The sequence below is a fragment of the Pagrus major genome, chromosome 10, assembly GCF_040436345.1.
Source record: "Pagrus major chromosome 10, Pma_NU_1.0".
NCBI lineage: Eukaryota > Metazoa > Chordata > Actinopteri > Spariformes > Sparidae > Pagrus > Pagrus major.
Window position 1 is genome coordinate 778,417 of NC_133224.1, and position 120,023 is coordinate 898,439.

The following is a 120,023-nucleotide window of genomic DNA, read 5'->3' on the forward strand; positions in this document are numbered from 1 at the left end:
ACCAGCGGCAGCAGGTCAACTCATCATTACAAGTTATTTACGTCATTATCGCAGAATCACACACGTTTTCCTGACATGACGAGTTAAATGAAGCCGTTATCACAACGAAACAAAAGGCTGTAATGATCCACTCCTATAATTCTTATCAAGTCATTTTCTCATGATTAATTATCTCACAGAGGAAGTGATAGGATCGACCCATCGTGCTGTGGTTCTGACATAGACCCGGTTAGAAACATTATAGTATTGGTTTGTTTTTCATGTGAGTTTAGTTCTGAGCTGAGGAACAATTAAATAAGTCGTGCCGTGTTTATGTTCAGTTTAATTACAGTGGTTTGGATTGAATGACTGCTCTTTTCTTAATTTTGTCAATAAATATATAAATATATATAAATATATATATATCTTATGTTTTATGACACATATCAGGCAGTGTAGTTCGGGTCGGTCAGCATCCTAAAGCGTCAGTTTTTGACGAGTTGGGAATGAAACTTAAAAACACAAACTGGACCTTTAATCCTCAAACAGCTCTTTAAAGTTCTGTCCAACCAACAGTCCAAAACACAAACACTCTGTCAGAACCGTCAGAACCGTCAGAACAACAAAGAGAAGCAGAAAATCCTCAAAATTAAGAAGCTGGAACCAGACGATGTTTGAGACGTGTTTGCTTGAAAATTGATCAAAATAGTTTCTTTCCATCATCTAATCGATCAATCGACTAATGATTTCAGATCAACACACACACACACACACACACACACACACACACACTGCAGCAGTGTCCAGCAGGGTTCAGCTGGGTTCACAGTGAAGTGTGCTGGTCGGTTCTGAGAGTCTTACTGGGCCACGCTGCAGTGTTCAACACTCAGTCCTGTACATGAAAGATAATTAAATCCGTCTGTCACGATCAATATTTACAGGCTTCATCTCGATACACAATATTGATCTAAAATCAAACAAACAATATGTTTGACCCAATAACTCAAAATCAGTACTGTTGCTGGTGACTGTTGACAAAATGTGAACAAGATGAGATTTATGATCAATAATCCTCAGGAATGTGGATGCAACAGCAACATAATCAATATTTCAACCGCAGTAACATGTTGCCCATTATCAATCATTACGACTTCATCTTTAAATCTCTATCAGAAGATATTCAGTTAAACAAAAACAGCTTATTTATGTCTTAGTTCAGTTACTATTTTATTTATTCTACGTTGTTACGATTCATTTCAGAACATTATTGATCAGCAGGTAATTATCAACAAACATCTGTATCAGACTTCTTTGAACTTGTTAGCATCATTAGCATCTTTAGCATCATTAGCAGGAGGATGTATATTCCAGGAGCAGCGACTGTAAAGAGGATCAATGAGTGTTATTGATCCTGCAGCGAGATATCGATACTGTGACCGTGATGTATCGATGACTGTCGGCACTTTGATAACACATGAACACCGCGAGATCCGGATCAGGACCCATCAGAACTGAGTCAGTGTGAAGAGGTCCAGAGACAGAGAGTCAGCTCACACAATGTGATGCTGATCCACGACCCGGATCTGATTCTACGGGCCCCTCAGCGGGTCTGGGCCCTGACACACACACACGCACACACACACACACACACGCACACACACACACACACACACACACACACACACACACGCACACACACACACACACACGCACACACACACACTGTACAGATCAGACAGTAAACCAGATGTGTACACGCATGTATCAGTGCAGCCCGCGGTGTTGTGTGTACCGACCGCAGTACTGTGTGTACTTATACACACAGTGTGTACCGGGAGCTGAGCGGGCTGCGGACGGACCCTCCAGCCGCCGTCAACGCGCCCCCGGCGGGCGGCAGATAAACAAAAACAACGTACCGCTCCATCCGTCCGTCCGCGCTCCTCGCTGTCGCTCTGCGGGCCTCGCTGCTGCGGTCGTCGGCGTGCTGATCGTCGGTGTGTCGGTGCTCGGTCCCGCCGGGGCCTCCTCGCTGTGGTTCTCCGGTTCCCCGCCTCCTCGCGCTCCCTCCTCGGTGCGACCCTCCGCCTGCCCCGCCGCCATCAGCGCCAGCGGCACGTCAAGCCCGCGCGCCACCACACGGCCCACTTCCGCCTGCTCGCGTAGGGTTGTTTCAAAATAAGAGCCGCTCGACCTGAGCTACGACAGCCACTGATTTCCATATTAAATCTTATGTGTGTACATTTATATTGTGTTTTAATTATAGAATGTTTTCATCCAATTACATCTGTTTTTCATGTAATTTAATGTTTTTTATTGTTATATTATTTTGTGGAAAACTGAAGGATTAAAAATGATTTTATTTGGTTACAGTTTTATTCTGTTTTCTTATTTCAGCAGCACTTTACACAGCTTTTTATACATTTTGAGGTCATTATTGTGGTAATTTGGACGTAATTTCATAGAAACTTGATAAATACATGACATCATAATTACTCAGCTACTTACCATTAAAGTTCTGGACCTGTTGATACACGACTCAAGATTATTGAGGGGTTCTTTTGTGACATATCTGAATTTTCTGATTATTTTTGGTCCCCAAAAATTATTTGACACATTTCATTTGACTTTTATTACACATCCACACACACATTTATGCACACATGTCCTAATATACCGAACTAATCTTGAGTAGTGTATTTTACAGGTCCAGAAATGAGTGACATATTTATAAAGTTTCTTTGAAATTACTTCCAGATTACCAAAATAATGACCCCAACATGATTTAGTAATAATATTCTGCTATTTTCTAATGAGACTTTTACTGAACTGCAGAAGTTCATTAAGATCCAGTTGGAGTTTATCATGAGAAAATCTTTATTAAATCATGGTTTTGACACATTTTGTGAAAACTGGGGTAAAATTAAGAGAAATGATTGTTTTGTCACTAAAACATACTTAATTAACATTTACAGACCTGAAGGGAAGCGTTAACCTTATATAACTGTTATCTTATGTTATGTATTTAGCTCAGAGACGCTTCACTGCTCTGTGGTTTGTACAATGAAACTAAAGACTTTAATCTTAAATCTTAGTACATATAGTTGTACATATTTCTAATGTACAGTATGTTTTTGGATCGTACTATGCAACATATACACATATATACTGTAAATACTTGTGTTTATAATTTAAACATAGTATTTGATGTATGTGATTTATGTTGATTATTTTCTTATTGATTGATTAGTTGTTGGGTCCATGGAGCAGAATATAGATCAGTGTGTTGCTCAGTACAGATTCATAAATGCGTCGCAGACTTTTATTTTGTAAAGAAGAACGCGAGCCTCTATGAAACCGGAAGTTCCGTGTGTGCTCGTGCCTCTGAAAGCCCGCCATCACAGCGGCCGTTAACTCAACACGGCTGATCAGCTGTTTTAATCACTTTGATCTGCTCCGACTGATGATGACGTGTGGTGACGAAACACTTGTGATATCAGGATGAACGTATCGATGAGGTCAGGATCGATGTGAGCGCGCGGGGATCTGATCAGCGCTGATGATGAATCGTAGTATTGATGATGATGAAAAAAACAGAACATCATGGATTCTCATGGCGGACGCGCTGGCGTCTGATTGGCCCGCGGTGATGGACTGCGGGCCAATCAGAGAGCGCGATGCGGGAGGCTGCCGCTCCTAGCAACAAGAGAGTCGAGACTGTTTATTTATTTATTTATTAAAACAGGTGTGTCACCTTTAACACAGGTGGAGTCTGGCTCACATGTTTATATGTATTTATATTTAACACTGTTTCCATCAGGAGGTTTAAACATGTTGGTTACTTATAAAATGTGATTTATCATAAAGAGGAACATGTGATCGTTCTGCTGCAGGTGTTTACCATCATGAGATGGATCCAGATGTGACTTTTTAATCAGTAATGACTTTTATTTTCTCACTTTTTATGGTTTATTATCTTTTTTAATAAAGTGCTGCAGCCTGCTGGGCAGACATCTTGTTTATTATTCTCTATAAAATGGTGTTAAAATATTACTGTGGTGAATGTTAAAGTCACGCAGACAGAGAGTATTTATTAGTATATATAAGAGTTGTTTTTAATCTGACTGTTGATCAAATAAATGAATGTTAAAAAGTGCTGATTCAGCTCCGACGCAGCATGTAATCTGTAAAGTAACTAGTAACTAAAACAGTGTTTTCAATGAATGTAGTGGAGTAAAAAGTAGATATCTGCAGAACATGGAAATACTCAAGTAAAGTACAAATACCTCTAAACTGTACTGTAGTGCAGTACTGAAAACTAAACGCTGGCAGAGGTAATAATCCTGCTGGAGTCATGTCGCCCTCTGGTGGTTGTTTACGAGAACATCAGTGATTAACTCTGATTGTCTGACAGGAATCTTCATCTGATATCTGAGCTCGATTAAACAAATGTTTTAATGGCAAATCAAAATACTGAGAATCAAAAGTTATAACTAAGAGACATGAAGTTAAATTATGAGATTAAATGTGATGATTATGAGATAAAACATCAGGATTGTTAAAAAATGAAGTCGACATGATGAGATTAAGTTACTATGAGATAAAAAGTCTTAATTATGGAGCATCGACATGAACGTCCTCCAGATAAACTGTATAATATCAGCTGATCATTATCAGAGGGGATCTGCAGGTCTGTGTGCATGAAGGTGTGTGAGTCTGTGTGCGTGAAGGTGTGTGAGTCTGTGTGCATGAAGGTGTGTGAGTCTGTGTGCATGAAGGTGTGTGAGTCTGTGTGCGTGAAGGTGTGTGAGTCTGTGTGCATGAAGGTGTGTGAGTCTGTGTGCATGAAGGTGTGTGAGTCTGTGTGCATGAAGGTGTGTGAGTCTGTGTGTGAGTCTGTGTGCATGAAGGTGTGTGAGTCTGTGTGCATGAAGGTGTGTGAGTCTGTGAACATGAAGGTGTGTGAGTCTGTGTGCATGAAGGTGTGTGAGTCTGTGTGCATGAAGATGTGTGAGTCTGTGTGCATGAAGGTGTGTCAGTCTGTGTGTGAGTCTGTGAACATGAAGGTGTGTGAGTCTGTGTGCATGAAGGTGAGTGAGTCTGTGTGCATGAAGGTGTGTGAGTCTGTGTGCATGAAGGTGAGTGAGTCTGTGTGCATGAAGGTGTGTGAGTCTGTGTGCATGAAGGTGTGTGAGTCTGTGTGCATGAAGGTGTGTGAGTCTGTGTGCATGAAGGTGTGAGTCTGTGTGCATGAAGGTGTGTGAGTCTGTGTACGTGAAGGTGTGTGAGTCTGTGTGCGTGAAGGTGTGTGAGTCTGTGTACGTGAAGGTGTGTGAGTCTGTGTGCATGAAGGTGTGTGAGTCTGTGTGTGAGTCTGTGTGCGTGAAGGTGTGTGAGTCTGTGTACGTGAAGGTGTGTGAGTCTGTGTACGTGAAGGTGTGTGAGTCTGTGTGCGTGAAGGTGTGTGAGTCTGTGTGTGAGTCTGTGTACGTGAAGGTGTGTGAGTCTGTGTACGTGAAGGTGTGTGAGTCTGTGTGCATGAAGGTGTGTGAGTCTGTGTGCATGAAGGTGTGTGAGTCTGTGTGTGAGTCTGTGTGCGTGAAGGTGTGTGAGTCTGTGTGCATGAAGGTGTGTGAGTCTGTGTGCATGAAGGTGTGTGAGTCTGTGAGCATGAAGGTGTGTGAGTCTGTGTGTGAGTCTGTGTGCGTGAAGGTGTGTGAGTCTGTGTACGTGAAGGTGTGTGAGTCTGTGTGCATGAAGGTGTGTGAGTCTATGTGTGAGTCTGTGTGCATGAAGGTGTGTGAGTCTGTGTACGTGAAGGTGTGTGAGTCTGTGTACGTGAAGGTGTGTGAGTCTGTGTGTGAGTCTGTGTGCGTGAAGGTGTGTGAGTCTGTGTGCATGAAGGTGTGTGAGTCTGTGAGCATGAAGGTGTGTGAGTCTGTGTGTGAGTCTGTGTGCATGAAGGTGTGTGAGTCTGTGTGCATGAAGGTGTGTGAGTCTGTGTGTGAGTCTGTGTGCGTGAAGGTGTGTGAGTCTGTGTGCATGAAGGTGTGTGAGTCTGTGAGCATGAAGGTGTGTGAGTCTGTGTGTGAGTCTGTGTGCGTGAAGGTGTGTGAGTCTGTGTACGTGAAGGTGTGTGAGTCTGTGTGCATGAAGGTGTGTGAGTCTGTGTGCATGAAGGTGTGTGAGTCTGTGAGCATGAAGGTGTGTGAGTCTGTGTGTGAGTCTGTGTGCGTGAAGGTGTGTGAGTCTGTGTGCATGAAGGTGTGTGAGTCTATGTGTGAGTCTGTGTGCATGAAGGTGTGTGAGTCTGTGTACGTGAAGGTGTGTGAGTCTGTGTACGTGAAGGTGTGTGAGTCTGTGTGCATGAAGGTGTGTGAGTCTGTGAGCATGAAGGTGTGTGAGTCTGTGTGTGAGTCTGTGTGCGTGAAGGTGTGTGAGTCTGTGTGCATGAAGGTGTGTGAGTCTGTGTGCATGAAGGTGTGTGAGTCTGTGAGCATGAAGGTGTGTGAGTCTGTGTGCATGAAGGTGTGTGAGTCTGTGTGTGAGTCTGTGTGCGTGAAGGTGTGTGAGTCTGTGTGCATGAAGGTGTGTGAGTGTGTGTACATGAAGGTGTGTGAGTCTGTGCATGAAGGTGTGTGAGTCTGTGTGCATGAAGGTGTGTGAGTCTGTGTACATGAAGGTGTGTGAGTCTGTGTGCATGAAGGTGTGTGAGTCTGTGTGCATGAAGGTGTGTGAGTCTGTGTACATGAAGGTGTGTGAGTCTGTGCATGAAGGTGTGTGAGTCTGTGTACATGAAGGTGTGTGAGTCTGTGTGCATGAAGGTGTGTGAGTCTGTGTACATGAAGGTGTGTGAGTCTGTGCATGAAGGTGTGTGAGTCTGTGCATGAAGGTGTGTGAGTCTGTGTGTGAGTCTGTGTGCATGAAGGTGTGTGAGTCTGTGTGCGTGAAGGTGTGTGAGTCTGTGCATGAAGGTGTGTGAGTCTGTGCATGAAGGTGTGTGAGTCTGTGTGTGAGTCTGTGTGCATGAAGGTGTGTGAGTCTGTGTGCGTGAAGGTGTGTGAGTCTGTGTGCGTGAAGGTGTGTGAGTCTGTGTGTGAGTCTGTGTGCATGAAGGTGTGTGAGTCTGTGTGTGAGTCTGTGTGCATGAAGGTGTGTGAGTCTGTGTGCGTGAAGGTGTGTGAGTCTGTGTGTGAGTCTGTGTGCATGAAGGTGTGTGAGTCTGTGTGCGTGAAGGTGTGTGAGTCTGTGAACATGAAGGTGTGTGAGTCTGTGTGCATGAAGGTGTGTCAGTCTGTGTGTGAGTCTGTGTGCATGAAGGTGTGTGAGTCTGTGTGCATGAAGGTGTGTGAGTCTGTGAACATGAAGGTGTGTGAGTCTGTGTGTGAGTCTGTGAACATGAAGGTGTGTGAGTCTGTGAACATGAAGGTGTGTGAGTCTGTGTGCATGAAGGTGTGTGAGTCTGTGTGCGTGAAGGTGTGTGAGTCTGTGTACGTGAAGGTGTGTGAGTCTGTGTGCATGAAGGTGTGTGAGTCTGTGTGCATGAAGGTGTGTGAGTCTGTGTGTGAGTCTGTGTGCGTGAAGGTGTGTGAGTCTGTGTACGTGAAGGTGTGTGAGTCTGTGTGCATGAAGGTGTGTGAGTCTATGTGTGAGTCTGTGTGCATGAAGGTGTGTGAGTCTGTGTACGTGAAGGTGTGTGAGTCTGTGTGCATGAAGGTGTGTGAGTCTGTGAGCATGAAGGTGTGTGAGTCTGTGTGCATGAAGGTGTGTGAGTCTGTGTGTGAGTCTGTGTGCGTGAAGGTGTGTGAGTCTGTGTGCATGAAGGTGTGTGAGTCTGTGAGCATGAAGGTGTGTGAGTCTGTGTGCATGAAGGTGTGTGAGTCTGTGTGTGAGTCTGTGTGCGTGAAGGTGTGTGAGTCTGTGTGCATGAAGGTGTGTGAGTCTGTGTGCATGAAGGTGTGTGAGTCTGTGAACATGAAGGTGTGTGAGTCTGTGTGTGAGTCTGTGAACATGAAGGTGTGTGAGTCTGTGTGTGAGTCTGTGAACATGAAGGTGTGTGAGTCTGTGAACATGAAGGTGTGTCAGTCTGTGTGCGTGAAGGTGTGTGAGTCTGTGTACGTGAAGGTGTGTGAGTCTGTGTGCATGAAGGTGTGTGAGTCTGTGTGCATGAAGGTGTGTGAGTCTGTGTGTGAGTCTGTGTGCGTGAAGGTGTGTGAGTCTGTGTACGTGAAGGTGTGTGAGTCTGTGTGCATGAAGGTGTGTGAGTCTATGTGTGAGTCTGTGTGCATGAAGGTGTGTGAGTCTGTGTACGTGAAGGTGTGTGAGTCTGTGTGCATGAAGGTGTGTGAGTCTGTGAGCATGAAGGTGTGTGAGTCTGTGTGCATGAAGGTGTGTGAGTCTGTGTGTGAGTCTGTGTGCGTGAAGGTGTGTGAGTCTGTGTGCATGAAGGTGTGTGAGTCTGTGTGCATGAAGGTGTGTGAGTCTGTGAGCATGAAGGTGTGTGAGTCTGTGTGCATGAAGGTGTGTGAGTCTGTGTGTGAGTCTGTGTGCGTGAAGGTGTGTGAGTCTGTGTGCATGAAGGTGTGTGAGTCTGTGTGCATGAAGGTGTGTGAGTCTGTGTACATGAAGTGTGTGAGTCTGTGTACATGAAGTGTGTGAGTCTGTGTGCATGAAGGTGTGTGAGTCTGTGTGCATGAAGGTGTGTGAGTCTGTGTGCATGAAGGTGTGTGAGTCCCTTGTAGAGAAGTGAACAAATCCCAGATGAATGAACGGAAGTCGTCTCTTGTGTTATTTAATAAAGTGTAAATATAAAACCAGAGAATAACAGAGTGGATCTGTTTCAGCTGAAAGGTCGGCGCTCTGCACACCAGGGCGTCTGGGTGAGTCTGACAAAGAGCTGCAGAGAAAGTCACAGTTTATAGAAAACTATGATGACGACACAAACTGAGGTTTAGGTTTAAGATGCGATGCTTTGAACAGAAAGGTAAAGATTATATGTGAGGTTAAAGCCGGGGGGCCACAGGTCCTTCAAGTCTGAACTGGACTTGTTTATATCTATAGACACTCTGTGAAGGTCATGAGACATTTAGTTACTACAGAGACAAGCTGTCTGTGCATCTGAGAGTGTATTTACACTTTACTGTCAGAGTTCAAAGGATCTAAACCACATGTTTCAGTCCAAACCAACATGTGACATCACTCTGACATCACTCTGACATCACTCTGACATCACTGATCAATAGTCATCAATAGTGAGTGTGTAGACTGTGTGAGAGTCAGTAGGAGGAGTCAGAGTGAAGAAGAAGCTGACGAAGCGTCCTCCTGTCTTCATCTGTCGTCCATCAGCTCCTTCACCTCCATTTAGTCTCTGATCCAAAGTCACATCAGATCAATAATCAAAGATTGACCAGGAGACCGATCAGACAGGTTGATCAGCCATCAGAGGAGTCGGATCAGTGGAGCTGCTTCTGTTCCTGATGTCCACTGTTTCATCTTTGATCTGAATTCTCCCTGCAGAGGAGACAGAGGACAGTTAGACAGAGACAAGCAACCGACCAGAGACAAGCAACCAACCAGAGACAAGCAGCCAACCAGAGACAAGCAGCCAACCAGAGACAAGCAACCAACCAGAGACAAGCAGCCAACCAACCAGAGACAAGCAGCCAACCAGAGACAAGCAACCAACCAGAGACAAGCAGCCACCCAGAGACAAGCAACCAACCAGAGACAAGCAGCCAACCAGAGACAAGCAACCAACCAACCAACCACAGACACGCAACCAACCAGAGACAAGCAGCCAACCAGAGACAAGCAACCATCCAGAGACAGGCAACCAACCAGACAAGCAACCACCCAGAGACAAGCAACCAACTAGAGACAAGCAACCAACCAGAGACAACCAACCAACCAGAGACAAGCAGCCAACCAGAGACAAGCAGCCAACCAGAGACAAGCAACCAACCAGAGACAAGCAGCCAACCAGAGACAAGCAACCAGCCAACCAGAGACAAGCAGCAAACCAGAGACAAGCAGCCAACCAGAGACAAGCAACCAACCAGAGACAAGCAACCAGCCAGAGACAAGCAACCAACCAGAGACAAGCAACCAACCAGAGACAAGCAGCCAACCAGAGACAAGCAACCAGCCAACCAGAGACAAGCAGCAAACCAGAGACAAGCAGCCAACCAGAGACAAGCAACCAACCAGAGACAAGCAACCAGCCAACCAGAGACAAGCAACCAACCAGAGACAAGCAGCCAACCAGAGACAAGCAACCAGCCAACCAGAGACAAGCAACCAACCAGAGACAAGCAGCCAACCAGAGACAAGCAAACAACCAGAGACAAGCAGCCAACCAGAGACAATAAACCAACCAGAGACAAGCAAACAACCAGAGACAAGCAACCAACCAGAGACAAGAAACCAACAAGAGACAAGCAAACAACCAGAGACAAGAAACCAACCAGAGACAACCAACCAACCAGAGACAAGCAGCCAACCAGAGACAAGCAACCAACCAAAGAGAAGCAACCAACCAGAGACAAGCAGCCAACCAGAGACAAGCAACCAACCAGAGACAAGCAGCCAACCAGAGACAAGCAGCCAACCAGAGACAAGCAACCAACCAGAGACAGACAAACAGACCTCTGTTCTGTATCTTCATACTGACCTTTGACTTTGAGCTTAACTATTTTCTCTCTCAGGATGTCTCCGTCCTGGTCGATGACTACACACCAGTATGTTCTTGTGTCTGTCTCTTTCGGGTATTTCAGGGTCAGACTGAGGTCTCCAGTCTTCAGCAGATCTCTCTTCATCTCTGTTCGGTCTTTGTAAACCTGATCCTGTTCTTCAGGTTGGTCAGATTTGTTCTGATACAGGAGGACTGTCCTGTATGAGGGTTCAAAAGAGATCCACTCCAGTCTAGCGTCCTCAGGCAGGTCAGGTGTTGTTTTGAAGGGCAGCTGGACAGACTCCTCCCCCTCCTCCACCTTCACCTGACAGACTGAGAGGACAACAAAGTACAACATCAGCTGTACAGACAGCAGCAGCAGTTTTGAATAACTTTATTGACTGATTACAAAGTAGTAGAGAAAGCTGAAGGACAGAACCAGGTGAGACCAGCAGGTAACAGGGGACAGAAATACAGGAAGTAAAACCAGGTGTTCAAGGTGTTGGACATGATCAGAGTCCTGATGGTGCTGTGATGTTTTGTCCCTGTGGTCTTCACAGTAATGTCTCCTCTCAGTGTTGAACTGCTGTTTGTTGCTTCTCTTTGTCACTTTCACATTTCTGGACGTCAAATTTAACATTTTCTTTGATCAAGTTCTTCAACAGGAAGTGAAAATTTGTTGAATCTGCTGAGAACTGATCATCAATCAATAACTGATACAAACTATTAAAGCTGCATTTCTTTGTTCTCAGTGATGAAAAGATTTGTTGTTTCTTTCAGCTCGTTCCTTCAACTTTCTCCTGGATCAAATAAAAACATCACATTCAGATCAATACTGTCAACTCTGATTGGAAATCAATCAGCTGATTGATGTCAGTCTGACCTCTGACCTGTATCTACAGTATTGACCTGTTTCCACAGTACTGACATCTGACCTGCATCTACAGTACTGACTTGAATCTACAGTACTGACCTCTGACCTGCATCTACAGTACTGACTTGAATCTACAGTACTGACCTCTGACCTGTATCTATAGTACTGACCACTGATCTGTATCTACAGTACTGACTTGAATCTACAGTACTGACCTCTGACCTGCATCTACAGTACTGACCTGTATCTACAGTACTGACCTCTGACCTGTATCTATAGTACTGACCACTGATCTGTATCTACAGTACTGACTTGTATCTACAGTACTGACCTGTATCTACAGTACTGACCTCTATCTACAGTAATGACCTCTGACTGTATCTACAGTACTGACTTGAATCTACAGTACTGACTTGAATCTACAGTACTGACCTCTGACCTGTATCTACAGTACTGACCTCTGACCTGTATCTGCAGTACTGACCTGTATCTACAGTATTGACCTCTGACCTGTATCTACAGTACTGACCTGTATCTACAGTATTGACCTCTAACCTGTATCTACAGTACTGACCTGTATCTACAGTACTGACTTGAATCTACAGTACTGACCTCTGACCTGTATCTATAGTACTGACCACTGATCTGTATCTATAGTACTGACCTGTATCTACAGTACTGACCTCTGATCTGCATCTACAGTACTGACTTGAATCTACAGTACTGACCTCTGACCTGTATCTATAGTACTGACCACTGATCTGTATCTACAGTACTGACTTGTATCTACAGTACTGACCTGTATCTACAGTACTGACCTGTATCTACAGTAATGACCTCTGACCTGTATCTACAGTACTGACCTCTATCTACAGTAATGACCTCTGACTGTATCTACAGTACTGACTTGAATCTACAGTACTGACTTGAATCTACAGTACTGACCTCTGACCTGTATCTACAGTACTGACCTCTGACCTGTATCTGCAGTACTGACCTGTATCTACAGTATTGACCTCTGACCTGTATCTACAGTACTGACCTGTATCTACAGTATTGACCTCTAACCTGTATCTACAGTACTGACCTGTATCTACAGTACTGACTTGAATCTACAGTACTGACCTCTGACCTGTATCTACAGTACTGACCTCTGACCTGTATCTGCAGTACTGACCTGTATCTACAGTATTGACCTCTGACCTGTATCTACAGTACTGACCTGTATCTACAGTACTGACCTGTATCTACAGTACTGACCTCTGACCTGTATCTACAGTACTGACCTGTATCTACAGTACTGACCTGTATCTACAGTACTGACCTCTGACCTGTATCTACAGTACTGACCTGTATCTACAGTACTGACCTCTGACCTGTATCTACAGTACTGACCTGTATCTACAGTACTGACTTGAATCTACAGTACTGACCTCTGACCTGTATCTATAGTACTGACCTGTTTCTACAGTACTGACCTCTGACCTGTATCTATAGTACTGACCTCTGACCTGTATCTACAGTACTGAACTGTATCTATAGTACTGGCCTGTATCTACAGTACTGAGCTCTGACCTGTATCTATAGTACTGACCTGTTTCTACAGTACTGACCTCTGACCTGTATCTATAGTACTGGCCTGTATCTACAGTACTGACTTGAATCTACAGTACTGACCTCTGACCTGTATCTACAGTACTGACCTGTATCTACAGTATTGACCTGTTTCCACAGTACTGGCCTGTATCTACAGTACTGACTTGAATCTACAGTACTGACTTGAATCTACAGTACTGACCTCTGACCTGTATCTACAGTACTGACCTGTATCTACAGTACTGACCTGTATCTACAGTACTGACCTGTATCTACAGTACTGACCTCTGACCTGTATCTACAGTACTGACCCGTATCTACAGTACTGACCTCTGACCTGTATCTACAGTATTGACCTCTGACCTGTATCTACAGTACTGACCCATATCTACAGCACTGACCTCTGACCTGTATCTACAGTACTGACCTCTGACCTCTATCTACAGTACTGACCCGTATCTACAGTACTGACCTCTGACCTGTATCTACAGTACTGACCTGTATCTACAGTACTGACCTCTGACCTGTATCTACAGTACTGACCTGTATCTACAGTACTGACCTCTGACCTGTATCTACAGTACTGACCTCTGACCTGTATCTACAGTACTGACTTGTATCTACAGTACTGACCTTTGACCTGCAGCTTCACTTGTTTCTTCATCAGGATGTGTTCCTCCCTGTTGTAGACGGTGCAGGTGTAGATGTTTCTGTCTGTGTCTGTGGGGTATTTCAGGGTCAGACTGAGGTCTCCAGTTTTCAGCAGGTTTCTCTTCATCTCTGTTCGACCTCTGTAAACATTGTCCTGTTGTTCAGGCTGGTCAGAGCCGTTCTGATACACATGGACCTTCCAGTCGTCTCTGTCCGTCCACTCCACTTCAGCGTCTTCAGGCAGGTGAACTGTGGTTTTGCAGGGCAGCTGGACAGACTCCGCCCCTGAATCCACCTCCACCTGGTAGACTGAGAGGACAACAAACCACAACATCAGCTGTACAGACAGCAGCAGGAACTGTGATGGTAACAGGACCTCACTGTCTCATCCTTCTCTTATAATCCCAGACCTCACTGTCTCATCCTTCTCTTATAATCCCAGACCTCACTGTCTCATCCTTCTCTTATAATCCCAGACCTCACTGTCTCATCCTTCTCTTATAATGCCAGACCTCACTGTCTCATCCTTCTCTTGTAATCCCAGACCTCACTGTCTCATCTTTCGTTTATAATCCCAGACCTCACTGTCTCATCCTGTCTCATCCTTCTCTTATGATCCCAGACCTCACTATCTCATCCTTCTCTTATAATCCCAGACCTCACTGTCTCATCCTTCTCTTATAATCCCAGACCTCACTGTCTCATCCTTCTCTTTTAATCCCAGACCTCACTGTCTCATCCTTCTCTTTTAATCCCAAACCTCACTGTCTCATCCTTCTCTTATAATCCCAGACCTCACTATCTCATCCTTCTCTTATAATCCCAGACCTCACTGTCTCATCCTTCTCTTATAATCCCAGACCTCACTGTCTCATCCTTCTCTTATAATCCCAGACCTCACTGTCTCATCCTTCTCTTATAATCCCGGACCTCACTGTCTCATCCTTCTTTTAGGATATTACAGTACTGACCTTTGACCTGCAGCTCCACTTGTTTCTTCATCAGGATGTGTTCCTCCCTGTTGTAGACGGTGCAGGTGAAGGTGTTACTGTCTGTGTCTGTGGGGTATTTCAGGGTCAGACTGAGGTCTCCAGGTTTCAGCAGGTTTCTCTTCATCTCTGTTCGACCTCTGTAATATCCTTCCTGTTGTTCAGGCTGGTCAGAGCCGTTCTGATACACATGGACCTTCAAGTCGTCTCCGTCCCTCCACTCCACTTTAGCGTCTTCAGGCAGGTGAACTGTGGTTTTGCAGGGCAGCTGGACAGACTCCGCCCCTGAATCCACCTCCACCTGGTCGACTGAGAGGACAACAAACCACAACATCAGCTGTACAGACAGCAGCAGGAACTGTGATGGTAACAGGACCTCACTGTCTCATCCTTCTCTTATAATCCCAGACCTCACTGTCTCATCCTTCTCTTATAATCCCAGACCTCACTGTCTCATCCTTCTCTTATAATCCCAGACCTCACTGTCTCATCCTTCTCTTTTAATCCCAGACCTCACTGTCTCATCCTCCTTTTATAATCCCAGACCTCACTGTCTCATCCTTCTCTTTTAATCCCAGACCTCACTGTCTCATCCTCCTTTTATAATCCCAGACCTCACTGTCTCATCCTGTCTCATCCTTCTCTTATAATCCCAGACCTCACTATCTCATCCTTCTCTTATAATCCCAGACCTCACTGTCTCATCCTTCTCTTATAATCCCAGACCTCACTGTCTCATCCTTCTCTTATAATCCCAGACCTCACTGTCTCATCCTTCTCTTATAATCCCAGACCTCACTGTCTCATCCTTCTCTTATAATCCCGGACCTCACTGTCTCATCCTTCTCTTATAATCCCGGACCTCACTGTCTCATCCTTCTCTTAGGATATTACAGTACTGACCTTTGACCTGCAGCTCCACTTGTTTCGTCATCAGGATGTGTTCCTTCCTGTTGTAGACGGTGCAGGTGAAGGTGTTTCTGTCTGTGTCTGTGGGGTATTTCAGGGTCAGACTGAGGTCTCCAGGTTTCAGCAGGTTTCTCTTCATCTCTGTTCGACCTCTGTAATCTCTGTTCTGTTGTTCAGGCTGGTCAGAGCCGTTCTGATACAAATGGACCTTCCAGTCGTCTCTGTCCGTCCACTCCACTTTAGCGTCTTCAGGCAGGTGAACTGTGGTTTTGCAGGGCAGCTGGACAGACTCCGCCCCTGAATCCACCTCCACCTGGTAGACTGAGAGGACAACAAACCACAACATCAGCTGTACAGACAGCAGCAGGAACTGTGATGGTAACAGGACCTCACTGTCTCATCCTTCTCTCATAATCCCAGACCTCACTGTCTCATCCTTCTCTTATAATCCCAGACCTCACTGTCTCATCCTTCTCTTATAATCCCAGACCTCACTGTCTCATCCTTCTCTTGTAATCCCAGACCTCACTGTCTCATCCTACTCTTATAATCCCAGACCTCACTGTCTCATCCTTCTCTTATAATCCCAGACCTCACTGTCTCATTCTTCTCTTATAATCCCAGACCTCACCGTCTCATCCTGTCTCATTCTTCTCTTATAATCCCAGACCTCACTGTCTCATCCTTCACTTATAATCCCAGACCTCACTGTCTCATCCTGTCTCATCCTTCTCTTATAATCCCAGACCTCACTGTCTCATTCTTCTCTTATAATCCCAGACCTCACTGTCTCATCCTTCTCTTTTAATCCCAGACCTCACTGTCTCATCCTCCTTTTATAATCCCAGACCTCACTGTCTCATCTTTCGTTTATAATCCCAGACCTCATTGTCTCATCCTGTCTCATCCTTCTCTTATAATCCCAGACCTCACTATCTCATCCTTCTCTTATAATCCCAGACCTCACTGTCTCATCCTTCTCTTATAATCCCAGACCTCACTGTCTCATCCTTCTCTTATAATCCCAGACCTCACTGTCTCATCCTTCTCTTTTAATCCCAAACCTCACTGTCTCATCCTGTCTCATCCTTCTCTTATAATCCCAGACCTCACTATCTCATCCTTCTCTTATAATCCCAGACCTCACTGTCTCATCCTTCTCTTATAATCCCAGACCTCACTGTCTCATCCTTCTCTTATAATCCCAGACCTCACTGTCTCATCCTTCTCTTTTAATCCCAAACCTCACTGTCTCATCCTGTCTCATCCTTCTCTTATAATCCCAGACCTCACTATCTCATCCTTCTCTTATAATCCCAGACCTCACTGTCTCATCCTTCTCTTATAATCCCAGACCTCACTATCTCATCCTTCTCTTATAATCCCAGACCTCACTATCTCATCCTTCTCTTATAATCCCAGACCTCACTGTCTCATCCTTCTCTTATAATCCCAGACCTCACTGTCTCATCCTTCTCTTATAATCCCAGACCTCACTGTCTCATCCTTCTCTTATAATCCCAGACCTCACTGTCTCATCCTTCTCTTTTAATCCCAAACCTCACTGTCTCATCCTGTCTCATCCTTCTCTTATAATCCCAGACCTCACTGTCTCATCCTTCTCTTATAATCCCAGACCTCACTATCTCATCCTTCTCTTATAATCCCAGACCTCACTGTTGACAGTCTGTCTCAACAGTCAGGGAGCCACCAGAGTTAAGATGCTGCCCATGTGCATGATGGGTAGTGTAGTAGTAGTGACATACCTGACATGAAATAGTGCCTAAAATGTAGTAAAAGAGCTCCAACAAGAAGTCCAACAACCAGGAGAACCAGGAGAGCAGTGGCCCAGGATGGGAATCGTGCTGTGGGAACCAGAAACATAAAGAACATGACCTCTGACCTCTGACCTGTATCTACAGTAGGTTTTAGGGTTAGTTGCTGACCTTTGACCTGCAGCTGTACGTCCGTCACTCTCAGTTCTCTCTTTCTCCCCCATTTAACCCATCTGACGGTGCAGGTGTAGGAGCCGCTGTCAGAGAGGTGGAGTTGTGTCAGGTTGAGGCTCAGGTCTCCAGTTTCCAGAGCGTCAGTCTTCATGGATGTTCGGCCGCTGTAAAGCTGGTTTTGGTCTTTAAGTTGGTCACCTTCCTGCTGACGCTGGTGGACGGTTGAAGGATCCAGATCGTAGCGGCTCCACACCACTGAGGGCTCGTTCAGTTCAAAAGTCTGAGACTTACAGGGCAGCAGGACAAACGGGTCCCCCTCATACAGCTCCACAGCTGAGGCATGCTGGGAAACTGTGAGGTCACAGACAGAGAGGGTGAATGACAGCAGCCTTATTTCATGTCATGAGTGAATGTGGTCCTCTGCAGTGTGTGCAGCCTGTAAACTGTGCTGCTAAAGCACAACTCAGACTCTGTGTGAATGAAGGCCAACATCTACATCCACATGTGACGCTGCTGTCAGCAAAGCAGCATTATTACGTCTGTTAACAGGAGCCATCAGAATGTGAGCGAGCTGCAGGGATCTAATCCTGAAGAACAGAAGTGAGGACAGTGTGACTGTACAGTCTTCTACATTCATCAGGGTCTAAAGACACAGTGAACATCTGCTGCCTTCAATCTGTTCTTCATGTGTTTCTCTGAACAAAACATGGTCCTGGAGCTGAAACACACTGATGAAGTGAAGATGACACAAACCCACATTAAAGACACGATGTTGGACTGAGGTGATGATCAGATCAGAGGGAGGAAGGTTATCTTACCGTGCACGAGGATCACAAACACCACAAACATCTTCATCTTCCTGTCACAACTACAACAAGCACAAAGTCCTCTTCAATGAGCTCCACTTCAGAAACACATGGAGGACATCAGTTCACAGCCAGTCGTCACTGTCCTCCTGCTGACCGTCCACTGACACCAGGACTGAACTGCACCTTCACTTTGAGCTGTTTCCAGTAAATCACCTGTTGAACGCTGCTTCCTGTGACGCTTGCTGTGACGCTGCTTCCTGTGACGCCCACCTGGACTTCCCTGAGCTCGACAGCTGTTGTTTACTGTCTCTCTCCTTGTTTATCTGTGTTAGTTATTTATTCTTCGATGATGAGTCGTGCACAGTCCCGCTGGTTTTGTCCCGTAGCTAACTTTAGCCTTCTATAACTACGTGTTTTGTGTCTCTGTTACTGGGCAGTGTGTTGCAGCCCGGTTAGCTTTGCTCAGCCCAGCTCACTGTTTGTGCCTTTCACCGCAGTGAACAGCCTGGATAAACACGTTAGGATGGTTTGTGCTGACTGTTCTGCAGTTGTCTCGGGTGTCTCTATTGGAGAGACGTGTCCGTGAGCCACAGCAGCTTCTCTCCGTTAGAAACACGGGCACTGCGCACAGTGTCAGCCCCGGGCCTGATAGCAGGCCTGCTAGCCTTAGCATTAGCATTAGCATTAGCTCCGGCCCGTCGGCGCTGCTGTTCTCTCTAACAACAGACAGGTGTTTGAAGCAGTGGACACGATGCAGCACTCAGCAGGTCGCAGGTGACCGGAGAGCCTGCTAGTGATAGTTAGTGCTGGTTTGAGTCTACTGGCCTAGTTAACATGGTCAGTCAGGGACACGATAGCTTAGTTTATAACAGTGAGACTGTCACCTTCCGTCGCCACTCTCTCATTGAATCATCCTCTAAATGTGTCAGTCACAGTAATTTAATGTATTAATGTCTCAGCAGGCTCCTCACAGTCTTATATCATAAATACCAAAGCTAATCACTGCTGCATCCTGTCATCCCGACCTGCAGGCAGCCAACACACAACACTACTGAAAGTGAACACATCATCTACCATGAGCTCCACTGAGCGGCCCGTCACTGGAAACTGCAGCTCCAATGAGCTTAAAACCCTCAAATTTGACTTCATTAATATTAGATCAGTCCACCAAAGCCTGACTGAGTAATGATTTGATCACTGAGCAGAAGCTGGACATGACTGTCTCATGAAACATGGCTGAAACCACTAAATGAAGCCTCCCTCCTGACTATAACTACGCCCATGTTGCTCGGGCCTCTAAACAGGTGGGAGGTGTTGATCGAATCTACACATCTATTTTCAGTTTAACCTCCAACCAGGATATTAAATTGACTTCATATGAGGCTCTGGTTTTAAAACCATCTTCATCAAGTGGTCACGGCCTCGTCAAGGGAACAGGCTTCCACCTGGTGGTCGTCTGCAGACCTCCTACTCCCAGTTCATAGGAGAGTTCACTGAGTTTATCGCAGATCTTGTGACTTGTTCAGATAAGATCCTAATTATTTCAATCTCCACTTAAATAAACCTTCTGACCCTCTAAGTAAAGCATCTCTGGGACTTCTTGATATTTCTGACTTCATTCAGCTCGTTCATGAACCGACTCATTCCAGTGGTAACACTCTTATTAACGCTCTTATCACCTGGTCACTCAACACCACACAGCTGGTAAAGAAGTCCCGACAGTGGCTGTCTGTCCTGAGGAGGCTGAGGACGTTTGGCATGTCGCCTGAGATCCTCAGCATCTTCTACAGCTGCACTGTTTTATTATTATTGTTGTTGCTTTTTCTTTATTTATCACATGTGCCTTTAAAAATTGCTTTATGTTGTATATTTTTGTTGTATACATTTCTTTTTTTACATTGTTGCACTCTGTGGACAGCAGAGGAAGGATTTCATTGTACAGAAACATGTTTCCTCACTGTGCGTATGACAACACACACTTTGAATCTTCACTCTTATTTGGTTACAGATTTATTCTGTTTTCTTATTTCAGCAGCACTTTACACTGCTTTTTATACATTTTGAGGTCATTATTGTGGTAATTTGGAAGTAATTTCATAGAAACTTGATAAATACATGACATCATAATTACTGGCCTACTTACCATTAAAGTTCTGCACCTGTTGATACACGACTCAGAATTAATCAGGGATATTTTAGTGTTTCTCTTTATTTTGAGACATTTCTGAATATTGTGAATATTTTTGCTCCCCAAAAATAATTTGACACATTTCATTTGACTTTTATTACACACAAACACACACACACACACACACACACACACACACACACACACACACACACACACACACACACACACACACACACACACACACCCATATCCCTGACTCATGTTGAGTTGTGTATTTTACAGGTCCAGAACTTTAATGATCAGCAGGGGAGTAATTATGAAGTCATGTATTTATTAAATGTCTTTGATATTTGACTTTACTGAAGTGCAGAAGTTCATTAGGATCCAGTTGGAGTTCATCATGAGAAAATCTTTATTAAATCATGTGTTTAACACATTTTGTGATAACTGGGGTCAAATTCAGAGAAATGACTGAACATTGTTTTGTCACTAAAACTTACTTAATTAACATTTACAGACCTGAAGTGAAGCGTGACCCTCAAGTCTCAAGTAAATATATTATTATTATATTACTTTGGTAAATGTTAAAGTCACGCAGACAGAGAGTATTTATTAGTATATAAGAGTTGTTTTTAATCTGACTGTTGATCAAATAAATGAATGTTAAAAAGTGCTGATTCAGCTCCGACGCAGCATGTAATCTGTAAAGTAACTAGTAACTAAAACAGTGTTTTCAATGAATGTAGTGGAGTAAAAAGTAGATATCTGCAGAACATGGAAATACTCAAGTAAAGTACAAATACCTCTAAACTGTACTGTAGTGCAGTACTGAAAACTAAACGCTGGCAGAGGTAATAATCCTGCTGGAGTCATGTCGCCCTCTGGTGGTTGTTTACGAGAACATCAGTGATTAACTCTGATTGTCTGACAGGAATCTTCATCTGATATCTGAGCTCGATTAAACAAATGTTTTAATGGCAAATCAAAATACTGAGAATCAAAAGTTATAACTAAGAGACATGAAGTTAAATTATGAGATTAAATGTGATGATTATGAGATAAAACATCAGGATTGTTAAAAAATGAAGTCGACATGATGAGATTAAGTTACTATGAGATAAAAAGTCTTAATTATGGAGCATCGACATGAACGTCCTCCAGATAAACTGTATAATATCAGCTGATCATTATCAGAGGGGATCTGCAGGTCTGTGTGCATGAAGGTGTGTGAGTCTGTGTGCATGAAGGTGTGTGAGTCTGTGTGCATGAAGGTGTGTGAGTCTGTGTGCATGAAGGTGTGTGAGTCTGTGTGCATGAAGGTGTGTGAGTCTGTGTGTGAGTCTGTGTGCATGAAGGTGTGTGAGTCTGTGTGCATGAAGGTGTGTGAGTCTGTGAACATGAAGGTGTGTGAGTCTGTGTGTGAGTCTGTGAACATGAAGGTGTGTGAGTCTGTGTGCATGAAGGTGTGTGAGTCTGTGTGCATGAAGGTGAGTGAGTCTGTGTGCATGAAGGTGTGAGTCTGTGTGCATGAAGGTGTGTGAGTCTGTGTACGTGAAGGTGTGTGAGTCTGTGTGCGTGAAGGTGTGTGAGTCTGTGTGCGTGAAGGTGTGTGAGTCTGTGTACGTGAAGGTGTGTGAGTCTGTGTGCATGAAGGTGTGTGAGTCTGTGTGTGAGTCTGTGTGCGTGAAGGTGTGTGAGTCTGTGTACGTGAAGGTGTGTGAGTCTGTGTACGTGAAGGTGTGTGAGTCTGTGTGCGTGAAGGTGTGTGAGTCTGTGTGTGAGTCTGTGTACGTGAAGGTGTGTGAGTCTGTGTACGTGAAGGTGTGTGAGTCTGTGTGCATGAAGGTGTGTGAGTCTGTGTGCATGAAGGTGTGTGAGTCTGTGTGTGAGTCTGTGTGCGTGAAGGTGTGTGAGTCTGTGTGCATGAAGGTGTGTGAGTCTGTGTGCATGAAGGTGTGTGAGTCTGTGAGCATGAAGGTGTGTGAGTCTGTGTGTGAGTCTGTGTGCGTGAAGGTGTGTGAGTCTGTGTACGTGAAGGTGTGTGAGTCTGTGTGCATGAAGGTGTGTGAGTCTATGTGTGAGTCTGTGTGCATGAAGGTGTGTGAGTCTGTGTACGTGAAGGTGTGTGAGTCTGTGTACGTGAAGGTGTGTGAGTCTGTGTGCATGAAGGTGTGTGAGTCTGTGTGTGAGTCTGTGTGCGTGAAGGTGTGTGAGTCTGTGTGCATGAAGGTGTGTGAGTCTGTGAGCATGAAGGTGTGTGAGTCTGTGTGCGTGAAGGTGTGTGAGTCTGTGTGCATGAAGGTGTGTGAGTCTGTGTGCGTGAAGGTGTGTGAGTCTGTGTGCGTGAAGGTGTGTGAGTCTGTGTGCATGAAGGTGTGTGAGTCTGTGAGCATGAAGGTGTGTGAGTCTGTGTGTGAGTCTGTGTGCGTGAAGGTGTGTGAGTCTGTGTGCATGAAGGTGTGTGAGTCTATGTGTGAGTCTGTGTGCATGAAGGTGTGTGAGTCTGTGTACGTGAAGGTGTGTGAGTCTGTGTACGTGAAGGTGTGTGAGTCTGTGTGCATGAAGGTGTGTGAGTCTGTGAGCATGAAGGTGTGTGAGTCTGTGTGTGAGTCTGTGTGCGTGAAGGTGTGTGAGTCTGTGTGCATGAAGGTGTGTGAGTCTGTGTGCATGAAGGTGTGTGAGTCTGTGAGCATGAAGGTGTGTGAGTCTGTGTGCATGAAGGTGTGTGAGTCTGTGTGTGAGTCTGTGTGCGTGAAGGTGTGTGAGTCTGTGTGCATGAAGGTGTGTGAGTGTGTGTGCATGAAGGTGTGTGAGTCTGTGTACATGAAGGTGTGTGAGTCTGTGCATGAAGGTGTGTGAGTCTGTGCATGAAGGTGTGTGAGTCTGTGTGTGAGTCTGTGTGCATGAAGGTGTGTGAGTCTGTGTGCGTGAAGGTGTGTGAGTCTGTGCATGAAGGTGTGTGAGTCTGTGTGTGAGTCTGTGTGCATGAAGGTGTGTGAGTCTGTGTGCGTGAAGGTGTGTGAGTCTGTGTGCGTGAAGGTGTGTGAGTCTGTGTGTGAGTCTGTGTGCATGAAGGTGTGTGAGTCTGTGTGCGTGAAGGTGTGTGAGTCTGTGAACATGAAGGTGTGTGAGTCTGTGTGCATGAAGGTGTGTCAGTCTGTGTGTGAGTCTGTGTGCATGAAGGTGTGTGAGTCTGTGTGCATGAAGGTGTGTGAGTCTGTGAACATGAAGGTGTGTGAGTCTGTGTGTGAGTCTGTGAACATGAAGGTGTGTGAGTCTGTGTGTGAGTCTGTGAACATGAAGGTGTGTGAGTCTGTGAACATGAAGGTGTGTCAGTCTGTGTGCATGAAGGTGTGTGAGTCTGTGTGCGTGAAGGTGTGTGAGTCTGTGTACGTGAAGGTGTGTGAGTCTGTGTGCATGAAGGTGTGTGAGTCTGTGTGCATGAAGGTGTGTGAGTCTGTGTGTGAGTCTGTGTGCGTGAAGGTGTGTGAGTCTGTGTACGTGAAGGTGTGTGAGTCTGTGTGCATGAAGGTGTGTGAGTCTATGTGTGAGTCTGTGTGCATGAAGGTGTGTGAGTCTGTGTGCATGAAGGTGTGTGAGTCTGTGAGCATGAAGGTGTGTGAGTCTGTGTGCATGAAGGTGTGTGAGTCTGTGTGCATGAAGGTGTGTGAGTCTGTGTGTGAGTCTGTGTGCGTGAAGGTGTGTGAGTCTGTGTGCATGAAGGTGTGTGAGTCTGTGTGCATGAAGGTGTGTGAGTCTGTGAGCATGAAGGTGTGTGAGTCTGTGTGCATGAAGGTGTGTGAGTCTGTGTGTGAGTCTGTGTGCGTGAAGGTGTGTGAGTCTGTGTGCATGAAGGTGTGTGAGTCTGTGTGCATGAAGGTGTGTGAGTCTGTGTACATGAAGGTGTGTGAGTCTGTGTGCATGAAGGTGTGTGAGTCTGTGTGTGAGTCTGTGTGCGTGAAGGTGTGTGAGTCTGTGTGCATGAAGGTGTGTGAGTCTGTGTGCATGAAGGTGTGTGAGTCTGTGTACATGAAGGTGTGTGAGTCTGTGTACATGAAGGTGTGTGAGTCTGTGTGCATGAAGGTGTGTGAGTCTGTGTGCATGAAGGTGTGTGAGTCCCTTGTAGAGAAGTGAACAAATCCCAGATGAATGAACAGAAGTCGTCTCTTGTGTTATTTAATAAAGTGTAAATATAAAACCAGAGAATAACAGAGTGGATCTGTTTCAGCTGAAAGGTCGGCGCTCTGCACACCAGGGCGTCTGGGTGAGTCTGACAAAGAGCTGCAGAGAAAGTCACAGTTTATAGAAAACTATGATGACGACACAAACTGAGGTTTAGGTTTAAGATGCGATGCTTTGAACAGAAAGGTAAAGATTATATGTGAGGTTAAAGCCGGGGGGCCACAGGTCCTTCAAGTCTGAACTGGACTTGTTTATATCTGTAGACACTCTGTGAAGGTCATGAGACATTTAGTTACTACAGAGACAAGCTGTCTGTGCATCTGAGGGTGTATTTACACTTTACTGTCAGAGTTCAAAGGTTCTAAACCACATGTTTCAGTCCAACCAACATGTGGCATCACTCTGACATCACTGATCAATAGTCATCAATAGTGAGTGTGTAGACTGTGTGAGAGTCAGTAGGAGGAGTCAGAGTGAAGAAGAAGCTGACGAAGCGTCCTCCTGTCTTCATCCGTCGTCCATCAGCTCCTTCACCTCCATTTAGTCTCTGATCCAAAGTCACATCAGATCAATAATCAAAGATTGACCAACAGACCGATCAGACAGATTGATCAGCCATCAGAGGAGTCGGATCAGTGGAGCTGCTTCTGTTCCTGATGTCCACTGTTTCATCTTTGATCTGAATTCTCCCTGCAGAGGAGACAGAGGACAGTTAGACAGAGACAAGCAGCCAACCAGAGACAAGCAGCCAACCAGAGACAAGCAGCCAACCAGAGACAAGCAGCCAACCAGAGACAAGCAGCCAACCAGAGACAAGCAACCAACCAGAGACAAGCAGCCAGCCAGAGACAAGCAGCCAACCAGAGACAAGCAACCAACCAGAGACAAGCAACCAACCAGAGACAAGCAGCCAGCCAGAGACAAGCAACCAACCAGAGACAAGCAGCCAACCACAGACAAGCAGCCAACCACAGACAAGCAACCAACCAGAGACAAGCAGCCAACCAGAGACAAGCAACCAACCAGAGACAAGCAGCCAACCAGAGACAAGCAACCAACCAGAGACAAGCAGCCAACCAGAGACAAGCAGCCAAACAGAGACAAGCAACCAACCAGAGACAAGCAACCAACCAGAGACAAGCAGCCAACCAGAGACAAGCAACCATCCAAAGACAAGCAACCAAACAGAGACAAGCAACCAAACAGAGACAAGTAACCGACCAGAGACAAGCAACCATCCAAAGACAAGCAACCAAACAGAGACAAGCAAGCAACCAGAGACAAGCAACCAACCAGAGACAAGCAACCACCCAACCACAGACAAGCAGCCAACCACACACAAGCAGCCAACCAACCACAGACAAGCAACCAACCAACCACAGACAAGCAACCAACCAACCACAGACAAGCAGCCAACCACACACAAGCAGCCAACCACACACAAGCAGCCAACCAACCACAGACAAGCAACCAACCAACCACAGACAAGCAACCAACCAACCACAGACAAGCAACCAACCAACCACAGACAAGCAGCCAACCACAGACAAGCAGCCAACCACAGACAAGCAACCAATCACAGACAACCAACCAACCACAGACAAGCAACCAACCAACCACAGACAAGCAGCCAACCACAGACAAGCAACCAATCACAGACAAGCAACCAACCACAGACAAGCAGCCAACCACAGACAAGGAGCCAACCAGAGACAAGCAACCACCCAACGACAAGCAACCATCCAAAGACAAGCAACCAAACACAGACAAGCAACCATCCAGAAACAAGCAACCAACCACACACAAGCAGCCAACCAACCACAGACAAGCAACCAACCAACCACAGACAAGCAGCCAACCACACACAAGCAGCCAACCAACCACAGACAAGCAACCAACCAACCACAGACAAGCAACCAACCAACCACAGACAAGCAGCCAACCACACACAAGCAGCCAACCACACACAAGCAGCCAACCAACCACAGACAAGCAACCAACCAACCACAGACAAGCAACCAACCAACCACAGACAAGCAACCAACCAACCACAGACAAGCAGCCAACCACAGACAAGCAGCCAACCACAGACAAGCAACCAATCACAGACAACCAACCAACCACAGACAAGCAACCAACCAACCACAGACAAGCAGCCAACCACAGACAAGCAGCTAACCACAGACAAGCAGCTAACCACAGACAAGCAACCAATCACAGACAAGCAACCAACCACAGACAAGCAGCCAACCACAGACAAGGAGCCAACCAGAAACAACCTATAGTAATATTTTAATAGTAGTATTGTAACCTATAGTATGTAACCTATAGTATTAGAATTTTCATTGTCTTGTCGGCGAGAAACAATCTGCTTATTCTGATTAACATCACATTTCTCTAACTTTTGTTGTTGTTTTCTGTTCCCACAAGCTGCAAGCTGTGTCGCTCTCTCACTCTCTACAACTTCCTCTTCCTCTTTCTCGTCCTCCTCCTCTCTTTTCATTCAGGCTCCCTTCTGATGGACCTCGGGCCCCTAGGACCATCTACCTCTCAAGGCTCCTGCACCCTCACATACTGTCTGATCCGGATCGTCACACCCTGGGCTCCGTTGGATCATTCCTCTCCTTGTTTCACTATCTCCTTATAACTGTATTCCTGTAAATGTTGATGCCTCTTCACTCTGATCTCTCTGTCTATTACTAATTATCCTGTGTGTCCTGCCCTCTTCCAGGTCACCACGGTGGACAGGAGGTCGTGTGGCTCGGGCACCACCTGGCGATGCCTCGTCCTGCTCAGTCGTCTCCTGGATCCACACACTTTACATATATTATAATTTGTATCAGATATTCTTTCAATGCAACTTGGAAACTGTGATTTGTTGTTCTTTTCCGTACATGCGACATCTATTGCATGTCTGTCCGTCCTGGAAGAGGGATCCCCCATCGTCTTTTTTTTCCAACAACATGGCAAGTTTTTCCTCACTCGAATTGAGGGTCAAAGGACAGAGGATGTCGTTCACTGTACAGACTGTAAAGCCCATTGAGGCAATGTGATTGCGATTTTGGGCTGTATAAATAAAATTTGATTTGACAAGCAACCAACCAGGGACAAGAAACCAACCAGAGACAAGCAGCAAACCAGAGACAAGCAACCAACCAGAGACAAGCAGCCAACCAGAGACAATCAACCAACCAGAGACAAGCAGCCAACCAGAGACAAGCAGCCAACCAGAGACAAGCAACCAACCAGAGACAAGCAACCAACCAGAGACAAGCAACCAACCAGAGACAAGCAGCCAACCAGAGACAAGCAACCAACCAGAGACAAGCAGCCAATCAGACACAGACACACAGACCTCTGTTCTGTATCTTCATACTGACCTTTGACTTTGAGCTTCACTGTTTTCTCTCTCAGGATGTTTCTGTCCTTGTCGATGACTCCACACCAGTATGTCCCTGTGTCTGACTCTTTGGGGTATTTCAGGGTTAGACTGAGGTCTCCAGTCTTCAGCAGGTCTTTCTTCATCTCTGTTCGGTCTTTGTAATCCTGGTTCTGTCCTTCAGGCTGGTCAGATCTGTTCTTATACAGGTAGACTGTCTTGAATGAGGTGTCAGAGCATCTCCACTCCACTTCAGCGTCCTCAGGCAGGTGAGGTGTTGTTTTGAAGGGCAGCTGGACAGACTCCTCCCCCTCCTCCACCTCCACCTGACAGACTGAGAGGACAACAAAGCACAACATCAGCTGTACAGACAGCAGCGGCAGTTTTGAATAACTTTATCGACTGATTACAAAGTAGTAGAGAAAGCTGAAGGACAGAACCAGGTGAGACCAGCAGGTAACAGGGGACAGAAATACAGGAAGTAAAACCAGGTGTTCAAGGTGTTGGACATGATCAGAGTCCTGATGGTGCTGTGATGTTTTGTCCCCGTGGTCTTCACAGTAATGTCTCCTCTCAGTGTTGAACTGCTGTTTGTTGCTTCTCTTTGTCACTTTCACATTTCTGGACGTCAAATTTAACATTTTCTTTGATCAAGTTCTTCAATAGGAAGTGAAGATTTGTTGAATCTGCTGAAAACTGATCATCAATCAATAACTGATACAAACTATTAAAGCTGCATTTCTTTGTTCTAAGTGATGAAAAGATTTGTTGTTTCTTTCAGCTCGTTCCTTCAACTTTCTTCTGGATCAAATAAAAACATCACATTCAGATCAATACTGTCAACTCTGATTGGAAATCAATCAGCTGATTGATGTCAGTCTGACCTCTGACCTGTATCTACAGTACTGACCTGTATCTACAGTACTGACCTGTATCTGCAGTACTGACCTGTATCTACAGTACTGACCTGTATCTACACTACTGACCTGTATCTACAGTACTGACCCTTGACCTCCAGCTCCACTTGTTTCTTCATCAGGATGTGTTCCTCCCTGTTGTAGACGGTGCAGGTGTAGATGTGTCTATCTGTGTATGTGGGGTATTTCAGGGTCAGACTGAGGTCTCCAGGTTTCAGCAGGTTTCTCTTCATCTCTGTTCGACCTCTGTAAACACTGTGCTGTTGTTCAGGCTGGTCAGAGCCGTTCTGATACACGTGGACCTTAGTGTATCTGACCCTCCACTCCACTTTAGCGTCTTCAGGCAGGTGAACTGTGGTTTTGCAGGGCAGCTGGACAGACTCTACCCCTGAATCCACCTCCACCTGGTAGACTGAGAGGACAACAAACCACAACATCAGCTGTACAGACAGCAGCAGGAACTGTGATGGTAACAGGACCTCACTGTCTCATCCTTCTCTTATAATTCCAGACCTCACTGTCTCATCCTTCTTTTATAATCCCTGCAGTATAATATCTGCAGTATTTACCTGTATCTACAGTACTGACCTGTATCTACAGTACTGACCTCTGACCTGTATCTGCAGTACTGACCTGTATCTACAGTACTGACCTGCATCTACAGTACTGACCTCTGACCTGCATCTACAGTACTGACCTCTGACCTGTATCTACAGTACTGACCTGTATCTACAGTACTGACCTTTGACCTGCAGCTTCACTTGTTTCTTCATCAGGATGTGTTCCTCCCTGTTGTAGACGGTGCAGGTGTAGATGTTTCTGTCTCTGTCTGTGGGGTATTTCAGGGTCAGACTGAGGTCTCCAGGTTTCAGCAGGTTTCTCTTCATCTCTGTTCGACCTCTGTAATCTCTGTTCTGTTGTTCAGGCTGGTCAGAGCCATTCTGATACACGTGGACCTTCCAGTCACCTCCGTCCCTCCACTCCACTTTAATGTCTTCAGGCAGGTGAACTGTGGTTTTGCAGGGCAGCTGGACAGACTCCGCCCCTGAATCCACCTCCACCTGGTCGACTGAGAGGACAACAAACCACAACATCAGCTGTACAGACAGCAGCAGGAACTGTGATGGTAACAGGACCTCACTGTCTCATCCTTCTCTTATAATCCCAGACCTCACTGTCTCATCCTTCTCTTATAATCCCAGACCTCACTGTCTCCAAGATGGCGGCGTGTCCAGAGGCAGCAGCCCAGCGCTCTCCTGGTTTTGACCACTTTGTTTTTGTTGTGTTATTTTTGTGTGTTTTTGCTAGTACATTAGCGGCCACTCATGTACAGTACAGTAGAGCCGATCTGCTAACAGCTGCAGATTATTATTACCTCTGCAATAAGGACAGCTACAACTGGGACTTCATATCCCCGGAGATCCAGCGCTCTCCCCCGTACGCAGAGCTCATCATCCCCCCGCTAAGGTGTCGCAGGAGACGGCGGCAAAGAAAACACAAGAGGGGCAAGAGGGTGGGGGCTTCAAGCTAAGCTAAAGGCAAACCCCACAAACCGGCCATCCCAAGCCTCTTTCTCGCCAACACCCGGTCGCTAAACAACAAAATGGATGAGTTGCGACTACGGATTACTTCACACAGGCTAAACCACTGTGTGATGGTAATAACAGAGACTAGTACACCCCAGACACTGCGATCGCGCTAGCCAGCCGCACTGCCTTCCGAACGGACAGGACCACTAACTCCGGTAAGAGAGGAGGAGGACTTTGCATCTACGTGAACAACAGCTGGTGTACAAACGCCATAGTCAAAGACACTCACTGCTCTACGGACATAGAGGACATCATGTTACAGTGCAGTCCTTTCTACTTGCCCAGGGAGTTTACATCAGTCACTATCACAGCTGTTTATGTACCACCGCAAGCTAACGTCAGGTTGGCATTGGAGAAGCTAAACCACTCCATTAGCCAACACCAGTCGATACCAGTGTGATAGCAGCAGGAGACTTTAATCATGCCAACTTGAAGTCTGTCCTGCTGAAACTCCACAAATATGTGAACTTCCTGACAAGAGAAAATAACACACTGGATCAAGTCTACTGTAACATCCCCAAAGCATTCAAAGCCAGCCCTCTGCCATATCTGGGAATCTCAGACCATCTGTCTCTGATCCCAGCATACAAAACTCACAGCTGTAGACAAAGACCAATTATAAAGACAGTCAAAGTATGGACTGAGAAAGCCACCTCAGCCCTGCAGAACTGCTTCGAGGACACAGACTGGGATGTTTTTGCTGAGGGAACAGACCTGGAGGGACACACATCAGCTGTCCTTTTAATAATTAAATTTCTGTGCTGAGACTGTTTCAGAGACAAAAAAAGTGCTCCCCAACCAGAAACCGTGGTTCAACGGCAAGGTGAGGACCTTGCTCAGGACACGGGATTATGCGTTTAAGTTTGGGGACCTCACTGTCTCATCCTCCTCTTATAATCCCAGACCTCACTGTTGACAGTCTGTCTCAACAGTCAGGGAGCCACCAGAGTGGATGCTGCCCATTTGCATGATGGGTAGTGTAGTAGTAGTGACATACCTGACATGAAATAGTGGCTAAAATGTAGTAAAAGAGCTCCAGAAACAAGAAGTCCAACAGCCAGGAGAACCAGGAGAACCAGGAGAGCTGTGGCCCAGGATGGGAATCGTGCTGTGGGAACCAGAAACATAAAGAACATGACCTCTGACCTCTGACCTGTATCTACAGTAGGTTTAAGGGTTAGTTGCTGACCTTTGACCTGCAGCTGTACGTCCGTCACTCTCAGTTCTCTCTCTATCCCCATACTGAACCCTCTGATGGTGCAGGTGTAGGAGCCGCTGTCAGAGAGGTGGAGTTTTGTCAGATGGAGGCTGAGGTCTCCAGTTTCCAGAGCGTCAGTCTTCATGGATGTTCGGCCGCTGTAAAGCTGGTTTTGGTCTTTAAGTTGGTCACCTTCCTGCTGACGCTGGTGGACGGTTGAAGGATTGAGATCGCAGCGGCTCCACACCACTGAGGGCTCGTTCAGTTCAAAAGTCTGAGACTCACAGGGCAGCAGGACAAACGGGTCCCCCTCATACAGCTCCACAGCTGAGGCATGCTGGGAAACTGTGAGGTCACACAGACAGAGAGGGTCAATGACAGCAGCCTTATTTCATGTCATGAGTGAATGTGGTCCTCTGCAGTGTGTGCAGCCTGTAAACTGTGCTGCTAAAGCTCAACTCAGACTGTGTGAATGAAGGCCAACATCTACATCCACATGTGACGCTGCTGTCAGCAAAGCATCATTATTACGCCTGTTAAGTTAAGGCGTAGTCTAGTTTGATCATATTTTATTATTTAGGATGAAGTTTAGGGGCTGCTAACATTTGAAGGTTGCACCAGCTGAATTAACATCATTATTATTAATAACGGTACATACGTTGCTCACTGCTGGTTACATGCACAGTAGCAGCTTCACTATGTTGTACATCGTATGATATGTGATCAAATAAAGATGATGAAGACGACGGTGGAAACATGAATCAGAGAGAGAAGAGTTTGAAGTTTACCTCTTGGAACTTCTTTGTAAGTCATGGCTGAATATTTAACTGATTTTGACAGATTTGATTTCTCGATGAGGACACAACTCACGTCTCCAGACTTCAGATCGAGATTTTTTTCTTGAAGAAAACAAAAAGGATCTTATTGTTTAGGAACGTTTTCTGTAATATTGTCAGATACTTAGAATAACAACCTTAGCCTTTGCGCTGATGTCGCAGAACACTTTGTCCACCTTATGTTCCCTTGTGTCGTTGTTTGGTAGCTAACGTTGGCTAGTTTTAGCCGTTAGCCTCTTTGCTAATGTGTAGAGACAACACAGTGATTAACACTGCCTGAAGAAAAGTGCTTTCACTGATATTTGACACAACAGTATTTTGGTTCAAGTGTCGGGACTCTGTTAAACTCTAACAAATGACTTTATGGCCACAGCAGGGTTGTGTTAGACCTTCAAAACAAAAGCTCTGACGTGTTTCAGCGATCTGAACTTGGCACTTCCATGACAGTAAACCAGCCACATTATAATACTTTGGCACTGATTGGTCCCCTCTTCCCTACGAGAAGCTGACAGACAGGAAGCTTCACCAACAGGAAGTGATTTAATTAACAAACTACAGATGAATAAACAGCCAGAACTGAATGAGGAACTTGATTTTGCTGCTTTTTGTCAACATTGAGTTGCTCTGTGTGAATCTTTTGTGTAACTGTTGTCGATGTTGTCGCTGCCATCTGCTGGAGCTGTTGTAAACTACACCCTCTGTAGATCACAACTCCAGCATCAGGTGGAAGATTCCTGTTGATGGGTCACAACTATAAAAGAGCTTTTTGTTCCATGAGATCTGTTCGACTCCCTGATGAAGACTTGATGACAAACACTTCAGAGTTTTTATTCTTCAAGGTCTAACATGTCCAAGCTGTGACAATAAAGTTTTTTAATAGTTTAACAGAGTTTTCTTGTGATTTTTATGTCTACATGTGTCATGAAGCGCTCCTGCCCTCACAGTTTTTAATCTTTTGTTCAGTTTGGACCGGAGTAGAAGAACCTGACGTCTCTGTAGTGCGATCCAACATGACACACCTCCAGTACCAAACTAATAAATGAGTTTCTATGGATCATTTGTGTGGACTTTGCCCCGTACAGCTGCTGCAACAGGCCATATAACTGAGGACAGTGTGACTGCACAGTCTTCTACACTCAACACAAATATAAACACAACACTTTGGTTTTTGCTCTATTTTTCACAAGTTGAACTCAAAGATTTAAGACTTTTTATGCACACAAGAATTATTTCTCTCAGCAGCAGTTTGTTAAAATGTGTGTTAGTGAGCTCTTCTTCTCTGCCAAGATAATCCACCCACCTGACAGGTGTGGCATATCAAGCTGCTGATCAAACAGCAGGGTTATTACACAGGTGGTCTTTGGACTGGTCACAATAAAGGCCACTCTGATATGTGCAGTCTGATCCCCTTCAGCTCACGGGAACAGCTCTGGTGGACATTCCTGCAGCCAACACGCCACTTTCATTGTGTTGTGTGATGAAACTGCACATCTTAGAGCGACCTTTGACTGTGAGCAGTCCAAACAACACCTGTGCAACAATCCTGCATTTATATTTGTACTGAGTGTACATTCATCAGGGTTTAAAGACAAGCATCATTATTACGTCTGTTAACAGAAGCCATCAGAATGTGAGCGAGCTGCAGGGATCTAATCCTGAAGAACAGAAGTGAGGACAGTGTGACTGTACAGTCTTCTACATTCATCAGGGTTTAAAGACACAGTGAACATCTGCTGCCTTCAATCTGTTCTTCATGTGTTTCTCTGAAGAAAACATGGTCCTGGAGCTGAAACACACTGATGAATTGACGATGACACAAATCCACATTAAAGACACGACGTTGGACTGAGGCGATGATCAGATCAGAGGGAGGAAGGTTATCTTACTGTGCACGAGGATCACAAACACCACAAACATCTTCCTCTTCCTGTCACAACTACAACAAGCACAAAGTCCTCTTTAATAAGCTCCACTTCAGAAACACATGGAGGACATCAGTTCACAGCCAGTCGTCACTGTCCTCCTGCTGACCGTCCACTGACACCAGGACTGAACTGCACCTTCACTTTGAGCTGTTTCCAGGAAATACTGCAGAACAGTCAGCACAAGCAATCGTAACACTTGGTGGGTGTGGTCAAGGTGCAGCTGCGGGAGAGAGAGAGGTGGAGAGGGCTCAGGAGAGCAGCGCCAGGTAAGAGAGTGGCAATGTTGGCAATGATTTGCTAATCACAATCTCCCTTTAAATGTAGTAGCATGCTGGACCTCAGATGGGAGATGGACAGGAGAGCAGCGGGAAGAAGCTGCAGGCAGGCGACTAAAGACGTGATCGGACCCTTTTTGTGATATGATTTATGGTGATTGCCTGTGAGCAATTAAAGCCGGGTGTAAAACCAAGAACTGTGTGCGTATTTCCTGCTGAGATTACCCACGGTAGCACTGCAAAGGCTACATTGACACCCAATGTGACTAAGTAGGCTAACGCACGGGAGGACGGACCTGCAACAGCTCCTCTGGGGAGATGCTGGGGGAGATCGCTGTGATGCACCGGGAACAGGCAGCAGCTAGAGGCGCTCAGCGCACAAACAGAGGCATACACTCAGCTGCTGCAGTCGCTGTTGTCTCGGTCGGGGGCAGGGTCACCATCTTCCCATTCTCAGGGATCGCCCTGCTTAAACTGCCCGACGCCCGACTACGGTGGCCCGCAGGATGATCATACCACTGGCCACGGCCCCTGCCCCACATCACACGCCTACTCGGCCCTCCCCTTTGCCCCGCTCTAATCCTCCCTTTGCTTTCCCTCCATCTCAGGTTCCAGCCGGGAACTACAGGTGCTGCTCTTGACCCCCAGGGGGCTCCTCAAGCGTCGGGGCAGGACACTTCCACCGTGAGTGCCCGCTCATGGAGGTCGGCCAGGTGATCCGGGTTGCTGGCCCTCCTACACCCTCCCCCGGTTCACGAGGGACATACAGTCTTCCGGTAAGGATTCAAGGGGGTATACATCAGGTTCCGTGCCCAAAACCCCTGATTGTGGGCATGGATTGGCCGGGGTTTTATAAATTAGTGGGGCAATATGTGGGGGTGCATTCACGACCATTAGGGACATGGGATATGTGTGCTGTGCTCAGTGGTGACGCGAGGCTGTCTGTCGCTGCAGACGGGGAGGGGGAACTGGTGGAGCACAACCACTCATGGAGGTTCCCTTTGAACTGTGTGGACTATCGCAAGGTTAATGATGTTTCACAATTTGATGCCTACCCGATGCCTCGGGCCGACGAGCTCCTGGATCGGTTGGGCACGGCTCGCTTTTTTACGACACTGGATTTGACCAAGGGCTACTGGCAGCTTCCCTTGTCTCCAGGGTCGAAGGAAAAGACGGTCTTCTCCACCCCATATGGTTTGTACCAATTCGTTACACTTCCGTTTGGGTTGTTCGCTGCCCCGACCACCTTCCAGCGCCTCATGGACCGAGTGTTGCGTCCGCATTCTGCGTATGCGGCTGCCTACTTGGATGATGTCATCATCTACAGTGGCAGCTGGGCCAAGCATATGCAGCAGGTGGCCGCGGTGCTTGAGTCACTGAGGCAGGCAGGGCTCACGGCCAACCCAAGTGTGCGGTTGGACGGGGGGAGGTACGGTATCTGGGGTACCACTTGGGTGGCGGGCCGGTGCGACCTCAGGTAGATAAGACCCATGACAAAAAAAGAGGTGAGGCGGTTCTTGGGGCTGGCAGGCTACTATCGGCGGTTCATTCCCTGTTTTGCAGACCTGACGAGCCTCATGACTGACGTATGACTGATGTAACACTGACCTCACCCGGAAGGCTGCCTCAGATCCGGTCCAGTGGACGGAGCCATGCCGACTGGCGTTTGAGAAGGTCAAACAAGCCCTCTGTGGGGAGCCTCTTCTCCACACACCTAACTTCTCTCTCCCTTTTCTCCTACGGACTGATGCCTCCAACAGGGGGCTAGGCCGTTTTGTCTCAGCAGGTGCAGGGGGTCGATCGCCCGGTGCTTTACATCAGCCGGAAGCTGTCCGAGAGGGAGTCTCGGTACAGCACTATTGAAAAGGAGTGCTTGGCTATCTGGTGGGCGGTTGGCGCTCTGCGCTACTACCTGCTGGGGTAGTGATTTAGGTGATTTACTGGCTGCGGCTAAGCCAGTAAATCACCTGTTGGACGAAAAGACTCATTCTTGTTCTCTGGTAAGGATTTTGACAAAGAAGTACTTAGTTCAGCAGTATATGAATCTTGAACTACTTATGGAAACAATGTTTTTTAAAAATTTTTATCTCATGTCGTCCTTTACTTTGAAATCTGGAAGGATATATTGTGATACCTTCAGTTCATTACCGAGATATTTACTATAAAAGTATCGTATGTTACATGGGTCTGGTTATGAGACTGCAGGCTGCTCCAAATTCAGAACCAGCGGCTCTTCAGAGCGGTTTCATGTACAGCTTATGCTCAGTAATAAAAAAATTAATCAGTCAGGCTTTGGTGGACAGTGATCTAATATTAATGAAGCCAAATTTGAGGGTTTAAGCTCATTGGAGCTGCATTCGGCTTGTTCATGAACCAACTCATTCCAGTGGTAACACTCTTATTAACCCTCTTATCACCTGGTCACTCAACACCACACAGCTGGTAAAGAAGTCCCAACAGTGGCTGTATGTCCTGAGGAGGCTGAGGACGTTTGGCATGTCGCCTGAGATCCTCAGCAACTTCTACAGCTGCATTGTTGAGAGCACCTTGACCGGCTGTATCACCGTGTGGTACGGTTCTGCTATGGACCGCAAACGCCTGCAGAGAGCGGTAAAGACTGCTGAGAAGATCACCAGGACTCCACTGCCCTCTCTGCAGAGCATCTACCACCGCAGAGTCCACAGGAGAACCGCCTCCATCCTCAAAGACCCCACCCACCCCCAGCAGACTGTCCACACTGCTACCCTCAGGCTGGAGGTACAGACGTGTTAAATCCAAGACCACCAGACTGAACAACTCTCTTTCCCATCAGACTCCTGAACAGCAGATAGGAGTTCACAACCACATTACAAACTCTACCTTTGTAGTGTATTTTACAGGTGAACTTTAATGGTCAGCAGGGGAGTAATTATGAAGTCATATATTTATTAAATGTCTTTGAAATTAAATAATGACCCCAACATGATTTAGTAATAATATTCTGCTAATGAGACAAAATATATTTGACTTTACTGAAGTGCAGAAGTTCATTAGGATCCAGTTGGAGTTTATCATGAGAAAATCTTTATTGAATCATGTGTTTAACACATTTTGTGATAACTGGGGTAAAATTCAGAGAAATGACTAAACATTGTTTTGTCACTAAAACATACTTAATTAACATTTACAGACCTGAAGTGAAGCGCTAACCTCATTACAACTGTTATCTTATATTATGTATTTAGCTCAGAGAAGCTTCACTGCTCTGTTTTATACAATGAAACTGTCAAGTTCTGTGATTTTTGTGACCACAACTCTGCCCAAACTTGAAAAACTGCTTGATCAACTGTTGAAGGATGCAAAGGACAACTCAACTCTTCTTATTCTTTGATTTTATTTTCTTGAAGATGGTTTTGGGTTTGATGGTTTCAACGGACATAAGCAGAATAATGGAATAGGTTGATAACCTTGAAGATAAACAGAAAAGACATGAATTAGTCTCAAATAAATTCCAATAAACACCAATAAACACTTTCCCTTAAAGTATTTCTAAAGAACAAATGTTAACATTTACTTGAATCTCAGAGCAAACAAAGTCATTCAAATTAACTTCTCAAAACAGTGATTAAAGTAACAATCCTACAGTTCAGTTTATATAATGATTAAAGTAACAATATACATACTTAAAGTAACATCATACTTAATTATTAAGTTCACATTAAAGTTTCAATAAAGTACATAAGCTTAAATTAGCATAAGCAAAATTATCCAAGTTAAATTGCATGTTACTTACTAACTCAACCAAAAAAGATGTGGAGAGGCTTAATCTCAACTCATCATCCACACTCAAAGTTGTTTTTTCAATGGGTGCGCAGGTGAATATGGTCCCTCCAATAACACGTGCTGAAAGTTTGGGTTCCACCAGCTCCTTTGCGTGCGGTCGCCCTCTGCAGGTTTGGAGTGGATCTGAGTGCATCTTGTGAATGTGCTCAATGAATTGGGATTTGACACAACAGAAACTAAAGACTTTAATCTTAAATCTTAGTACATATAGTTGTACATATTTCTAATGTACAGTATGTTTTTGGATCATACTATGCAACATATACACATATATACTGTAAATACTTGTGTTTATAATTTAAACATAGTATTTGATGTATGTGATTTATGTTGATTATTTTCTTATTGATTGATTAGTTGTTGGGTCCATGGAGAAGAATATAGATCAGTGTGTTGCTCAGTACAGACTCATAAATGCGTCGCAGACTTTTATTTTGTAAAGAAGAACGCGAGCCTCTCTGGAACCGGAAGTTCCGTGTGTGCTCGTGCCTCTGAAAGCCCGCCATCACAGCGGCCGTTAACTCAACACGGCTGATCAGCTGTTTTAATCACTTTGATCTGCTCCGACTGATGATGACGTGTGGTGACGAAACACTTGTGATATCAGGATGAACGTATCGATGAGGTCAGGATCGATGTGAGCGCGCGGGGATCTGATCAGCGCTGATGATGAATCGTAGTATTGATGATGATGAAAAACACAGAACATCATGGATTCTCATGGCGGACGCGCTGGCGTCTGATTGGCCCGCGGTGATGGACTGCGGGCCAATCAGAGAGCGCGATGCGGGAGGCTGCCGCTCCTAGCAACAAGAGAGTCGAGACTGTTTATTTATTTATTTATTAAAACAGGTGTGTCACCTTTAACACAGGTGGAGTCCGGCTCACATGTTTATATGTTTTTATATTTAACACTCTGTTTCCATCAGGAGGTTTAAACATGTTGATTACTTATAAAATGTGATTTATCATAAAGAGGAACATGTGATCGTTCTGCTGCAGGTGTTTACCATCATGAGATGGATCCAGATGTGACTTTTTAATCAGTAATGTCTTATTTTCTCACTTTTTATGGTTTATTATCTTTTTTAATAAAGTGCTGCAGCCTGCTGGGCAGACATCTTGTTTATTATTCTCTATAATATGGTGTTAAAATATTACTGAGGTGAATGTTAAAGTCACACAGACAGAGAGTATTTATTAGTATATAAGAGTTGTTTTTAATCTGACTGTTGATCAAATAAATGAATGTTAAAAAGTGCTGATTCAGCTCTGATGCAGCATGTAATCTGTAAAGTAACTAGTAACTAAAACAGTGTTTTCAATAAATGTAGTGGATTAAAAAGTTGATATCTGCAGAACATGGAAATACTCAAGTAAAGTACAAATACCTGTAAACTGTACTGTAGTGCAGTACTGAAAACTAAACGCTGGCAGAGGTAATAATCCTGCTGGAGTCATGTCGCCCTCTGGTGGTTGTTTACGAGAACATCAGTGATTAACTCTGATTGTCTGACAGGAATCTTCATCTGATATCTGAGCTCGATTAAACAAATGTTGTAATGGCAAATCAAAATACTGAGAATCAAAAGTTATAACTAAGAGACATGAAGTTAAATTATGAGATTAAATGTGATGATTATGAGATAAAACATCAGGATTGTTAAAAAATGAAGTCGACATGATGAGATTAAGTTACTATGAGATAAAAAGTCTTAATTATGGAGCATCTACATGAACGTCCTCCAGATATACTGTATAATATCAGCTGATCATTATCAGAGGGGATCTGCAGGTCTGTGTGCATGAAGGTGTGTGAGTCTGTGTGCATGAAGGTGTGTGAGTCTGTGTGCATGAAGGTGTGTGAGTCTGTGTGCATGAGGGTGTGTGAGTCTGTGTGCGTGAAGGTGTGTGAGTCTGTGTGCATGAAGGTGTGTGAGTCTGTGTGCATGAAGGTGTGTGAGTCTGTGTGTGAGTCTGTGTGCATGAAGGTGTGTGAGTCTGTGTGCATGAAGGTGTGTGAGTCTGTGTGCATGAAGGTGTGTGAGTCTGTGTGCATGAAGGTGTGTGAGTCTGTGTGCATGAGGGTGTGTGAGTCTGTGTGCATGAAGGTGTGTGAGTCTGTGTGCATGAGGGTGTGTGAGTCTGTGTGCGTGAAGGTGTGTGAGTCTGTGTGCATGAGGGTGTGTGAGTCTGTGTGCGTGAAGGTGTGTGAGTCTGTGTGCATGAAGGTGTGTGAGTCTGTGTGCATGAGGGTGTGTGAGTCTGTGTGCATGAAGGTGTGTGAGTCTGTGTACTTGAAGGTGTGTGAGTCTGTGTGCGTGAAGGTGTGTGAGTCTGTGTGCGTGAAGGTGTGTGAGTCTGTGTGCATGAAGGTGTGTGAGTCTGTGCATGAAGATGTGTGAGTCTGTGTGCATGAAGGTGTGTGAGTCTGTGCGTGAGTCTGTGTACATGAAGGTGTGTGAGTCTGTTTGTGAGTCTGTGTGTGAGTCTGTGTGCATGAAGGTGTGTGAGTCTGTGTGCATGAAGGTGTGTGAGTCTGTGTGCATGAAGGTGTGTGAGTCTGTGTACGTGAAGGTGTGTGAGTCTGTGTGTATGAAGGTGTGTGAGTCTGTGTGTGAGTCTGTGTGCATGAAGGTGTGTGAGTCTGTGTGCATGAAGGTGTGTGAGTCTGTGTACATGAAGGTGTGTGAGTCTGTGTATGTGAAGGTGTGTGAGTCTGTGTGCATGAAGGTGTGTGAGTCTGTGTGCATGAAGGTGTGTGAGTCTGTGTATGTGAAGGTGTGTGAGTCTGTGTGCATGAAGGTGTGTGAGTCTGTGTGCATGAAGGTGTGTGAGTCTGTGTGCATAAAGGTGTGTGAGTCTGTGTGCATGAAGGTGTGTGAGTCTGTGTGCATGAAGGTGTGTGAGTCTGTGTGCATGAAGGTGTGTGAGTCTGTGTGCGTGAAGGTGTGTGAGTCTGTGTGCGTGAAGGTGTGTGAGTCTGTGTGCATGAAGGTGTGTGAGTCTGTGTGTGAGTCTGTGTGCATGAAGGTGTGTGAGTCTGTGTGCATGAAGGTGTGTGAGTCTGTGTGCGTGAAGGTGTGTGAGTCTGTGTGCATGAAGGTGTGTGAGTCTGTGTGTGAGTCTGTGTGCATGAAGGTGTGTGAGTCTGTGTGCATGAAGGTGTGTGAGTCTGTGTGCATGAAGGTGTGTGAGTCTGTGTGGATGAAGGTGTGTGAGTCTGTGTACATGAAGGTGTGTGAGTCTGTGTGCATGAAGGTGTGTGAGTCTGTGTGGATGAAGGTGTGTGAGTCTGTGTGCATGAAGGTGTGTGAGTCTGTGTGGATGAAGGTGTGTGAGTCTGTGTACATGAAGGTGTGTGAGTCTGTGTGCATGAAGGTGTGTGAGTCTGTGTGGATGAAGGTGTGTGAGTCTGTGTGCATGAAGGTGTGTGAGTCTGTGTACATGAAGGTGTGAGTCTGTGTGCGTGAAGGTGTGTGAGTCTGTGTGCATGAAGGTGTGTGAGTCTGTGTGCATGAAGGTGTGTGAGTCTGTGTACATGAAGGTGTGTGAGTCTGTGTACATGAAGGTGTGAGTCTGTGTGGATGAAGGTGTGTGAGTCTGCGTGCGTGAAGGTGTGTGAGTCTGTGTGCATGAAGGTGTGTGAGTCTGTGTGGATGAAGGTGTGTGAGTCTGTGTGCATGAAGGTGTGAGTCTGTGTGGATGAAGGTGTGTGAGTCTGTGTACATGAAGGTGTGAGTCTGTGTGCGTGAAGGTGTGTGAGTCTGTGTGCATGAAGGTGTGTGAGTCTGTGTGCATGAAGGTGTGTGAGTCTGTGTGGATGAAGGTGTGTGAGTCTGTGTGCATGAAGGTGTGTGAGTCTGTGTGCGTGAAGGTGTGTGAGTCTGTGTGCGTGAAGGTGTGTGAGTCTGTGTGCATGAAGGTGTGTGAGTCTGTGTGTGAGTCTGTGTACATGAAGGTGTGTGAGTCTGTGTGTGAGTCTGTGTGCATGAAGGTGTGTGAGTCTGTGTGCATGAAGGTGTGTGAGTCTGTGTGTGAGTCTGTGTACATGAAGGTGTGTGAGTCTGTGTGCATGAAGGTGTGTGAGTCTGTGTGCATGAAGGTGTGTGAGTCTGTGTGCGTGAAGGTGTGTGAGTCTGTGTGCATGAAGGTGTGTGAGTCTGTGTGTGAGTCTGTGAGCATGAAGGTGTGTGAGTCTGTATGCATGAAGGTGTGTGAGTCTGTGTGCGTGAAGGTGTGTGAGTCTGTGTGCGTGAAGGTGTGTGAGTCTGTGAACATGAAGGTGTGTGAGTCTGTGTACATGAAGGTGTGTGAGTCTGTGTGTGAGTCTGTGTACATGAAGGTGTGTGAGTCTGTGCATGAAGGTGTGTGAGTCTGTGTGTGAGTCTGTGTACATGAAGGTGTGTGAGTCTGTGCATGAAGGTGTGTGAGTCTGTGAACATGAAGGTGTGTGAGTCTGTGTGCATGAAGGTGTGTGAGTCCCTTGTAGAGAAGTGAACAAATCCCAGATGAATGAACAGAAGTCGTCTCTTGTGTTATTTAATAAAGTGTAAATATAAAACCAGAGAATAACAGAGTGGATCTGTTTCAGCTGAAAGGTCGGCGCTCTGCACACCAGGGCGTCTGGGTGAGTCTGACAAAGAGCTGCAGAGAAAGTCACAGTTTATAGAAAACTATGATGACGACACAAACTGAGGTTTAGGTTTAAGATGCGATGCTTTGAACAGAAAGGTAAAGATTATATGTGAGGTTAAAGCCGGGGGGCCACAGGTCCTTCAAGTCTGAACTGGACTTGTTTATATCTGTAGACACTCTGTGAAGGTCATGAGACATTTAGTTACTACAGAGACAAGCTGTCTGTGCATCTGAGGGTGTATTTACACTTTACTGTCAGAGTTCAAAGGATCTAAACCACATGTTTCAGTCCAACCAACATGTGACATCACTCTGACATCACTCTGACATCACTGATCAATAGTCATCAATAGTGAGTGTGTAGACTGTGTGAGAGTCAGTAGGAGGAGTCAGAGTGAAGAAGAAGCTGACGAAGCGTCCTCCTGTCTTCATCCATCGTCCATCAGCTCCTTCACCTCCATTTAGTCTCTGATCCAAAGTCACATCAGATCAATAATCAAAGATTGACCAACAGACCGATCAGACAGATTGATCAGCCATCAGAGGAGTCGGATCAGTGGAGCTGCTTCTGTTCCTGATGTCCACTGTTTCATCTTTGATCTGAATGCTCCCTGCAGAGGACACAGAGGACAGTTAGACAGAGACAAGCAGCCAACCTTAGACAAGCAGCCAACCAGAGACAAGCAACCAGCCAGAGACAAGCAACCAGCCAGAGACAAGCAACCAACCAGAGACAAGCAGCCAACCAACCAGAGACAAGCAGCCAACCAGAGACAAGCAGCCAACCAGAGACAAGCAACCAGCCAGAGACAAGCAACCAACCAGAGACAAGCAACCAACCAGAGACAAGCAGCCAACCACAGACAAGCAGCCAACCAGAGACAAGCAACCAAACAGAGACAAGCAACCAACCAGAGACAAGCAGCCAACCAGAGACAAGTAACCAACCAGAGACAACCAACCAACCAGAGACAAGCAGCCAACCAGAGACAAGCAACCAACCAGAGACAAGCAACCAGCCAGAGACAAGCAGCCAACCAGAGACAAGCAGCCAACCAGAGACAAGCAACCAACCAGAGACAAGCAACCAGCCAGAGACAAGCAACCAACCAGAGACAAGCAGCCAACCACAGACAAGCAGCCAACCAGAGACAAGCAGCCAACCAGAGACAAGCAACCAGCCAGAGACAAGCAACCAACCAGAGACAAGCAGCCAACCAGAGACAAGCAACCAGCCAGAGACAAGCAACCAACCAGAGACAAGCAACCAACCAGAGACAAGCAGCCAACCAGAGACAAGTAACCAACCAGAGACAACCAACCAACCAGAGACAAGCAGCCAACCAGAGACAAGCAACCAACCAGAGACAAGCAGCCAACCAGAGACAACCAACCAACCAGACACAAACAACCAACCAACCAGAGACAACCAACCAACCAGAGACAAGCAACCAACCAGAGACAAGCAGCCAACCAGAGACAAGCAGCCAACCAGAGACAAGCAACCAACCAGAGACAAGCAGCCAACCAGAGACAACCAACCAACCAGGGACAAGAAACCAACCAGAGACAAGCAGCCAACCAGAGACAAGCAAGCAACCAGAGACAAGCAGCCAACCAGAGACCAGCAACCAACCAACCAGAGACAAGCAGCCAACCAGACATAAGCCAGCAACCAGAGACAAGCAGCCAACCAGAGACAAGCAGCGAACCAGAGACAAGCAGCCAACCAGAGACAAGCAGCCAACCAGAGACAATCAAGCAACCAGAGACAAGCAGCCAACCAGAGACAAGCAACCAACCAGAGACAAGCAACCAACCAACCAGAGACAACCAACCAACCAACCAGAGACAACCAACCAACCAGAAACAAGCAACCAACCAACCAGAGACAAGCAGCCAACCAGAGACAAGCAGCCTACCAGAGACCAGCAACCAACCAGGGACAAGCAGCCAACCAGAGACAGACACACAGACCTCTGTTCTGTATCTTCATACTGACCCTTGACTTTGAGCTTCATTGTCTTCGCTGTCAGGATGTCTCCGTCCTTGTTGTAGACTCCACACCAGTATCTTCCTGTGTCTGTGTCTTTGGGGTATTTCAGGGTCAGACTGACGTCTCCAGTCTTCAGCAGGTCTTTCTTCATCTCTGTTCGGTCTTTGTAATCCTGGTTCTGTACTTCAGGCTGGTCAGATCCGTTCTGATACAGGTGGACTCTCCTGTCTGAGGGTTCATAGCGTCTCCAATCCACTTTAGCGTCCTCAGGCAGGTCAGGTGTTGTTTTGAAGGGCAGCTGGACAGACTCCTCCCCCTCCTTCACCTCCACCTGACAGTCTGAGAGGACAACAAAGCACAACATCAGCTGTACAGACAGCAGCAGCAGTTTTGAATAACTTTATTGACTGATTACAAAGTAGTAGAGAAAGCTGAAGGACAGAACCAGGTGAGACCAGCAGGTAACAGGGGACAGAAATACAGGAAGTAAAACCAGGTGTTCAAGGTGTTGGACATGATCAGAGTCCTGATGGTGCTGTGATGTTTTGTCCCTGTGGTCTTCACAGTAATGTCTCCTCTCAGTGTTGAACTGCTGTTTGTTGCTTCTCTTTGTCACTTTCACATTTCTGGACGTCAAATTTAACATTTTCTTTGATCAAGTTCTTCAACAGGAAGTGAAGATTTGTTGAATCTGCTGAGAACTGATCATCAATCAATAACTGATACAAACTATTAAAGCTGCATTTCTTTGTTCTAAGTGATGAAAAGATTTGTTGTTTCTTTCAGCTCATTCCTTCAACTTTCTTCTGGATCAAATAAAAACATCACATTCAGATCAATACTGTCAACTCTGATTGGAAATCAATCACCTGATTGATGTCAGTCTGACCTCTGACCTGTATCTACAGTACTGACCTGTATCTACAGTACTGACCTTTGACCTGTATCTACAGCACTGACCTGTATCTACAGTACTGACCTCTGACCTGTATCTACAGTACTGACCTGTATCTGCAGTACTGACCTGTATCTACAGTACTGACCTCTGATCTGTATCTACAGTACTGACCTCTGACTTGTATCTACAGTACTGACCTGTATCTACAGTACTGACCTCTGATCTGTATCTACAGTACTGACCTCTGACCTGTATCTACAGTACTGACCTGTATCTGCAGTACTGACCTGTATCTACAGTACTGACCTTTGACCTGTATCTACAGTACTGACCTGTATCTGCAGTACTGACCTGTATCTACAGTACTGACCTCTGATCTGTATCTACAGTACTGACCTCTGACTTGTATCTACAGTACTGACCTGTATCTACAGTACTGACCTCTGACTTGTATCTACAGTACTGACCTGTATCTACAGTACTGACATCTGACCTGTATCTACAGTACTGACCTGTATCTACAGTACTGACCTCTGACCTGTATCTACAGCACTGACCTCTGACCTGTATCTACAGTACTGACCTCTGACCTGCACCTTCACTTGTTTCTTCATCAGGATGTGTTCCTCCCTGTTGTAGACGGTGCAGGTGTAGGTGTTACTGTCTCTGTCTGTGAGGTATTTCAGGGTCAGACTGAGGTCTCCAGGTTTCAGCAGGTTTCTCTTCATCTCTGTTCGATCTCTGTAACCACTGTGGTGTTGTTCAGGCTGGTCAGAGCCGTTCTGATACACATGGACCTTCCAGTCGTCTCTGTCCCTCCACTCCACTTTAGCGTCTTCAGGCAGGTTAACTGTGGTTTTGCAGGGCAGCTGGACAGACTCCGCCCCTGAATCCACCTTCACCTGGTAGACTGAGAGGACAACAAACCACAACATCAGCTGTACAGACAGCAGCAGGAACTGTGATGGTAACAGGACCTCACTGTCTCATCCTTCTCTTGTAATCCCAGACCTCACTGTCTCATCCTTCTCTTATAATCCCAGACCTCGCTGTCTCATCCTTCTCTTATAATACCTGACCTCACTGTCTCATCCTTCTCTTATAATCCCAGACCTCACTGTCTCATCCTTCTTTAATAATCCCAGACTTCACTGTCTCATCCGTCTCTTATAATTCCAGACCTCACTGTCTCATCCTTCTCTTATAATCCCAGACCTCACTGTCTCATCCTTCTCTTATAATCCCAGACCTCACTGTCTCATCCTTCTCTTATAATCCCAGACCTCACTGTTGACAGTCTGTCTCAACAGTCAGGGAGCCACCAGAGTAAAGATGCTGCCCATGTGCATGATGGGTAGTGTAGTAGTAGTGACATACCTGACATGAAATAGTGCCTAAAATGTAGTAAAAGAGCTCCAGAAACAAGAAGTCCAACAACCAGGAGAACCAGGAGAACCAGGAGAGCTTTGGCCCAGGATGGGAATCGTTCTGTGGGAACCAGAAACATAAAGAACATGACCTCTGACCTCTGACCTGTATCTACAGTAGTGTGATGGCCACAGCTGTGGCCACACAGCCATGACAACGGTAGCCCACTGCACTTACATTCACATTATACACTATACTATTTTGTTTCTATATTTATGTTAACCATATTTTGTTTATACATTCTATAAGTTGGTTTAACACTTAAGTATTGAAATAACTCACACAGGTTTGGTTGCATACAACATACTTTATTATTTGGCAATACATTAGTTTTATTTGAGCACATATATTTAGTTAGCTTTTGTTGTTTCTAATCTCTCTCTGTTCTTTGAGTTACCGGTGCTGTTGGTGCTGCTGGTGCTGCTGGTGCTGTTGGTGTTGCTGGGATCCTCCTGATAAAAGGATCCGCCCCCACACGCTCAGCCATTTTATAAGAGGCAGCACTAATTGGGCCAACCCAAGGGCTGGTGCACCATGGGGGGAAGTTTAGTGTTTTAGTTATGTATATTATTTTCCTTAGACCATTAGTAATTTCAGTTTGTTTGGTTATGCATAGATTGTGTTTATTCTAATACGTTACCTTTCCTAGGTTGTTTTGTTTGTGAATTAGCTGTGGTCTTTTGTGTTTAGGGTTTAAGTTAACCCCTCTTTTGTTAGTATGGGCTGACCACCCAGTATATAAGTTCTCCCTTGTGTTCATTAGTGAGGTCTGTTTAATTCTGTTCTGTTTTGTCTTCTGTTAGTTTATTCAGTTGACTTTTGCACAGGTTTGTTAATTTGACCTCTTTTATGGGCCCAGACCTTATGTTCATTTGAGTAATTTGGTTCTGTATATTTTGGGTAAATAAAACCCCTTTTTTTTGAAGTTACTATCTGTTGCCCTCATTGCAACCGACTCGGTCCCTCACATATGGTGGCAGTGGTGGGATCAGCCAGTTGAGGACACAGGTATTTTTTTTTTTTTTTTTTCCTTTTTTCCCCTTTTGTCTTCTTCTCCATTTGTGAAGACATGCCGGTCCGTGGAGGAAGAGTGGCAAGAGGTGGTCGAGCAGATCTCAGGACACAAACAGGGTTGGAAGCCCAGGCTGAGAGTGAGGAAGAGATGCAGGAGGGAGCTTTAAAAGAAGATGGCACTGGGGGTGAAGAGAGTAGAGAGCCAACATTGAGAGACTTAACAGGCATTCTGCAGGCCTTCATGGGGTAACAGGAGGCCCGGGAGGCGAAAAGGAAAGAGGAAGCTACAAGGCAGGAGCAACGGTTCCAAGCATTACAGAACCAGTTCAGGCTTCTGCAGGAGGATGTACAGGCAGCGCAGGCACACACATCTCCAGCACTAGAGCCCACTTCTACTGTGCAGGCTCTGGACCCAGATGGTAGTCGGCTGCAGGCCCAAGCTGCAGCCTCAGTCGAGCCCATCCAGCCTGTGAGTAATCCGTCAGGTCAGTCTCGATTCTCTCATGAACCCAGACTAGAGAAGTTAACAGAAAATGATGATGTTGAGCACTTTCTCATTACGTTTGAGAGGATAGCAGCTGCATGTCGGTGGCCGAGATCAGATTGGGTTTTCCGACTCATTCCACTTCTGACTGGTAAGGCTCGAGGAGCATATGTAAATATGGATGTTGATGATTCCCTGGAATATGATGCTGTAAAAACTGCTATACTGAGAAAATATGATGTTAACCCTGAGACCTACAGGCAGAGGTTCCGCTCACTGGATGTTGGACCTGATGAGAGCCCCAAGGAGCTCTATGTGAGGCTCAAAGAGCTGTATGGGAAGTGGATCCAACCTCAAGGTAAAACAGTTCATGATGTTGGAGAAATTATTATTCTGGAACAATACTTGAGAATGTTGTGTCCTGAGCTTCAGGTTTGGGTAAAGGAGCATGATCCAAAGTCAGCTGCAGAAGCTGCTACTCTGGCTGATGTGTTTGTGGCTGCACGGAAAAACAATCAGCCGTGGAGCAACCCCACCTGGAAGGACATTCGCAGACCTGGCCCTCCTCAACACTACCAGAGGTCACCAGCAGGTGGGGGTAAGCCTCCTGTAAGGGAGAGCCAGCAAACACAATCAAGAGCTCCCAATAAAACACCCACTTGTTACCTGTGTGGACAGGAAGGCCATATTAAACCAATGTGCCCACAGAATCCAGCTAAGCTCACTCAAATGTGTTTTGTTCCACGCCAAGCTGACATTAAGCCTCACACTAACCAGTCCATGAAAACAACCAATGTCAAAATAAATGGAGAACACCTCAGAGCCCTGATTGACACTGGCAGTACTCAGACTCTTGTGCACAGGAAATATGTGCCAGCCAATACTGTTTGCACTCTGGAGACTATTCCCATTTGCTGTGTACATGGTGATGAGAAGTTTTACCCCACGGCAGACATCTATATTGAAGTACATGGACAGGCCTATCTGTTAAATGTTGGAGTTGCAGATAACTTGCCCTTTCCAGTGGTTTTAGGTGATGACCTCCCTGTACTTTTTGATCTGCTAAATCCAGTGCAAAGTTGTAATGTTGCAGTCACCAGAGCACAAGCTAAACAGGGGGAGGTAGATTCCCCAGCCCTCAGTGCCTTGCCATTCTATGGTGTCAGGCTTGAAACACAGCCCGGGAAGTGTCGGAAGCCCCGTAGGCAAAAGAGGCAAGAGAAATTCCAACACACTGCTTTACATTCATCAGCTGAGGCTGCTCCAGATGTGCCTTTAGGTTTTCAAGTACCTGACAACATAATGCAACTGCAACAAGAGGACCCAACACTGTCTGTCTTTTTTCAGAGAGCAAAGGAGAGGGAGCCTGAGATGGAACCTGATGGCAGGACGGAAGAGTACTTCCTTCAGAATGGGGTTCTTTACCGTCAGCATGGCCAGGTTAAACAGCTAGTGGTCCCGCAGGTGGCCCGAGACATGGTACTTACCTTGGGCCACTCAATTCCCTGGGCTGGCCACCTGGGGAAACACAAGACCACAGCTCGTATTAAACACCATTTTTTCTGGCCAGGTTTGAGTTTTGATGTTTCCCAGTTCTGCAGGAGTTGCCCTCAGTGCCAAAAGACCTCAATGAGAGGCCCCACCAGAGCTCCTCTCCAGCCACTCCCCATCATTACTACTCCCTTTGAACGCTTGGGGATGGACGTTGTTGGCCCTGTGGAAAAGAGTAAATCAGGCAACCGTTACATGTTGGTCATTACCGATTATGGTACCAAATATCCTGAAGTGTTCCCATTGAAATCTGTTAAAGCAAAAACTGTGGCTTTTTCTCTGGTTCAGTTTTTTTCAAGAGTGGGATTCCCCTGTGAAATTTTGACAGACCAGGGCACTAACTTTATGTCCAACCTTTTGAAACAGGTTTACCAGCTGCTGGGCATAAAGAGTGTACGCACCACCCCATACCATCCGCAGACAGATGGTTTGACAGAACGGTTCAACTAGACCCTCAAACAAATGCTCCGTAAGTTCGTTAATGAAACTGGATCTGACTGGGATCAATGGCTCCCCTACCTCCTCTTCGCCTACAGGGAGGTACCCCAAGCCTCTACAGGTTTCTCCCCTTTCGAACTGCTTTACGGTCATGAGGTGAGGGGTCCTCTGGCCTTGCTGCGGGAGACCTGGGAGGGGGATCACAGGAGGGAGGGGCCTGTTAATGTTGTTTCTTATGTGGTACAGATGAGAGAGAAACTCCAGAGGATGAGTCAACTGGCAGAGGCACATATGGCGGAGGCCCAGCGACATCAGAAGACCTGGTATGACCAGTCAGCCAGGCAGAGAAGCTTCGAACCAGGTCAAAAGGTCCTGGTTATGCTGCCAACCAGTGATAGCAAGCTGTTGGCAAAGTGGCAGGGGCCTTTTGAGGTTCAGAGGAAGCTTGGGCCCACCACCTATCAGGTCTCTAACCCTGGACCTCATGTTGTCCCTGGGTATAATCCGACCTTCGAAAAGTGAGTGGTGTAATCCGGTGGTTCTGGTCCCGAAGAAGGATGGATCCATCCGTTTCTGTATCGACTTCAGGTACCTGAACTCGGTTTCAAAATTTGATTCATACCCCACTCCACGGATTGACGACCTCATCGAGCGCCTGGGGAAGGCAAAATACCTGACCACAATCGACCTGTGTAAAGGTTACTGGCAGGTGCCCCTGACCCAGCAGTCTCAGGAGCTGACAGCCTTTCGGACTCCCTGGGGGCTGTTCCAGTTCACAGTCTTGCCATTTGGGTTGCACGGGGGCCCCTGCAACTTTTCAACGATTAATGGACCAGGTACTCTGTGAACTGTCTGATTTTGCTTGTGCATATCTCGATGATATTGTCATCTACAGCGCCACCTGGGAGGACCACCTGAGGCACTTGAAGGAAGTCCTGGATCGCCTGAGGTCAGCAGGCCTGACAGTCAATCCCACAAAGTGTGCAATCGCCAGAGAGGAAACGGAGTACCTTGGCTTCACCATTGGAGGTGGGTTAATCAAACCGCAAGTCCATAAAGTGCATGCACTCAAGTCGTGTCCTCTCCCACAGAGTAGGAAGCAGCTGAGATCCTTCCTGGGGATGGCTGGCTTTTACCATCGGTTCATTCCGAACTTCTCAGCCAGGGCTGCCCTCCTGACCGACCGAACTGGCTCAAGGTGCCCCAACCACATCCAGTGGACAGCTGAGGCAGTGGCTGCTTTTAAGGACATCCAGGAATCCCTGAGTAAGAGCCCTGTTCTCCACAGTCCAGATTTCAATGAACATTTCACACTGCAAACTGATGCATCTGAGAGGGGTGTTGGAGCTGTGCTTTTGCAGGGAGTGAAAGGGGACCAGCATCCTGTGGCTTACATCAGCCGGAAGTTATTCCCCAGAGAGGTCCGCTACTCCACAGTGGAAAAAGAAGCCTTGGCAGTGAAGTGGGCCCTGGACTCATTCAAGTATTATCTACTGGGGAGAGAGTTCACTTTGGAGACTGACCATAAGGCACTGCAATGGTTGGAGAGGATGAAAGACACTAATGGGCGAATCACCCGGTGGTATCTTGCCATGCAGCCATATCGGTTCACGGTGCAGCACATCCCTGGCAGGGATAACACCACTGCGGATTACCTCTCCCGCTGTTCCAGCGAAGACTCCGAAGGGGGGGAGTGTGTGATGGCCACAGCTGTGGCCACACAGCCATGACAACGGTAGCCCACTGCACCTACATTCACATTATACACTATACTATTTTGTTTCTATATTTATGTTAACCATATTTTGTTTATACATTCTATAAGTTGGTTTAACACTTAAGTATTGAAATAACTCACACAGGTTTGGTTGCATACAACATACTTTATTATTTGGCAATACATTAGTTTTATTTGAGCACATATATTTAGTTAGCTTTTGTTGTTTCTAATCTCTCTCTGTTCTTTGAGTTACCGGTGCTGTTGGTGCTGCTGGTGCTGCTGGTGCTGTTGGTGTTGCTGGGATCCTCCTGATAAAAGGATCCGCCCCCACACGCTCAGCCATTTTATAAGAGGCAGCACTAATTGGGCCAACCCAAGGGCTGGTGCACCATGGGGGGAAGTTTAGTGTTTTAGTTATGTATATTATTTTCCTTAGACCATTAGTAATTTCAGTTTGTTTGGTTATGCATAGATTGTGTTTATTCTAATATGTTACCTTTCCTAGGTTGTTTTGTTTGTGAATTAGCTGTGGTCTTTTGTGTTTAGGGTTTAAGTTAACCCCTCTTTTGTTAGTATGGGCTGACCACCCAGTATATAAGTTCTCCCTTGTGTTCATTAGTGAGGTCTGTTTAATTCTGTTCTGTTTTGTCTTCTGTTAGTTTATTCAGTTGACTTTTGCACAGGTTTGTTAATTTGACCTCTTTTATGGGCCCAGACCTTATGTTCATTTGAGTAATTTGGTTCTGTATATTTTGGGTAAATAAAACCCCTTTTTTTTGAAGTTACTATCTGTTGCCCTCATTGCAACTGACTCGGTCCCTCACAAGTAGGTTTTAGGGTTAGTTGCTGACCTTTGACCTGCAGCTGTACGTCCGTCACTCTCTGTTCTCTCTCTATTCCCATACTGAACCCTCTGACGGTGCAGGTGTAGGAGCCGCTGTCAGAGAGGTGGAGTTGTGTCAGATGGAGGCTGAGGTCTCCAGTTTCCAGAGCGTCAGTCTTCATGGATGTTCGGCCGCTGTAAAGCTGGTTTTGGTCTTTAAGTTGGTCACCTTCCTGCTGACGCTGGTGGACGGTTGAAGGATCCAGATCGTAGCGGCTCCACACCACTGAGGGCTCGTTCAGTTCAAAAGTCTGAGACTCACAGGGCAGCAGGACAAACGGGTCCCCCTCATACAGCTCCACAGCTGAGGCATGCTGGGAAACTGTGAGGTCACACAGACAGAGAGGGTCAATGACAGCAGCCTTATTTCATGTCATGAGTGAATGTGGTCCTCTGCAGTGTGTGCAGCCTGTAAACTGTGCTGCTAAAGCTCAACTCAGACTCTGTGTGAATGAAGGCCAACATCTACATCCACATGTGACGCTGCTGTCAGCAAAGCAGCATTATTACGTCTGTTAAGTTCAGGCGTAGTCTAGTTTGATCATATTTTATTATTTAGGATGAAGTTAAGGGGCTGCTAACATTTGAAGGTTGCACCAGCTGAAATAAAATCATTATTATTAATAACGGCGCATATGTTGCCCACTGCTGGTTACATGCACAGTAGCAGCTTCACTTTTCATGACTCAAACTTTATTGGGTTTTAATTTTTAAAAGAAACAAAGGCAAAATTAAGATACACACCTGTATGTGTTGATAATGAAATATCAACACATACAGTGAGAAATGACTAAACATTGTTTTGTCACTAAAACACACTTAATTAACATTTACAGACCTGAAGTGAAGCGTGACCCTCAAGTCTCAAGTAAATATACTAAAGTATATTCAGCACTTTTCAGATGATTTGTATATCAGAGTTGTTTATTAATCTGATTGTTGATCAAATAATGTAAAAAAGTGCTGATTCAGCTCTGACGCAGCATGTAATCTATAAAGTAACTAGTAACTAAAACAGTGTTTTCAATAAATGTAGTGGAGTAAAAAGTAGATATCTGCAGAACATGGAAATACTCAAGTAAAGTACAAATACCTCAAAACTGTACTGTAGTACAGTACTGAAAACTACGGAAGGTTATCTTACCGTGCACGAGGATCACAAACACCACAAACATCTTCATCTTCCTGTCACAACTACAACAAGCACAAAGTCCTCTTTAATGAGCTCCACTTCAGAAACACATGGAGGACATCAGTTCACAGCCAGTCGTCACTGTCCTCCTGCTGACCGTCCACTGACACCAGGACTGAACTGCACTTTCACTTTGAGCTGTTTCCAGTGAAGCAGCTGCTGAATGTGAACAAACAGGTCCAACATGTGTGTGTGTGTGTGTGTTTCTGTTTGTGTGTGTGTGTGTGTGTGTGTGTGTGTGTGTAGTTTACTGCACCATGTGTTCATATCTGAAGAGTCTCCGAACTCAACAACTCACTAAATTGAGACATTTGTTAAGGGAGTCTGGTGACTCTCGGGGCGACAGACTGTTGTTGACCCGTCGGCCGTTGTCAGTTCAGAGTTGAGCTTCAGAGTTTGTTAAAGCAGCTCTGGAATGAAGTCCAGACCGCCACAGATCACTTCTGAGGAAACAGGAGCAGCTTCAGTTTCCTCATAGTTTTCAGAGCTGTTGGTCCAGTTTGTGTGAACATGAAGCAGCCTCAGACTGACGGACAGGAAGCTGAACCTTCAGTCCTGCTGATTCTCTGTACAAGAACCAACCTTTATTAAAAGGTTGAAGTATCTGATATGAAACAAACAGAAGTATTAACAGTACAGATAAAACTAATGATGCATATATTTACATGTACCTTCTATAAATAAGATATATCAGTAATATGGCACTAAAATCACTAATATATTACAACCTTACAGTCTTACATGATAAAATACCAAAACTAGTCCCGACTGCATCCTGTCATCCCGACCTGCAGGCAGCCAAACAAACTATTACTGAGAGGCTCCTTGTTCCAGTTCATAAATGATCTGAAGCCGTTCAGTGGAGCTCAAGGTGCGACCATTACACTGACTTCATCTGAGGCTCTGGTTAAACCATCTTCATCAAGTAGTCACGGCCTCGTCCAGGGAACAGGCTTCCCCCTGGTGGTCATCTGCAGACCTCCTACTCCCAGTTCATAGAAGAGTTGGGTGAGTTTATCGCAGATCCTGTGACTTGTTCAGATAAGATCCTAATTATTGGGGATTTCAATCTCCACTTAAATAAACCTTCTGACCCTGTAAGTAAAGCTTCTCTGGGAGTTTGTTCATGAACAGACTCGTTCCAGTGGAAACACTTTTCTTTGGTTACAGTTTTATTGTGTTTTCTTATTTCAGCAGCACTTTTGGAAGTAATTTCATAGAAACTTGATAAATACATGACATCATAGTTACTCAGCTACTTACCATTAAAGTTCTGGACCTGTTGATACACGACTCAGAATTAATCAAGGATATTTTAGTGTTTCTCTTTTGTTTGTTTGTGACATTTCTGAATATTGTAAATATTTTTGCCTTCACACACACACACACACACACACACACACACACACATATCCCTAACTCATGTTGAGTAGTGTATTTTACAGGTCCAGAACTTTACTGGTCAGCAGGGGAGTAATTATGAAGTCATGTATTTATTAAATGTCTTTGAAATTAAAAAATGACCCCAACATGATTTAGTAATAATATTCTGCTAATGAGACAAAATATATTTGACTTTACTGAACTGCAGAAGTTCATTAGGATCCAGTTGGAGTTCATCATGAGAAAATCATTATTAAATCATGTTTTTAACACATTTTGTGATAAATGGGTTCAAATTCAGAGAAATGACTAAACATTGTTTTGTCACTAAAACATACTTAATTAACATTTACAGACCTGCAGTGAAGCGTGACCCTCAAGTCTCAAGTAAATATACTTAAGTATATTCAGCACTTTTTAGATTACTTGTATATGAGTTGTTTTTAATCTGATTGTTGATCAAATAAATGAATGTTAAAAAGTGCTGATTCAGCTCTGACGCAGCATGTAATCTGTAAAGTAACTAGTAACTAAAACAGTGTTTTCAATAAATGTAGTGGAGTAAAAAGTAGATATCTGCAGAACATGGAAATACTCAAGTAAAGTACAAATACCTCTAAACTGTACTGTAGTGCAGTACTGAAAACTAAACGCTGGCAGAGGTAATAATCCTGCTGGAGTCATGTCGCCCTCTGGTGGTTGTTTACGAGAACATCAGTGATTCACTCTGATTGTCTGACAGGAATCTTCATCTGATATCTGAGCTCGATTAAACAAATGTTGTAATGGCAAATCAAAATACTGAGAATCAAAAGTTATAACTAAGAGACATGAAGTTAAATTATGAGATTAAATGTGATGATTATGAGATAAAACATCAGGATTGTTAAAAAATGAAGTCGACATGATGAGATTAAGTTACTATGAGATAAAAAGTCTTAATTATGGAGCATCGACATGAACGTCCTCCAGATAAACTGTATAATATCAGCTGATCATTATCAGAGGGGATCTGCATGTCTGTGTGAGTCTGTGTGCATGAAGGTGTGTGAGTCTGTACATGAAGGTGTGTGAGTCTGTGTCCATGAAGGTGTGTGAGTCTGTGTACATGAAGGTGTGTGAGTCTGTGTGCATGAAGGTGTGTGAGTCTGTGTGCATGAAGGTGTGTGAGTCTGTGTGCATGAAGGTGTGTGAGTCTGTGTGCATGAAGGTGTGTGAGTCTGTGTGCATGAAGGTGTGAGTCTGTGTCCAAGAAGGTGTGTGAGTCTGTGTGCATGAAGGTGTGTGAGTCTGTGTGCATGAAGGTGTGTGAGTCTGTGTGAGTCTGTGTGTGAGTCTGTGTGCATGAAGGTGTGTGAGTCTGTGTGCATGAAGGTGTGTGAGTCTGTACATGAAGGTGTGTGAGTCTGTGTGCATGAAGGTGTGTGAGTCTGTGTGTGTCAAAGGATCTAAACCACTTGTTTCAGTCCAAAGACATCACTCTGACATCACTCTGACATCACTGATCAATAGTCATCAATAGTGAGTGCGTAGACTGTGTGAGAGTCAGTAGGAGGAGTCAGAGTGAAGAAGAAGCTGACGAAGCTTCCTCCTGTCTTCATCCGTCGTCCATCAGCTCCTTCACCTCCATTTAGTGTCTGATCCAAAGTCACATCAGATCAATAATCAAAGATTGACCAACAGACCGATCAGACAGATTGATCAGCCATCAGAGGAGTCGGATCAGTGGAGCTGCTTCTGTTCCTGATGTCCACTGTTTCATCTTTGATCTGAATTCTCCCTGCAGAGGAGACAGAGGACAGTTAGACAGAGACAAGCAGCCAACCAGAGACAAGCAACCAACCAGAGACAAGCAACCAGCCAGAGACAAGCAACCAACCAGAGACAAGCAGCCAACCAGAGACAAGCAGCCAACCAGAGACCAGCAGCCAACCACAGACAAGCAGCCAACCACAGACAAGCAGCCAACCAGAGACAAGGAACCAACCAACCACAGACAAGTAACCAACCAGAGACAAGCAGCCAACCAGAAACAAGCAGCCAACCAGAGACAAGCAGCCAACCAACCAGAGACAAGCAGCCAACCAGAGACAAGCAGCCAACCAGAGACAAGCAACCAACCAGAGACAAGCAACCAACCAACCAGAGACAAGCAGCCAACCAGAGACAAGTAAACAACCAGGGACAAGCAGCCAACCAGAGACAAGCAGCCAACCAGAGACAAGCAGCCAACCAGAGACAAGCAGCCAACCAGAGACCAGCAGCCAACCACAGACAAGCAGCCAACCAACCAGAGACAAGCAGCCAACCACAGACAAGCAGCCAACCAGAGACAAGGAACCAACCAACCACAGACAAGTAACCAACCAGAGAAAGGCAACCGACCAGAGACCAGCAACCAACCAGAGACCAGCAACCAACCAGAGACAAGCAGCCAACCAACCAGAGACAAGCAGCCAACCAGAGACCAGCAACCAACCAGAGACAAGCAGCCAACCAGAGACAAGCAGCCAACCAGAGACAACCAACCAACCAGAGACAAACAACCAACCAGAGACAAGCAGCCAACCAGAGACAAGCAACCAACCAGAGACAAGCAACCAACCAACCAGAGACAAGTAACCAACCAGAGACAAGCAGCCAACCAGAGACAAGCAAACATCCAGAGACAAGCAACCAACCAGAGACAAGCAGCCAACCAGAGACAAGCAACCAACCAACCAGAGACAAGCAACCAACCAGAGACAAGCAGCCAACCAGAGACAAGTAAACAACCAGAGACAAGCAACCAACCAGAGACAAGCAGCCAACCAGAGAAAGGCAACCAACCAGAGACAAGCAACCAACCAAAGACAAGCAACCGACCAGAGACCAGCAACCAACCAGAGACAAGCAGCCAACCAGAGACAAGCAGCCAACCAGAGACAACCAACCAACCAGAGACAAACAACCAACCAGAGACAAGCAGCCAACCAGAGACAAGCAACCAACCAGAGACAAGCAACCAACCAACCAGAGACAAGTAACCAACCAGAGACAAGCAGCCAACCAGAGACAAGCAGCCAACCAGAGACAAGTAAACAACCAGGGACAAGCAGCCAACCAGAGACAAGTAACCAACCAGAGAAAGGCAACCAACCAGAGACAAGCAACCAACCAAAGACAAGCAACCGACCAGAGACCAGCAACCAACCAGAGACAAGCAGCCAACCAGAGACAAGCAACCATCCAAAGACAAGCAACCGACCAGAGACAAGCAACCAACCAGAGACAAGCAGCCAACCAACCAGAGACAAGCAGCCAACCAGAGACAAGCAGCCAACCAGAGACAAGTAAACAACCAGGGACAAGCAGCCAACCAGAGACAAGTAACCAACCAGAGAAGGGCAACCAACCAGAGACAAGCAACCAACCAAAGACAAGCAACCGACCAGAGACCAGCAACCGACCAGAGACAAGCAGCCAACCAGAGACAAGCAACCATCCAAAGACAAGCAACCAACCAGAGACAAGCAGCCAACCAGAGACCAGCAACCAACCAGAGACAAGCAACCAACCAGAGACAAGCAGCCAACCAGAGACAAGCAACCAACCAGAGACAAGCAACCAACCAGAGACAGACACACAGACCTCTGTTCTGTATCTTCATACTGACCTTTGACTTTGAGCTTCACTGTTTTCTCTCTCAGGATGTATCCGTCCTTGTTGTAGACTCTACACCTGTATCTTCCTGTGTCTGTCTCTTTGGGGTATTTCAGGGTCAGACTGAGGTCTCCAGTCTTCAGCAGGTCTTCCTTCATCTCTGTTCGGTCTTTGTAATCCTGGTCCTGTTCTTCAGGCTGGTCAGATCCGTTCTGATACAGGTGGACTGTCCTGATTGAGGGTTCAAAAGAGATCCACTCCACTGTAGCGTCCTCAGGCAGGTCAGGTGTTGTTTTGAAGGGCAGCTGGACAGACTCCTCCCCCTTCTCCACCTCCACCTGACAGTCTGAGAGGACAACAAAGCACAACATCAGCTGTACAGACAGCAGCAGCAGTTTTGAATAACTTTATTGACTGATTACAAAGTAGTAGAGAAAGCTGAAGGACAGAACCAGGTGAGACCAGCAGGTAACAGGGGACAGAAATACAGGAAGTAAAACCAGGTGTTCAAGGTGTTGGACATGATCAGAGTCCTGATGGTGCTGTGATGTTTTGTCCCTGGGGTCTTCACAGTAATGTCTCCTCTCAGTGTTGAACTGCTGTTTGTTGCTTCTCTTTGTCACTTTCACATTTCTGGACGTCAAATTTAACATTTTCTTTGATCAAGTTCTTCAACAGGAAGTGAAAATTTGTTGAATCTGCTTAGAACTGATCATCAATCAATAACTGATACAAACTATTAAAGCTGCATTTCTTTGTTCTCAGTGATGAAAAGATTTGTTGTTTCTTTCAGCTCGTTCCTTCAACTTTCTTCTGGATCAAATAAAAACATCACATTCAGATCAATACTGTCAACTCTGATTGGAAATCAATCAGCTGATTGATGTCAGTCTGACCTGTGACCTGTATCTGCAGTACTGACCTTTGACCTGTATCTACAGCACTGACCTGTATCTACAGTACTGACCTGTATCTACAGCACTGACCTCTGACCTGTATCTACAGTACTGACCTTTGACCTGCAGCTCCACCTGTTTTTTCATCAGGATGTGTTCCTCCCTGTTGTAGACGGTGCAGGTGAAGGTGTTTCTGTCTGTGTCTGTGAGGTATTTCAGGGTCAGACTGAGGTCTCCAGGTTTCAGCAGGTTTCTCTTCATCTCTGTTCGACCTCTGTAGACTCTGTGATGTTGTTCAGGCTGGTCAGAGCCGTTCTGATACACATGGACCTTCCTGTTGTATCTGTCCCTCCACTCCACTTTAGCGTCTTCAGGCAGGTGAACTGTGGTTTTGCAGGGCAGCTGGACAGACTCCGCCCCTGAATCCACCTTCACCTGGTAGACTGAGAGGACAACAAACCACAACATCAGCTGTACAGACAGCAGCAGGAACTGTGATGGTAACAGGACCTCACTGTCTCATCCTTCTCTTATAATCCCAGACCTCACTGTCTCATCCTTCTCTTATAATCCCAGACCTCACTGTCTCATCCTTCTCTTATAATCCCAGACCTCACTGTCTCATCCTTCTCTTTTAATCCCAGACCTCACTGTCTCATCCTTCTCTTATAATCCCAGACCTCACTGTCTCATCCTTCTCTTAAAATCCCAGACCTCACTGTCTCATCCTTCTCTTATAATCCCGGACCTCACTGTCTCATCCTTCTCTTAGGATATAACAGTACTGACCTGTATCTACAGTACTGACCTGTATCTACAGTACTGACCTGTATCTACAGTACTGACCTTTGACCTGCAGCTTCACCTGTTTCTTCATCAGGATGTGTTCCTCCCTGTTGTAGACGGTGCAGGTGAAGGTGTTTCTGTCTGTGTCTCTGGGGTATTTCAGGGTCAGACTGAGGTCTCCAGTTTTCAGCAGGTTTCTCTTCATCTCTGTTCGACCTCTGTAGACTCTGTGATGTTGTTCAGGCTGGTCAGAGCCGTTCTGATACACATGGACCTTCCAGTTGAATTTGTCCCTCCACTCAACTTTAGCGTCTTCAGGCAGGTGAACTGTGGTTTTGCAGGGCAGCTGGACAGACTCCGCCCCTGAATCCACCTCCACCTGGTAGACTGAGAGGACAACAAACCACAACATCAGCTGTACAGACAGCAGCAGGAACTGTGATGGTAACAGGACCTCACTGTCGCATCCTTCTCTTATAATCCCAGACCTCACTGTCTCATCCTTCTCTTATAATCCCAGACCTCACTGTCTCATCCTTCTCTTAAAATCCCAGACCTCACTGTCTCATCCTTCTCGTATAATCCCAGACCTCACTGTCTCATCCTTCTCTTATAATCCCAGACCTCACTGTCTCATCCTTCTCTTTTAATCCCAGACCTCACTGTCTCATCCTTCTCTTATAATCCCAGACCTCACTGTCTCATCCTTCTCTTATGATCCCAGACTGTCACTGTCTCATCCTTCTCTTATAATCCCAGACCTCACCGTCTCATCCTTCTCTTATAATCCCAGACTGTCACTGTCTCATCCTTCTCTTATGATCCCAGACTGTCACCGTCTCATCCTTCTCTTATAATCCCAGACTGTCACTGTCTCATCCTTTTCTTATAATCACAGACCTCACTGTCTCATCCTTCTCTTATGATCCCAGACTGTCACTGTCTCATCCTTCTCTTATAATCCCAGACCTCATTGTCTCATCCTTCTCTTATAATCCCAGACCTCACTGTCTCATCCTTCTCTTATAATCCCAGACCTCACTGTCTCATCCTTCTCTTATAATCCCAGACCTCACTGTTGACAGTCTGTCTCAACAGTCAGGGAGCCACCAGAGTAAAGATGCTGCCCATGTGCATGATGGGTAGTGTAGTAGCAGTGACATACCTGACATGAAATAGAGCCTAAAATGCAGTAAAAGAGCTCCAGAAACAAGAAGTCCAACAACCAGGAGAACCAGGAGAGCAGTGGCCCAGGATGGGAATCGTTCTGGGGGAACTAGAAACATAAAGAACATGACCTCTGACCTCTGACCTGTATCTACAGTAGGTTTTAGGGTTAGTTGCTAACCTTTGACCTGCAGCTGTACGTCCGTCACTCTCCGTTCTCTCTTTCTCCCCCATCTGACCCATCTGATGGTGCAGGTGTAGGAGCCGCTGTCAGAGAGGTGGAGTTGTGTCAGATTGAGGCTGAGGTCTCCAGTTTCCAGAGCGTCAGTCTTCATGGATGTTCGGCCGCTGTAAAGCTGGTTTTGGTCTTTAAGTTGGTCACCTTCCTGCTGACGCTGGTGGACGGTTGAAGGATCCAGATCGTAGCGGCTCCACACCACTGAGGGCTCGTTTAGTTCAAAAGTCTGAGACTCACAGGGCAGCAGGACAAACGGGTCCCCCTCATACAGCTCCACAGCTGAGGCATGCTGGGAAACTGTGAGGTGACACAGACAGAGAGGGTCAATGACAGCAGCCTTATTTCATGTCATGAGTGAATGTGGTCCTCTGCAGTGTGTGCAGCCTGTAAACTGTGCTGCTAAAGCTCAACTCAGACTCTGTGTGAATGAAGGCCAACATCTACATCCACATGTGACGCTGCTGTCAGCAAAGCAGCATTATTACGTCTGTTAAGTTCAGGCGTAGTCTAGTTTGATCATATTTTATTATTTAGGATGAAGTTTAGGGGCTGCTAACATTTGAAGGTTGCACCAGCTGAATTAAAATCATTATTATTAATAACGGTGCATACGTTGCCCACTGCTGGTTACATGCACAGTAGCAGTTTCACTTTTCATGACTCAAACTTTATTGGGTTTTAATTTTTAAAAGAAACAAAGGCAAAATTAAGATACACAACTGTATGTGTTGATAATGAAATATCAACACGCACAGTGAGTGAGGCCAATACAATAAAATAATAAGGAAAATAATAATAATAATATAAAAGTATATTTAAAAGAAAAAAATATATATACACAATATAAAAAATAGTGTCCACGACAAGGAAAATAAGTCCATGCACGACATGTTAAGCAGTCTTTCCCGGAGACTACCAAAACACTGCTGCGTGTCCATTCATTGTCCAATGTGAGGTTGAGGTAGTCTTCCAGGAAACAGATCCCTGCATTGCACCCAGACCACCTCCATCCTCATTTCCGTGACAGCCCCCCAAGAACAGACCACAGTGATCAGAGTGTGCACACACACCTTTTAGCTACCATGTAAAGAAGATAATCTTAAGAACATTCCCCATTTCTCATTATATTTATCAATGTCGTTTATTATACTACAGGATATTCTTTGAAAAGCCGCTACTTTGCCTAGCTCTGTAAGCCAGTCTCGAAACAGCCTTCTGCATCTTTCCACTTTCTCATTATCATCTGTTTGCCAATCATTATACTTGTCTGAATCCAATTGGTTGGGGGTTTTACAATATGGGCCATGGGCTTAATGTTGCCTAATATGTAAAGACTGGGGCAAAACTCAATATCCACTCTTATGACCTCTGTGATATTCTCATGAACCCTTTTCCAAAATGTCTGAATCTTTGGACATGACCATGTCATGTGTTAGGGTACCCAGCTCCCCTTCACACCTCCAACAGTCTGGCGTTTCCTTTATACCTAGCATGAATAGCCTACTTGGATACCAACAGAATCGATGAAGGATTTTAAATTGAATCAATTTTATTTTGATATCCTGGAGACTTGTTTAGTGACTCCAATAATTGTATCCCAATCGTTTTCTTCAATTGTTATGTTCAGGTTCCTCTCCCATAAGGTTTTCAGAGCTGTGTTGGACGGGTAACCAGTGTGGTTCATAAGCATAGAGTAATAATGGGAAGCCCCATGTCCAATCCCTGCGATCCGCAAAATCTCTTTAATGAGGTCCATGCCCTGAGGTGGTGTGTGTGTAGAGCCAAAAGTAGTAATAAGGAGGTGTCTCAGCTGAAGATATTTCCAAAATTGATTGTTGGCTCGCTTGAATTGTTCAACCAGATTGTCAAATGACTTCAGGACACCATCTTTATAAAGACCACCCAGAGTATGTACCCCGTAATCACCCACTCCCTCCATATAGGTGGTGATTTACTAATAAGGAGTTTGGGGTTGTCCCACAGACCAGAGGAAAAGCTTAGAAAGGGGTTGATTTTAAATATACAAGACACTATTTTCCATTGTCCCTGAAAATGAGAGACAACAGGATGGGATCGAGCATTCGGAGGCATTCTTGCAGATAAGAATAGCAACGGAGGTAAGGAAATGCACATTGACTGCTCTATTGTGTACCAAGGTGGCGCTCTTCCTGGAGGTAATGCCCAGTGTACCAATTGCCTCAGGTTGAATGCATAATAATAAAACAATACATTTAGGAGTCCCAGGCCACCTTTCGTTACCGGTGTCTGCAATTTACGCAGATGTATTCTTGGTCTTTTACCATTCCAAAAAATCTTGTTACAAAGTGCATCAAACTGTTTGAAGTATTTTACAGGGATATTCAGTGGGAGAGACTCTGGCAGAGCAGTTCATCTTTATAACATTAACTTTTCCCCATAATGAGAGATAAAGTGGAGACCATCTTTCCAAATATGTGCTAATTTTTTCTAGTGGAGTGGTTCAAAATTACATTGCACTATTTTGTCTAATTGCCTAGGGCATAATATTCCCAGATACTTAATTCCCTTAGGGGGCCACTGGAATGATCCGGCTTGAAGTAATGTTTTTGGGCAATACGTCGTCAAGGGGAGAGCCTCAGACTTCGTCCAATTCACTCTATAACCTGAGAAGCTAGAGAAAGATTTTATAATTTTGAGCAATGCGGGAATAGATTTGCCTGGGTCCGTAATGAACATTAAAATATCATCAGCATATAGCATAAGTTTGTGTGTGGTCCCTGCAATAGGGACTCCAGGGATATTAGGGTCTTTATGAATTGCTGCGGCTAAAGGTGCCAACGCTAAACAAAACAGTAATGGGCAGAGAGGTGAGCCTTGTCGGGTCCCACGACCTAGAGAAGAAATGATGCCATTAGTTTGTACAGCTGCTTGAGGCTCATTATATAACAGTTTCACCCACTTTAGAAACGTCTGCCCAAAACCATAAATCTCCAGCACTTGAAAAAGGTATTGCCACTCTACGCAATCAAATGCTTTTTCAGCATCGAGTGCGATGGCTGCGGTAGGTGTATTGTTGTTCCTAACCACCCACATAACATTAATCAGACGTTGAATGTTATCTGAGGCAAATCTATTACGTATAAACCCAACCTGATCTGCATGTATTAGCATAGTTTAACACTACTGAGACGATTTGAGAGGATTTTGGAAAGTATTTTAGTGTCTATTGATATTAAAGAAATTGGGCGATAGCTTTTACGGTCTGTGGGCTCCTTGCCTTTGTCCGTCAGAGACGCCATCATTATGATATAATGTTATAACGTAACATTATAACGTTACATCTGCCAGATAATAAAGTAGCATTACATCACCACATGTTGTAGAGGACACTTTGACCACCTGATGTCACTGTTGATGTTTCACACTAGCTGCAGATTTAAGTTATGTACTGGTGGTTATCACCTGATCAGAACACTTTGTCCCCCTTATGTTCCCTTGTGATGTTGTTTGGTAGCTAACGTTGGCTAGTTTTAGCCAACGTTAGCCTCTTTGCTAATGTGTAGAGACAACACAGTGATTAACACTGCCTGAAGAAAAGTGCTTTCACTGATATTTGACACAACAGTATTTTGGTTCAAGTGTCGGGACTCTGTTAAACTCTAACAAATGACTTTATGGCCACAGCAGGGTCGTGTTAGACCTTCAAAACAAAAGCTCTGACGTGTTTCAGCGATCTGAACTTGGCCCTTCCATGACAGTAAACCAGCCACATTATAATACTTTGGCACTGATTGGTCCCATCTTCCCTACGAGAAGCTGACAGACAGGAAGCTTCACCAACAGGAAGTGATTTAATTAACAAACTACAGATGAATAAACAGCCAGAACTGAATGAGGAACTTGAGTTTGCTGCTTTTTGTCAACATTGAGTTGCTCTGTGTGAATCTTTTGTGTAACTGTTGTTAATGTTGTCGCTGCCATCTGCTGGAGCTCTTGCAAACTACACCCTCTGTAGATCACAACTCCAGCATCAGGTGGAAGATTACTGTTGATGGGTCACAACTATAAAATGGATCATTTGTGTGGACTTTGCCCCGTACAGCTGCTTCAACAGGCCATATAACTGAGGACAGTGTGACTGCACAGTCTTCTACACTCAACACAAATATAAACACAACACTTTGGTTTTTGCTCCATTTTTCACCAGTTGAACTCAAAGATTTAAGACTTTTTTATGACCTGTTCGACTCCCTGATGAAGACTTGATGACAAACACTTCAGAGTTTTTATTCTTCAAGGTCTAACATGTCCAAGCCGTGACAATAAAGTTTGTTAATAGTTGAACAGAGTTTTCTTGTGATTTTTATGTCTACATGTGTCATGAAGCGCTCTTGCCCTCACAGTTTTTAATCTTTTGTTCAGGTTGGACTGGAGTAGAAGAACCTGACGTCTCTGTGGTGCGATCCAACATGACACACCTTCAGTACCAAACTAATAAATGAGTTTCTATGGATCATTTGTGTGGACTTTGCCCCGTACAGCTGCTGCAACAGGCCATATAACTGAGGACAGTGTGAATGCACAGTCTTCTACACTCAACACAAATATGAACACAACACTTTGGTTTTTGCTCCAGTTTTCACCAGTTGAACTCAAAGATTTAAGACTTTTTATGCACACAAGAATTATTTCCCTCAGCAGCAGTTTGTTAAAATGTGTGTTAGTGAGCTCGTCTTCTCTGCCAAGATAATCCACCCACTGACAGGTGTGGCATATCAAGCTGCTGATCAAACAGCAGGGTTATTACACAGGTGGTCTTTGGACTGGTCACAATAAAGGCCACTCTGACATGTGCAGTCTGATCCCCTTCAGCTCACGGGAACAGCTCTGGTGGACATTCCTGCAGCCAACACGCCACTTTCATTGTGTTGTGTGATGAAACTGCACATCTTAGAGCGACCTTTGATTGTGAGCAGTCCAAACAACACCTGTGCAACAATCCTGCATTTATATTTGTACTGAGTGAACATTCATCAGGGTTTAAAGACAAGCAGCATTATTACGTCTGTTAACAGGAGCCATCAGAATGTGAGCGAGCTGCAGGGATCTAATCCTGAAGAACAGAAGTGAGGACAGTGTGACTGTACAGTCTTCTACATTCATCAGGGTCTAAAGACACAGTGAACATCTGCTGCCTTCAATCTGTTCTTCATGTGTTTCTCTGAACAAAACATGGTCCTGGAGTTGAAACACACTGATGAAGTGAAGATGACACAAATCCACATTAAAGACACGACGTTGGACTGAGGTGATGATCAGATCAGAGGGAGGAAGGTTATCTTACCGTGCACGAGGATCACAAACACCACAAACATCTTCATCTTCCTGTCACAACTACAACAAGCACAAGTCCTCTTTAATGAGCTCCACTTCAGAAACACATGGAGGACATCAGTTCACAGCCAGTCGTCACTGTCCTCCTGCTGACCGTCCACTGACACCAGGACTGAACTGCACTTTCACTTTGAGCTGTTTCCAGTAAATCACCTGTTGAACGCTGCTTCTTGTGACGTTGCTTCCTGTGACGTTGTTTCCTGGACTTCCCTGAGCTCGACAGCTGTTGTTTACTGTCTCTCTCCTTGTTTATCTGTGTTAGTTATTTATTCTTCGATGATGAGTCGTGCACAGTCCCGCTGGTTTTGTCCCGTAGCTAACTTTAGCCTTCTATAACTACGTGTTTTGTGTCTCTGTTACTGGGCAGTGTGTTGCAGCCCGGTTAGCTTTGCTCAGCCCAGCTCACTGTTTGTGCCTTTCACCGCAGTGAACAGCCTGGATAAACACGTTAGGATGGTTTGTGCTGACTGTTCTGCAGTTGTCTCGGGTGTCTCTATTGGAGAGACGTGTCCGTGAGCCACAGCAGCTTCTCTCCGTTAGAAACACGGGCACTGCGCACAGTGTCAGCCCCGGGCCTGATAGCAGGCCTGCTAGCCTTAGCATTAGCATTAGCATTAGCATTAGCTCCGGCCCGTCGGCGCTGCTGTTCTCTCTAACAACAGACAGGTGTTTGAAGCAGTGGACACGATGCAGCACTCAGCAGGTCGCAGGTGACCAGAGAGCCTGCTAGTGATAGTTAGTGCTGGTTTGAGTCTACTAGCCTAGTTAACATGGTCAGTCAGGGACACGATAGCTTAGTTTATAACATTGAGACTGTCACTTTCCGTCGCCACTCTCTCATTGAATCATCCTCTAAATGTGTCAGTCACAGTAATGTAATTTATTAATGTCTCAGCAGGCTCCTCACAGTCTTATATCATAAATACCAAAGCTAATCACTGCTGCATCCTGTCATCCCGACCTGCAGGCAGCCAACACACAACACTACTGAAAGTGAACACATCATCTACCATGAGCTCCACTGAGCGGCCCGTCACTGGAAACTGCAGCTCCAATGAGCTTAAAACCCTCAAATTTGACTTCATTAATATTAGATCAGTCCACCAAAGCCTGACTGAGTAATGATTTGATCACTGAGCAGAAGCTGGACATGACTGTCTCATGAAACATGGCTGAAACCACTAAATGAAGCCTCCCTCCTGACTATAACTACGCCCATGTTGCTCGGGCCTCTAAACAGGTGGGAGGTGTTGATCGAATCTACACATCTATTTTCAGTTTAACCTCCAACCAGGATATTAAATTGACTTCATATGAGGCTCTGGTTTTAAAACCATCCTCATCAAGTGGTCACGGCCTCGTCCAGGGAACAGGCTTCCACCTGGTGGTCGTCTGCAGACCTCCTACTCCCAGTTCATAGGAGAGTTCACTGAGTTTATCGCAGATCCTGTGACTCGATCAGATAAGATCCTGATTATTTCAATCTCAACTTAAATAAACCTTCTGACCCTCTAAGTAAAGCATCTCTGGGACTTCTTGATATTTCTGACTTCATTCAGCTCGTTCATGAACCGACTCATTCCAGTGGTAACACTCTTATTAACGCTCTTATCACCTGGTCACTCAACACCACACAGCTGGTAAAGAAGTCCAACAGTGGCTGTCTGTCCTGAGGAGGCTGAGGACGTTTGGCATGTCGCCTGAGATCCTCAGCATCTTCTACAGCTGCACTGTTTTATTATTATTGTTGTTGTTGCTTTTTCTTTATTTATCACATGTGCCTTTAAAAATTGCTTTATGTTGTATATTTTTGTTGTATACATTTCTTTTTTTACATTGTTGCACTCTGTGACAGCAGAGGAAGGATTTCATTGTACAGAAACATGTTTCCTCACTGTGCGTATGACAACACACACTTTGAATCTTCACTCTTATTTGGTTACAGATTTATTCTGTTTTCTTATTTCAGCAGCACTTTACACTGCTTTTTATACATTTTGAGGTCATTATTGTGGTAAGTTGGAAGTAATTTCATAGAAACTTGATAAATACATGACATCATAGTTACTCAGCTACTTACCATTAAAGTTCTGCACCTGTTGATACACGACTCAGAATTAATCAGGGATATTTTAGTGTTTCTCTTTATTTTGAGACATTTCTGAATATTGTGAATATTTTTGCTCCCCAAAAATAATTTGACACATTTCATTTGACTTTTATTACACACAAACACACACACACACACACACACACACACACACGTTAAGTAGTGTATTTTACAGGTCCAGAACTTTAATGGTCAGCAGGGGAGTAATTATGGAGTCATGTGTAACGAATATGGGCGGTTGACTACGGCTACAATAGCGGCAACAGAAGTCTGTTCTTTAAAGGAGCCTGGATTGTGAATGAATGGATGAGACAGTAGTGCAGTTCCAGTGTCTGTATTCAGAGAAATATTTACAAAAAAAACAACCAATACAAACAATACACCATTCCAATATTCAAAGAATGGATTACCCCCAATAAATCAAATGTTCTGTTGTTCACAATAAAGTTCTCAAGGAAAAAACGCTCAGCTCATATCCTTTGAATCCAAAAAGGTTTGTCCAGATCGGTAGGTGTGAGACTTTGTCCTACCGGTTCGTTGATCTAGCTCGCCATGTGAGCTGAGACGAGTGGTTCAAGGTCCATGAGAAGAAAATCCAAAGTTGGTCCAAAAAAAAAAAAAACCTGACGTAAAAAGGCCAAAAATACACATAAGTTTTCCATTTGAAATAACCAAGTCAGTATCACAAATAAAATCAATGTATGCTTAAACATTAGCAGCAGCAGAATTAACTATTTAATTAATTAATTGTCTTTAATAAATCAAAGTTACAATAGAAACCAAACCACCTTAACCTAGTACCCCAGAACCATGTTAATATTCACAGTCAGAGTCAAAATGCACCTTTTATAATTCATCAAAAACATTCAATATTACATTTCAAACTACTCAAGCAGAGTAAGACTCAAGTGTTTCAATAATTGCGCAATACTCATTCATTCATTAAATACGTTCACATAAATGTGTCAATGATGACCAAACCTCATAGCAGTTGTAGCGTCAATCAGAAAAGTGACATAACTGTTCAAAACAAGAATAACGCTCAAAACTACATGAGCGAGTAATTAAACTAAAATATCATCTACAATTCGGCTGTTTTATTTTAAACAAAAATCATCGTTTACCTTCGAACCGAGGGGTCAGAGCTTAGCTTCCATGCGCGGCCCAACAGCAAATCCACAGCGTTTTCCAGAGGGAGTGTTGAACGGGTTGAGTTCAATAACGACTCTGGTGAAACAGCGCGTTACTGAGCAATTACACGGACAGTTATATGGTTCAAACAATCGGAACCTTGACGGCAAAAGACTCACCAGTGCTGGTTTCACACGGTCGATTCAGAAAGCTCCAGTCAAATGTTTGCGACGCTGACAACAGTCACAGTGGAGACGGAGGAGGAAGTGACTCCGTGACCCGAGATTAAAGCAAGTTTGAGGTCACGGGAGGTGGGCCCGCAAAATAAATACATATATACATAAATAAATGAATAAATACATAAATAAATAAATAAAATGAATAACTAAATGCGGTATGTATTTATTAAATGCCTTTGAAATGAAATAATGACCCCAACATGATTTAGTCATAATATTCTGCTAATGAGACAAAATATATTTGACTTTACTGAAGTGCAGAAGTTCATTAGGATCCAGTTGGAGTTCATCATGAGGTGTGTGAGTCTGTGTGCATGAAGGTGTGTGAGTCTGTGTACGTGAAGGTGTGTGAGTCTGTGTGCATGAAGGTGTGTGAGTCTGTGTGCATGAAGGTGTGTGAGTCTGTGTATATGAAGGTGTGTGAGTTTGTGTGCATGAAGGTGTGTGAGTCTGTGTGCATGAAGGTGTGTGAGTCTGTGTGCATGAAGGTGTGTGAGTCTGTGTGCATGAAGGTGTGTGAGTCTGTGTGCATGAAGGTGTGTGAGTCTGTGTACATGAAGGTGTGTGAGTCTGTGTGCATGAAGGTGTGTGAGTCTGTGTGCATGAAGGTGTATGAGTCTGTGTACATGAAGGTGTGTGAGTCTGTGTGCATGAAGGTGTGTGAGTCTGTGTGTGTGAAGGTGTGTGAGTCTGTGTGCATGAAGGTGTGTGGTCTGTGTGCATGAAGGTGTGTGAGTCTGTGTGCGTGAAGGTGTGTGAGTCTGTGTGCATGAAGGTGTGTGGTCTGTGTGCATGAAGGTGTGTGAGTCTGTGTACATGAAGGTGTGTGGTCTGTGTGCATAAAGGGGTGTGAGTCTGTGTACATGAAGGTGTGTGAGTCTGTGTGCGTGAAGGTGTGTGAGTCTGTGTGCATGAAGGTGTGTGAGTCTGTGTGTGAGTCTGTGTGTGAGTCTGTGTGCATGAAGGTGTGTGAGTCCCTTGTAGAGAAGTGAACAAATCCCAGATGAATGAACAGAAGTCGTCTCTTGTGTTATTTAATAAAGTGTAAATATAAAACCAGAGAATAACAGAGTGGATCTGTTTCAGCTGAAAGGTCGGCGCTCTGCACACCAGGGCGTCTGGGTGAGTCTGACAAAGAGCTGCAGAGAAAGTCACAGTTTATAGAAAACTATGATGACGACACAAACTGAGGTTTAGGTTTAAGATGCGATGCTTTGAACAGAAAGGTAAAGATTATATGTGAGGTTAAAGCCGGGGGGCCACAGGTCCTTCAAGTCTGAACTGGACTTGTTTATATCTGTAGACACTCTGTGAAGGTCATGAGACATTTAGTTACTACAGAGACAAGCTGTCTGTGCATCTGAGGGTGTATTTACACTTTACTGTCAGAGTTCAAAGGATCTAAACCACATGTTTCAGTCCAAACCAACATGTGACATCACTCTGACATCACTCTGACATCACTCTGACATCACTGATCAATGGTCATCAATAGTGAGTGTGTAGACTGTGTGAGAGTCAGTAGGAGGAGTCAGAGTGAAGAAGAAGCCGACGAAGCGTCCTCCTGTCTTCATCCGTCGTCCATCAGCTCCTTCACCTCCATTTAGTCTCTGATCCAAAGTCACATCAGATCAATAATCAAAGATTGACCAACAGACCGATCAGACAGATTGATCAGCCATCAGAGGAGTCGGATCAGTGGAGCTGCTTCTGTTCCTGATGTCCACTGTTTCATCTTTGATCTGAATTCTCCCTGCAGAGGAGACAGAGGACAGTTAGACAGAGACAAGCAGCCAACCAGAGCAAGCAACCAACCAGAGACAAGCAGCCAACCAGAGACAAGCAGCCAACCAGAGACAAGCAACCAACCAGAGACAAGCAGCCAGCCAGAGACAAGCAGCCAACCACCAGAGACCAACAACAGCCAGCCAGAGACAAGCAACCAACCAACCAGAGACAAGCAGCCAGCCAGAGACAAGCAGCCAGCCAGAGACAAGCAGCCAACCAGAGACAAGCAACCAACCAACCAGAGACAAGCAGCCAGCCAGAGACAAGCAGCCAGCCAGAGACAAGCAGCCAACCAACCAGAGACAAACAGCCAGCCAGAGACAAGCAACCATCCAGAGACAAGCAACCAACCAGAGACAAGCAACCAACCAGAGACAAGCAGCCAACCAGAGACAAGCAGCCAACCAGAGACAAGCAACCAGCCAGAGACAAGCAACCAGCCAGAGACAAGCAACCAACCAGAGACAAGAAGCCAACCAGAGACAACCAACCAACCAACTAGAGACAAGCAACCAACCAACTAGAGACAAGCAACCAACCAGAGACAAGAAGCCAACCAGAGACAACCAACCAACCAGAGACAACCAACCAACCAACTAGAGACAAGCAGCCGACCAGAGACAAGCAACCAACCAACCAGAGACAAGCAGCCAACCAGAGACAACCAGCCAACCAACCAGAGACAAGCAGCCAACCAGGGACAAGCAGCCAAACAGGGACAAGCAACCAACCAGAGACAAGCAGCCAACCAGAGACAAGCAACCAGCCAGAGACAAGCAGCCAACCAGAGACAACCAACCAACCAGAGACAACCAACCAACCAACCAGAGACAAGCAGCCGACCAGAGACAAGCAACCAACCAACCAGAGACAAGCAGCCAACCAGAGACAAGCAGCCAACCAGAGACAAGCAGCCAACCAGAGACAAGCAACCAACCAGAGACAAGCAGCCAACCAGAGACAAGCAACCAGCCAGAGACAAGCAGCCAACCAGAGACAAGCAACCAGCCAGAGACAAGCATCCAACCAGGGACAAGCAACCAACCAGAGACAAGCAACCAACCAGAGACAAGCAACCAACCAGAGACAAGCAGCCAACCAGAGACAAGCAACCAACCAGAGACAAGCAGCCAACAAGAGACAAGCAGCCAACCAACCAGAGACAAGCAGCCAACCAGAGACAAGCAGCCAACCAACCAGAGACAAGCAGCCAACCAGAGACAAGCAGCCAACCAACCAACCAACCAGAGACAAGCAGCCAACCAGAGACAACCAGCCAACCAACCAGAGACAAGCAGCCAACCAGAGACAAGCAGCCAAACAGGGACAAGCAACCAACCAGAGACAAGCAGCCAAACAGGGACAAGCAACCAACCAGAGACAAGCAGCCAACCAGAGACAAGCAGCCAACCAGAGAGAAGCAACCAACCAGAGACAAGCAACCAACCAGAGACAAGCAGCCAACCAGAGACAAGCAGCCAACCAGAGACAAGCAGCCAACCAGAGACAAGCAGCCAAACAGGGACAAGCAACCAACTAGAGACAAGCAGCCAACCAGAGACCAGCAGCCAACCAACTAGAGACAAGCAACCAACCAGAGACAAGCAGCCAACCAGAGACAAGCAGCCAACCAACTAGAGACAAGCAACCAACCAGAGACAAGCAGCCAACCAACTAGAGACAAGCAACCAACCAGAGACAAGCAGCCAACCAGAGACAAGCAGCCAACCAGAGACAAGCAGCCAACCAGAGATAAGCAACCAACCAGAGACAAGCAGCCAACCAACCAGAGACAAGCAGCCAACCAGAGACAGACACACAGACCTCTGTTCTGTATCTTCATACTGACCTTTGACTTTGAGCTTCACTGTCTTCGCTGTCAGGATGTAACCGTAATTGTTGTAGACTCCACACCAGTATCTTCCTGTGTCTGTCTCTTTGGGGTATTTCAGGGTCAGACTGAGGTCTCCAGTCTTCAGCAGGTCTTTCTTCATCTCTGTTCGGTCTTTGTAATCCTGGTCCTGTTTCTCAGGCTGGTCAGATCTGTTCTTATACAGGTGGACTCTCCTGTATGAGAGATCATAGCGTTTCCACTTCACTGTAGCGTCCTCAGGCAGGTCAGGTGATGTTTTGAAGGGCAGCTGGACAGACTCCTCCCCCTCCTCCACCTTCACCTGACAGTCTGAGAGGACAACAAAGCACAACATCAGCTGTACAGACAGCAGCAGCAGTTTTGAATAACTTTATTGACTGATTACAAAGTAGTAGAGAAAGCTGAAGGACAGAACCAGGTGAGACCAGCAGGTAACAGGGGACAGAAATACAGGAAGTAAAACCAGGTGTTCAAGGTGTTGGACATGATCAGAGTCCTGATGGTGCTGTGATGTTTTGTCCCTGTGGTCTTCACAGTAATGTCTCCTCTCAGTGTTGAACTGCTGTTTGTTGCTTCTCTTTGTCACTTTCACATTTCTGTATGTCAAATTTAACATTTTCTTTGATCAAGTTCTTCAACAGGAAGTGAAGATTTGTTGAATCTGCTGAGAACTGATCATCAATCAATAACTGATACAAACTATTAAAGCTGCATTTCTTTGTTCTCAGTGATGAAAAGATTTGTTGTTTCTTTCAGCTCGTTCCTTCAACTTTCTTCTGGATCAAATAAAAACATCACATTCAGATCAACACTGTCAACTCTGATTGGAAATCAGTCAGCTGATTGATGTCAGTCTGACCTCTGACCTGTATCTACAGTACTGACCTCTGACCTGTATCTACAGTACTGACCTGTATCTACAGTACTGACCTGTAGCTACAGTACTGACCTTTGACCTGTATCTACAGTACTGACCTGTAGCTACAGTACTGACCTCTGACCTGCAGCTTCACTTGTTTCTTCATCAGGATGTGTTCCTCCCTGTTGTAGACGGTGCAGGTGTAGGTGTCTCTGTCTCTGTCTGTGGGGTATTTCAGGGTCAGACTGAGGTCTCCAGGTTTCAGCAGGTTTCTCTTCATCTCTGTTCGACCTCTGTAATATCTGTGCTGTTGTTCAGGCTGGTCAGAGCTGTTCTGATACACATGGACCTTATTATCGTATCTGTCCCTCCACTCCACTTTAGCGTCTTCAGGCAGGTGAACTGTGGTTTTGCAGGGCAGCTGGACAGACTCCGCCCCTGAATCCACCTCCACCTGGTAGACTGAGAGGACAACAAACCACAACATCAGCTGTACAGACAGCAGCAGGAACTGTGATGGCAACAGGACCTCGCTGTCTCATCCTTCTCTTATAATCCCAGACCTCACTGTCTCATCCTTCTCTTATAATCCCAGACCTCACTGTCTCATCCTTCTCTTATAATCCCAGACCTCACTGTCTCATCCTTCTCTTATAATCCCAGACCTCACTGTCTCATCCTTCTCTTATAATCCCAGACCTCACTGTTGACAGTCTGTCTCAACAGTCAGGGAGCCACCAGAGTAAAGATGCTGCCCATGTGCATGATGGGTAGTGTAGTAGTAGTGACATACCTGACATGAAATAGTGCCTAAAATGTAGTAAAAGAGCTCCAGAAACAAGAAGTCCAACAACCAGGAGAACCAGGAGAACCAGGAGAGCTGTGGCCCAGGATGGGAATCGTTCTGTGGGAACCAGAAACATAAAGAACATGACCTCTGACCTCTGACCTGTATCTACAGTAGGTTTTAGGGTTAGTTGCTGACCTTTGACCTGCAGCTGTACGTCCGTCACTCTCTGTTCTCTCTTTCTCCCCCATTTAACCCATCTGACGGTGCAGGTGTAGGAGCCGTTGTCAGAGAGGTGGAGTTGTGTCAGGTTGAGGCTGAGGTCTCCAGTTTCCAGAGCGTCAGTCTTCATGGATGTTCGGCCGCTGTAAAGCTGGTTTTGGTCTTTAAGTTGGTCACCTTCCTGCTGACGCTGGTGGACGGTTGAAGGATCCAGATCGTAGCGGCTCCACACCACTGAGGGCTCGTCCAGTTCAAAAGTCTGAGACTCACAGGGCAGCAGGACAAACGGGTCCCCCTCATACAGCTCCACAGCTGAGGCATGCTGGGAAACTGTGAGGTCACAGACAGAGAGGGTCAATGACAGCAGCCTTATTTCATGTCATGAGTGAATGTGGTCCTCTGCAGTGTGTGCAGCCTGTAAACTGTGCTGCTAAAGCTCAACTCAGACTCTGTGTGAATGAAGGCCAACATCTACATCCACATGTGACGCTGCTGTCAGCAAAGCATCATTATTACGCCTGTTAAGTTCAGGCGTAGTCTAGTTTGATCATATTTTATTATTTAGGATGAAGTTAAGGGGCTGCTAACATTTGAAGGTTGCACCAGCTGAAATAAAATCATTATTATTAATAACTGCGCATACGTTGCCCACTGCTGGTTACATGCACAGCAGCAGTTTCACTTTTAATGACTCAAACTTTATTGGGTTTTAATTTTTAAAAGAAACAAAGGCAAAATTAAGATACAACAACTGTATGTGTTGATAATGAAATATCAACACATACAGTGAGTGAGGCCAATACAATAAAATAATGAGGAAAATAATAATAATAATATAAAAGTATATTTAAAAGAAAAAAATATATATACGCAACATAAAAAATATTGTCCACGACAAGGAAAATTAGTCCATGCACGACATGTTAAGCAGTCTTTCCCGGAGACTACCAAAACACTGCTGCGTGTCCATTCATTGTCCAATGTGAGGTTGAGGTAGTCTTCCAGTAAACAGATCCCTGCATTGCACCCAGACCACCTCCATCCTCATTTCTGTGACAGCCCCCCAAGAACAGACCACAGTGATCAGTGTGCACACATACCCTTTAGCTACCATGTAAAGAGGATAATCTTAAGAACATTCCCCATTTCTCATTATATTTATCAATGCCGTTTATTATACTACAGGATATTCTTTGAAAAGCCGCTACTTTGCCTAGCTCTGTAAGCCAGTCTCGAAACAGCCTTCTGCATCTTTCCACTTTCTCATTATCATCTGTTTGCCAATCATTATACTTGTCTGAATCCAATTGGTTGGGGCTTTTACAATATGGGCCATGGGCTTAGTGTTGCCTAATGTGTAAAGACTGGGGCAAAACTCAAAATCCACTCTTATGACCTCTGTGATATTCTCATGAACCCTTTTCCAAAATGTCTGAATCTTTGGACATGAGCATAGGGCATGTGTTAGGGTACCCAGCTCCCCTTCACACCTCCAACAGTCTGGCGTTTCCTTTATACCTGGCATGAATAGCCTACTTGGGTACCAATAGAATCGATGAAGGATTTTAAATTGAATCAATTTTATTTTGATATCCTGGAGACTTGTTTAGTGACTCCAATAATTGTATCCCAATCGTTTTCTTCAATTGTTATGTTCAGGTCCCTCTCCCATAAGGTTTTCAGAGCTGTGTTGGACGGGAAACCGGTGTGGTTCATAAGCATAGAGTAATAATGGGAAGCCCCATGTCCAATCCCTGCGATCCGCAAAATCTCTTTAATGAGGTCCATGCCCTGAGGTGGTGTGTGTGTAGAGCCAAAAGTAGTAATAAGGAGGTGTCTCAGCTGAAGATATTTCCAAAATTGATTGTTGGCTCGCTTGAATTGTTCAACCAGTTCAACCAATTTTTTCTAGTGGAGTGGTACAAAATTACATTGCACTATTTTGTCTAATTGCCTAGGGCATAATATTCCCAGATACTTAATTCCCTTAGGGGGCCACTGGAATGATCCGGCTTGAAGTAATGTTTTTGGGCAATATGTCGTCAAGGGGAGAGCCTCAGACTTCATCCAATTCACTCTATAACCTGAGAAGCTAGAGAAAGATTTTATAATTTTGAGCAATGCGGGAATAGATTTGCCTGGGTCCGTAATGAACATTAAAATATCATCAGCATATAGCATAAGTTTGTGTGTGGTCCCCGCAATAGGGACTCCAGGGATATTAGGGTCTTTACGAATTGCTGCGGCTAAAGGTGCCAACGCTAAACAAAACAGTAATGGGGAGAGAGGTGAGCCTTGTTGGGTCCCACGACCTAGAGAAGAAATGATGCCATTAGTTTGTACAGCTGCTTGAGGCTCATTATATAACAGTTTCACCCACTTTAGAAACGTCTGCCCAAAACCATAAATCTCCAGCACTTGAAAAAGGTATTGCCACTCTACGCAATCAAATGCTTTTTCAGCATCGAGTGCGATTGCTGCAGTAGGTGTACTGTTGTTCCTAACCACCCACATAACATTAATCAGACATCGAATGTTATCTGAGGCAAATCTGTTCCGTATAAACCGACCTGATCTGCATGTATTAGCGTAGTTTAACACTACTGAGACGATTTGAGAGGATTTTGTAAAGTATTTTAGTGTCTATTGATATTAAAGAAATTGGGCGATAGCTTTTATGGTCTGTGGGCTCTTTGCCTTTCTTTAAGATTAGAGATATTAGAGCCTGAGACAAAGTGGGGGGTAACACTCCTCTTTCAAAAGCTTCATTATACATTTGTAACAAGAGTGGAGTGAGCTCATCCGAAAAGCACTTATAAAATTTTGCCGTCAGCCCGTCGGGTCCTGGTGATTTACCAGACCACATCGTTCGATTCCTTTATTTTTTTGGCCATGATTGCAGCGTCAAGCATCTCACGATGATCTATATTCAAAGCCGGAAGGTCTAACCCTACCAAAAATGAAAGAATGTCCTCCTTTTGGCAAGACGACGTTTCCCGGCTTTATCCCCAGACTCGAAATACCTTTGTCTTGCTCTAAAAAGTCCAAACTTGACCTTCTGTGATATTATCCGATCATATTCATATTTAAGCTGCGTGACTGTCTTTAAGTTGTGTGGGGAATAGTTCTGCTTTGATTTGTCTTCTGCCTCTCCCACTTTCCTCTCCAAGTCTGCAAGCTTCCTTGTGTTTTGTTTTTTCTTGTGTGATGAGAATTGAATAACATGTCCCCTTATAAAAGCTTTCAAGGCCTCCCAGACTGTGCCTACTGATGAGACAGAAGCAATATTTGTTTCAATGAATAACTCTATTTGTGTTTTCAGCATTGCCTTAAAGGCATCATCTTCAAGACGGAGGAGTTGAATCTCCATCTTGGGGATTTCGTCACATCATCAATAGGCACCAGGTCAAGCGTCACTCTTGCGTGGTCCGATATTAGTATGTTGCCAATTGCACATGACATTGTAGATGGAAGTATTTCTTTGGAAATAAAAAAATTATCGATTCTCGTGAATACACCATGCACTGCTGAAAAAAAAGTATAATCCCTCCCAGCAGGATTAAGCAAACGGCACACGTCCACAAGACCCAGGGCACAGCACAGTTTCTCGATCGTGAGAAGTGATTTTGGGGGTCTAGTCTTACTCGGGACACTTCTGTCTAGAATAGCATCCATAACAATGTTCATGTCCTCAGCCCAGATAATCGGATAACTTCCCATAACAATCAATGTACATTCAAGGTTAGAAAAACATGGGGTCATCAACATTTGGGGCACATGAATTAGCCAATATTTTTTTTCCCCTTGGACCTCAGCTAAAATGATGAGACACCTCCCTTCACCATCCGTCACCTCTTTTAGACATTTAAACTGCAAATGTTTATTCACTAAAGTGATAACACCGCTGCTTTGGCTCGTTCCGGGACTACAAAAAACATATCCCACCCATCCTTGACGAAACTTTTTGGAGTCCTTCAGAGACATATGGCATTCTTGCAAAACAACAACATCATATCTGACTGATTTCAAACTGAAAAGAACCTTATTCCTCTTAGCTGGGCTTCCTAAACCATTGACATCCCAGGTGGCTAGGCGCAAGTTTTTATTATCATGAACAGACATTGTAACTTTGCATGGAAATGTATAACTGTGGTAGTGAGCAGGTTCCATGTCTTGTTTTCGCAAGTGAGACTGTCATGAACGTACAAACGTGAAAAGCAAAAAGCGAACAAAAATAATAATAGTAATAATTACAGATTAAATTGAGGTACATAACCATGTATAAACTGCGCAAACCCTGAACACTGCGCACTATAAACCTTTACCAGTCCGTAACTGTCAGTGAGGCAACTCTGACAAAACCAAGTCCATCAGTTTCAGTTTGTTGAAGACGTCTCACCTCTCACCCAAGAGGCTTCTTCACTTCTAACTAACTGGAGGAGCTGCAGGGTTTTAAACTCTGTGTGGGACAACTGGACACTTCAGACGCTAACGTTACAGTGTTAGCAACAAACCCATCAGCTCAGAGAACTTTCTCATTAACAACAGTCCGTCAGAGACGCCATCATTATGATATAAAGTTATAACGTAACATTATAACGTTACATCTGCCAGATAATAAAGTAGCATTACATCACCACATGTTGTAGAGGACACTTTGACCACCTGATGTTGATTTTTCACACTAGCTGCAGATTTCAGTTATGTACTGGTGGTTATCACCTGATCAGAACACTTTGTCCTCCTTATGTTCCCTTGTGATGTTGTTTGGTAGCTAACGTTGGCTAGTTTTAGCCGTTAGCCTCTTTGCTAATGTGTAGAGACAACACAGTGATTAACACTGCCTGAAGAAAAGTGCTTTCACTGATATTTGACACAACAGTATTTTGGTTCAAGTGTCGGGACTCTGTTAAACTCTAACAAATGACTTTATGGTCACAGCAGGGTTGTGTTAGACCTTCAAAACAAAAGCTCTGACGTGTTTCAGCGATCTGAACTTGGCACTTCCATGACAGTAAACCAGCCACATTATAATACTTTGGCACTGATTGGTCCCCTCTTCCCTACGAGAAGCTGACAGACAGGAAGCTTCACCAACAGGAAGTGATTTAATTAACAAACTACAGATGAATAAACAGCCAGAACTGAATGAGGAACTTGATTTTGCTGCTTTTTGTCAACATTGAGTTGCTCTGTGTGAATCTTTTGTGTAACTGTTGTCGATGTTGTCGCTGCCATCTGCTGGAGCTGTTGTAAACTACAACCTCTGTAGATCACAACTCCAGCATCAGGTGGAAGATTCCTGTTGATGGGTCACAACTATAAAAGAGCTTTTTGTTCCATGAGATCTGTTTGACTCCCTGATGAAGACTTGATGACAAACACTTCAGAGTTTTTATTCTTCAAGGTCTAACATGTCCAAGCTGTGACAATAAAGTTTTTTAATAGTTGAACAGAGTTTTCTTGTGATTTTTATGTCTACATGTGTCATGAAGCGCTCCTGCCCTCACAGTTTTTAATATTTTGTTCAGGTTGGACCGGAGTAGAAGAACCTGACGTCTCTGTAGTGCGATCCAACATGACACACCTTCAGTACCAAACTAATAAATGAGTTTCAATAATTCATTTGTGTGGACTTTGCCCCGTACAGCTGCTGCAACAGGCCATATAACTGAGGACAGTGTGACTGCACAGTCTTCTACACTCAACACAAATATGAACACAACACTTTGGTTTTTGCTCCATTTTTCACAAGTTGAACTCAAAGATTTAAGACTTTTTATGCACACAAGAATTATTTCTCTCAGCAGCAGTTTGTTAAAATGTGTGTTAGTGAGCTCGTCTTCTCTGCCAAGATAATCCACCCACCTGACAGGTGTGGCATATCAAGCTGCTGATCAAACAGCAGGGTTATTACACAGGTGGACTTTGGACTGGTCACAATAAAGGCCACTCTGACATGTGCAGTCTGATCCCCTTCAGCTCACGGGAACAGCTCTGGTGGACATTCCTGCAGCCAACACGCCACTTTCATTGTGTTGTGTGATGAAACTGCACATCTTAGAGCGACCTTTGACTGTGAGCAGTCCAAACAACACCTGTGCAACAATCCTGCATTTATATTTGTACTGAGTGAACATTCATCAGGGTTTAAAGACAAGCAGCATTATTACGTCTGTTAACAGGAGCCATCAGAATGTGAGCGAGCTGCAGGGATCTAATCCTGAAGAACAGAAGTGAGGACAGTGTGACTGTCCAGTCTTCTACATTCATCAGGGTCTAAAGACACAGTGAACATCTGCTGCCTTCAATCTGTTCTTCATGTGTTTCTCTGAACAAAACATGGTCCTGGAGCTCAAACACACTGATGAAGTGAAGATGACACAAACCCACATTAAAGACACGACGTTGGACTGAGGTGATGATCAGATCAGAGAGAGGAAGGTTATCTTACCGTGCACGAGGATCACAAACACCACAAACATCTTCATCTTCCTGTCACAACTACAACAAGCACAAGTCCTCTTTAATGAAGTCTCACGTCAGCTACGGTACAAAACCAGACGGACTGTGAAAGACTCAGCTGTCGATCTCACGGAAGTCCAGGTGCGCGTCACAGGGAGCCGCGTCCAACAGGTGATTTACCGGCTGCGGTCAAAACAGCCGCCCCGTTTTTTCCCAGTGCGCAAATGATCTAATGTTTACGGTAATCGTAATGAACCCGCTCTGAAGAGCCGCTGGTTCTGAATCCGGATCAGCCTGCAGTCTCACAACCAGACCCATGAAACACACGGTACTTTTACACTAATTATTCCCGGTAATGAACTGAAGGTGTCACAAAGGTATCCTTCCGGATTTCAAAGTAAAGGACGACGTGAGATGAAAACAAAAAACATTGTTTCCATAAGTACTTCAACATTCATATACTGCTGAACTAAGTACTTTTTAGTCTACTTGTATAAGTACTATGAAGTACTTTTACTGTGTACTTTTAATCCTTTGTCAAGAACAAGAATGAGTCTTTTCGTCCAACTTTGATGTGGAATTGAAATCATTTCTTTTATAAGTAGTTCAGATGCATAATACTGCTGAAGTCGCAGTTCATCACCTTCATGTTGGGCTGGATTAGTGGCAGGAAAGCGATGGCTGGTGCAGCTGGCAGAGCAGGAAGAGGGCGACACAGTGAGACTAGTGAGACTAGTTGAGAGCGAGCTGGTGGCTGGAGACGACCAAACACTTCACACATTGTGGGATGAAGCTCTGCTGTTTCTACCTGTTGATGTTCAACCTACCTGAGGTTGTTCTGATGTTGCAATGAACACACACATACAAGCATCTCTTAATGAGAACGATCTATTTCAAATACAAAATACTATTTACACTGTTTCACATTTTTAAAATAAATGAAGAAAAAAATATAAAAATATACTTAAAACGTGTCTTTGAAAATAAAACAGGATGAACACCTTTAATTATAAACATCTATCTAGTTATTGACATTTTAAATCACAGCATTTATTCAGACATGAGACACACTGCCATTCAAAGACTGTCTGACTAAAACTGGTCTCTAAAAACACAACAGAGAAAATAACGTCAGATGTTCTGAACATCTTGAGTCCTACGTGCAGACAAAGCACTTCCTGTTTCTTGCCCTGGTGTCTTTGAGTTGGTCCTTACTCATCCCCAGGAGCCGCACGTGGAACCATCTATCACAGCGATCACACTGAATCTGTACAATGAAACTAGCGATTATAAAACCTAATTCATCTTTTCATCTAAAATAATGGAGTAGATGTACAACAGAGGATCATTTCTGGTTATCAGTCTTCATAATCATTGTCTCTTTAGATTTCTATATAGTTTATTATGTCCACTTTATTACATGTAGCAAATAGTGTGCAGCATACTGGCCTCAAAGACTGGTGATGTACATCAAAATGTACTAAGCCTCCCATATTTGAGGTGTATCTTTCTGTGAGGATCCTTCATTTTAAAACTATCAATGTTTTATTAAACAATGTGACGCTTTACAATTTAAGTGAATCCTTGCAACATATTATATAATGTCTCATTTTTAAATATTAAAAAACTGTTCTAAGTATTACTTAAGTTTCTGGGACAAACAGTCCATTTTATCACTGCCATTGGACGTCTACAGTCACTACAATGTTTTGACTTTCTGGCACTATTTCTTGATAAGTTATGCAGTGCATGTGACCTGCTTATCTCTGCTTCCCATATTTTGAGAGTGACCCACAGGATGTTGGTGTGACAACGTCTGAAAACACACACAAGCCTCTTCTTCAGTGATCCCTTCTCCATTATGAGCGGTGCTTCAATGCATTTCTTGGATTCAAGGGGTAAAAACTATTTCAGCTTAGAATAGCAGGATTTCATATGATGGTCTGTTTTGGTGTGTTGATTATACTAAAGCCACTTATCCTGACTGCTGTGATTGTAAATCTGTGAATATCAGTGTCAGTGCCAGTTCCCAAGAACTAGAGGAGCAATTTAGTGCTGTGAATTATTAACTAATAATGTTATGTCCTTTAGATAGTAATGTTAATTTTTGATCGACACTGTCAGAGAGTTATTCATTAAACTACATGTTAATTATTGAGGTTGTAGTTTGCAGTGTTGCTGGACAGGCCTGCATTATATTGAGAGGTGTTTCTAATATTTTGTCAGGGATAATTATTAATTATGATTAATAATAAGATCCAATTTACATTAAATCACCTCGGGGCACCACCCTTGAAGAAGGGAAAAGAGCCAAGTCACCAAATCAGTCTCAGAAAATGTACTAAACATTTTGTAACTCTGATTAATAATTAACTCAATAACTACAACCAAAATTACCATAACAGCTGCAGTGGTTGAAGGATTCTGGAGTTCTTGACAGAGTCGAGGTCGGCAACATTCACTCTTGTACAATATTAAATAGGCAGCTTGAAGCTTCAAAAGTCTTTTATTTAACACAAAGATGAAAACACACGAACTAACATGTACTATATACAGGTGTGTGTGTGTGTGTGTGTGTGTGTGTATGTGTGCGTGTGTGTGTGTGCGTGTGTGTGTGTGTATGTGTGTGTGTATGTGTGCGTGTGTGTGTGTGCGTGTGTGTGTGTGTGCGTGCGTGCGTGCGTGCGTGTGTGTGTGTGTGTGTGTGTGTGATGTGATGCCAGGTTATAGAAGATGGTTATTTGCATGCAAAGACTCTGAGTCTGTGTGAAGCATCATTCAACTAACGTCAAATTAGCTGTGTAGCAAAGCAAACTACCAATAACCTGACCTGAGATCACAATAACACCAAAACAAACACATAGATTGAACAGATGTGCATTACATCAACCAGAGTTAAAAGTCCTGTGCTTAGCCATGCTATGCTATGCTATGCTATCTAGGCCCAGTTCAACGTTACCAGTCTTTGAAGAAAAGGTGCTGGTGGTTCCTTGGCTGATGAGCCAAGCAGGAGAAGGTTGTAATCCCAGTGTTGAACAATGCTGTTCTTGCTCTGCAAGGTCTGATGAAAGACAGCAGATGGAGGAACCTGGTCGCCCCTTTCCTTTGCAGGGATAGCAGCTCGGTGCTAACTTGCTTGGTGTTCCTTGGATTGTGGAGTTAGCTGGCAAACTTTGCATCGCAGCTGCTGGTGCTAACTGATCAGGAATACTGGCAGGACCTCGTGTTGCTGCAGTGAGGAGAAGTTTTTTGGGCCTAATGCAAATGCAGCTTGCAGCTCTCAGCAGCTGTTGGGCCCAGAAGAGTCCAGGAGAAGAGATCTTGAGGGGATGCAGCCCCGTGGAGAGAGAGGTGGAGAAGAGAGAGAACACAGGAAGGAGCTGGAGTTTTGACTGTCTGGTCAGTGGGGGGTCTGTCTCTCTGACCAATAGCACCTCAAAGCTGAATTTGCACCTCGGTGTGAAGACTGGGGAATTCTGGGAAATGAGTTCAGTTCAGAGCCCATTTTGAAATCCACAGTGAACGACTTCATCTGTGGGTCCCAACAAACACCAGCACCCACTGTGAGCTCAATAATACACAGTGTGATTGTGTCCTGTTGGACAGTGTTAACACAAAGTGAAACATGATGAGCTTCCTCACAGTTAAATGTTGAGTTGACTTGTTGACTATATTACATTGTACAGGTGTAATGAAATGGCTCATGATTGGTATTTCATATATACAATGTCCATACATGTTATACGTATGTGGTGCTGCTGATAGACCCAGTAATGCTACAGTTAATACAATCTATGTCATACCATACATTTACTTACATATTAATATTATGATAAAACTACATTATAACTACACGTTATGAGAAACACTCACCCAGTCAGGAGTGGGAGGCCCAGATCCTGGGGGCTTTGAGGCAGAGCACATTGCACAGTTGTTCTCCAGGTCAAACTGCCAACAAAATGATATTTTATGAACACATACTGTTTATATATATATACATTTTACAGTCTACTGGCAGCAGCAGTGCAGTCAAATGCCAAGCGGTTCAACTGGAAACTACAGCTTGTGATCTCCAAATGGATATGTCATTTAAATATTGTCCAAAGGATGAGCTACCACAAAGTCTTCCTGAGCAACGCTTGAGTCATCAATGACTGGCTGTGCAGCTGCTGTCAGAACCGTCTGGACTCAACATGTTCACCACTGCACGTGTTACCGGCACCAGACCTAGAGGACATCTGGACCAGTAGCAAAGGACACAGGCCAGGAAGCCCTGTGTAGCAGAGAGACATTTTCTGTGGGATGATATAGAGAGGACAAAAGTTACCGTCCTTTTCAGGACAGTGCTCATTTGTTTCTCAGCTGCGCATGTGCAGAGCATGAAGCTGAAGTCTCCCTAGTGGATCCACAGCAGCAGCACAGCGCCACCTACTGACTGGTTTGTGTATCAACGTGATGTAAAGTGTATAAACACTGTCAGGATAATTCAAATGTTTGTGTATTCACATAAAAAAACTTAGCATGTGGCATTTCCAACCCAAGAGTTGTTTTTAATCTGACTGTGGATCAAATAAATGAATTATAAAAAGTGCTGATTCAGCTCTGACGCAGCATGTAATCTGTAAAGTAACTAGTAACTAAAACAGTGTTTTCAATAAATATAGTGGAGTAAAAAGTAGATATCTGCAGAACATGGAAATACTCAAGTAAAGTACAAATACCTCTAAACTGTACTGTAGTGCAGTACTGGAAACTAAACGCTGGCAGAGGTAATAATCCTGCTGGAGTCATGTCGCCCTCTGGTGGTTGTTTACGAGAACATCAGTGATTAACTCTGATTGTCTGACAGGAATCTTCATCTGATATCTGAGCTCGATTAAACAAATGTTTTAATGGCAAATCAAAATACTGAGAATCAACAGTTATAACTAAGAGACATGAAGTTAAAACATGAGATTAAATGTGATGATTGTGAGATGAAACATCAGGATTGTTAAAAAATGAAGTCGACATGATGAGATTAAGTTACTATGAGATAAAAAGTCTTAATTATGGAGCATCGACATGAACGTCCTCCAGATATACTGTATAATATCAGCTGATCATTATCAGAGGGGATCTGCAGGTCTGTGTGCATGAAGGTGTGTGAGTCTGTGTGCGTGAAGGTGTGTGAGTCTGTGTGCATGAAGGTGTGTGAGTCTGTGTGCATGAAGGTGTGTGAGTCTGTGTGCATGAAGGTGTGTGAGTCTGTGTACATGAAGGTGTGTGAGTCTGTACATGAAGATGTGTGAGTCTGTGTGCATGAAGGTGTGTGAGTCTGTGTGCGTGAAGGTGTGTGAGTCCCTTGTAGAGAAGTGAACAAATCCCAGATGAATGAACAGAAGTCGTCTCTTGTGTTATTTAATAAAGTGTAAATATAAAACCAGAGAATAACAGAGTGGATCTGTTTCAGCTGAAAGGTCGGCGCTCTGCACACCAGGGCGTCTGGGTGAGTCTGACAAAGAGCTGCAGAGAAAGTCACAGTTTATAGAAAACTATGATGACGACACAAACTGAGGTTTAGGTTTAAGATGCGATGCTTTGAACAGAAAGGTAAAGATTATATGTGAGGTTAAAGCCGGGGGGCCACAGGTCCTTCAAGTCTGAACTGGACTTGTTTATATCTGTAGACACTCTGTGAAGGTCATGAGACATTTAGTTACTACAGAGACATGATGTCTGTGCATCTGAGGGTGTATTTACACTTTACTGTCAGAGTTCAAAGGATCTAAACCACATGTTTCAGTCCAAACCAACATGTGACATCACTCTGACATCACTCTGACATCACTCTGACATCACTGATCAATAGTCATCAATAGTGAGTGTGTAGACTGTGTGAGAGTCAGTAGGAGGAGTCAGAGTGAAGAAGAAGCTGACGAAGTGACCTCCTGTCTTCATCCGTCGTCCATCAGCTCCTTCACCTCCATTTAGTCTCTGATCCAAAGTCACATCAGATCAATAATCAAAGATTGACCAACAGACCGATCAGACAGATTGATCAGCCATCAGAGGAGTCGGATCAGTGGAGCTGCTTCTGTTCCTGATGTCCACTGTTTCATCTTTGATCTGAATTCTCCCTGCAGAGGAGACAGAGGACAGTTAGACAGAGACAAGCAGCCAACCAGAGACAAGCAACCAACCAGAGACAAGCAACCAACCAGAGACAAGCAACCATCCAGAGACAAGCAGCCAACCAGAGACAAGCAGCCAACCAGAGACAAGCAGCCAACCAGAGACAAGCAGCCAACCAGAGACAAGCAACCATCCAGAGACAAGCAGCCAACCAGAGACAAGCAGCCAACCAGAGACCAGCAACCAACCAGAGACAAGTAGCCAACCAGAGACAAGCAGCCAACCAGAGACAGGAAACCAACAACCAACCAACCAGAGACAAGCAACCAACCAGAGACAAGCAACCAACCAGAGACAAGCAACCAATCAGAGACAAGCAACCAACCAGAGACAAGCAACCAACCAGAGACAATCAGCCAACCAGAGACAAGCAACCAACCAGAGACAAGCAACCAACCAGAGACAAGCAACCAACCAGAGACAAGCAGCCAACCAGAGACAAGCAACCAACCAGAGACAAGCAACCAACCAGAGACAAGCAACCAACGAGAGACAAGCAGCCAACCAGAGACAAGCAACCAACCAGAGACAAGCAGCCAACCAGAGACAAGCAGCCAACTAGAGACAAGCAACCAACCAGAGACAAGCAACCAACCAGAGACAAGCAGCCAACCAGAGACAAGCAACCAACCAACCAACCAAACCAACCAGAGACAAGCAACCAACCAGAGACAAGCAGCCAACCAGAGACAAGCAACCAACCAGAGACAAGCAACCACCCAGAGACAAGCAGCCAACCAGAGACAAGCAACCATCCAGAGACAAGCAGCCAACCAGAGACAAGCAACCAACCAGAGACAAGCAACCAACCACAGACAAGCAACCAACCAGAGACAAGCAGCCAACCAGAGACAAGCAACCAACCACAGACAAGCAGCCAACCAGAGACAAGCAACCAAGCAACCAACCAAACCAACCAGAGACAAGCAACCAACCAGAGACAAGCAACCAACCAGAGACAAGCAACCACCCAGAGACAAGCAGCCAACCAGAGACAAGCAGCCAACCAGAGACAAGCAACCAACCAACCAACCAAACCAACCAGAGACAAGCAACCAACCAGAGACAAGCAACCAACCAGAGACAAGCAGCCAACCAACCAGAGACAAGCAACTAACCAGACACAAGCAGCCAACCAGAGACAAGCAACCATCCAGAGACAAGCAGCCAACCAGAGACAAGCAACCAACCAGAGACAAGCAACCAACCAGAGACAAGCAGCCAACCAGAGACAACCAACCAACCAACCAGAGACAAGCAGCCAACCAGAGACAGACACACAGACCTCTGCTCTGTATCTTCATACTGACCTTTGACTTTGAGCTCCACTGTTTTCACTCTCATGATGATGTTTCCGTCCTTGTTGTAGACTCCACACATGTATGTTCCTGTGTCTGTGTCTTTGGGGTATTTCAGGGTCAGACTGAGGTCTCCAGTCTTCAGCAGGTCTTTCTTCATCTCTGTTCGGTCTTTGTAATCCTGGTCCTGTTCTTCAGGCTGGTCAGATCTGTTCTGATACAGGTGGACTCTCCTGTATGAGGGTTCATAGCAGAACCACTCCACTGTAGCGTCCTCAGGCAGGTGAGGTGTTGTTTTGAAGGGCAGCTGGACAGACTCCTCCCCCTCCTCCACCTCCTCCCGACAGACTGAGAGGACAACAAACACAACATCAGCTGTACAGACAGCAGCAGCAGTTTTGAATAACTTTATTGACTGATTACAAAGTAGTAGAGAAAGCTGAAGGACAGAACCAGGTGAGACCAGCAGGTAACAGGGGACAGAAATACAGGAAGTAAAACCAGGTGTTCCAGGTGTTGGACATGATCAGAGTCCTGATGGTGCTGTGATGTTTTATCCCTGTGGTCTTCACAGTAATGTCTCCTCTCAGTGTTGAACTGCTGTTTGTTGCTTCTCTTTGTCACTTTCACATTTCTGGACGTCAAATCTAACATTTTCTTTGATCAAGTTCTTCAACAGGAAGTGAAGATTTGTTGAATCTGCTGAGAACTGGTCATCAATCAATAACTGATACAAACTATTAAAGCTGCATTTCTTTGTTCTAAGTGATGAAAAGATTTGTTGTTTCTTTCAGCTCGTTCCTTCAACTTTCTTCTGGATCAAATAAAAACATCACATTCAGATCAATACTGTCAACTCTGATTGGAAATCAATCAGCTGATTGATGTCAGTCTGACCTCTGACCTGTATCTACAGTACTGACCTCTGACCTGTATCTACAGTACTGACCTGTATCTACAGTACTGACCTGTATCTACAGTACTGACCTCTGACGTCCAGCAGCACTTGTTTCTTCATCAGGATGTGCTCCTCCCTGTTGTAGACGGTGCAGGTGTAGGTGTTTCTGTCTTCGTCTGTGAGGTATTTCAGGGTCAGACTGAGGTCTCCAGGTTTCAGCAGGTTTCTCTTCATCTCTGTTCGATCTCTGTAATATCTGTCCTGTTGTTCAGGCAGGTCAGAGCCGTTCTGATACACATGGACCTTCCAGTCACCTCCGTCCCTCCACTCCACTTTAGCATCTTCAGGCAGGTGAACTGTGGTTTTGCAGGGCAGCTGGACAGACTCCGCCCCTGAATCCACCTCCACCTGGTAGACTGAGAGGACAACAAACCACAACATCAGCTGTACAGACAGCAGCAGGAACTGTGATGGTAACAGGACCTCACTGTCTCATCCTTCTCTTATAATCCCAGACCTCACTGTCTCATCCTTCTCTTATAATCCCAGACCTCACTGTCTCATCCTTCTCTTATAATCCCAGACCTCGCTGTCTCATCCTTCTCTTATAATCCCAGACCTCGCTGTCTCATCCTTCTCTTATAATCCCAGACCTCGCTGTCTCATCCTTCTCTTATAATCCCAGACCTCGCTGTCTCATCCTTCTCTTATAATCCCAGACCTCGCTGTCTCATCCTTCTCTCATAATCCCAGACCTCATTGTCTCATCCTTCTCTTATAATCCCAGACCTCGCTGTCTCATCCTTCTCTTATAATCCCAGACCTCGCTGTCTCATCCTTCTCTTATAATCCCGGACTGTCACTGTCTCATCCTTGTTTTATAATCCCAGACCTCACTGTCTCATCCTTCTCTTATAATCCCAGACCTCACTGTCTCATCCTTCTCTTATAATCCCAGACCTCACTGTCTCATCCTTCTCTTATAATCCCAGACCTCACTGTCTCATCCTTCTCTTATCATCCCAGACCTCACTGTCTCATCCTTCTCTTATAATCCCAGACCTCACTGTTGACAGTCTGTCTCAACAGTCAGGGAGCCACCAGAGTAAAGATGCTGCCCATGTGCATGATGGGTAGTGTAGTAGTAGTGACATACCTGACATGAAATAGTGCCTAAAATGCAGTAAAAGAGCTCCAGAAACAAGAAGTCCAACAACCAGGAGAACCAGGAGAGCTGTGGCCCAGGATGGGAATCGTTCTGTGGGAACCAGAAACATAAAGAACATGACCTCTGACCTCTGACCTGTATCTACAGTAGGTTTTAGGGTTAGTTGCTGACCTTTGACCTGCAGCTGTACGTCCGTCACTCTCCGTTCTCTCTCTATCCCCCTTCTGAACCCTCTGACAGTGCAGGTGTAGGAGCCGCTGTCAGAGAGGTGGAGTTGTGTCAGATTGAGGCTGAGGTCTCCAGTTTCCAGAGCGTCAGTCTTCATGGATGTTCGGCCGCTGTAAAGCTGGTTTTGGTCTTTAAGTTGGTCACCTTCCTGCTGACGCTGGTGGACGGTTGAAGGATCCAGATCGTAGCGGCTCCACACCACTGAGGGCTCGTCCAGTTCAAAAGTCTGAGACTCACAGGGCAGCAGGACAAACGGGTCCCCCTCATACAGCTCCACAGCTGAGGCATGCTGGGAAACTGTGAGGTCACACAGACAGAGAGGGTCAATGACAGCAGCCTTATTTCATGTCATGAGTGAATGTGGTCCTCTGCAGTGTGTGCAGCCTGTAAACTGTGCTGCTAAAGCTCAACTCAGACTCTGTGTGAATGAAGGCCAACATCTACATCCACATGTGACGCTGCTGTCAGCAAAGCATCATTATTACGTCCTTTAAGTTCAGGCGTAGTCTAGTTTGATCACATTTTATTATTTAGGATGAAGTTAAGGGGCTGCTAACATTTGAAGGTTGCACCAGCTGAATTAAAATCATTATTATTAATAACGGTGCATACGTTGCCCACTGCTGGTTACATGCACAGTAGCAGCTTCACTTTTCATGACTCAAACTTTATTGGGTTTTAATTTTTAAAAGAAACAAATAAAGGCAAAATTAAGATACAACAACTGTATGTGTTGATAATGAAATATCAGATTGAGTACAATAAAATAAAATAACCCAGACCACCTCCATCCTCATTTCCGTGACAGCCCCCCAAAAACAGACCACAGTGATCAGAGTGTGCACACATACCTTTTAGCTACCATGTAAAGAATATAATCTTAAGAACATTCCCCATTTCTCATTATATTTATTAATGTCGTTTATTATACTACAGGATATTCTTTGAAAAGCCGCTACTTTGCCTAGCTCTGTAAGCCAGTCTCGAAACAGCCGTCTGCATCTTTCCACTTTCTCATTATCATCTGTTTGCCAATCATTATACTTGTCTGAATCCAATTGGTTGGGGGTTTTACAATATGGTCCATGGGTTTAGTGTTGCCTAATGTGTAAAGACTGGGGCAAAACTCAAAATCCACTCTTATGACCTCTGTGATATTCTCATGAACCCTTTTCCAAAATGTCTGAATCTTTGGTCATGGCCATAGGGCATGTGTTAGGGTACCCAGCTCCCCTTCACACCTCCAACAGTCTGGCGTTTCCTTTATACCTGGCATGAATAGCCTACTTGGGTACCAACAGAATCGATGAAGGATTTTAAATTGAATCAATTTTATTTTGATATCCTGGAGACTTGTTTAGTGACTCCAATAATTGTATCCCAATCGTTTTCTTCAATTGTTATGTTCAGGTTCCTCTCCCATAAGGTTTTCAGAGCTGTGTTGGGTGGGTAACCGGTGTGGTTCATAAGCATAGAGTAATAATGGGAAGCCCCATGTCCAATCCCTGCGATCCGCAAAATCTCTTTAATGAGGTCCATGCCCTGAGGTGGTGTGTGTGTAGAGCCAAAAGTAGTAATAAGGAGGTGTCTCAGCTGAAGATATCTCCAAAATTGATTGTTGGCTCGCTTGAATTGTTCAACCAGATTGTCAAATGACTTAAGGACACCATCTTTATAAAGATCACCCAGAGTATGTACCCCCGTAATCACCCACTCCCTCCATATAGGTGGTGATTTACTAATAAGGAGTTTGGGGTTGTCCCACAGACCAGAGGAAAAGCTTAGAAAGGGGTTGATTTTAAATATACAAGACACTTTTTTCCATAGTCCCTGAAAATGAGAGACAACAGGATGGGATCGAGCATTCGGGGGCATTCTTGCTGATAAGAATAGCAACGGAGGTAAGGAAATGCACATTGACTGCTCTGTTGCGTACCAAGGTGGCACTCTTTCTGGAGGTAATGCCCAGTGTACCAATTGCCTCAGGTTGAATGCATAATAATAAAACAATAGATTTACGCAGATGTATTCTTGGTCTTTTACCATTCCAAAAAAACTTGTTACAAAGTTCATCAAACTGTTTGAAGTATTTTACAGGGATATTCAGTGGGAGAGACTGAAGTAGATAATTGACTCTGGCAGAGCAGTTCATCTTTATAACATTAACTTTTCCCCATAATGAAAGATAAAGTGGAGACCAAATCTGTGCTAATTTTTTCTAGTGGAGTAGCTTAAAATTACATTGCACTATTTTGTCTAATTGCCTAGGACATAATATTCTTAGATACTTAATTCCCTTAGGGGGCCACTGGAATGATCCAGCTTGAAATAATGTTTTTGGGCAATACGTCGTCAAGGGGAGAGCCTCAGACTTCGTCCAATTCACTCTATAACCTGAGAAGCTAGAGAAAGATTTTATAATTTTGAGCAATGTGGGAATAGATTTGCCTGGGTCCGTAATGAACATTAAAATATCATCAGCATATAGCATAAGTTTGTGTGTGGTCCCCGCAATAGGGACTCCAGGGATATTAGGGTCTTTACGAATTGCTGCGGCTAAAGGTGCCAATGCTAAACAAAACAGTAATGGGGAGAGAGATGAGCCTTGTCGGGTCCCACGACCTAGAGAAGAAATGATGCCATTAGTTTGTACAGCTGCTTGAGGCTCATTATATAACAGTTTCACCCACTTTAGAAACGTCTGCCCAAAACCATAAATCTCCAGCACTTGAAAAAGGTATTGCCACTCTACGCAATCAAATGCTTTTTCAGCATCGAGTGCGATGGCTGCGGTAGGTGTACTGTTGTTCCTAACCACCCACATAACATTAATCAGACGTCGAATGTTATCTGAGGCAAATCTATTACGTATAATCCGACCTGATCTGCATGTATTAGCATAGTTTAACACTATTGAGACGATTTGAGAGGATTTTGGAAAGTATTTTAGTGTCTATTGATATTAAAGAAACCGGGCGATAGCTTTTACGGTCTGTGGGCTCTTTGCCTGGCTCCTGGTGATTTACCAGACCGCATCGTTCGAATGACTTCCTTTATTTCTTCGGCCATGATTGCAGCGTCAAGCATCTCACGATGATCTATATTCAAAGCCGGGAGGTCTAACCCTACCAAAAATGAAAGAATGTCCTCCTTTTGGCAAGACGATGTGGTGGTGTACAGTTTAGAAACATTTCTAAACGCCTCATTTATGTCTGACGTTTCCCGGCTTTATCCCCAGACTCGAAATACCTTTGTCTTGCTCTAAAAAGTCCAAACTCGACCTTCTGTGATATTATCCGATTATATTCATATTTGAGCTGCGTGACTGTCTTTAAGTTGTGTGGGGAATAGTTCTGCTTTGATTTGTCTTCTGCCTCTCCCACTTTCCTCTCCAAGTCTGCAAGCTTCCTTGCGTTTTGTTTTTTCTTGTGTGATGAGAATTGAATAACACGTCCCCTTATAAAAGCTTTCCAGGCCTCCCAGACTGTGCCTACTGATGAGACAGGGGCAATATTTGTTTCAGTGAATAACTTGTTCATTCATGGAGTTGAATCTCCATCTTGGGGATTTCGTCACATCATCAATAGGCACCAGGTCAAGCGTCACTCTTGCGTGGTCCGATATTAGTATGTTGCCAATTGCACATGACATTGTAGATGGAAGTATTTCTTTGGAAATAAAAAAATAATCGATTCTCATGAATACACCATGCAGTGCTGAAAGAAAGTATAATCCCTCCCAGCAGGATTAAGCAAACGCCACACGTCCACAAGACCCAGGGCACAGCACAGTTTCTCGATCGTGAGAAGTGATTTTGGGGGTCTAGTCTTCTCGGGACACTTCTGTCTAGAATTGAATCCATAACATTGTTCATGTCCTCAGCCCAGATAATTGGATAACTTCCCATATCAATCAATGTACATTCAAGGTTAGAAAAAAACATGGGGTCAACGTTTGGGGCATAGTCAACACAACGGAAGTGTCAACACAACGGAAATGTCAACACAACGGAAGTGTCAACACAACGGAAGTGTCAACACAACGGAAGTGTCAACACAACGGAAATGTCAACACAACGGAAGTGTCAACACAACGGAAGTATCAACACAACGGAAAAGCGCCAGGCCGCTAGGGGGTCCCGACCTCCCGACCTGGAACTATTATAAATTAATAATGTTTAATTAAAAAACAAACAGAAAACGTACAATCAGCTAGCGTTAGGCCTACGTAAATCTGTTAATCTTTTTGAACTGTTATTGTTATATTATTGTAAAAGATTACAACCAAATGTTTAAACCACGTATCTTTTTATGTTGCCTCTCTAAAAGTTTCAGGTACAATGTACAGACTGGTCCATACAGTATAATAGGTCCAGGTCTGGAGGTCGGGACCCCCTAGCGGACTGGCGCTTTTCCATTGTGTTGACTCAATATGCAGCATTTCTCTATTGCATGTGTTTTGGGGGTTTGTGTCGTTTTGGTTTTGCATCTTTTCTTTATTTGCAGTATTTTGTTGTTGCATTTGTTTTGTGTGTTTGTGTGTCTTTGGTTCTGCATCGTTTATGTATTTGCAGCGTTTGGCCGTTGCTGCGCGTTTGCCCTTGTCGGCCACCGTAGTTCCCAGGAAATACTGCAGAACAGTCAGCACAAGCCATCGTAACACTTGGTGGGTGTGGTCAAGGTCCAGCTGCGGGAGAGAGAGAGGTGGAGAGGGCTCAGGAGAGCAGCGCCAGGTCAGTGAGTGGCAAAGCTGGCAATGATTTGCTAATCACAATCTCCCTTTAAATGCAGTCGCGTGCTGGACCTCAGATGGGAGATGGACAGGAGAGCAGCGGGAAGAAGCTGCAGGCAGGCGACTAAAGACGTGATCGGACCCTTTTTGTGATATGATTTATGGTGATTGCCTGTGAGCAATTAAAGCCGGGTGTGAACTGAGTGCGTATTTCCTGCTGAGATTACCCACAGTAGCACTGCAAAGGCTACATTGACACCCAGCGTGACTCAGGAGGCCAACGCACGGGAGGACGGACCTGCAACAGCTTCAGCCGTGACGGCTCTGGGGAGATGCTACGATGCACCGGGAACAGTGCTGCAGTCGCTGTTGTCTCGGTCGGGGGCAGGGTCACCATCCCCCCATTCTCCCTCGCTCTCGGGGATCGCCCTGCTTAAACTCGCGGCGGAGTGGGCCATGCGGCTTCCCTTACTGTCGGGGGATGCCCAGACTGCAGCCCTCGGCCCTTGTCACCATTGGCGCCGCCAGCCGGAATCCTGTACACACTGTGCGTAATTTTTTTGAAGGTGAAAACGTCTACATTGAATGGGTTTGAGCGCGCGCAAAAGACGCTTCATCTGAACCATGCATGATGCACACACGGTTGAACCAAGGCGGCGGCCAAAATCACCCATGGTCTCTGCAGACAGGCAGGGAAACCCTGCAGTCCAGCCGGCTCCCAGAACATTCGCGCATGGTGATTTGGGTACCGGGCGTTTCCTTGTCTCAGTGCAGGGGCTCACAGGCGCACACAAACACTTAGAGCGTGTTTCCGTGTCCCAGTGCATCACAGGCGCACACAGTGACACAGAAATACAGTACTAAACTAGTAGAACTCAGTCGCGGGCCGGACTGGAAGGTTCGGCGGGCCAGATATTTAAATTATGCATATCAGCGGGTGACACCAAGCAAGTCAGAGCTTTTCTTTCTCGCACACAGTGACCTGGAGAGACGCAGCTGCATCTGAGAGGACGATCCCGCGTGTGTGCGCAATTGCGCATATCGTGTGTTGCCCCTTCTCCACTACACATTACAGTTCGGCTCTACTCGACTCAGTTTAGGTGCTTTTCATCACAGCTGAGTTCTTCATAGTTCCTCCTCAGCGGGGGCGACGTCGTCATATCATGGCGGCTACAGTCGCGTCACATCCTTCTCTTTTCTCTCCTCTGGTCAGCTCCAAACTCACTCGTCTGCACCGCGATTACGGACCACAGCGTGGTTTTCCACACAGCAGCCATTTAACTAATAACCACAGTCTCACAGATCATGTGGGCGCTGCAATCTGTTATTGCACTGGTACTGAAAACATTTCATTTTGTCTTTAAAAAGTATATTTCCATTTGTTGTATTTGCCGTTTCTGTGCGTACTTTGAAACTGAATCCTGGCGGCGCCACTGCTTCTCACTAAACCTTACTTAACATTTACAGACCTGAAGTGAAGCGTGACCCTCAAGTCTCAAGTAAATATACAAAAGTATATTCAGCACTTCTCAGATTATTTGTATATCAGAGTTGTTTTTAATCTGATTGTTGATCAAATAAATGTAAAAAAGTCCTGATTCAGCTCTGATGCAGCATGTAATCTGTAAAGTAACTAGTAACTAAAACAGTGTTCTCAATAAATGTAGTGGAGTAAAAAGTAGATATCTGCAGAACATGGAAATACTCCAGTAAAGTACAAATACCTCTAAACTGTACTGTAGTACAGTACTGAAAACTAAGGAAGGTTATCTTACCGTGCACGAGGATCACAAACACCACAAACATCTTCATCTTCCTGTCACAACTACAACAAGCACAAAGTCCTCTTTAATGAGCTCCACTTCAGAAACACATGGAGGACATCAGTTCACAGCTAGTCGTCACTGTCCTCCTGCTGACCGTCCACTGACACCAGGACTGAACTGCACTTTCACTTTGAGCTGTTTCCAGTAAATCAGCTGCTGGACGCTGCTTCCTGTGACGCTTCCTGTGACGCCCCCTGGGACTTCTGTAAGATCGTCAGCTGTTGTTTACTGTCTCTCTCCTTCGATTTCTGAGTCTTTCACAGTCCGTCTGGTTTTGTACCGTCGCTAACGTGAGACTTTAATAACTTGTACCTGCCCGGTTCACTTTCTCAGACTAGCTCACTGTTTCTGCCTTTCACCGCAGTGAACAGCCTCGATAAACAAGTGTTAGGATGGTTTGTGCCAGGGGCGGTTTGTCAGGATGTGGATCATGAGAGAGAGAGTGGACAGTCGCCCACACTAACCGGCTCTGTGGCACCGTCTCTGGGCTTATCTCGTGTCGGCAGATCGACCCCGGTGCCGACTGCCTTCAATTTAAAGTAAACTTAAAGTACAGTTTAGAGGTATTTGTACTTTACTTGAGTATTTCCATGTTCTGCAGATATCTACTTTTTACTCCACTACATTTATTGAAAACACTGTTTTAGTTACTAGTTACTTTACAGATTACAGCTGCGTCAGAGCTGAATCAGCACTTTTTAACATTCATTTATTTGATCAACAATCAGATTAAAAACAACTCTGATATACTAATAATCTGAAAAGTGCTGAATATACTTTAGTATATTTACTTGAGACTTGAGGGTCACGCTTCACTTCAGGTCTGTAAATGTTCATTAAGTGTGTTTTAGTGACAAAACAATGTTCATTCATTTCTCTGAATTTGACCCCAGTTTTCACAAAATGTGTCAAAAACATGATTTAATAAAGATTTTCTCATGATGAACTCCAACTGGATCCGAGTCTGTGTGCATGAAGGTGTGTGAGTCTGTGTATGTGAAGGTGTGTGAGTCTGTGTATGTGAAGGTGTGAGTCTGTGTGCATGAAGGTGTGTGAGTCTGTGTGCATGAAGGTGTGTGAGTCTGTGTGCGTGAAGGTGTGTGAGTCTGTGTGCATGAAGGTGTGTGAGTGTGTGTGCATGAAGGTGTGTGAGTCTGTGTATGTGAAGGTGTGTGAGTCTGTGTGCATGAAGGTGTGTGAGTCTGTGTGTGAGTCTGTGTGCATGAAGGTGTGTGAGTCTGTACATGAAGGTGTGTGAGTCTGTGTGCATGAAGGTGTGTGAGTCTGTGTATGTGAAGGTGTGTGAGTCTGTGTGCATGAAGGTGTGTGAGTCTGTGTGCATGAAGGTGTGTGAGTCTGTGTGCATGAAGATGTGTGATTCTGTGTGCATGAAGATGTGTGATTCTGTGTGCATGAAGGTGTGTGAGTCTGTGTGCATGGAGGTGTGTGAGTCTGTGTGTGAGTCGGTGTGCATGAAGGTGTGTGAGTCTGTTTACATGAAGGTGTGTGAGTCTGTGTACATGAAGGTGTGTGAGTCTGTGTGCATGAAGGTGTGTGAGTCTGTGTGCATGAAGGTGTGTGAGTCTGTGTGCATGAAGGTGTGTGAGTCTGTGTGCATGAAGGTGTGTGAGTCTGTGTACATGAAGGTGTGTGAGTCTGTGTGTGAGTCTGTGTGCATGAAGGTGTGTGAGTCCCTTGTAGAGAAGTGAACAAATCCCAGATGAATGAACAGAAGTCGTCTCTTGTGTTATTTAATAAAGTGTAAATATAAAACCAGAGAATAACAGAGTGGATCTGTTTCAGCTGAAAGGTCGGCGCTCTGCACACCAGGGCGTCTGGGTGAGTCTGACAAAGAGCTGCAGAGAAAGTCACAGTTTATAGAAAACTATGATGACGACACAAACTGAGGTTTAGGTTTAAGATGCGATGCTTTGAACAGAAAGGTAAAGATTATATGTGAGGTTAAAGCCGGGGGGCCACAGGTCCTTCAAGTCTGAACTGGACTTGTTTATATCTGTAGACACTCTGTGAAGGTCATGAGACATTTAGTTACTACAGAGACAAGCTGTCTGTGCATCTGAGGGTGTATTTACACTTTACTGTCAGAGTTCAAAGGATCTAAACCACATGTTTCAGTCCAAACCAACATGTGACATCACTCTGACATCACTCTGACATCACTCTGACATCACTCTGACATCACTGATCAATAGTCAATTGTCATCAATAGTGAGTGTGTAGACTGTGTGAGAGTCAGTAGGAGGAGTCAGAGTGAAGAAGAAGCTGAAGAAGCGTCCTCCTGTCTTCATCAGTCGTCCATCAGCTCCTTCACCTCCATTTAGTCACATCAGATCAATAATCAAAGATTGACCAACAGACCGATCAGACAGATTGATCAGCCATCAGAGGAGTCGGATCAGTGGAGCTGCTTCTGTTCCTGATGTCCACTGTTTCATCTTTGATCTGAATGCTCCCTGCAGAGGAGACAGAGGACAGTTAGACAGAGACAAGCAACCAACCAGAGACAAGCAACCAACCAGAGACAAGCAACCAGCCAGAGACAAGCAGCCAACCAGAGACAAGCAGCCAACCAGAGACAAGCAACCAACAAGAGACAAGCAACCAACCAGAGACAAGCAACCAACCAGAGACAAGCAGCCAACCAGAGACAAGCAACCACCCAGAGACAAGCAACCACCCAGAGACAAGCAGCCAACCAGAGACAAACAACCAACCAGAGACAAGCAACCAACCAGAGACAAGCAACCAGCCAGAGACAAGCAACCAACCAGAGACAAGCAACCAACCAGAGACAAGCAGCCAACCAGAGACAAGCAGCCATCCAGTGACAAGCAACCAACAAGAGACAAGCAACCAACCAGATACCAGCAGCCAACCAGAGACAAACAACCAACCAGAGACAAGTAACCAACCAGAGACAAGCAACCAACCAGAGACAAGCAACCAACCAGAGACAAGCAACCAACCAGAAACAAGCGGCCAACCAGAGACAAGCAGCCAACCAGAGACAAGCAACTGACCATAGACAAACAGCCAACCAGAGACAAGCAACCATCCAGAGACAAGCAACCAACCAGAGACCAGCAACCATCCAGAGACAAGCAGCCAACCAGAGACAAGCAACCACTTAGAGACAAGCAACTGACCAGAGACAAGCAACCAACCAGAGACAAGCAGCCATCCAGTGACAAGCAACCAACAAGAGACAAGCAACCAACCAGAGACAAGCAACCAACCAGAGACAAGCAACCAGCCAGAGACAAGCAACCACTTAGAGACAAGCAACCAACCAGAGACAAGCAGCCAACCATAGACAAGCGGCCAACCAGAGACAAGCAACCAACCAGAAACAAGCGGCCAACCAGAGACAAGCAGCCAACCAGAGACAAGCAGCCAACCAGAGACAAGCAACCAACCAGAGACAAGCAACCAACCAGAGACAAACAGCCAACCAGAGACAAGCAACCAACCAGAGACAAGCAGCCAACCACAGACAGACACACAGACCTCTGTTCTGTATCTTCATACTGACCTTTGACTTTGAGCTTCACTGTTTTCCCTCTCAGGAAGTCTCCGTCCTTGTTGATGACTCCACACATGTATCTTCCCGTGTCTGTGTCTTTGGGGTATTTCAGGGTCAGACTGAGGTCTCCAGTCTTCAGCAGGTCTTTCTTCATCTCTGTTCGGTCTTTGTAATCCTGGTCCTGTTTCTCAGGCTGGTCAGATCTGTTCTGATACAGGAGGACTGTCCTGCCTGAGGGTTTATAGCAGATCCACATCACTGTAGCGTCCTCAGGCAGGTCAGGTGTTGTTTTGAAGGGCAGCTGGACAGACTCCTCCCCCTCCTCCACCTCCACCTGACAGACTGAGAAGACAACAAACACAACATCAGCTGTACAGACAGCAGCAGCAGTTTTGAATAACTTTATTGACTGATTACAAAGTAGTAGAGAAAGCTGAAGGACAGAACCAGGTGAGACCAGCAGGTAACGGGGGACAGAAATACAGGAAGTAAAACCAGGTGTTCAAGGTGTTGGACATGATCAGAGTCCTGATGGTGCTGTGATGTTTTGTCCCTGTGGTCTTCACAGTAATGTCTCCTCTCAGTGTTGAACTGCTGTTTGTTGCTTCTCTTTGTCACTTTCACATTTCTGGATGTCGAATTTAACATTTTCTTTGATCAAGTTCTTCAACAGGTTTGTTCTAAGTGATTTGTCTAAGAAGATTTGTTGCTTCTTTCAGCTCGTTCCTTCAACTTTCTTCTGGATCAAATAAAAACATCACATTCAGATCAATACTGTCAACTCTGATTGGAAATCAATCAGCTGATTGATGTCAGTCTGACCTCTGACCTGTATCTACAGCACTGACCTCTGACCTGTATCTACAGTACTGACCTCTGACCTGTATCTCCAGTACTGACCTGTATCTACAGTACTGACCTGTATCTACAGTACTGACCTGTATCTACAGTACTGACCTGTATCTACAGTACTGACCTGCATCTACAGTACTGACCTTTGACATGCAGCAGCACCTGTTTCTTCATCAGGATGTGTTCCTCCCTGTTGTAGACGGTGCAGATGTAGGTGTCTGTGTCTGTGGGGTATTTCAGGGTCAGACTGAGGTCTCCAGGTTTCAGCAGGTTTCTCTTCATCTCTGTTCGACCTCTGTAATCATCGTCCTGTTGTTCAGGCTGGTCAGAGCCGTTCTGATACACATGGACCTTCCTGTTGTTTCTGTCCGTCCACTCCACTTTAGCGTCTTCAGGCAGGTGAACTGTGGTTTTGCAGGGCAGCTGGACAGACTCCGCCCCTGAATCCACCTCCACCTGGTAGACTGAGAGGACAACAAACCACAACATCAGCTGTACAGACAGCAGCAGGAACTGTGATGGTAACAGGACCTCACTGTCTCATCCTTCTCTTATAATCCCAGACCTCACTGTCTCACCCTTCTCTTATAATCCCAGACCTCACTGTCTCATCCTTCTTTTAGGATATTACAGTACTGACCTGTATCTACAGTACTGACCTTTGACCTCCAGCAGCACTTGTTTCTTCATCAGGATGTGTTCCTCCCTGTTGTAGATGGTGCAGGTGTAGGTGTCTGTGTCTCTGTATGTGGGGTATTTCAGGTTCAGACTGAGGTCTCCAGGTTTCAGCAGGTTTCTCTTCATCTCTGTTCGACCTCTGTAATCATCGTCCTGTTGTTCAGGCTGGTCAGAGCCGTTCTGATACACATGGACCTTCCTGTCGTCTCTGTCCGTCCACTCCACTTTCGCGTGTTCAGGCAGGTGAACTGTGGTTTTGCAGGGCAGCTGGACAGACTCCGCCCCTGAATCCACCTCCACCTGGTAGACTGAGAGGACAACAAACCACAACATCAGCTGTACAGACAGCAGCAGGAACTGTGATGGTAACAGGACCTCACTGTCTCATCCTTCTCTTATAATCCCAGACCTCACTGTCTCATCCTTCTCTTATAATCCCAGACCTCACTGTTGACAGTCTGTCTCAACAGTCAGGGAGCCACCAGAGTAAAGATGCTGCCCATGTGCATGATGGGTAGTGTAGTAGTAGTGACATACCTGACATGAAATAGAGCCTAAAATGTAGTAAAAGCGCTCCAACAAGAAGTCCAACAACCAGGAGAACCAGGAGAACCAGGAGAGCTGTGGCCCAGGATGGGAATCGTGCTGTGGGAACCAGAAACATAAAGAACATGACCTCTGACCTCTGACCTGTATCTACAGTAGGTTTTAGGGTTAGTTGCTGACCTTTGACCTGCAGCTGTACGTCCGTCATTCTCAGTTCTCTCTTTCTTCCCCAGCTGATCCATCTGACGGTGCAGGTGTAGGAGCCGCTGTCAGAGAGGTGGAGTTGTGTCAGATTGAGGCTGAGGTCTCCAGTTCTCAGAGCGTCAGTCTTCATGGATGTTCGGCCGCTGTAAAGCTGGTTTTGGTCTTTAAGTTGGTCACCTTCCTGCTGACGCTGGTGGACGGTTGAAGGATCCAGATCGTAGCGGCTCCACACCACTGAGGGCTCGTTCAGTTCAAAAGTCTGAGACTCACAGGGCAGCAGGACAAACGGGTCCCCCTCATACAGCTCCACAGCTGAGGCATGCTGGGAAACTGTGAGGTCACACAGACAGAGAGGGTCAATGACAGCAGCCTTATTTCATGTCATGAGTGAATGTGGTCCTCTGCAGTGTGTGCAGCCTGTAAACTGTGCTGCTAAAGCTCAACTCAGACTCTGTGTGAATGAAGGCCAACATCTACATCCACATGTGACGCTGCTGTCAGCAAAGCAGCATTATTACGTCTGTTAAGTTCAGGCGTATTCTAGTTTGATCATATTTTATTATTTAGGACGAAGCTTAGGGGCTGCTAACATTTGAAGGTTGCACCAGCTGAATTAAAATCATTATTATCAATAACGGTGCATACGTTGCCCACTGCTGGTTACATGCACAGTAGCAGCTTCACTTTTCATGACTCAAATTTTATTGAGCTTTAATTTTTACAACAAACAAACAAAGGCAAAATTAAGATACACAACTGTGTGTGTTGATAATGAAATATCAGTGTGGACAATAAAATAAAATAATGAGGAAAATAATAAAAATAATATATAAGTATATTTAAAAGAAAAAAAAATATATATACACAACATAAAAAATAGTGTCCACGACAAGGAAAATTAGTCCATGCATGACATGTTAAGCAGTCTTTCCCGTAGACTACCAAAACACTGCTGCGTGTCCATTCATTGTCCAATGTGAGGTTGAGGTAGTCTTCCAGTAAACAGATCCCTGCATTGCACCCAGACCACCTCCATCCTCATTTCCGTGACAGCCCCCCAAGAACAGACCACAGTGATCAGAATGTGCACACATACCTTTTAGCTACCATGTAAAGAATATAATCTTAAGAACATTCCCCATTTCTCATTATATTTATCAATGTTGTTTATTATACTACAGGATATTCTTTGAAAAGCCGCTACTTTGCCTAGCTCTGTAAGCCAGTCTCGAAACAGCCGTCTGCATCTTTCCACTTTCTCATTATCATCTGTTTGCCAATCATTATACTTGTCTGAATCCAATTGGTTGGGGCTTTTACAATATGGGCCATGGGCTTAGCGTTGCCTAATGTGTAAAGACTGGGGCAAAACTCAAAATCCACTCTTATGACCTCTGTGATATTCTCATGAACCCTTTTCCAAAATGTCTGAATCTTTAGACATGACCATAGGGCATGTGTTAGGGAATCCAGCTCCCCTTCACACCTCCAACAGTCTGGCGTTTCCTTTATACCTAGCATGAACAGCCTACTTGGGTACCAATAGAATCGATGAAGGATTTTAAATTGAATCAATTTTATTTTGATATCCTGGAGACTTGTTTAGTGACTCCAATAATTGTATCCCAATCGTTTTCTTCAATTGTTATATTCAGGTCCCTCTCCCATAAGGTTTCCAGAGCTGTGTTGGACGGGTAACCAGTGTGGTTCATAAGCATAGAGTAATAATGGGAAGCCCCATGTCCAATCCCTGCGATCCGCAAAATCTCTTTAATGAGGTCCATGCCCTGAGGTGGTGTGTGTGTAGAGCCAAAAGTAGTAATAAGGAGGTGTCTCAGCTGAAGATATTTCCAAAATTGATTGTTGGCTCGCTTGAATTGTTCAACCAGTTCAACCAATTTTTTCTAGTGGAGTGGTGCAAAATTACATTGCACTATTTTGTCTAATTGCCTAGGGCATAATATTCCCAGATACTTAATTCCCTTAGGGGGTCACTGGAATGATCCGGCTGGAAATAATGTTTTTGGTCAATATGTCGTCAAGGGGAGAGCCTCAGACTTCGTCCAATTCACTCGATAACCTGAGAAGCTAGAGAAAGATTTTATAATTTTGAGCAATGCGGGAATAGATTTGCCTGGGTCCGTAATGAACATTAAAATATCATCAGCATATAGAATAAGTTTGTGTGTGGTCCCTGCAATAGGGACTCCAGGGATATTAGGGTCTTTACGAATTGCTGCGGCTAAAGGTGCCAATGCTAAACAAAACAGTAATGGGGAGAGAGGTGAGCCTTGTCGGGTCCCACGACCTAGAGAAGAAATGATGCCATTAGTTTGTACAGCTGCTTGAGGCTCATTATATAACAGTTTCACCCACTTTAGAAACATCTGCCCAAAACCATAAATCTCCAGCACTTGAAAAAGGTATTGCCACTCTACGCAATCAAATGCTTTTTCAGCATCGAGTGCGATGGCTGCGGTAGGTGTACTGTTGTTCCTAACCACCCACATAACATTAATCAGACGCCGAATGTTATCTGAGGCAAATCTATTACGTATAAACCCGACCTGATCTGCATGTATTAGCATAGTTTAACACTATTGAGACGATTTGAGAGGATTTTGGAAAGTATTTTAGTGTCTATTGATATTAAAGAAATTGGGCGATAGCTTTTACGGTCTGTGGGCTCTTTGCCTTTCTTTAAGATTAGAGATATTAGAGCCTGAGACAAAGTGGGGCGTAACACTCCTCTTTCAAAAGCTTCATTATACATTTGTAACAAGAGTGGAGTGAGCTCATCCGAAAAGCACTTATAAAATTCTGCCGTCAGCCCGTCGGGTCCTGGTGATTTACCAGACCACATCGTTCGAATGACTTCCTTTATTTCTTCGGACGTGATTGCAGCGTCAAGCATCTCACGATGATCTATATTCAAAGCCAGGAGGTGTAACCCTACCAAAAATGAAAGAATGTCCTCCTTTTGGCAAGACGACGTCTGACGTTTCCCGGCTTTATCCCCAGACTCGAAATACCTTTGTCTTGCTCTAAAAAGTCCAAACTCGACCTTCTGTGATATTATCCGATCATATTCATATTTAAGCTGCGTGACTGTCTTTAAGTTGTGTGGGGAATAGTTCTGCTTTGATTTGTCTTCTGCCTCTCCCACTTTCATCTCCAAGTGTGCAAGCTTCCTTGCGTTTTGTTTTTTCTCGTGTGATGAGAATTGAATATCATGTCCCCTTATAAAAGCTTTCAAGGCCTCCCACACTGTGCCTACTGATGAGACAGAAGCAATATTTGTTTCAATGAATAACTCTATTTGTGTTTTCAGCATTGCCTTAAAGGCATCATCTTGCAAGAGGGAGGAGTTGAATCTCCATCTTGGGGATTTCTTCACATCATCAATAGACACCAGGTCAAGCGTCACTCTTGCGTGGTCCGATATTAGTATGTTGCACAAAAAAGTAATTGCACATGACATTGTAGATGGAAGTATTTCTTTGGAAATAAAAAAATAATCGATTCTCGTGAATACACCATGCACTGCTGAAAAAAAAGTATAATCCCTCCCAGCAGGATCAAGAAAACGCCACACAAACGTCCACAAGACCCAGGGCACAGCACAGTTTCTTGATCGTGAGAAGTGATTGTGGGGGTCTAGTCTTACTCGGGACACTTCTGTCTAGAATTGCATCCATAACATTGTTCATGTCCCCAGCCCAGATAATCGGATAACTTCCCATAACAATCAATGTACATTCAAGGTTAGAAAAAAACATGGGGTCATCAACATTTGGGGCACATGAATTAGACAATATTATTTTTTTCCCTTGGACTTCAGCTCAAATGATGAGACACCTCCCTTCACCATCCTTCACCTCTTTTAGACATTTAAACCGCAAATGTTTATTCACTAAAGTGATAACACCGCTGCTTTGGCTCATTCCGGGACTACAAAAAACATATCCCACCCATCCTTGACGCAAGTTTTTGGCGTCCTTCAGACACATATGGCATTCTTGCAAAAAAACAACATCATATCTGACTTCAAACTGAAAAGAACCTTATTCCTCTTAGCTGGGCTTCCTAAACCATTGACATTCCAGGTGGCTAGGCGCAAGTTTTTATTATCATGAACAGACATTGTAACTTTGCATGGAAATGTATAACTGTGGTAGTGAGCAGGTTCCCAATGTCTTGTTTTTGCAAGTTAGACTGTCATGAACGTACAAACGTGAAAAGCAAAAAGCGAACAAAAATAATAATAGTAATAATTACAGATTAAACTGAGGTACATAACCATGTATAAACTGCGCAAACCCTGAACACTGCGCACTATAAACCTTTACCAGTCCGTAACTGTCAGTAAAGCAATTCTGACAAAACCAAGTCCATCAGTTTCAGTTTGTTGAAGACGTCTCACTTCTCATCCAAGAGGCTTCTTCACTTCTAACTAACTGGAGGAGCTGCAGGGTTTTAAACTCTGTGTGGGACAAATGGACAGTTCAGACGCTAACGTTACAGTGTTAGCAACAAACCCATCAGCTCAGAGAACTTTCTCATTAAGAACAGTCCGTCAGAGAAGCCATCATTATGATATAATGTTATAACGTAACATTATAACGTTACATCTGCCAGATAATAAAGTAGCATTACATCACCACATGTTGTAGAGGACACTTTGACCACCTGATGTCACTGTTGATGTTTCACACTAGCTGCAGATTTAAGTTATGTACTGGTGGTTATCACCTGATCAGAACACTTTGTCCTCCTTATGTTCCCTTGTGATGTTGTTTGGTAGCTAACGTTGGCTAGTTTTAGCCGTTAGCCTCTTTGCTAATGTGTAGAGACAACACAGTGATTAACACTGCCTGAAGAAAAGTGCTTTCACTGATATTTGACACAACAGTATTTTGGTTCAAGTGTCTGGACTCTGTTAAACTCTAACAAATGACTTTATGGTCACAGCAGGGTTGTGTTAGACCTTCAAAACAAAAGCTCTGGCGTGTTTCAGCGATCTGAACTTGGCACTTCCATGACAGTAAACCAGCCACATTATAATACTTTGGCACTGATTGGTCCCATCTTCCCTACGAGAAGCTGACAGACAGGAAGCTTCACCAACAGGAAGTGATTTAATTAACAAACTACAGATGAATAAACAGCCAGAACTGAATGAGGAACTTGAGTTTGCTGCTTTTTGTCAACATTGAGTTGCTCTGTGTGAATCTTTTGTGTAACTGTTGTTAATGTTGTCGCTGCCATCTGCTGGAGCTGTTGTAAACTAAACCCTCTGTAGATCACAACTCCAGCATCAGGTGGAAGATTCCTGTTGATGGGTCACAACTATAAAATGGATCATTTGTGTGGACTTTGCCCCGTACAGCTGCTTCAACAGGCCATATAACTGAGGACAGTGTGACTGCACAGTCTTCTACACTCAACACAAATATAAACACAACACTTTGGTTTTTGCTCCATTTTTCACCAGTTGAACTCAAAGATTTAAGACTTTTTTATGATCTGTTCGACTCCCTGATGAAGACTTGATGACAAACACTTCAGAGTTTTTAATCTTTAAGGTCTAACATGTCCATGCTGTGACAATAAAGTTTTTTAATAGTTGAACAGAGTTTTCTTGTGATTTTTATGTCTACATGTGTCATGAAGCGCTCCTGCCCTCACAGTTTTTAATCTTTTGTTCAGTTTGGACCGGAGTAGAAGAACCTGACGTCTCTGTGGTGCGATCCAACATGACACACCTTCAGTACCAAACTAATAAATGAGTTTCTATGGATCATTTGTGTGGACTTTGCCCCGTACAGCTGCTGCAACAGGCCATATAACTGAGGACAGTGTGACTGCACAGTCTTCTACACTCAACACAAATATAAACACAACACTTTGGTTTTTGCTCCATTTTTTATGCACACAAGAATTATTTCTCTCAGCAGCAGTTTGTTAAAATGTGTGTTAGTGAGCTCGTCTTCTCTGCCAAGATAATCCACCCACCTGACAGGTGTGGCATATCAAGCTGCTGATCAAACAGCAGGGTTATTACACAGGTGGTCTTTGGACTGGTCACAATAAAGGCCACTCTGACATGTGCAGTCTGATCCCCTTCAGCTCACGGGAACAGCTCTGGTGGACATTCCTGCAGCCAACACGCCACTTTCATTGTGTTGTGTGATGAAACTGCACATCTTAGAGCGACCTTTGACTGTGAGCAGTCCAAACAACACCTGTGCAACAATCCTGCATTTATATTTGTACTGAGTGAACATTCATCAGGGTTTAAAGACAAGCAGCATTATTACGTCTGTTAACAGAAGCCATCAGAATGTGAGCGAGCTGCAGGGATCTAATCCTGAAGAACAGAAGTGAGGACAGTGTGACTGTACAGTCTTCTACATTCATCAGGGTCTAAAGACACAGTGAACATCTGCTGCCTTCAATCTGTTCTTCATGTGTTTCTCTGAACAAAACATGGTCCTGGAGCTCAAACACACTGATGAAGTGAAGATGACACAAACCCACATTAAAGACACGACGTTGGACTGAGGTGATGATCAGATCAGAGGGAGGAAGGTTATCTTACCGTGCACGAGGATCACAAACACCACAAACATCTTCCTCTTCCTGTCACAACTACAACAAGCACAAGTCCTCTTTAATGAAGTCTCACGTCCGCTACGGTACAAAACCAGACGGACTGTGAAAGACTCAGCTGTCGATCTCACGGAAGTCCAGGTGCGCGTCACAGGGAGCCGCGTCCAACAGGTGATTTACCGGCTGCGGTCAAAACAGCCGCCCCGTTTTTTCCCAGTGCGCAAATGATCTAATGTTTACGGTAATCGTAATGAACCCGCTCTGAAGAGCCGCTGGTTCTGAATCCGGATCAGCCTGCAGTCTCACAACCAGACCCATGAAACACACGGTACTTTTACACTAATTATTCCCGGTAATGAACTGAAGGTGTCACAAAGGTATCCTTCCAGATTTCAAAGTAAAGGACGACGTGAGATGAAAACAAAAAACATTGTTTCCATAAGTAGTTCAACATTCATATACTGCTGAACTAAGTACTTTTTAGTCTACTTGTATAAGTACTATGAAGTACTTTTACTGTGTACTTTTTGAGTAATCCTTTGTCAAGATCTAGAATGAGTCTTTTCGTCCAACTTTGATGTGGAATTGAAATCATTTCTTTTATAAGTAGTTCAGGTGCATAATACTGCTGAAGTCGCAGTTCATCACCTTCATGTTGGGCTGGATTAGTGGCAGGAAAGCGATGGCTGGTGTCGCTGGCAGAGCAGGAAGAGGGCGACACAGTGAGACTAGTGAGACTAGTTGAGAGCGAGCTGGTGGCTGGAGACGACCAAACACTTCACACATTGTGGGATGAAGCTCTGTTGTTTCTGGCTGTTGATGTTCAACCTACCTGAGGTTGTTCTGATGTTGCAATGAACACACACATACAAGCATCTCTTAATGAGAACGATCTATTTCAAATACAAAATACTATTTACATTGTTTCACATTTTTAAAATAAATGAAGAAAAAAATATAAAAATATACTTAAAACGTGTCTTTGAAAATAAAACAGGATGAACACCTTTAATTATAAACATCGATCTAGTTATTTACATTTTAAATCACAGCATTTATTCAGACATGAGACACACTGCCATTCAAAGACTGTCTGACTAAAACTGGTCTCTAAAAACACAACAGAGAAAATAACGTCAGATGTTCCGAACATCTTGAGTCCTACGTGCAGACAAAGCACTTCCTGTTTCTTGCCCTGGTGTCTTTGAGTTGGTCCTTACTCATCCCCAGGAGCTGCACGTGGAACCATCTATCACAGCGATCACACTGAATCTGTACAATGAAACAAGTGATTATAAAACCTAATTCATCTTTTCATCTGAAATAATGGAGTAGATGTACAACAGAGGATCATTTCTGGTTATCGGTCTTCATAATCATTGTCTCTTTAGATTTCTATTTAGTGTATTATGTCCACTTTATTACATGTAGCAAATAGTGTGCAGCATACTGGCCTCAAAGACTGGTGATGTACATCAAGAGGTACTAAGCCTCCAATATTTGAGGTGTATCTTTCTGTGAGGATCCTTCATTTTAAAACTATCAATATTTTATTAAACAATGTGACGCTTTACAATTTAAGTGAATCCTTGCAACATATTATATAATGTCTCATTTTTAAATATTAAAAAACTGTTCTAAGTATTACTTAAGTTTCTGGGACAAACCGTCCATTTTATCACTGCCACTGGACGTCTACAGTCACTACAATGTTTTGACTTTCTGGCACTATTTCTTGATAAGTTATGCGGTGCATGTGACCTGCTTATCTCTGCTTCCCATATTTTGAGAGTGACCCACAGGATGTTGGTGTGACAACGTCTGAAAACACACACAAGCCTCTTCTCCAGTGACCTTCTCCATTATGAGCGGTGCTTCAATGCATTTCTTGGATTCAAGGCATAAAACCTATTTCAGCTTAGAGGAGCAGGATTTCATATGATGGACTGTTTTGGTGTGTTGATTATACTAAAGCCACATATCCTGACTGTTGTGATTGTAAATCTGTAAATATCAGTGTCAGTGTCAGTTCCCAAGAACTAGAGGAGCAATTTAATAATGTTATGTGCTTTAGATAATAATGTTAATTTTTGATTGACACTGTCGGAGAGTTATTCATTAAACTACATGTTAATTATTGAGGTTGTAGTTTGCAGTGTTGCTGGACAGGACTGCATTATATTGAGAGGTGTTTCTAATATTTTGTCAGGGATAATTATTAATTATGATTAATAATAAGATCCAATTTACATTAAATCACCTCAGGGCACCACCCTTGAAGAAGGGAAAAGAGCCAAGTCACCAAATCAGTCTCAGAAAAGGTACTAAACATTTTGTAACTCTGATTAATAATTAACTCAATAACTACAACCAAAATTACCACAACAGCTGTGATGGTTGAAGGATTTTGGAGTTCTTGACAGAGTCGAGGTCGGCAACATTCACTCTTGTACAATATTAAATAGGCAGCTTGAAGGTTCAAAAGTCTTTTATTTACACAAAGATGAAAACACACTAACTAACATGTACTATAAACAGGTGTGTGTGTGTGTGTGTGTGTGTGTGACGTGATGCCAGGTTATAGAAGATGGTGAGTTGCATGTAAAGACTCTGAGTCTGTGTGAAGCATCATTCAACTAACGTCAAATTAGCTGTGTAGCAAAGCAAACTACCAATAACCTGACCTGAGATCACAATAACACCAAAACAGTGAACAAACACATAAATTGAACAGATGTGCATCACATCAACCAGAGTTAAAAGTCCTGTGCTTAGCCGTGCTATGCTATGTGCTATCTGGGCCCAGTTCAACGTTACCAGTCTTTGAAGAGAAGGTGGTGGTGGTTCCTTGGCTGATGAGCCAAGCAGGAGAAGGTTGTAATTCCAGTGTTGAACAATGCTGTTCTGCTCTGCAAGGTCTGATGAAAGACAGCAGATGGAGGAACCTGGTCGCCCCTTTCCTTTGCAGGGATAGCAGGTTCGTGCTAACTTGCTTGGTGTTCCTTGGATTATGGAGTTAGCTGGCAAGCTTTGCATCACAGCTGCTGGTGCTAACTGATCAGGAATACTGGCAGGACCTCGTGTTGCTGCAGTGAGGAGAAGTTTTTTGGGCCTAATGCAAATGCAGCTTGCAGCTCTCAGCAGCTGTTGGGCCCAGAAGAGTCCAGGAGAAGAGAACTTGAGGGCAGGCAGCCCCGTGGAGAGAGAGGTGGAGAAGCGAGAGAACAAAGGAAGGAGCTGGAGTTTTGACTGTCTGGTCAGAGGGGGGTCTGTCTCTCTGACCAATAGCACCTCAAAGCTGAATTTGCACCTCGGTGTGAAGACTGGGGAATTCTGGGAAACTGAGTTCAGTTCAGAGCCCATTTTGAAATCCACAGTGAACGACTTCATCTGTGGGTCCCAACAAACACCAGCACCCACTCTGAGCTCAATAATACACAGTGTGATTGTGTCCTGTTGGACAGTGTTAACAAAAAGTGAAACATGATGAGCTTCCTCACAGTTAAATGTTGAGTTGGACTATATTACATTGTACAGGTGTAATGAAATGGCTCATGATTGGTATTTCATATATACAATGTCCACACATGTTATACGTATGTGGTGCTGCTGATAGACCCAGTAATGCAGTTAATACAATCTATGTCAAACCATACATTTACTTACATTATAATATTATGATAAAACCACATTATAACTACACATTATGAGAAACACTCACCCAGTCAGCAGTGGGAGGCCCAGATCCTGGGGGCTTTGAGGCAGAGCATATTGCACAGTTGTTCTCCAGGTCAAACCGCCAACAAAACAATATTTTATGAACACATACTGTTTATATATATATACATTTTACAGTCTACTGGCAGCAGCAGTGCAGTCAAATGCCAAGCGGTTCAACTGGAAATTACAGCTTGTGATCTCCAAATGGATATGTCATTTAAATATTGTCCAAAGGATGAGCTACCACAAAGTCTTCCTGAGCAACGCTTGAGTCATCAATGACTGGCTGTGCAGCTGCTGTCAGAAGCGTCTGGACTCAACATGTTCACCACTGCACGTGTTACCGGCACCAGACCTCGAGGACATCTGGACCAGTAGCAAAGGACACAGGCCAGGAAGCCCTTATAATAATAATAATTCAAATGTTTGTGTGTTCACATAAAAAAACTTAGCATGTGGCATTTCCAACCCAAGAGTTGTTTTTAATCTGACTGTTGATCAAATAAATGAATGTTAAAAAGTGCTGATTCAGCTCTGACACAGCATGTAATCTGTAAAGTAACTAGTAACTAAAACAGTGTTTTCAATAAATATAGTGGAGTAAAAAGTAGATATCTGCAGAACATGGAAATACTCAAGTAAAGTACAAATACCTCTAAACTGTACTGTAGTGCAGTACTGGAAACTAAACGCTGGCAGAGGTAATAATCCTGCTGGAGTCATGTCGCCCTCTGGTGGTTGTTTACGAGAACATCAGTGATTAACTCTGATTGTCTGACAGGAATCTTCATCTGATATCTGAGCTCGATTAAACAAATGTTTTAATGGCAAATCAAAATACTGAGAATCAAAAGTTATAACTAAGAGACATGAAGTTAAATGATGAGATTAAATGTGATGATTATGAGATAAAACATCAGGATTGTTAAAAAATGAAGTCGACATGATGAGATTAAGTTACTATGAGATAAAAAGTCTTAATTATGGAGCATCGACATGAACGTCCTCCAGATAAACTGTATAATATCAGCTGATCATTATCAGAGGGGATCTGCATGTCTGTGTGCATGAAGGTGTGTGAGTCTGTGTGCATGAAGGTGTGTGAGTCTGTGGGCATGAAGGTGTGTGAGTCTGTGTGCATGAAGGTGTGTGAGTCTGTGTGCGTGAAGGTGTGTGAGTCTGTGTGCGTGAAGGTGTGTGAGTCTGTGTGCATGAAGGTGTGTGAGTCTGTGTGCATGAAGGTGTGTGAGTCTGTGTGCATGAAGGTGTGTGAGTCTGTGTGTGAGTCTGTGTGCATGAAGGTGTGTGAGTCTGTGTGCATGAAGGTGTGTGAGTCTGTGTGCGTGAAGGTGTGTGAGTCTGTGTGCGTGAAGGTGTGTGAGTCTGTACATGAAGGTGTGTGAGTCTGTACATGAAGGTGTGTGAGTCTGTGTGCATGAAGGTGTGTGAGTCTGTGTGCGTGAAGGTGTGTGAGTCTGTGTGCATGAAGGTGTGTGAGTCTGTGTGCATGAAGGTGTGTGAGTCTGTGTGCATGAAGGTGTGTGAGTCTGTGTGCGTGAAGGTGTGTGAGTCTGTGTGCGTGAAGGTGTGTGAGTCTGTGTGCATGAAGGTGTGTGAGTCTGTGTGCGTGAAGGTGTGTGAGTCTGTGTGCGTGAAGGTGTGTGAGTCTGTGTGCATGAAGGTGTGTGAGTCTGTACATGAAGGTGTGTGAGTCTGTGTGCATGAAGATGTGTGAGTCTGTGTGCATGAAGGTGTGTGAGACTGTGTGTGAGTCTGTGTGCATGAAGGTGTGTGAGTCTGTGTGCATGAAGGTGTGTGAGTCTGTGTACATGAAGGTGTGTGAGTCTGTGTGCATGAAGGTGTGTGAGTCTGTGTGCATGAAGGTGTGTGAGTCTGTGTACGTGAAGGTGTGTGAGTCTGTACATGAAGGTGTGTGAGTCTGTGTGCATGAAGGTGTGTGAGTCTGTGTGCATGAAGGTGTGTGAGTCTGTGTACATGAAGGTGTGTGAGTCTGTGTGCATGAAGGTGTGTGAGTCCCTTGTAGAGAAGTGAACAAATCCCAGATGAATGAACAGAAGTCGTCTCTTGTGTTATTTAATAAAGTGTAAATATAAAACCAGAGAATAACAGAGTGGATCTGTTTCAGCTGAAAGGTCGGCGCTCTGCACACCAGGGCGTCTGGGTGAGTCTGACAAAGAGCTGCAGAGAAAGTCACAGTTTATAGAAAACTATGATGACGACACAAACTGAGGTTTAGGTTTATGATGCGATGCTTTGAACAGAAAGGTAAAGATTATATGTGAGGTTAAAGCCGGGGGCCACAGGTCCCTCAATCTCTGTCCCCTGCTCTGCTGTCTTCGACCAGTTTGAGCCTGTGACTCTGTCCTTTTTACAGGAGATTGTTGGTCACTTGAAGCCCTCAGGTTCCCCAAATGATGCTGTCCCTCCTCGACTATTTAAAGAGGTTTTTCCCACTGTTGGGCCATCTGTTATGTCAGTCATTAATAGCAGTCTGTCCTCAGGTGTGGTCCCTGAAAACTTTAAACATGCAGTAGTACAACCTCTGATTAAAAAACCTGGTCTAGATTCTGCCGTTCTTGCTAATTTCAGGCCTATCTCCAAACTGCCTTTTCTTTCAAAAACCCTGGAGAAGATTGTGCACTGTCAATTACTGGCCTTCCTAGAAGAGCATAATATTCTAGAGGTTTTCCAATCTGGTTTTAAAACCCTGCACAGCACTGAATCAGCTCTTTTAAGAGTTTTTAATGATATCTTTTTAGCTACTGACTCTGGTGACTGTGTTATCCTTGTGCTTTTAGATTTAACTGCTGCATTTGACACAGTGGACCATGACATATTGATCTCACGATTGGAGCAGTGGGTGGGCATCAGGGGCATAGCACTGGAGTGGTTCAGGTCGTACTTGACTGATCGAACTTTCTGTGTCAGCCTTGGTGACTCTGTATCCTCCTCTGCTCCTCTCTTGTGTGGAGTCCCACAGGGCTCAGTTCTTGGCCCTCTCCTCTTCTCTCTCTATTTGCTCCCGCTTGGTTCCATACTTAGGAAGCACGGCATTTCATTTCATTGTTATGCGGATGACAGTCAGATTTATGTGCCTCTTAAAAAGAAAGATAATTTCGATGCCAGGGTCTTACTAAAGTGTCTCGACGACATAAAGGCCTGGATGGCAAATAACTTTTTAAAATTCAACGATAAAAAGACTGAAGTGATGGTTTTTGGTGGCACCACTGGGACCCCCCCCCCTGTAGACCTGGGTTCCTTGGCCCAGTACATTAAGCCTAGCATCAAAAACCTAGGGGTTAAAGTGGACCCTGAGCTTAAACTTAACAGTCAGATTAAGGCTGTTGTAAAAACTAGCTTTTTCCATTTGAGGCAGCTGGCCAAAATAAAGCCAATTCTGACAAGGCAGCATTTTGAGACAGTAATCCATGCCTTTGTTACCACTCGGCTGGATTACTGCAATGCACTTTATGTGGGGGTTGGTGGGTCCTCCATTGCCCGTCTCCAGTTGGTACAAAATGCAGCTGCACGTCTTTTAACTGGCACGCGTAAACACGAGCACATTTCCCCCATTTTAGCCTCACTCCACTGGCTGCCCATTAAATTTAGGATCCATTTTAAAATTCTTTTATTTGCTTTTAAATCT

General features: G+C 44.7%; 6 protein-coding genes and 1 long non-coding RNA gene across 8 annotated transcripts in view; all 7 read right to left on the bottom strand.

The window, feature by feature from the left end:
* Positions 1-2,017, bottom strand: part of LOC141003480 (uncharacterized) — a 13,220-nt gene extending 11,203 nt beyond the window's left edge. The window contains exon 1 of the mRNA XM_073474829.1: positions 1,896-2,017. The gene's annotated coding sequence lies outside the window, so the exon portion shown is untranslated. The remainder of the gene's footprint in view (positions 1-1,895) is intronic.
* A 6,734-nt stretch (positions 2,018-8,751) lies between these two features.
* Positions 8,752-18,614, bottom strand: LOC141003491 (uncharacterized). 2 transcript variants are annotated; one of them, XM_073474844.1, is made up of 8 exons: positions 18,432-18,605; positions 17,611-17,964; positions 17,431-17,529; positions 15,659-15,985; positions 14,738-15,064; positions 13,749-14,075; positions 10,646-10,978; positions 8,752-9,486 (listed from the first exon to the last, which is right to left on the bottom strand). In XM_073474844.1, exons 1-8 carry the CDS (start codon positions 18,466-18,468, stop codon positions 9,395-9,397), a joined length of 1,896 nt encoding a protein of 631 aa, XP_073330945.1. In that variant the 5' UTR covers positions 18,469-18,605; the 3' UTR covers positions 8,752-9,394. The 2 variants fall into 2 exon arrangements, with proteins under 2 accessions (XP_073330945.1, XP_073330946.1); XM_073474845.1 differs by lacking the exon at positions 13,749-14,075 and having other exon boundaries at positions 18,432-18,614.
* A 6,099-nt stretch (positions 18,615-24,713) lies between these two features.
* Positions 24,714-55,075, bottom strand: LOC141003995 (uncharacterized). The gene is made up of 6 exons (XM_073475496.1): positions 54,871-55,075; positions 53,695-54,048; positions 47,586-47,696; positions 46,799-47,118; positions 45,317-45,575; positions 24,714-25,425 (listed from the first exon to the last, which is right to left on the bottom strand). The coding sequence occupies exons 1-6, from the start codon at positions 54,905-54,907 to the stop codon at positions 25,334-25,336; spliced, it is 1,173 nt and encodes a 390-aa protein (XP_073331597.1). The 5' UTR covers positions 54,908-55,075; the 3' UTR covers positions 24,714-25,333.
* Positions 55,076-57,797: 2,722 nt separating this feature from the next.
* On the bottom strand, positions 57,798-83,323 carry LOC141003492 (uncharacterized). The gene is made up of 8 exons (XM_073474846.1): positions 83,281-83,323; positions 77,389-77,742; positions 77,197-77,307; positions 76,539-76,865; positions 61,686-62,012; positions 60,956-61,282; positions 59,957-60,289; positions 57,798-58,081 (listed from the first exon to the last, which is right to left on the bottom strand). The coding sequence occupies exons 1-8, from the start codon at positions 83,294-83,296 to the stop codon at positions 57,990-57,992; spliced, it is 1,887 nt and encodes a 628-aa protein (XP_073330947.1). The 5' UTR covers positions 83,297-83,323; the 3' UTR covers positions 57,798-57,989.
* LOC141003541 (uncharacterized) lies at positions 72,902-75,559 on the bottom strand. The gene is made up of 2 exons (XR_012179726.1): positions 75,521-75,559; positions 72,902-73,636 (listed from the first exon to the last, which is right to left on the bottom strand). It is a non-coding gene; the product is annotated as an uncharacterized lncRNA (long non-coding RNA).
* Positions 83,324-89,261: 5,938 nt separating the features above from the next.
* LOC141003997 (uncharacterized) lies at positions 89,262-94,106 on the bottom strand. Its single transcript, XM_073475497.1, has 5 exons — positions 93,587-94,106; positions 93,404-93,505; positions 92,337-92,663; positions 91,362-91,697; positions 89,262-89,996 (listed from the first exon to the last, which is right to left on the bottom strand). The coding sequence occupies exons 1-5, from the start codon at positions 93,738-93,740 to the stop codon at positions 89,905-89,907; spliced, it is 1,011 nt and encodes a 336-aa protein (XP_073331598.1). The 5' UTR covers positions 93,741-94,106; the 3' UTR covers positions 89,262-89,904.
* Positions 94,107-102,582: 8,476 nt separating this feature from the next.
* Positions 102,583-105,493, bottom strand: LOC141003999 (uncharacterized). The gene is made up of 4 exons (XM_073475499.1): positions 105,256-105,493; positions 104,740-105,060; positions 103,754-103,975; positions 102,583-102,674 (listed from the first exon to the last, which is right to left on the bottom strand). Exons 1-4 carry the CDS (start codon positions 105,398-105,400, stop codon positions 102,583-102,585), a joined length of 780 nt encoding a protein of 259 aa, XP_073331600.1. The 5' UTR covers positions 105,401-105,493.
* Positions 105,494-120,023: the final 14,530 nt, after the last annotated feature.

Bases quoted from the DNA above. Each gene is read 5' to 3' on its own strand.
- LOC141003491 (XM_073474844.1), bottom strand. From the start codon at position 18,468: ATGAAGATGTTTGTGGTGTTTGTGATCCTCGTGCACG. The intron at 17,530-17,610 runs GTCAGCAACTAA...TGGTTCCCACAG, and splicing joins CGTACAGCTGCAGGTCAAAG to CACGATTCCCATCCTGGGCC. The intron at 9,487-10,645 runs GTCAGTATGAAG...TCTCCTCTGCAG, and splicing joins AGTTAAGCTCAAAGTCAAAG to GGAGAATTCAGATCAAAGAT.
- LOC141003995 (XM_073475496.1), bottom strand. From the start codon at position 54,907: ATGAAGATGTTTGTGGTGTTTGTGATCCTCGTGCACG. The intron at 45,576-46,798 runs GTCAGAGGTCAG...GACCTGCCTGAG, and splicing joins AGAAACAAGTGAAGGTGCAG to GACGCTAAAGTGGATTGGAG. The intron at 25,426-45,316 runs GTCAGTATGAAG...TCTCCTCTGCAG, and splicing joins AATGAAGCTCAAAGTCAAGG to GGAGAATTCAGATCAAAGAT.
- LOC141003492 (XM_073474846.1), bottom strand. The intron at 77,308-77,388 runs GTCAGCAACTAA...TGGTTCCCACAG, and splicing joins CGTACAGCTGCAGGTCAAAG to AACGATTCCCATCCTGGGCC. The intron at 62,013-76,538 runs GTCAGTACTGTA...TTGTCCTCTCAG, and splicing joins AGTGAAGCTGCAGGTCAGAG to TCTACCAGGTGGAGGTGGAT.
- LOC141003997 (XM_073475497.1), bottom strand. From the start codon at position 93,740: ATGAAGACTGACGCTCTGGAAACTGGAGACCTCAGCCTCAATCTGACA. The intron at 93,506-93,586 runs GTCAGCAACTAA...TGGTTCCCACAG, and splicing joins CGTACAGCTGCAGGTCAAAG to AACGATTCCCATCCTGGGCC. The intron at 92,664-93,403 runs GTATGTCACTAC...TTGTCCTCTCAG, and splicing joins TAGGCACTATTTCATGTCAG to TCTACCAGGTGGAGGTGGAT.
- LOC141003999 (XM_073475499.1), bottom strand. From the start codon at position 105,400: ATGAAGAGAAACCTGCTGAAACCTGGAGACCTCAGTCTGAACCTGAAA. The intron at 105,061-105,255 runs GTCAGTACTGTA...TTGTCCTCTCAG, and splicing joins AGTGCTGCTGGAGGTCAAAG to TCTACCAGGTGGAGGTGGAT. The intron at 102,675-103,753 runs GTCAGTATGAAG...TCTCCTCTGCAG, and splicing joins AGTGAAGCTCAAAGTCAAAG to GGAGCATTCAGATCAAAGAT.